At 37.8% G+C, this 144,179-nt stretch overlaps 1 protein-coding gene across 1 annotated transcript; it reads right to left on the minus strand.

Moving 5' to 3' along the window:
* Positions 1 to 14,883: 14,883 nt before the first annotated feature.
* On the minus strand, positions 14,884 to 105,708 carry LOC150080592 (acetylcholine receptor subunit alpha-like). The gene is made up of 6 exons (XM_090381524.1): positions 105,316 to 105,708; positions 59,802 to 59,846; positions 54,823 to 54,932; positions 46,704 to 46,884; positions 27,213 to 28,052; positions 14,884 to 15,740 (listed from the first exon to the last, which is right to left on the minus strand). The coding sequence occupies exons 1-6, from the start codon at positions 105,607 to 105,609 to the stop codon at positions 15,597 to 15,599; spliced, it is 1,614 nt and encodes a 537-aa protein (XP_090237650.1). The 5' UTR covers positions 105,610 to 105,708; the 3' UTR covers positions 14,884 to 15,596.
* Positions 105,709 to 144,179: the final 38,471 nt, after the last annotated feature.

The following is a 144,179-nucleotide window of genomic DNA, read 5'->3' on the forward strand; positions in this document are numbered from 1 at the left end:
ATATCAATCAAGTGATCTGCACTGCTTAGAGAACTTCGTGTCAGACTACAGTTACCCCAGGGTCACATTCATTCTCCAAATCCTTGAGTGTGGTACTACTCAAATGGAATGCTATTCTGGTACTACTACTGCCCATGATCTGTGCAGTCAGATATGATGCAGTACTCTCCATTTAACCATTTTAAACCTCGATTGCCAATACTCAGCTCATCTGCCTAATTTTTCTAGATCTTCTTGCAGTAGTATGCCTTGATTCCTACCATTAACTATTTTATCAACCTTCATGGCATCAACAATTAATTTATATAATAATCTTGATATGCCTTCATCAATATCATGAATAAATATTGGAAACAGTAAGTGCCCAGTACTGAACCCTGAGGAACTTCACTTCAGCACTGATTATTCATGCATTAAGAATCTGCAGATAAAGGAACCACTAGGTGACAGTGATCACAGTGTTCTGATGTGGTATTTACTTAAATATGTAACTACCATCAAGGGTAAAGGGAAGGGTTTTTGCTTTCATAAAGGTAGCTACAGTAGTCTCAGACAGTTTTTAAATTCTATACAGTGAGATCAGCTAATGATGTTACCAATGGTGAATTCTAAACGGGAAGCCTTTAGGGACTTAATCTTAGAGAGTACTAGGCTTTTCATATCAACTAAGAAATACTCTTCAAGGTTTAGGCCTAAATGGATATCAGATGAATTAATGAGGCTCGTGGAAGGGAAGAAAAATGCATGGGATGCATATAAATTATCAGACAACACAGAAGCCTATAGCAGATATAGGTTAATCTGTAATCAAATCACAAAGGAGGTTAGGCAACCAAAGACAGATTATGAGAAATCTTTGGCAAAGGATGCAAAGAAAAACAGCAAAAAAAAGGGTAAAGGGAAGGGTTTTTGCTTTCATAAAGGTGGCTACCGTAGTCTCAGACAGTTTTTAAATTCTATACAGTGAGATCAGCTAATGATGTTACCAATGGTGAATTCTAAACGGGAAGCCTTTAGGGACTTAATCTTAGAGAGTACTAGGCTTTTCATATCAACTGAGAAATACTCTTCAAGGTTTAGGCCTAAACGGATATCAGATGAATTAATGAGGCTCGTGGAAGGGAAGAAAAATGCATGGGATGCATATAAATTATCAGACAACACAGAAGCCTATGGCAGATATAGGTTAATCTGTAATCAAATCACAAAGGAGGTTAGGCAGCCGAAGACAGATTATGAGAAATCTTTGGCAAAGGATGCAAAGAAAAACAGCAAAGAGTTCTTTACTTATTTAAGCTCTAGAAGGAAAGGGATGAATCAGATTGGTCCACTTAACTATTGATGATCCTGCTTAGGTAGCTGATAAACTGAATGAGTAGTTTGCATCTATATTCACATATGAGGAGTTATTCAAGGAGGGGAATGCCAGAAGTGTATCAAACTCTAACAGGGAGATAAGTGATTTTGTAATAACTGAGAAAAAGTGGAGGAGAAATTGTTGAAGTTAAGCATAAAGAAGGCACCTGGAGTGAATGGGATCTATAAAGTTATATTAAAGGGGGCAGCAAAGGAAGTAAGCAAACCCTTAGCCATAAATATGAGATCTTTCTTGGACTCAGGGGAAGTCCCCATGGACTGGAGTGTGCAAATGTATCACCAATTCACAAAGGGAGGTTCAAAAGGTGACACAAGTTACTATAGACCTGTTAGTTTAACTTGTGTTCCTGGAAAAATAATGGAGTCACTGTTTAAAGAAGCATTGAAGGATTATTTAGACAATACTGCAGTAATAGACACAGCACGGGTTTGTTAAAGGAAGGCCTTGTCTGACCACTTTGATTGGATACTATGATATGGTTACAAAGGAACTGGATGCAAAAAATAATTTTGATATCCTATACTTGGATTTCAGGAAAGTTTTTGATACTGTTGCACATGGAAGACTGCTGTACAAATTGGAGCGGTATGGTGTTAAGGGCAAGTTGCTACAATGGATAAATGGATGGTTGAGTGGGAGACAACAGAGAATGGTAATCAATGGACACTGCTCTTTGTGGACTAATGTTATTAGTGGAGATCCCCAGGGTTCAGTGATAGGCCCATTGTTGTTTTGTGTATTCATCAATGATATAGATGAAGGTATATTAGGCTTAATGTCCTAGTTTTCAGATGATACAAAGGTTGGCAGGATTGTTAACGAGCGTAAAGACAGTATGCTACTGCAACAGGATCTCAATAAGTTGGGCAAATGGGCTGAGAAGTGGCAACAGAAGGTTAACATTGACAAATGCAAAGTACTGCATATGGGTAACAGTAACCCAAGAGATATGTACCAACTGTGTGGTACTACTCTCAAGGAGGTGGAGAATGAAAAAGACCTGGGGGTAATTGTGCAGTCAGATATGAAGTTCGCTGAGCAGTGCAGATGGGCTGCCAGAGCAGGTCATGGAGTCCTGTCAATGATATATAGGAATTTTGCTAGCAGGGACAAGGAGGTGATTATCCCATTGTACAAGGCAGTGGTCAGGCCACACCTTGAATACTGTATACAGGTCTGGAGGCTTCATTTTAGGAAAGATGTAGAGTTTCTAGAACGAGTACAAAGAAGGGCAACAAGATTGGTGAGGGGAACAAAGGGGTACTCTTACCAAGAAAGGCTTAAGTTCTGCAAATTGCAGTGCTTGGAGACTAGGCACCTGTGAGGTGATCTGATTGAGGTGTATAAGACCTTGAACGGGTTGAGCAAGCTCAGTGTTAATGGGATCCTTCACCTTGCTCAGATTACGAACCTGAGGGGCATAGATTCAAATTGAAGAAAGACAGTTGTAGAATAGATGTGTGGAAATTTGCCTTTTGCCAGCAGGTAGTTGATTGCTGGAACACACTTTGATCTCTTGCTGTTAAGGCTGAGGTATACAGGCATTTGGAGTGAATGGATGGGTGAAATGGGAGGTTTTTTTTTAGCTGATGCTGCATAAGCTTGCTTTCTGGCATCGTATTATGCCTCAACTAATGCTGATGCTAAGAACATTAATCTAAGAAGAGCAATCCCCATTTGTAACTGCCCTCTATCTTCTACCACTCACCCTTTATCCATAGAAATATATCACATCCCTTTATCCCTAGCAGTAACTTACCACTAATGCCACACTACTCCAATTTATACAGTAGTCTTTCATGTGGAACAGTGCCAAGATTATGTTTTTGCATGCAATTTGTTTGTGACTGTATGATATTAACTAATCAGGTTGGTTAGACTGGTTAATAGACAAGTTCACCCTTAACAAATTCATGCTGTAATTTCCATATAACTGTATCCTTGTCAGATGACCCAGCACTACTTTGTTAACCATTGCCTCTATTATTTTCCCTTAACCCGTCATCGGTCGGTATGTATCTTTCAGATATATACATCATATCTTTCTTTATTTCTGGGACCAAGATGTCACCGTGCACATCTGCTTCTCAGAATCCATTGGTATTGGTTTTATTTTCCCAACCCTTTTGGTTTCGATTCAGTCTGCTGTTTGTATCTGTGAGATACAGTGCATCTGTCTGCATAAGTGGCGCTGTGTTGCTTTTGATAGCCAGGATGGATCGCTTATACCCAAGTAATGCAAATGAGGCCGAAATTATTCGCGCCCTGCTGTTTTCTGAGAAAGTAAGTGACGAAAGCTTTGATGACGGGACAGAATCCGATGGGGATTACGTTGAAACAAGAGAAGACAACTCAGAGAGTGTACAAGATGCTACATCAGAGGAAGAAAGTTGCAATGAGGAGGACAACACTGACAGTTTTTTCATAGGAAAAGCTAAATCGACAAAGTGGAGGAAAGTCAACAGAACAACAAAAATTCTTCGCAGATCTCAAAATCTAACAAAATTGCCCTGAGTTACTGGTCAAGCAAGAAATGCCAGCATGCCCCATGACGCATGGAACCGCCTTATTACTGACAAAATTTTAGATAAAATTGTTGAATACACAAATCACTATATTCAAACTGTTCAATCAAACTACAGCTGGGAAAGAGACACCAAATTTACAGACAAAATTGAGATAAAAGTTTTCATTGGCCTTCTCTATTTAACTGGAGCACTTCAAAGTAACAAGCAGAGATTGGAAGAGTTATGGGGAACTGACAGAAATGGCATTGAAATTTTCACTTAGTAATGAACCAGAGACACTTCAAGTTCCTCATCAGGTGTATAAGATTCGATGATCAAACAACAAGGGATGAGAGAAGAAAATATGGTTGCCTTGCACCCATAAGAGAGATTTTTGCTGAATTTGTAAAATACTGCAAGACGTGTTACTTTACGGGTCAGAATCTAACTATTGATGAGAAATTAGAGGCCTTCAGAGGAAAATGCGGTTTCTTTCAAAGCCAACAAATATGAATTCAAAAATATATGCCTCAGTAGATGCTAGAGCGCTGTACTCTTATATAATCTTGAAATATATGTAGGGAAACAACCCAAAGGTCCTTACCAAATCAGTAATAGACCAGCCGATGTCAAAAGACTGGCAGAACCTATCCATGGGACTGGACGGAACATTACGGCGGATAATTGGTTTACAGATGTCAATTTACTTTTGGAACTCAGAAAAAGGAAACTCTCTTATGTTGGAATTATAAAAAAGAACAAACCGCAACTCCCAGTCAAATTTGTGTGAGCCAAGAGCCAACCTGAAAAATCAAGTTTGTTTGGCTTTACGGAAGAAGCAACAATTGTTTCCTACGTACCAAAGAAATCAAAGAGTGTCATCTTGATTTCCTCCTTGCATTATGATGATGATGCCATCCTTATTAAACAGGTGATCAGCTGAAACCAGAAATTGTAACGTTTTATAAGGCAACCAAGTCTAGAGTAGATACCATGGATGAGATGTGTGCGACTTACAGTGTGACACAAGCTTGTCGCTGATGGCGATATTCTACACCACGCTAAATGTTAGCAGAATCAATGCACAAGTGATCTGAACAGAAGTTAAAATAACAGGTCTGTAATTACTCATGTCACCCTTTGTGAATTGGGGATACATTTGCACATCTCTAGTCTGTGGAGACTTCCTCTTCTTCTCAACTTTGCTCTCAGTTATTACAAAATCATTTAACTCTCTGTTAGAGTTTAATAAGCTTCTATTCTCCACTTCCCTACAAAATTCCTCATGTGTGAATGTAGATGCAAAATACTCATTCCATTTGTCAGCTATCTGAGCAGGATCATCAACAGTCGAACCATCGATATCAAGTGGGCCAATCTGATTCATTCCCTTCTTTAAAGAAGTCTTTGCTGTTTTTCTTAGCATCCTTTACTAAAGATTTCTGGTAATCTGCTGCCTTCACTTGCCTAACCTCCTTTGTGACTTGATTACAGACTGGCTTACATCTACCATAGGCTTCTGTGTCGCCTGATAATTTATATGCATCCCATGTATTTTTCTTCTCTGACACGAGTCTCATTAGTTCATCTGAAAAAAAAACCTTGAACAGTATGAAGAATGGTAGAATAGACTGTCTGTGGTAAAGAATTGTCCCAGGTATTTTTGAAAGATTCATTACTATTCTTTTTTGTTAGTATGCAATACCAATGCAACTTGTTCAGGCAAATATTTTACTTCTGCGACTTAAAGAATAATAGAATAGACTATATATGGTAAATAATTGTCCCAGGTGTTCTTTAGATATCAGTAGTCTGACAAGAGGTGTTTTTGAAAGATTCATTAATATTATTTTTAATAGTCAAGAAAAAAACACTGAAGGCAATATTCAATCTGGATAGGAGTTAGGCAACATTCAAATTTTGTACAATTCACAGTGCAAAATTTGAACTAAATAAAAAAAAAAAAAAACCAATTGAATGAATTGGAAAATGGATGTAAATAATAGTTTATAAAATGTTATATATTTTAAATGTTTTTAAAACAAATTATACACAATTAATACATAATACTATATAATGAAATATAGCAAACTTTGTATTTTTTTAATTTTTAATTTTTTTTATTAAAAACGGAAAAAATATAAAAATAAGTATTGCAGTTCATTAAGAAAAGATGAAATATTGGTAATTACACAAACACCTTGAACCAAAAAAGATAAAAAAAAAATCATGCTTTATTTTGTGTATTTTAAAGGAATCACTTAACCGATTAAAGTATCATTACTTACAGGTGTATAGATTTGAAGCCGCTAAGTGGCTTCAAACATTAATGGACAGATTAATTCCCTCAAAAAGAAAAATTGTGAACAAATTACTAGGGTCTTACTTCGCAATAAAATGTTTTGGCGATTAAATTATTGAGTTCGTAAAGACTTTCTAAACCATTACCTAAATTACATCACGATATTCCTTGGAGGTTAGCCTGTACCGAAGACTGTGTGTGCATGTGCAATAGTCTTTTCTGAATAATTGCAATTTAGTTTCCGTCATACAAGAGTACTGAAATTACTAATATTCTGTTTACTTCCTAATCGCACTTTCTTCATCTGCTGCATTCACTATAGTTAAACTGTAATGCCCAATTTTAACAGATTTTAACTTTTTTTATGACATCAATTGTACAACCAAAAATTTTTACACAATACATATATTTTTAATTTTAGCAATATTTGAAATTAATGGCATAAAAATCAAATATTTTCATTTTTGTTAAAAGCAAACTACTTTGTCGTGTTTATGTTATACAGTTGCAACTTGTTTCATACTACCTTGTGTTATGCTGATTTATATAATGCTTAACAAAAATAGTCTGGAATATGAACAAAAGTAGGATATTGTGGCATTTATAGGACTGCAGCAGCACCAGATTTAGCAGATATTCTGGAATATTAGGCATTATCTAATAAAAAATATTTAATGTCTTAAAAATAATCCCAAATGTTTGATATAAAAACCTATCTTTGTGCTATTTATTTTTTATTCCACTAGCTGTTATTTTATCTAAAAAAGTAATAAAATATACAAAACAGTAAAGTACTCAGACAAAATTAACCATTAGCTATTATTACAGTTGTTCTTTTTGCTCTAATGTCATATGTAGTTAGGGTGATCATTTTAAATGAGAGTACAAAAAATTAAATAACTTTGAGTAAAAGAGTACTATAGAGAAATTTATAAATAATGTTCTGTGTTCTCCAATGTTTCCCAATTCATTACAAAAAATATTGAAAATGATCATCATAATGGTGACAGCATAACTGAACACAATGAATATTCAGAAACACTGCCTGCAACACATTAGGAATGACACTAGAAATTTTATTGGATGTTTTGCTTTTCAGTTGTTCCAGAGTGCATGGATTATTGTTGTACGCATGATCTTTGTAATTCATGCAAACCATTCTTCCTCATTTTGAATTTAGGCGCCTCCGTAGCCAGGTGGGAAGGAGCAGCAGTGCGTAGCACACGCTTCTTGATTAGACTGGGGTTCGAGCCCGTCACCACCAAATACGGAGGATGCGGAAAGGTCATTCAGGGAATGACCACCGCATATCCCGGAGCAATATGGCCTTAGTTGCTAATGCTCCTAAAAAAAACCAAATAACAACAACCCTCATTTTGAATTTATGTTCATTTTGGTGTATAGGTCTGAGCAAGAGGAAGAATCCCAGCATTGAGCTTGCCTAATCCATTCAAAGCCTTAAACACCTCAATCAGGTCCACTTCGTGGGTGGCTAATCTCCAAATGTTGCAATTTGCAGAACTGAAGCATTTCTGGGTAAGAGCAGCCCTTTGTTCCCTTCACCAATTTCACTGCCCTTCTCTGTAACTTTAGGAAGGATATAGGGCTACACCAGCAGCCTTATATCCTTCCTAAAATGAGGCCTACAGACCTGTATGCAGTATTCAAGATGTAGCCTGACCATTGCCTTGTACACTGGAATAATCATCTCCTTATCCCTGCTAGCAAAATTCCTGTATATCAGTGACAAAAACCCATGAGCTAGCCTGGCAGCTTGTCTGCATTGCTCAGAGAACTTCATATCTGACTGCACAATTATCCCCCAGGTCCTTTTCATTTTCCACTATCCTAAGTGTAATATCACACAGTTCGTACTTTAGTCTGGGATTACTGCTATCCATGTGCAGTAATTTGCATTTGTTAATGTTGAACCTCAATTGCTATTTCTCAGCCCACTTGCTTAATTTTTCTAGATCTTGTTGCAGTAGCATACAGTCATTACTGTCATTAACCACCCTGCCAGCCTTCGTATAATCTGCAAACTTAGACATTAAGCCTGATATACCTTCATTAATATCATTAATAAATATAGGAAAACAACAATTGGCCCAGCACCGAACCCTGTAGGACTTGACCGATAACATTTTTCTGTTATAGCAGTCTGTTATGTGGAACAGTATCAATAGCTTTCCTGAAATCCGAGTATGTGATATCAAAATTATTATTTTCAACCAGTTCTGTTACAATCAAATTGGTCACACAAGGTCACCCCTATGCTCAAACTGAAGTATAACTGCAGTGCTGTCTAGAGGTCCTGCATTACTTCTTTTAACCAGTGACTCCATTATTTTCCCTGGAACAGAAGATAAACTAACAGGTCTGTAATTACCCCTGCCACCCTCTAATCTCCCTTTCTGAATTGTGGATACATTCACACATATCCAGTCCTTGAAGACTTCCCCTGAATCCAAGAATGCTCTCATAATTAGGATTGAGTGTTTGTTTACCTCCTTTGTTGCCTCCCTTATTGCAATTGGATAGATCTCATCTATCCACCCCAGGTTTTCTTACATTTAACTTCAGCAATTTCTGTTCCACTTTCCTCTCAGTTATTTTTACAAAATAATTTAGCTCCGTAGTAGTGTTTGATAAACTTCTGATATGTACTCCTTTAAATAATTTGTCATGTGTGAATGTAGATGCAAAATACTTAATCAGCTTGTCAAAAACCTGAGCAGGATCGTCAACAGTTGAATCATCAATATCAAGTGGACCTATGATTCATTTCCCTTCTTTTAGTGTTTACAAAAGAAAATAATTCTTTACTATTTTTTGTCATTTGCTATTTTTCATCATCCTTGCCAAAGATTTCCCATAATCTGTCTTAGCTTGCTTAACATCATTAGTGACTTGGTTGCTGACTGATTTATATCTACCATATGCTTCTGTATCTTTCGATAATTTATATGCATCATATGCATTTTTCTTCTCTCTCAATGAGTCTCATTAGTTCATCTGACATCCATTTAGGTCTAAACCCTGAACAGTATTTCTTAGTTGGTATGAAAAACCTTGTAGCTGCTATGATTATTTCCATTTTGAATTGGCTGATGGTAACATCATCAGTCGGTGCCACTGCATAGAATTTAAAAATTGACTGAGACCACTGTAGTCACCATTAAAAAAAGCAAAAACCCTTCCCTTTGCCCTTGATGGTAGTTACATCTTTAAGCAAATCCCACATCAGCACACTGCAATCACTACTACCTACTGATTTTTTTATATGCAGATTCTTAATGCATGAATAATCACTGCTGATAATCAGATCAAGATTATTACTCTTTCTTTGCCTTTCTAACATGCTACTGTACAACACAGTCATCGAGTAAATCCACAAAAATCTTACTAGTGTATGAGTGACCAACCTACAAGTTCCAGTCAATATCTGGAAAGTTAAAATCCCCCATTATAAGATTCTGATTTGATTTACAAGCCAATTCTATTTCTCTGTACAGTTGGTCATGTAGTCATCAGGCCTATAACTCACTCCTACTCTCATTTCTGCTTTTCTAGTGCTTATTATTATTAACTGTGTAGTGCAAGGAAGCCCAAGGCTTACTGCACCAACCAAAAAAAATTTTTTTGAATTACCCTGGGTGAGTGAGAGAGAGAGAGTCAGAAGTAGAAGGGATTCACCAGAAAGAGAAGAATGATGATATCCAGCTCAGGACACTGGGTATGCCAAGCTCATACTCACCAGATGTCAGCCCCTGTCACACAGAGCCGGATTTAAACTTGTTGTGGCCCTTCTCTCTTACAGTTCACCTGTGACAGTATTAAAAAAAAAAGATATTTTAAGATGGAGTGTAGCCCCTTGTAATGTGAGGCCCTAAGCTGTAGCTTGTTTAGCTTATGTGTAAATCCAGCCTTGATGTCACACTAAACTGAGTCGACATTGTACTGGCCACCCATGTTAACTGGATGCATTGCCTTAGTTTTTATGAGCATAACTCCTTCTTAATTAAAGAGCATAACTCCTCCTATCCTGTCTGTCCTTTCTGTACACATGTATCCCCTATATTCAAGTTGTCATCCCTTCTTTTTGAGTGACAGCATGTCTCTGATATCGCCACAGTGTCTGCATTTGATGACTTGACCAGCTAACTATGCTCCTAGCATTGGTGTACATGGAAGTATACATGCACCTGTTCTTACTCTTAATTACCCCAGTGCAGCCCATATATTTACCTGTTCCCTGATGACAAACAGCAGGCTTGAAATCCCTAGCACTTTGCTTACCAGGCTGCTGCACGTTCCAGTAGAAATGGTGCAAGAATAATTTTTACCTCTGCCTGTGGCTATCGTTAATTTGTTAATCTGTGTGTATCCCTCCCAAGCTAGTTTTCTGACCCGCCTAATGCTGCCTTGATAGCCTCATCAAATATTCTTGCTCCCCTTCTGTTTAAGTCTATCCCATCCCTGTTGATGCAGTCTCTCCTGTCAACAAGCACAGACCATGCTGAGAAAACAATTTAAAATTTAACCTAACTCGTAACTTTATCTCAACATTGCCCTGTACTTCTAAAGTAAGACAGCTGATCTCTTACTCTTAATATCATAAGTGTCATCATATACAACAATATGACTTTTTATGTCTTTAAAAGATGATATCTGCTCCACAACATCTTCCAACTTTTGCTCTTGAAAGACATATTCTGGTCCTATTCCACCTATCCTTTTTTTCAGAATAGATTTCCTGTTTCCCTGACAGTAGAGTTACCAAAAATAGCTACCTCCTGTAGGACCAGTGCATTCTGCTCTGGGGATCGCCTCTGTATTGCATGATGCTCACGTGTGAGCTCTGGTCTTTTTTGTGATATCTTGATGAAACTGCATTTAACAATCTCCTCAGTGAAGCACTGAGAGGTTATGGTTTCCATGAAGAACATGGGCTCAGCAGTCCCACTTTGGGTCATTACACACTACACTTCAATCTTCACAGTTGGTATGGGAATTTTATGTGCTCAGTGGAGTTTTTCCCTGCACTAAATATGAGTATTTGGAGAGTTTAAATACCCATTCAGAAGAAACTATACCTCATCAGAGAAGAAAGTCCATTTTAACATCAGAGGATCTTTATCTGCTTTTTTCATTAACTGGCCACAGTATTGGATTCATTTTTCCCAGTCTGTTGTGCAGAAGTTGTTGCTGCATGACATGCACTCGGTATGGAAACAGTTTTAAGTTCTCTCCTATTCACAAAAGTGGCTCAAAGGGTGAACAAGCAACTGCAGACCTGTCAGTTTAATTTCTGTGCCAGGGAACATTATGGAGTTTAGTTAAGAATGCAATACAAGATCATCTAAACAGATATAAAATTATAAGGAAATCATAGCATGGCTTTGTTAAGAGCAGATGAAGTCTAACCCAATCTAATTAGCTACTATGAGGTTGCCAGTAAAGAACTGAATAAAAAGAATGACACTGACATCATTTACTTAGATTTCAGTTAGCTTTTGATATTCCACATAAACATCAAAGGCAAGTTACTACTATGGACAAAGGGATGGTTAAGTGATGGGAGATTAAGAGTAGTTATAAGTTATGGAGTTAGAGTGGGATCCCACATGGTTCAGTTTTTGACCCTTTACTCTTTCTAATATCCCTTTAAGATATTGATCTAGGGATTTCAAGTTTAATGTCTAAGTTGATAATACAGAGGTGGGCAGGGTAGTTAATAACAACAAGGGTATACTACTTCAACAAGATTTAAGATATATTATTTGGATGGGCTCAGAAATGCTGAAAGTTCAGTACTGGAAAATGCAATTTCTTGCATCCAGGTAGTGATAATCCTAGAGTAATCTTGAGTTTTGGGTGCCAGCAAACTTAAAATTCTATATAATGAAACCGATTTGGGAATAACTAAGTAATCTCATAAGTTTTCTAAACAATTTGGACAGGCTGCTAGGGCAGTTCATGGCATTCTGTCATTGATATTTAGGAACTTTGCCAGTATAGATGAAGTAATTATTTCATTATATAAAGCAATGGTTAGGTTGCATCTTGAATATTGCATAGAAGCTTGAAGATCCCATTTTAAATAAGATGTGAACATGTTGGAAGAGTGATGAGTTTGGTAAATGGTATTCTTTCAAGAAAGACTTCAGTTTTGTAAGTTACAGCATTTGGAAACCAGATTTTTTGGGAGATAACTTGATCAAGATAATTAAAACCTTGAAAGGTTTCAGTTTAATTTAATGCTGAGGAAATTTTTGCACTTTTTCACATGACATATACACGTGGACATAAATTTAGATTGAGAGGGAATAATTATTTCCAAAAATTTTCCTTTAGTCACAGAGCAATTTACTGTTGGAATAAATGCCCATCTATTCATGTGGAGGTTGGAGATTTATCTAAATTTAAATCGGCATTGGATAAATGCTTGAAAGAAATGGAAGAACAAAAACTGATATTGGGTACTATATTTTATTTTTTAAATTGAATTTAAGTTTGATTTATTTATTTTATTTATTTTTTGGCTGAGGTTACATAAACTTGCTTCTTTGAATCAAATTCATGTCTAGGAAATAAATAAACTCATACGCCGACCATTAAATAAAATTTTACTGTAACTAAAGTTTTTTACAAATAATATCAAAAATAAAATCAAAAACAAATTATTTACAATAAACTAATGGTTGTATATTACGGAATGCTAAAAACTGTAATAAAATCATTTACTATAAAATATGCTAAAATATAAAAATTAAAAGCGCTAAAAACCGTTAAAAACCTGAAGCTTTCGAGAGCATCAGCTCCCTTCTTCAACAGTAATAACACTTCCTGCAACATCTCTTTATATAGCAGACTCACGGTACCTCCACATGTGGTATTTCTCCATGTGGTTCTATCGGCACATGGGCAGAACATAAAGTGGAAATGGCTCGGGTACGAGGCAAACAAAATCGTTCATCCGAACTTAATACAATTGTTTCAAAAATAGGATGAATATGCACACCTCTTTCTCTATTCATAGTATTCTTACTGGATGAACCAATCCATAAACCCTCGAGCCATTTACGCTCCCAGTATCCATGTGCACGATCCAAAATAATAGCATCCTCCAAAATAATGGTGGTGAGGAAATATTAATTTCCTCACCACCATTATTTTGGAAGATGAGGAAATATTTTGCAGTGGTGAGGAAATATTAATTTCCTCACCACTGCACAATAAATGCCACATGACATTACCTTTTTTGTGCAGCCCTCATAGTGACTTACATGGACTTGCCAGGCTTTCCCTAACCTAGGCTAAATGTTACTCGGTCACAACAGTTGATGTACATGCGTTAACATTCCCAGTCTCTTAGAACAGTTTCACAAGCTTCAGTATCACAGATTTTGACGTGTGAGTTTTCTGATTTCATCACCCACTTGAAGAAGGTTGAGACACAACAAAGTGCAGGGCCACATAGTTTGGGAACCACTGTATATGCTCTAAGCCTTAAGATAGATGTACTGCTGTTTGATACCACTTACAGTATATTAGTAATGTTCACTGTACCATAATTTCATTTAGTTAATTTATATTATTATGCTTTGTTTGTTTAATTCATTTAGTATTATTATTCGTTTAGTTCATTTATATTATTATGCTTTGTCCACTGTACATTCATATGTTCAGTAAAACCACTAATTTGATCCCTCTATAACTTCGATTGACTTCCTTTTTTATGTGTGTATTTAAATGATGCAATCTTGAACTTTTTTCAGAATGATGTCGCAATCACTTTTTAAAAGAAGTAAAATCATTAACAGAAAAAATTAATGCAAATAAAAAACTGTACATTTTCTACTGGAATTTTATCAAGCAGTGGTGGCAATGTCAAGTGCACAGTAGAGCATACTCAGCTCTAAGCTGTTGTATTGAAGGAAACAGTTGGGAATCTGGTTTTCTTGATGATTCTGACAGTAAGCAGGAGAGAAGAAATGACAGCACCCAGTATTAAAAATTATAGCATAAAAAGTGCTTTTTATGACTGAGCTGCAAGTTGAAATGAAGTGAAGCAGAGTACAAGAGTAAGTGCATAGAAATAGCTATTAACTGATGGTGATTTGTTGATTTAGATGAATCGAAGAAGAAGAGTGTCAGAATACATTGTGCAATGGTGCCAAAAAGATATTAACTTGGGAACAGTAAGAATATGACTGAATTACCCTGTATTTCAAATTTATGGCGATGAAAGAAGAAAGAAGCATTTCAAAAAGAAAGGAGATGGGGTATCTATAGATGATGTGGGAAGTAAAGAAGAAAAAAGCTGCATTACGGCAAGGTGAAGCTGTCTTGATTTTCTTAATAAATTTGCTAATTCTAACAAGGAGTGTGAAAAATATTTTTATGCTTTAAGAGAAATGAAAAATGACATGATACAGAAATACAAGACCTTTACTCAACAGAAAATTTCCAATTTCTTCAAAAAAAAAAAAAAAAATAGAAAAGGCAATACAACTAAATAGAAAACATATCTGATTAAATTTATACTCATTAACATTTATCACAATTATTTCAGTTTATTATTTGAAAAAAGAGTTTGTTATATTTGATTTGAACTATTTGTATTCTATTTTTTATATATATATATATATATATATAAACCATAAAATTTTCTTTTTTCCATATTTGTGACTTAATTCAATCTCTAAATTAACATATGTTGCTGGATTGTGATCAATTTGCTTGTTTTTATTTCACTAATTTGGACTTCCCCTTTCCCCATAGTCCAAATTACTGAGGTTTTAATGCACTTTGACTTTGGCAATAATAAATTATTTTTTCTAATATAACAATAGCCAGTATATATTTTATTTGTACATACCTCCCTCCCCCATTTAGTTTTTGTCAATTTATGGCACCAAAATCTTACTTTTCACACAACCAATCAAGATTTCATTGTATATCATGTAATGTAAAATATATTTACAATCCTTTGAACTCCTAGCCTTGTATGGCCATCCCAGATTATAATTTTAATATTTATTTATTTAGTTCAATACTTAGTGGCAGCCAAGAGGTGTGATAATGATTTCTGGAAGTTGTCTGTATACGTATCATGTTATAGAAGTTAATGCAAATAGATAACTAAAAGTTATCTGTACATGTGTAATGCAGAATGATAAGGTATATTTTCCAGCTCTTGAAACTCAAGGTCCTATATGGCCACCCCAGTTATAAACTGCAAATTTATTTATTTAGTTGAATATTTAGTGACAACAAAGTGTTGTGATAATGAATACTAAAAGTTATCTACAAAATCTTGTCTAGCTATTCTTTTAGGGCTCTGGCTACAGATGTCAGCTGCCAAGTGAGGGCTTAAAGGATCCTAAAAGAAAAAATCTCCAAGCTACAGTACAATAGGTATCCTGTCATCATAGAGGGAGGGTGCTTGAAGTATTATACCACATGTTCCCACAACAGATGCAATTGTGAAAATCCACAGAAAGAGTCTATCAAGAACCATAGCTACATATTTCCAGTCTTCTATTACCTGCAAAGTAATAATTATTTTATTTTTTTTTATTATTATTATTAAAGTGGAAGTGATAAACTACACATACAAGGTGTCACAATAAAGTTCCCAGACTGGTGCTGTTATGGCCATGTTCAATGATGGAAAAGAAACAGAAGTGGTATGTTGTTCAGACTTCCTTTAACAGATGGTGGTACAGAGATTGTCCAGTAGGCTGACAGGTTGCAAGTAACAACCAGTTTCGTTAGTAACATTAACATTCTGCATCACAATTTTGCAATCTGCAACAGAAATGTATGAAATGTTAAAAACTGTTTATGGTGATGAACCGTTAAGTCACACCTGTGTTTGACTGTTATAAGCCGTTCAAAGATGGACATGAGGATGTCACGATGACCCAAGAGATTGGTACCGTCAACCTCTTGAAATGAGGACAGAGTTCAAAAGTTTGGGAAATTGTGGAAAGAGATCGTTTGATCCTCAGAATGAAGGCTGATAAGTTGGATATGAATAAGGAGATGATTCATCAAATTCTGCATGAACATTTAGACAAAAGGAAGGTCTCTGCAAAATTTGTGCTACACAGCTTTATGGATGAGCAGAAGCAATGAAGTTGAGATGAAGCATCAGCACATGCAGTAGACTTCAAAATCATCACCAAGGCTTAAAAGGTTTCATTCAAGATCAAGATTCAGAATCAAGACAATACTGATCATGTTTTTTTTACAAACAATATGATTCCCAAGGAATTTGTATGTAAAGGGGAGAGAGTCAATGCTGCAGTCTATATACAGGAATTTAAAAGGCTATTGAAGGGCATGTCTCATGTGAGGCTGCAATTTTGAGAGAAAGGCAGCTGGTTCTTGTTGGACAACAATGCCCCTGTACATTCTGCACTTGTGAAGATATTTATGATGAAACAGAGCATTGTACATATCAACCATCCATCCAGCAGACTTCTTCCTCTTTCCCAAGTTGTAAACTGCTTTCAAAAGAAAGAGATTTCAGGATGTTGAGGACATAAAGAAAAATGTAACTACCTAACTGAATGTCATCTCTTTGGACACCTTCATTGATTCTTTTCAGAAACTTTTAGAATGGTGTGATCAGTCGGGTGGTGATTGTTTTAAATAAAAATAAAACTATTTTTGAGCTCCTTCACTTCGTGTTCTGTTTTTTGTACCAGTCTGGGAACTTTATTGCCATACCTTGTATGTTTATTCTTATTTGATAATATGAAGGGAAAAAAAGTAATAACATTAATCGATAAGAATAACCAAATTAGAATAATTCAAGATTGCAAAATCTGTACAGTAACCTATGATGTAAAACCTATACCAACATATAGTAACCTATGATGTTGAATTTGATGTGAAAAAGTGTACATCAAATGCTACATTTTTTTGAGATTGAAAGAAATTATTTTAAGGTGTACTTATGAATGTACGTCAATGCTTGCTGAGATGATCTTGTCCTCTCTCCAGCTAGTGCTTTTGAAAATTGCTGGATTTTTTAAATAAAATGCATAAAGAATACATTTAAATTTCAACTATATACAGTTGAAAGCATTCAAACCATTCAGTAACATTGTAAAGAAGATTCCTACCAAAGAAGTAATTATAAGCGATATAATGATCTTGGAGAAGAACATTAAGAAAAGCTGCTGAGAGAAGTTAAGGATCTGGTGGTGGATACGGTATACATCTTTTTATACTAAAAAGACTCCATGTGTATGCACCAACATGGGAATGTTGAGATCACCTTTGGACTAGGATGATCCCTTGAACTATAAAAACATTATTTCCCCTATCCACAAAGGAGGTACGAAAGAGATGATTGGCAGCTATCATTTTATCACATCCTTGCCAAGATTCCTGCATGATATACAGGATCATCTTGATGAGAATGGTATCCTTAATAGATCATAGCTTGGGTTCAGGAAGGGGTGGTCTTGCCTGAAAAATCTGATAAATTAATATGATAATATCACAAAATAGTTGGATGCAAGGCTCCATTATTTATTCTGCATTAATAAAGCTTTTGATACAGTTTTTGGCAAAATGGCTATTATATAAACAAGAAAATGTAGGCTACTGATACGATCCTTCATTGGATCAGGGGATGGTTAAAAGATGGCAGACAGGGCAGTCATAAATGGTCATCTCTCAGGTTTGACCAGTGTAGGAAATGGAGTCCCCTCAGGGGTCAGTGCTGGTGGACGCATCACATTTCTGACTTTATATTCTGACATTGGTTGGTTAGTTGTAGGGTTTTAGGTGCATCAGCTGCTTAGAGCATATTGCACCATCTATTATGTCTGTAAATTGCATGTGTTCTGTGGTCGATTTGTTTGTTGGACGAAACACATTTATGGGAGAAAAACCATGCTACCCTTGCCAAACTTATCTGTTTTATAGGGCATTGGCAAGTAGGGAGAAGTAGTAGTAGTAGTGGTGGCATGTGAATGCAAGTGTATGAGCTTATGCAGCATTAGCAAAAAAAAAAAAAAAATCACACCATTCCCTCCAAATGCCTGTCCAGTTCCTCCTTAAATAAATTTATTCAACCTATCAACTTCCAGGCCGACCTGGCTAGCCGGGTGGGTAAAGTGCCCGCCTGGCAACCCAAAGGTCGCGGGTTCGAATCCCGCCTCGGGCTTGGATCAAAGTACTGCAAAAACCTTGGGAAGTGCAATTATGGCCACAGAAGCCGATGCGCCAACAACTACAAAAAATCGACTTCCACAACAACAGATGGAAATTTGTTCCAGCAATTAACCACCCGCTGGCTAAAGGCAAATTTCCGCACATCTATTCTACATCTGTCCTTAATTAATTTGAATTTATGCCCCCTTAGGTTCTTAATCTGAACAAGTGGAAGGATCCCATGAGAATTCAGCGTGCTCAACCTATTCAAGGCCTTATACACCTCAATCAGATCACCGCGCAGGTGCCTAGTCTCCAGCCACTACAATTTTCAGAACTTAAGCCTCTCTTGGTAAGAGGATCCCTTCATTCCCCCTCTTACCAAGAGAGGCTTAAGTTCTGAAATCAAAGTAAATCTACATCCTTCCTAAAATGAGGACTCCAGACCTGTACGCAATACTCAAGGCGTGGCCTGACCATTGCCTTATATAGAGGGATAATCACCTCCTTTTCCCTGCTAGCAAAATTCCTATATATCATTGACAAAACCCCATGACCTGTCCTGGCAGCCTGTCTGCATTGCTCAGAAAACTTCATAAATGCCATTGTCCATTGGATGCATTGTCCATCTGCATAAGATGATGGTGAGACTCTATTTGAAATATTGTATATAGGTAAGGTCTAGAGATTACACCTGAAAAAAGGCATGGAGCTTTTAGAGCTGTTTCAAAGAAGGGAGACCGGATTGATGAGAGGCACTAACAGACATCCACCTGAAAATCGGTTTGGAATCTGAAGGTGTAGCATTCAAAGATTAGCAAATAGATATATTAGAGGGAGAGAGACCATATATACAGACCTCAGTTAATAACAACATGTTGCCAGGCTTTGCATTATAATATTTAGATTGAAAGTTGTTGATTGAATGCATGAGTACTAATAATTTTGCATCACCAGTTTTATTAGAAATCGATCAGAAGTGGTACCATAAACTTCCATTCAAATTTCTGAAAAATTGAAATTAAAGTATATTAAAATATAATTTATTTTATTTGTTCGATATAATTTAACTTATAAAAAAGAGCTACACAGCTCAATAGATCCTATTTTCTATCAATATGTAAAAAATATAAAAGATTACCTTATTCAGCTTCGTAGGATACCTTCAATACGACATTCTCCAAGTATAACTGACTGAAAAATGACTTAAAATAATTTTAATGCATTCTTCCACTCATTGCTCATGAATGATTTGACACACCGGGAACACAGATGCAGGTCCCAACCCGACCTTCTTCCAAAGATATCCAACTCCCACGAAACTGAGTGATATCTGGTGAGTATGGGCTTGGCACACCCAGGGTCTTGAGCTGGATATCATCATTCTTCTCTTTCTTGGTGATTCCTTTGTACTTTTGACTCTTGCGCGCGCTCTCTCTCTCTCTCTCTCTCTTTCTCTCTGGGTAATGTGGGAATTTATTTTTGGCTGGTGAGCATAAGCCTTGGCCTTTCTTGCACCATATGCTTAATAATAATAAGACATTATGTCAAATTCATTAAAGTATAAAAATAGATCTTGACAATGGTATAACATAAAACCACGGAGAAATGAAACTACTATTATATGAACGATTTCCTACCCTTAAGCGGACTAAGCTTTTCAACTAACGTCTTGTTCACAGGTTGAAAAATGACGTGAGGTATGTGTATAAGATATTAATAGGAGATTATTTATCCTGGTGCATGTGTGTAAATGACCATGAATGGGAAGAGAGGAAGGGACATCAAACACATAGAATTACCATACAACTTCATTTCCAAGGTTGCAGCGATTCATAATTTAGTATAGTTGTGCTCAATGCTTGGAACTTTTGTTTGTTAAATAGGAATGTATGACTTTCATTTATTGCATGAAAAGCCAGTTCTGATGCTGTAGCACGTGAAGCACGAACCAACCCAGCATGTTGCTTCAATCTCTGGTCTAAAGTACATCGGGTCGACCCTTCTTAATCGCCACACGAAATGTTATATAGAAGGTCATTTGTACTGAGAAGGAAGAAAGGACAATATGATTTCTTAGTATGGAGTGTAATTTCTGCATAGGTTTTGCTACCATTTTAAATTCTGTGTCCGTAAAGAGTCTATTAAGTTGCTTATACCATTGTTCTACAATGGCAGACAAAAAACTGCATCACTTGTGAATTTTGCAAATAATGTTTTGCGCTGCATTGTGGGTTGCAGAAATGTTCGAAATGCATTTGTTAGATGGCATCACATCTGGTGAGTATGGTCTTGGCAAACCCAGGGTCCTGAGCTGGATATTATCATTCTTCTCTTTCTTGCTTTCTTGGGTGATTCCCTTCTACTTCTGACTCTCCCTCTCTCTCTCTCTCTCAAGGGTAACATGGGAATTTTTTTTGGCTGGTGCAGCATAAGCCTCAGGCTTGTTTGCACCTTAAGGCTAATAATAATAATAATAATATATATTTCCGTGAATGAAATCCAATAAAAAGACTCTACCTGATATACCTAATTGCCATAAATATCTTCCTAAAGGGTAAAATGTGTAATTAATTGAAATATGAAAAATCATGCTGCCAATCATGACAACCAAACATATTTTATTACATTTACGTGTGCAAACTGAAATGTTTGCACACATAAATGTAATAAAACCAGACCCTGCCAATAGAAGGCAAATACCGAATGACAATATAATATAATCCTTACGGATGTTAATATGATGATATTAATATAATGACAATGCTGTGTACACTGTGACTACTCTGTGACTGTGTATATCAGTGATATGATGAAATGTGACAAGTTAACATAATAGTATTATGTACTGTAAATCAGTAAAATAAGTCCTCAATATTTTGTTAATCCTCCTCGAGCTGAAATTACAGCTTTGCAATGATCTGGCATACGGTTAATCAACTTCTGGATGTATGGTTGCCCAATTTCGTGGTACTACACCTTTACAATGCTCTCCTGCAGCTGAATCGTACGTGATGGCTTCTGAGCAATTTTAGATGACATTATATACCAGCAATTTTCAATAGGGTTCATCTCTACACTGTTGCTGGCCCAGTCCAGCAACAGTGTAGAGATGAACATAGGCATGCAGACCACATTCCAAAAACTGTCTATGGATAGTTTGTGCACTTGTTTCAACACCAGGGACCATCTCAAAGTCCTGTTTTAGATCAGGATCACTAGCACGGCGATTACGAAGGTATAGCTGTTTCAAATATCAACCTTGGGAAGGCATAGTCACTCTCTTACGGCATGATTCATGTCTTCTCTTCACATCGCCGGGGTACTGTTGACTGGTGGTAGCCTATTTTATCAGCGATAGCACGTGTAGAAAGCCCTTCCCTGGACAGCAACAGCCTCATTTTTTTCTTGGTGTCAACTGAACACATGGAGCCATGCTTACACCTCCACAAAACAGGATACTAATGAGTGTGTATACCCTTTCAGTGCCGTATTTATAGAAACGGCTAATGCCGTTTCTATAAATACAGCGATTTTTTAAAATCACCGCATAAAAATTACTTCCCGTATTTTTTATAAATACGGCAAGCAATTACCTTGCAATTACTTTCTGATGCCATAGAAGCATTATCTCTGTCGCCTTTCATAAAATTCACCATCGAACTAGAATCAGACAATATCCTACCATACTTAGACACCCTTGTTCGACGCGAGGGCACGCACTTGAAGACAACTGTCTACTGTAAACCACTTGTGCTGGCCAATTTACCAACTTTCGGGCAGCACATGCGTGCAGCCATCTTTTTTGACACTGCACGGACCTTCTTAACCCGTGCCTAGACTCACTCTAGTTCTGTAGATGAAAGGAGCACCGAGAATGCTAAAGTCAAGATGGATCTTGTGAGGTGTGGCTATCCCACCAGTACCCTTGACAGGTGTGACCTACAGACACATGACCACGTAGCGACCAACAGGAACATCCAAGGTAATGATTCAACCACGAGTGCCTTTATCTCACACTACCCAAACCTATCGCAACAGGTTTCTAGGGTCCTAAAATCACATGGAATAAAGTGCATACAGCTCCCAGGCAGAAAGTTGCGATCTGTCATCTCGAATGAAAATACCCGTTCCTACCTTACTACAAAGTGTCTACTTTACCGCATCTCTTGCTGTGACTGCACTAACTGCAACAACTGGGAGATGGTGCGGCAAACGTCTTTTGGAACACGAAAGAGTCATCCACTTAGTGGACATAGAGCACTCGGACATTGCCGAACGCTTCTAGTCAACCCGCCACGACATTGACCTACACCGCGATGTCGTGATTGTAGATAGGTCCCGCCACTACCAGCGACGCGCCTGGTAGGAGTCATTGAACATCATATGCTCTAATACCTCAATCAACAGAAGCAGTGGATGTCGTGTCCACCCTATTATTGAAGCAACCATTTTGATGAATGATAAACGTTGGCAATGTTCACATACATCACAGCCACAGGCTTCAATATCAAACAATTAACTATTGCATCATGCAGTTTCATATACGTGACTGGCAATACATGCCCTCATGTCCCACACTCTTAACTGTCAGTTTGACTTATGAAGGTTACCATAATAACTGAAAGCTTTTATACTGTATGTATTTAATATATGTGTGTTTTACAATTAGTATTAAACCTGTAATTATTTATTCTGTCTTGTTTCACTCTGTTTCACACAATAATCCACAATAATAGTGAATCCAGAGTGCACAGGCCTCTTTAATCATAATCATATCTTATACGTTTCACTATAAATGTTACTTTTTTTTAAGATAATGCAGTTTTTTTGTCTGCCTTTGTATGTACGGAATGGAAATCAAGTATTTTTTATTAATTTTATTGCTTACTAAGTGTAGTATTTTCTGACCTGTCTTTTGCCTGCAATTTTATCAGCTTAATAGTAGTGAGAGGGTAACCTATGTTTAAAATACTGTTTGGCATAGTGACAGTGTTTTTTGACAAGCGGCACCGGTGCTTTCGCACAACCCCGCATTTGAATCTCTTGTGAGGTAAGACAGTACAGTACTGTCAAGGCCAGATAGCATATGTTAGTGTATGTTCATGTTTGCTTAGTGCGGGTTATGTTGTTCATCTGGCCGCTTAGCCTAGGGTCCGTGGAACACCACAGACCGCTAGTTACCGTCACTGGCACTGGGAGCCGGACCAGGTATGTGGGAAGAGAACTCTGGCTGGCCGACCCTGGGGTTCGCCTGAGCTTCCCAGGGAGAGCCAAAATAAAAAAAAAATAGAATAAAATAAAATAAATTTTAAAAAAATAATAAAAATAAATAAATAAATATAAAAAAATAAATTAAAATAATAAATAAATAATAATAAAAAAAAAATTAATTAATTAATTAAAAAAATAATAATAAATTAAAAATAAAATAAAATTTTTTTTTTTTTTTTGAAATAGGAGAAGGGGTGAGAGATTGAGGTGAAGAAAGAAGGTAAGCAGAAGAAAGAGGGCGAGGTAGGGTGGGCTCCCCCCCAAAGGGGGAGCCCACCCTACCTCAGGAAGAAGAGAAAAGATTGTGAGGTCAAGCGACCCACAAAGTCAGATTGCCTAATAGCATGATCCTGCATTTGATGTCAAATGCCAGTCCCACTCCCAGAGGAGTATTTATATGAGTTCCTACACAAGTAGGAAAATCAGATATTGTCCTACAACTTGAAGAGAAGAGGTGCCAGCAAGTGAGTGGGTCCCACATTGGGCAAGGGGCCCAGTGTCAGCAATTTAATCTTCTTCATCCAAGGGTGACTTGTAGGCAATGAGCAGTGTCCCACACTAGGTAGAGGACTTGGATAATCTTCTCTTAGGGGATGAGAGGAGGCACATGGATTCATGAAGCTTGAGGATTGCTTGGAGTTCTTGTGTCTATTGTAGAAAAGTCCTTTTTGGGTTCGTGGGTTTGTCAGATAGCTTCCTTTGTGAACGTCGAGAGATTCCTGGTTAGGTCAGGATAAAGATCAATATTCTGTTTGTGTTTTCTTTGATTCCATTCAGGATATGTTCTGTGAATTGAGTTTTGGGTTCATTATAAGATGGGGGTGCGTTGAACAGTTTGCTGTAAGTGAATTTGGCGCATTTCAAATACAGTCTGGGCAAAAGTAGTGAAGGCTTTGTAGTTGGTTTCGTCAATTATGTAGAGATGTTCCTGCCCACTTGGTATATTTCCAGTTCTGGTAATTAGGAGACTTCTGGGTAAATTATAAAGAGGGCAATTATACATGAGGTGAATCCAGTCTTCATTGTCACCGCATGTGCAGAGAGGAGAATCGGTGAGAACCAGGGCATGCAGCTTGGCCCGAAACGATCCATGACCAGTGAGGAAGAACGAGACGTGAAGGCCTGGTGGGTACCACTGAGGAGGTTTTGGTGCAGTTATCATAACTTGTGGAAGAAATCTTTTAGTTGTTTCACCTTTGGTTGTTTGCTCCCAAGATCTTTGCCAATGCTGGAAGAGCTTAGAGTAAATCTGTTTCATTTCGTTTTTTGGATCATTAGCTAGATCGAGTGTTATATCCAGAATGGTGGTGGGAATTCCTCTCTTTATGCGGTATGCAAGGCCGCGACGAATAACCTCCAGGTCCAGAGGAAGAGTACCTGCTAAGACCTGCAGGGCAGGATTACTGACTGTGCGGCAAGCTCTAGTCACAGTGAGTAGGATATTGCGTTGAATTGCATGTAGCTTTGCTTTATTACGGGCAATGATGGCACGAGGGAACCATATGGCTGCACCATAGCACACAGCTGGTAAGAAGATGGTTTGGGCAATTCTTCTATCTCTAAGCGTAAAGCAGGCTGTGTAGTGGAATATTTATAGTCGTTGAGGAATTGGTTAAATATGATCTCTTATACGCTAGTGGATGGTAACTGTTATAGTGGAGAAACATACTGGTATTAGCATTAGTAACTGCATACGATGCAAGACAGCATCAGCCATAAAAAAATAAAAAAAACCTTCCCATTTCACCCATCATTCCAAATGTTCTGCAATTTGCAGGACTTAAAAGACTTTGTTGTAAAAGCACCCCTTTGTTCCCCTCACCAGTCTTGTTGCCCTTCTCTGTACTCGTTCTAGCAACTCTACATCTTTCCTAAAATGAGGTTTCCAGACCTGTACGCAGTACTCAAGGTGTCTCCTGACCATTTCCTTATACCAGGGGATAATCACCTCCTTATCCTTGCTCGCAAAATTCCTCTATATCATTGACACGACCCCATGACCTATTCTGGCCACCTGTCTGCACTGCTCAGAAAACTTCATATCTGACTGCACAATTAGCCCCAGGTCTCATTTTCCACTACCCTGAGTGTAACACCACCCAGTTGGTACATTTCTTTGGGGTTACTGCTACCCATCTGCAGTACTTTGGATTTGTCAATGTTAAATTTTAGTTGACACTTCTCAGCTCATCTGCCCAACTTTTCCAGCTCCTGTTGCAGCAGCATCCCATCATAACTCTTATTAACAACCCTCCAAACCTTTGTATCATAACCCCAGGGGTTCACATCTGGTGAGTATGGGTTTGGCACACCCAGGGTCCTGAGCTGGATATCATAATTCTTCTCTTGGTGATTCCCTTCTATTTCTCTCTCTCTCCCTCAGGGTAAGTCAGAATTTTTTTTTTTTTTTTTTTTTTGGCTAGTGCAGCAAAAGCCTCAGGCTTCCTTGCACCATATTACTGCTACTACTACTAATAATAATAAAATAATAATAATAATAAACCAACAGTAACACCAGACATTAAAACCACCCTGTGTACTTGGTAGCAGTACCCGTCACGGAGTGGAATCATCCAATCAGGGAGAAATAATATAAGAGCAACAACACAACAACAATAATAATAAAAGGCAACAATAATAATATCTGATTGACATAGCAGTACCCAACTCTAGCAACTTGCAAAAAATTCATGGGGAAAAAATCAGAAAGTACACGAACCTAAGACAGGAGATCAAAGATATGTGGCATATGCAACAAGTAACGACCATCCCGGCCACCGTGCCAAAGACCTTACATAACAGCCTAGCAGCAATAGATCTTCCAGCAAAAACCTACAAGGAACTCCAGAAAGTCACAATCCTGAACACCTATAGGATAGGCAGACAGTTCCTCGACCAACTAACACCAGACATAACAAAAACTACCCTGTGTAATTGGTAGCAATACCCATCATGAGGTGGAACCCTCAATCAGGGAGAAATAATATAATAATGATGATGATGATTTTGCATGGTAATTCTATCAACATTCAATGTCCCTTCCTCATTTCCGATTCATGGTCATTTACATGCATGCGCCAGGATAAATAATCTCCTATTAATATCTTAACACACCCCGCCTCGCGTCATTTTCCAACCTCTGAACAAGACGTTAGTCGAAAAGCTTAGTCCGCTTAACGGAAGGAAATCATTCGTATAATAACAGTTTCATTTCACCATCATGGTTTTAAGTTATATCATTGTCGAGATTTATTCTTATACTTTAATGAATTCGACATAATACCTTCTATCGCTCAGAGTTCGTGTTGGTTTGATATGTTTGGGGTAGGGCTGGGTCCTTCATCTGCAATCCCGTTGTGTCGAATCGTTCATGAGCAATGAGTGGAAGAATGCATGAAAATCATTTTAAGTCTTTTTTTAGTCAGTTATACTTGGAGAGTGTCATATTCAAGATATCCTACAAAGCTGAATGGGGTAATCTCATATTTTTTAAATACAGTATAATTTAACTCAAAACAAAAATTCAACATAATATTGTGATATATTAAATTTTTTGAAATAAGTAACTTACGCTTTCTTCTTCGTCTTCTTTCCGTATGTGTTCAGCGATAAATAATATACTTTCGATTGCTTTCTGTATCTCAAGAGTATACTGCTTATATCTTCCATTAAAACCTCCTTCTGGATCGAGAACTATGTCATCTGGACTGGCATGTGTTCGACACCCAATGTGTAGAGTGTCAAGTGGAATATCTCTGCTTTGTCTTGTCATAGGTGGATATGGTTCTCTCAAAATCTCGACTCCATTACAACCTCTCACTGAAAATTTTGCTGGGTCCACTGTATCATCATCAGATGCATACATTGGCCTTCTCATAAGTAATAGTCTGGGCATGATATGAATAAAAACCCTTCTTACCCAGGGTGACATCTGGTGAGTAGAAGGAGATCTAAAATGCACATTTAGCACTCCTACTGTTACAGATATAGATAAGGTAACCAGAATCATAGTAAACAAAAGGTATTTACCAAGAAGAGGAACGGCTAAAGAAGTAGGAGGGATAATTTCGGCTAGAAGAAGGAAAAACACAGTCAGTGATACCAAGATTGATATGCAGAGTGTTACTTTTTCTCCACTGTCTGAAGGTAAATAGAAAACAAGAACTGTCAAGAAGGAAATACCAACACAAGGTATAATTAAGTTCACTGTATAAAACAAAGTTTTCCTTCTCATGGTAATATTAAAAGTTATGTCAGGGTATGGTTCCTTGCAGCAATCATAATATTCTTCGTTGTATTTTGCAGGAACCAAGAGAATGTCCCACTCCACACTTTTGTAGAATTCACTCATGTCAATGCCATTGGAAACTAAGTTAGATCCATCCTCTTGTTTCACGTGACGAAGAGCAACCTGAAACAACAGTAATTGATATTAGCTGAAAAAATAATTCAAATTTGAAAGCATAATGGAAAGATCAATTGAGAAAAGCAGTGTTGGACGAAATATTTAGAGACAGACTGTGACATAAGAAAACAAGGACTGATGAATTATTTCTGCAATGTGGATTAAATTTTCCACTTAAACTGCAACAAATTGTATTTTGCATACCAATAATAGCAAGTGATACAAATTATTATGTTTGTGTCTAAACTACAGACCTATATAGCAACGTCATCAAAATGATCACTTATCCTGATACAATTATGAATATACTGTACTTGTATATAAATTATTATTTATTTGCATTAGGTTGATTAATTTTATTAAGGACCTTAGACGCAATATTTATTTAAAAATCCATTCAGCCCGTATGAGCTAGGCTTGAAAGGCAGCTGTTGGTTGGTTGTTGTAGAGTTTTAGGTACATCAATAACTTAGGACACTGTATATGAGCATCAGCAACATGTATAGTATGTAAATTGCATGTGCACTGTGGTCGAGTTGCCGGACGAAAAATCCGAGTTTCCGGGAGGAAGAAATTATGTTACCCTCGCCTGAAACTAACAAACTCAGCCAGGTTGTGAAAAAGACCCATAAAAATTCTTCACGTCATTGATGGGATTCGAACCCGGGTTTTCTCCACCCAGTGTGGTTAGGACCGTGATCATATCAACTATGCTACCCAGCAGGGTCCAGCATTAGTAATCTGCACCACAAAAAGTGGATTTCATATGGATTTTACTGAAATCAATAGTCTTTTGTTTATATTTAAATGTACTACTCTTAAAAAATTGTGTGGTCTTGTTTTCCATTGTACCCTCCAATTTTACAATCTCAGTTTCATTGGAAAGCGGTGGCCCATAAGCCAAACAATACCAAATGTAGTCAGCGGTCTCTCTTTGCATTGTACAAGAAATACCATCATTTGTCCATAAAGCACTGAAAATCAATTCGGTAGAGTTATGAATATTGCTACTTCCTACTCCGATCAGATGAGCGAGTGGAGGATGCCTGAAGATCATCTGTTGACAAAGTGCTCTGTGCCAATAATGAAATTTAAAAAAAAGTGTTATGGTTTGGAGCTGTCTCTCATGATATAGCCTACAACAGGGGTGGACAACCTTTATAAATGGCGGGCCAAATAAAATGTCTATGAGGTACACACGATCCAGTTTTTTTTAGCTTTCCACGATTTTTAGGATTAAAATGATGTATAATGAAAAAAATTGTCATAAACAGTTCTATGTTATTTATTTTATTAATAAGAAAAACAAAATACAAATTCAAGATTAGGGCTTGGCACACCCAGGGTCCTGAGCTAGATATCATCATTCTTCTCTTTCTTGGTGATTCTCTTCTACTTTTCACTCTCACTCTCTCTCTCTCTCTTAGGGTAATTCAGGATTTTTTTTTTTTTTTTTTTTTTTTTTTTTGGCTGGTGTAGCATAAGCCTCAGGTTTCCTTGCATCATATAGCTAATAATAATAAAAATAATAAAATTACAAAAATACAATTATACTAACAAAATACAAATACCATTCTGGTAACAAAAATTGCAATATTTTATATTTATAAAATTTAATGACAGGTTTGATACTGTTTATTTTTATCAGTGAATCGATATCTAGATCGGTATTTGTCGTGGCAATGCGCAGAGTATTTTCTAAATTTACGCCACAAATGCCATTAATTCAAAAATATATATAATGAATGGTAGGCCGTTTATTATACACTGATGACCCAAAACATGACCAGCGAGTCGTTATGCAAATCGAAGCAACTGCAGGTGAACTACAGTGCGTGCGCAGGTCGGGACAGGGTGTAAAAAACACCTGATACTGAACTCCGTTAATCAGTGTTACTTTTGTTTTTCAGATGGGAAAGGCAGCGGACTTAAGTGAGTTTGACAAAGGCCAAATTATAATGGCCAGACGACTGGGTCAGAGCATATCTGAAACAGCACATCTGGTGGGATGCTCATGGTCAGCCATGGTTAGTACCTACCGAAAGTGGTACAAGGAGGGGAAATCCATAAACCGCCGGGGAGATGTTGAACAAGCACGGGTCGAGGTGAGCGAAGGCTCTCCCGGATGGTACATGGCAACAGAAGGGTGACTGTGACGCAACTTGCTGGTAATTGGAATGCTGGTGACAGGAGTAATGTGTCACAACACACAGTACATCGAACCCTGCTTAAAATAGGGCTGCATAGCCGCAGGCCACTCCAAGTGCCCATGCTAACCACGGTTCACCGGTGACATCACCTACAATGGGCATGCAAGCATCGAAACTGGACCTTGAGTGATTGAAAGAAGGTTGTCTGCTCTGACGAATCACGTTTCCTGTTGCATCATGTGGACGGCCGATTATGTTTGCGTTGTTTACCTGGGGAAATGATGGCTGCTGGATGCACTGTGGGACAAAAACAAGCCAGTGGTGGCAGTTTCATGTTTTGTGAAATTGTTCTGCTGGGATACCTTGGGTCCAGTCATCCATGTGCCGGGCACTCTGGACGGCTACCACCTACCTAAACATCACATCCAGTAGTCAATAATTTTGACAATCACATGAGCTGTCTCCACAGTACGCACGCACTCCAGGTTCTGTGGAGTCCTCCCGCTGGACTTGGAAATCATCAGATCAATCAGACCAATAGATTGACAGTAGCCACTGGCAGAGGTGAAAGAGATTCTTGCACTGCTTCTATTAGAATGAGCAGAAGCCTGAAAAACAAGATGCATGATATTTCAGAGACTGCTGGGAGCCATTGCGGTACAAGTAAACACATGGGTTGTGTTAGGGTAGCTAAGAATAGAAACAGGTGCAGGTATACTTGCGTGTACACCAATGCTAGGAGTTTAGTAAATACATTTGATGAATTTGAGGTATTGCTCAAAACATCAAAGGCAGATATTGTTGGGATATCAGAGACGTGGTGTCACACAGATATAAGGGATGCAGAACTGGAATTTGGGGAGTACAACGTCTACAGAGAGGATAGACAGGATAGGAAGGGGGGGAGGGGTTATGCTATTAGTTAAGAAACACATAAAAACCAAGGAAGTGAAGCCAGTCGAAATCGCTGGACAGTGCAGTGTTGAGTCAGTTTGGTGTGACATAAGCATTGGGAGATCAAAACTGAGAGTAGGAGTGTGCTATAGGCCTAATGACTCTGATGAGTATAATAAGAAACTGTACAGGGAAATAGAGTGGGCCAGTAAATCAGAGAGTCTTATAATGGGAAATTTTAATTTCCCAGATATTGACTGGAATTTGGGGGCTGGTTACTCACAACTAGCAGGGCTTTTGTGGATTTATTGGATGATTGTTTTCTACATCAGCATGTTCGGGAGGCAACTAGAGGGAGTAATACTCTTGATTTGATTATTAGCAGTGATTCTTCATGCATTAAGAATATGCAGATAAATGAACCACTAGGTGGCAGTGATCACAGTGTGCTGAAGTGGGATTTACTCAAAGAGGTAACTACCATTAGGGGTAAAGGGAAGGGTTATTGCTTCCGTAAAGGCGACTACGATGGACTGAGACAGTATTTAAATTCTATACAGTGGGACCAACTGATGATGTTACCAACAGCAAATTCAAAATGGGAAGCATTCAAAGAACTTATCTTGGAAGCTACTAGGCTTTACATACCAACTAAGAAATATTGTTCAAGGTTTAGGCCAAAATGGATGTCAGATGAATTAATGAGTCATATGGCAGAGAAGAAAAATGCATGGGATACTTACAAATTAACACATGACACAGAAGCCTATGATAGATACAAGTTGATATGCAACCAAGTTACAAAGGAGGTTAGGCAGGCGAAGACAGATTACGAGAAATCCTTGCAAAGGGATGCAAAGAAAAACAGCAAAGAGTTCTTTACTTATGTAAACTCTAGAAGGAAGGGGATGAATCAGATTGGTCCACTTGATATTGATGGGTCAACTGTTGATGATCCTGCTCAGGTAGCTAACAAACTAAATGAATATTTTGCATCAACATTCACACATGAGGAGTTATTCAGCGAGGGGAATGCCAGAGGTGTATTCAACTCTAGCAGTAAGCTAAAGAATCTTGAAATAACTGGGAGTAAAGTGGAGGAGAAATTGTTGAAGATAAACACAAGAAAGGCACCTGGGGTGGATGGGATCTATACAGTTATATTAAAGGAGGCAGCAAAGGAAGTAAGCAAACCCTTAGCCATAATTATGAGAGCTTCCTTGGACTCAGGGGAGGTACCCATAGACTGGAAATGTGCAAATGTGACCCCAATTCACAAATGAGGATCAAAGGCTGACACAAGTAATTATAGACCTGTGAGCTTAACTTCTGTTCCAGGAAAATTAATGGAGGCACTGGTTAAAGAAGCACTGCAGGATCATTTAGACAAGACTTCAGTTATAGCTCGGACACAGCATGGTTTTGTTAAGGGGAAGTCTTGCCTGACCAATTTGATTGGATACTATGATGCAGTCACAAAAGAACTGGATGCAGGGAATAGCTTTGATATTATATACTTGGATCTTAGAAAGGGTTTTGATACTGTTGTACATGGAAGACTGCTACACAAATTGGAGCAGTGTGACATTGGAGGCAAATTGCTGCTATGGATAAAGGGATGGTTCAGGGGGACAAGACAGAGAGTGGTAATCAATAGACACTGCTCATCGTGGACTAATGTTATTGGTGAAGTCCCTCAGGGTTCAGTGTTGAGTCCGTTATTGTTTTCTGTATTTATAAATGATATTGATGATGGTATCTCAAGCTTAATGTCCAAGTTTGCAGACGATACAAAGGTTGGCAGGGTTGTTAAGGACACTACTGACGCTATGCTGCTTCAACAGGATCTGGAAAGGTTGCGCAGATGGGCTGAGAGGTGGCAACTGAAGTTTAACATTGACAAATGTTAAGTACTGCACATGGGAAACAGCAACCGCAGAGCAACGTATCAATTCTGTGGTACTACACTGACAGTGGTAGAGAATGAAAGGGACTTGGGGGTGGTTGTGCAGGCAGATATGAAGTTCTCTGAGCAGTGCAGACGGGCTGCAAGAGTAGCTCATGGAGTATTGTCAATGATATACAGGAATTTTTCCAGCAGGGATAAGGAGGTGATTATTCCCTTGTATAAGGCAATGGTCAGGCCACACCTAGAGTACTGTATACAGGTCTGGAGGCCTCATTTCAAGAAGGATGTAGAGCTGCTGGAACGAGTACAGAGAAGGGCAACAAGATTTGTGAATGGAACAAAGGGGTGCTCTTACGAAGAAAGGCTTAAGTTTTGCAAATTACAGTGTCTGGAGACTAGGCACCAGCCAGGTGATCTGCTAGAGGTGTATAAAGCCTTGAATGGTTTGAGCATGCTCAATGCTGATGGGATTCTTCCTCTAGCTCAGAATAATCACCTGAGAGGGCATAAATTCAAATTGAGGAAAGACAGATGTAGGATAGACGTGCGGAAATTTGCCTTTAGCCAGCGGGTGATTGGTTGGTGGAACAGACTTCCATCCCTTGTCGTGGAGGTTGATAGCCTAAATAAGTTTAAGGCTCTGCTGGACAGGTATTTTGAACGAACAGAGGGGTGAAGTGGAAGTGGTTTTTTTTTTTTTTTTTGGCTGATGCTGCATAAGCTTGCTTTCTTGCATCAAATACCTCTACTAATGCTAGATGCATCCTGACATAATATAGCAAAAGAAATACCGTGTACTATCCTGAACTTCACGTTGGATCTCGCTAACAACAGGAAGCTTGAAAAAAACCAGACTGCCTGACCACCTCCGACAGGAGTGGCAGGATCGGTGGACAGAATCCACTAAAGGGGAAATCACCAAGAAGTTCCTCCCTAGCATAAACAGTCTTTCTAAAACTCCAGAGTTGGTTCCAACCGAGGCTCCACATCACCTTTCTGCTCACAGGGCACGGGCTATTTAATGCAAAACTATCTAGCTTCCGAATCACTGAGGATCCCCGTTGCCTCTGTGGCCACGAGGAGATATGGCAACATCTCATGTATGACTGCGACCAGTATGAGGACCTGCGATGCAGGCTCACCACTGCTATCACCTACTTCCCGCAGAACATGGAACAGCATCTTCTCCCCTCAGAACAAGAATACAAAGCCCTTTGCACTCCTGGGGTGTGGTATACAGAGTAACCACAAACAAACTCCCCAGGGGTGAGACCATACCAGCAACGAAGACATGGCAGGGTACTTATACCCGGACCTGGCATTAAACAATTATTAACATCATGGATTCCATGTTTCAAGACCATCTTGCCCCCTCTACCCCAGAGCAGATAACCCTCTGTGCGGACAATGAAACCTACTGCACGGCTGCAACAGAAGACCCTTTCACCAAACGTGAACTGGAAACAGCTGCCATGAGCATTAGAAACAAGAAGTCTCGTGGTTCTGATCTTTTGGAGCCAGAGATTGTCAAGAAAGCCGTCGAAACCATTCCAGAGGTGCTTCTTAACCTATACAACCACTGCCTCAAAGAAGGCCTGTTCCCCTAGGCCTGGAAAACTGCAAACTTGTGCCTCATTCCCAAAAGTCCCAACAAACAACTGGACCTTCCGGGGTCATACAGACCCATAGCACTGTTATCAGTCCTGAGCAAGCTCTTTGAGCACTTATTAAGAAACAGAATAGGGATTCACTACACTGCAGCTAGCCTGCAGTCACCCCGACAATATGGATTTAGGAAGGGATGCTCAACCTTGGATGTCCTGGAAAATATTACTAATGCTGCAACTACCTCAGATCAGAAATACTTTCTGGTCATAGCAATAGACTTTTCCGGGGCTTTTGACACTTTATGGTGGCCAAGCGTCCTGGCCCGACTCCGGAAGGCCAACTTACCATCAAATCTGTATCAAGTCATCAAATCCTACCTGTCGAATAGGTTCGTGACAGTCAGAGCACCATATTGTTCAGTAACAAGAGAAGTATTCAGAGGATGTCCACAGGACTCAATCCTGGGTCCACTCCTATGGAACTTGGTTCTAGACGTCTTTTTGAACCCCGAACTCGGCGACGTCGTTCCCCTAGCCTATGCGGATGATGTGGTTCTGATGCTGCCTGGGGGATCTAGGACGCAACTGGAGAACACCACCAACAGAGCAATAGAAACTCTAGAGGACTGGTAACAACAATAACTTGAAGATCTCATCCTCGAAGACAAGATCTATATTATTAAAAGGAGCCCTAGACACCAGACGACCCCCCTCAAATCAAGATACAAGGTAACACAATTTTCGTCCAGCAAAACAGGCAAATCGACCAGAGAACACACGCAATTTACAGACACGAATACGGGTTAATGTAATTTCATTTACGGGTAACCCTAATACAGTAATTTTTTTTTTTAATGCCTGATGGCGATCTATACCGGGCTCCCTTGCCTGGTACCTTTACTCCCCTTCCCCTGGTGGGGAGGAGGAGACAGTCTTGTCTCCTCTCCATCCCTGCCAACCCTGATTCTTCTCCTGGTGGGGCTTGGGCCTACCTCACTGAAAATCCTGGGGTCGCCTTCTCTATCATCCCCATACTTCTGTCTTTTCCCCCAGCCTTCTGTCTCCCCCCCTACTCTGCCTAATACACCAGCGTATAACCCCACACAAACTGCAAAAACTTAATTTCGTCCAAATTAAACCGCATGCACCTCAATTGGCTTTTCCAATTCCAGCGCTCACCCCTACCGAGTTTTTTTTTATATATTTTTATTTATTTTTATTTTTATTTTTATTTATTTTTTTTTTTTTAGGCCCTAGTCACTGAAATCTCCGGAAACTAGGTGGCAGGGCCTGCCAGAGTAAAATTTCATTCTGTGTACCTGGTTTTCCTCCACGAGCCCAAGTGTGGGCAATGTTGGGCCTCAGTAGGGGTCCAGCGGCTAAACGGCCAGATGAACAACGATACACAACACTACACATATACAAAATCCACACACTTTTAAAACTCTGGCCTTCCCAGTGAACTGGTACACCTACAATGAAAGCAACGCGGAGATGGAAGAAACCCCCGGTGCCGTTAGACATCAATACACTACTTTACACACTTTACCTAAACATCAAATGGTCAAACTCCTGCAAAGGAGAAATCACAAGAAAATTCATACCTCAAGTCAGCAGAGTGTACCCCAGAACCCCACATTGGTTCTTCCCAGGATTATACACTACATACCAACTGACAGGTCATGGTGCCATAAATGCCAAGCTAAATAATATGGGAATTGTAGACGACCCAAATTGTGGATGCGGAGAGTTAGAGACTTGGCAACACATAATGTATGAATGTGAATATTATGAGGATCTCCGTATCATTTCCTCGTAATCGGGAACACCTTTTTCTGGACACAGAAGAAGAATACAAAGAGTTCAGTAAGTTTGCGCAGGATCTTTTCGCAAGGAGGAGGACATTGATTGCGCTGCACAACAACACAGGAGATTAACAAAGTAGATCATAGACCGCACCAAATGAGTAAGAAAAGAGCAGCAGGGAACCTAAGTAAGGGAATGGTGCCCCTATCAACAAATCCTTACTAACTGAACACCCAGAAATGACACCTAAACTTGACACTATTAAATAGAAAAGGCAATGAACAAAGGAGGATGCCTATGGCAACACAACACTGGTGATGGATAAGTCCCAAATCAGCCTCATGTCTGATGGAACAGAACTGACTACCTACAATGCGCCAAGTAGGAGTACAAGATTCCCTACCAAAACGGGAACTAGCAAATGGAAGAACTGGAAATACAACTGAAGTATAACAAATACCAACTAATGGAACGACCTAGTCCCCCAGTCAGGGTGTTAGGAAGAGCTACATCCTAAATCTGACCTGCCACTCTGTGATCTAAACCGGGTGCCCTAACCTGGTTTCTTTAAATCCTAACTCATGGCAGGGGGAAGTGGACGGTTCTTGTCTCCTCTCTTCTCTAAGGCGATATGGTCGATTGGCAACCCAAAACTGCACTCCCTTGTGTGGATCTGTTTTTTCCTATTTCCTACAGAGGGGAAGGGTTTCCTCGCCTCCCCATATTTTCACTCTGGTGGGGCATAGGCATGCCCCACTGAAAATGGGGGTCACCTTACTATCCGACCTCTCTTCTTCCTATTTCACCCTCCCCTCCCAACACTTTCTCTTGTACAGCGACTGCCCCACATGTCCAAATTTAAATCATATCAAATTTTGCCCGACCTTCTGGCTCTGTAGAAATAGTTCTTTTAGCGTAAAACCCCACGCAGCGCTTTCTAAATGCAGTTTTACCGAAATCAATCGCGATCGTTCTAACCTTTATTCTAGGTCCTAGACATCGAAATCCCAGGAGTGTAAGTGGCAGGACCTGCCAGAGTATAATTAGTCTCTTGATACACCCGGCTGGCGTCCCTGTCGCTAGATATGGAAATGCTGGGTCCCACTAAGGGGCCCAGCATTTCCATATCTAGGCTTATCATAGAGTAGGCGACCCCATTAGATCAGTGAGGCATGCACGTGCCTCACCAGAAGGAAAGGAGGGGGTGCGGCCCTCACACCCCAGGATTTAAAGAGAATCGGGCTAGATTGCCCTGCTCAGAACACCATGTGGCATCGACAGCTGGGCTGCGTGTCACACGCGACAACTCCGTTCGAGTTGTCGGTCCGGTATTTGTCCTAGAAAAAGAGCAAGGAGCAAGGATCCTTTTGTTCCAGCTATGTGGATGACCTCAGGTTCTACTTTGGTTGTAAGCAACTAGTCGTGTACTTCCTGAGTGTTCATTATTAAGTTCACTTCTTGTTCCTCTATCGTTGTCACTGTCGATGTACCTATGGTTCAATCCGGTTTGTTTTTAGTCGGGGTCTCATCCTTGCGGGCAATCCCCTAGTGTTTATCTGTTCTTTTGTTGTGTTTATAGTAGTAGGCTGTTCGCCTGCTTCGTGAATTGACATTTGTCCTCAGTCGGGGTCTCCTTTTCATTTCAGTCCTTGTTAACAGGAGAGACTGCTTCTACAGGGATGGGATACACTTAAATAGAAAGGGTGTAAGAATATTTGCTGATGCTATCGAGGCAGTGTTAGGTGGGTCGGAAAACTGCTAGCTTGGGGAGATACAAAGATTAATAGATTAACAGTAGCCACTGGCAGAGGTGAAAGTGATTCTTGCACTGTTCTATTGGAATGAGCAGCAGCCTGGAAAACAAGATGCAGGGTATTTCAGAGCCTGCTGGGAGTCATTGCGGTACAATCAAGTAAACACATGACTTGCGTTAGGGTAGCTAAAAATAGGAACAGGTGCATGTATACTTGCATGTACACCAATGCAAGGAGTATAGTTAATAAATTCGATGAGCTTGAAGTGCTAGAAAAGACTTCAAAGGCAGCTGTTGTTGGGATATCAGAGACATGGTGTCACCCAGATATAAGCAGTGCAGAACTGGAATTTGGGGAGTACAATGTGTACAGAAAGGAGAGACAGGACAGGAAGGGAGGACGGGGTTATGCTGTTAGTTAAGAAACACATAAAATCTAAGGAAGTGTATCCAATTGATATTGGTGGACAATGCAAAGTTGAGTCTGTTTGGTGTGACATAAGCAGTGGGAAAGGGAAAATAAGAGTAGGTGTGTGTTATAGGCCTAATGAATCTAATAAGTATAATGAGCAATTGCGCAGAAAAATAGAGTGGGCCAGTAAATTAGAGAGTCTTATAATGGGGAATTTTAATTTCCCGGATATTGACTGGAATTTGTGGGTTGGTCACCCACACATTAGCAAGCCTTTTGTGGATTTATTGGATGATTGTTTTCGACAGCATCATGTTCGGGGGGCAACTAGAGGGAGTAATACTCTTGATCTGATTATCAGTAATGATTCTTCATGCATCAAGAATCTGCAGATAAAGGAACCACTAGGTGGCAGTGATCAAAGTGTGCTGAAGTGGAATTTACTCAAAGGAGTAACTACCATCAAGAGAAAAGGGAAGGGTTTGTGCCTTCGTATAGGTGACTATGGTGGTCTGAGACAGTATTTAAATTCTATACAGTGGGACCAACTGACGATGTTACAAACAGCAAATTCAAAATGGAAAGCATTCAAAGAATTAATCTTGGAAGTTACTAGGCTTTTCATACCAACAAAGAAATATTGTTCAAGATTTAGGCCTAAATGGATGTCAGATGAACTAATTAGACATGTGACAGAAAAGAAAAATGCATAGGATACATATAAATTAAAATGTGACACAGAAGCCTATGAAATATATATATACTAGTCTGTAACCAAGTTACAAAGGATGTTAGGCAGGCGAAGGCAGATTACGAGAAATCTTTGGCAAAGGATGCAAAGAATTCTTTACTTATGTAAACTCTAGAAGGAAAGGGATGAATCAAATTGGTCCACTTGATATCGATGGTTCAACTGTTGATGATCCTGCTCAGGGAGCTAACAAACTAAATGAATATTTTGCATCGACATTCACACATGAGGAGTTATTCAGGGAGGGGAATGCCAGAGGTGTATTCATCTCTGGCAGTAAGCTAGATAATCTTGTAATAACTGAGTGTAAGGTGGAGGAGAAATTGTTGAATATAAACACAAGAAAGGCACCTAGGGTGGATGGAATCTATCCAATTATATTAAAGGAGGCGGCAAAGGAAGTAAGCAAACCGTTAGCCATAATTATGAGAGCTTCACTAGATGCAGGGGAGGTACCATGGGATGGAGATGTGCAAAGGAGATCCCAATCCACAAAGGAGGTCAAAAGGAGACACAGGTAATTACAGACCTGTTAGTTTAACTTCTGTTCCAGGAAAATTAATGAAGGCACTGGTTAAAGAAGCATTGCAGGATCATGTAGACAAGACTTCAGTTATAGCTCGGACACAGAATGGGTTTGTTAAGGGGAAGTCTTGTCTGACTAATTTGATTGGATACTATGATGTAGTCACAAAGGAACTGGATGTAAAGAATAACTTTGATATCATATATTTCGATCTTAGAAAAGCCTTTGATACTGTTTCATATGGAAGACTGCTGCACAAATTGGAGCAGTGTGGCATTGGAGGCAAATTGCTGCTATGGATAAAGGGATGGTTGAGTAGGAGAAAACAGAGAGTCGTAATCAATAGACACTGCTCTTCGTGGACTAATGTTATTAGTGGAGTCCCTCAGGGTTCAGTGTTGGGTCCATCGTTGTTTTCTGTACTTCTAAATGATATTGATGATGGTACATCAGGCTTAATGTTCAAGTTTGCGGACGATACGAAGGTTGGCAGGGTTGATAATGACACCAATGATAGTACACTGCTGCAACAGGATCTATAAAAGTTTATCAGATGGGTTGAGAGGTGGCAAATGAAGTTTAACATTGACAAATGTAAAGTACTACATATGGGAAGCTGTAATCCCAGAGTAACGTATCAACTCTGTGGTACCACACTGACAGTTGTAGAGAATGAAAAGGACCTGGAGGTAATTGTGCAGGCAGATATGAAGTTTTCTGAACAGTTCAGATGGTCTGCAAGAATAGCTCATGGTGTCTTGTCAATGATATACAAGAATTTTTCCAGCAGGGATAAGGAGGTGATTATCCCCTTGTATAAGGCAATGGTCAGGCCTCACCTTGAGTACTATATACAGATCTGCAGGCCTCATTTTAAGAAGGATGTAGAGCTGTAGAGATGTACAGAGAAGGGCAAGAAGATTAGTGAATGGAACAAAGGGTTGCTCTTACGAAGAAAGGGTTACGTTTTGCAAATTACAGTGTCTGGAGACTAGGCACCTGCCAGGTGATCTGATTGAGGTGTATAAAGCCTTGAATGGTTTGAGCATGCTCAATGCTGATGGGATTCTTCCTCTTGCTCAGAATAATCGTCTGAGAGGGCATAAATTCAAATTGAGGAAGACGGTTGTAGGATAGATGTGCGGAAGTTTGCCTTTAGTCAGTGGGTGGTTGATTGCTGGAACAAACTGCGATCTGTCGTTGTAGAAGTTGATAGCTCATATATATATTCAAGGCAGAAGTTGAAAATTATTTGGAGCGAGTGGATGTGTGAAATAAGGTTTTTTTTTGTTGTTTTTTTATGGCTGATGCTATATAAGCTTGCTTTCTTGCATCATGTTCCTTTGCTAAGGCTAATTTCACGTGATTAGTTCCAAGGTTTTCTCGTTGGTTACTGTCTATATTTTTAAACAGTGCCTTGGGGCTTAGATTTATCCTGATCCAGTTGCTTTAATCAGGATTAGATTTATCATGTGAGCGTTGTCAGTTGTGAGTGATGGCGTAGTTGGCTATCCATCTTGCAAACACTTTCTGGGTAAAATCAGTGAATTCTAGGTACTCATCTTTGGTGTCCATGAGGTGTTGTTCAAGTCCTCTTGGTAGGTATCTGATCTTTGTGATTAGGGTGTTGCGTAAGTCGTCTTAGAGCTGGCAGTCATACATGAGGTGCTACCAGCTCTCTAATCCTCCATAAACACAGGCGGGGTCGTCTTGGCTCCCAAGGAGTGATAACTTTGCATTAATGGCCCCATGGCCTGTGAATAGATTGGTTGATTGTAAGCGAGGGGAAAACCAATTGGGTGACGTGGGGTATACCCGAGTCACATTAGGTATGAATTTTCTCGTGATGTTCCCAGTACTGGGGACATCACGAGAAAATTTGCCATCTCTCCTGCCAAACCTGTATTAGGTGTGCGTTCAGTCTCTTCTTGGTCCTGGTCTGTTGTAAAGTCCAGGCAGGTTTTTGAGATGCCTTTGGTATGGTGGTATAGAAGTCCTCTTCTGACTATTTCCAGGTCCAGTGGGATTACTCCTGCAATGACTTGGAGAGCATGGGTACTGACAGTACTGCACGCACTGTACGTTCTTTGTGTGGAGTCTATTAGTCACTTGTTGGAAGTGAGTGTGGCCTTTTGGAACCACACTCCTGCAGCATACGTTATGATGGAGATGTACACAGCCTTGAAGAAAAGATGGAGCGTGCGCTGGGTGAGGCCCCAATCCTTTCGGGAGACTCTCGCGATCATGGCGGAGTAGGATCTGATTTTTTTGTGGATGTATTTTATATGATCCGTGAAGGTTAGTTTGGTGTCTAGGATCACACCCAAATATTTGAAGTATTAGGTAGGTGGTCATAATTCGGTGATCACTTGGTGTATATTCAAACTGAGGAAAGACAGTTGTAGAATAGATGTGCGGAAGTTTGCCTTTAGCCAGCGGGTAGTTGATTGCTGGAACAGACTTCCATCTGTTGTTGTGGAAGTTGATAGCTTAAATAAATTTAAGTTTGAACTAGACAAACACTTGAAGTGACCGGATGGGTGAAATGGGAAGTTTTTTTTTTTTTTTTTTTTTGGCTGATGCTGTATAAGTTTGCTTTCTTGCATCATATACCTCAACTAATGCAAATGCTAATGAACTGAAAGACGACGACTTCTCCCATTGGGCTTCGTTTGGAAGCGTTTACTTTCATTAATCTGCTCGATAATAATACTTATTAAGAGTATTTACGAAATCAAATGCTTTAAATAAAATTAAAGGTTAATTTTCTCTTTAAAAGGCATGTTCCCTTATTCGTTATGGAGACCAATGAATTTCGATCCAGTTTTGATTTAATCATTATGTGTGAACCTGAACTTACTAATGACCTCTTCCAATAAGTAAGGTATAATAATCAGCCTATAATTCGATATTCTTTAATTGTTTTCAACAATTTTAGCCGAGTGATAAAATGCGAGAGGTATAATAGTACATGTACTCAAGCTAGAGTGACGCTAAATAAGGTGATGTTCTTGTACTCCTTCTACTTTGTGAATTCCGATGACCCGACGTGATTGTCCCGGAGTATAAACAGATGTTTTTTTTAAATAATTAGAATGACTAACTTTTTATCTAACAGCAAATCAATTTAATTTCATTCATTGGTTATTAAAGTTGTCTTTAAGAATCTTAGCATATCATATCATTACTTATATTTTATTTTCAGAATAGCGTTAAACTAAATCAGTTCCTCTGCTGCAACTTCAGAATTGGCTGAATATTAAAATCAAACATATTGACAGGAAATGAAAAACACATACGAAGTTACGTTCCAAAAATCTTTTAGTACACTAATTTTACTCGCCAAATGCATTTAAATGTAAAGTTTTGCACCTGCTGGGAAGGGGAAAGACGAGTTAAAAGTGATTCAGGGCGAAAAAGACTTGGCGGATAACGATTCAATCGGACATGAAATTTTGCATTCTATGTAAACCAGCGGCGAAGATGGAACATGATGTACCTTCGGTGGTATTAGGCCCTTCTCAAGTAGGGAAAAAAATGTCACTGTCCCTTTATATAAGACAATGATGAGGCAGCATTTAGAATATTGTAATCGGATCCGAAGCTCACACTTGAAGAAAGATTTAGAGTTTCTAGAAGGGATTCAAAGAAGGGCAAACAGATTAGTGTAGGGAGCTATTCGATGTCCATATAAAGAAAGGCTTACAATGTGCAGACTGCAAAGATTGGCAACTAGACATCTCAGCAGGGAGGGGCTAACTCGGGTATATAAGGACCTGAAGGGAATCAGTAAAATGAACGAGAAAAGTATATTTTCACTGGTATGAGAAACAAGAACTAGTCACGAAGATAAAATTTTAGGGAATAATATAAGACTAGATTTCATGGAGTTTACTTCAGGGCAGTGTATTGTGAATTAGAAAAAACTGCCTGTAACCGAGGTCGAGGCAAAGAATTTGGTAAAGTTCGAAGCTGAAATTGGACAGTCACTTTTTCGGGACTGGGAAGGTATGAGTGATTAAATTTTTTCCCTTTGTTTCTTTGTTTTTAAGACTGATATAAAGAAAAAAGTTTGCTTCGTTGTGTCATTTAGCCTTTAAAACTAATAATCTATGAAACATTTGATAACTAATAAAAATAACATAAATATAATAATATAATAATTAGATTAATACATTATCAAACCTGTTTAGAGTTTTATCTGTTACCACAATAAATTTTTCCTGTCAATTCATAACTGAAAATGGTTCTGTGGCGAACTTTTTACGAATTGCAATAATCAATTTATCAATGCACATTCCCAATTTACTTATAAATTAATCCATTATAACTGTACCTTGTGAAATTTTATTATTTTTTTTTAACTGGAATTTTGCAGCTTTCTTTATTTCTTATTACACTTTCCTTGAGTTCATTATGAATAGCGATTGACAAAGATGAATCTTTAGGACCAGGTTACGTCTATTCTCTAGTCTAAAGATGATGGACTTGATAGACACTTTCAATTGCACAATTACTGTTATCTTAGCATCGGTGGATAGCAGAGCCATTTTATCACACTACGTGGAATGATTAAAGTTAACTGGAATTTAAGTCACTGACGGAAGTCACGGGTTATTTGTTGTACAGGAGACGAACTTTTTGCATTTTTCATACTGGTGGAATTGGTCATTGGTCATTTGTATACTTGTTGGAAGCATCCGTGTTTTTTTTATCTCACAAACAGGAAAATTGACAGTACAGTATTATGATTGTTACATTCATTATCCAATGTATCTTAAACTGCTGTGAGTATCCAATTACGAAATGGCCAACCATAGATCAACGGACAGAATAAGCCAGTAAAATGTTTCCTAGTTGCAGAGTCTCTCTCTCTCTCTCTTCTTAATTCCAACAATTCCAAATACCTTTCTTAAAATAGGTACTTTGTTTTCACTTCCAAAGAGAACGATGTACGAGATATGATCAAAAAGTTCTGGGACTGAAGTAATATTTGGAAAATGACAATGCTTACCGGATATTCGGATGGATCTCTCTAGAAGTAGTCTCCTTGACACTCTATAAGCTGATTCCAGCGCTTCTGCAATTTTTGGAAGCATTTATGATGGTCTTCTTTTGGAATTGCTAATACTATACTTATGTTCTGGTCATGAAGGTAGATGAAAAGAAATTCTCATGAGGAAGCCTTATTCATAGGCTTAGGGATGTACGTATGTATTTTAATATGTATATTAATCCTCTCAATTAGAGAATGGGAAGTTTAGATGCATCTTTGAAATTACCAAGGTTTTTCTTCCATTAAGTTTCTTCGTCTATATTTAGTATTTCTCCGTAAATACTGTATCCTTGTGAAATGTCTTCTTACGAAAGTAAAATGGATCAAATTACATTAGAGATTAGAATTCAGAATTTAGAATTCTGATTGGGATTTCATGAACGAGCATTAAGAGACAATAAATTAAGTCTAAGCGTTTGCATATGAAAACTTAACGGCTAAATGCGAGAGACAAAAAAAAATGACGTTTATGATTATATATACACTACCCTAGCAAAGGCATGTGAACACCCGTCCCAATGTTGTGAAGTGCGACTGAGATGTATACGAAGTATAAACAAATTTAATAGTGTGGAAGAAATAGCAAAGATATCAGAATGGGTCGTTGCTGCAAGGACTACGATATTTCAAGCAGGCCATATCAGCAATTTGTCACTGCGCGCGACAGTCCACCTTTGACCCTCGCAAAGTCAACCGTAGCCGATGTAGTGAAAGGATGGAAGAACGAGGGCGATATTGCTGTGCACAAACGGTCAAGCAGGCCAAAAAAAAAAAAAAAATGACGTCGAGGAATCACCGATCTCTGAAAAAAGTGGTGAAAGAGAACAGGGTGATATCCTTGAAATGGAACTCTACATAGCCACAGCAGTGACTGTAAGTGCTTCCACGGGCCGTAGTGAGCATCGCAGCAAGGGTTTTCATGGTAGAACTACTGCTTACAAACCCCACATCTCATCAACAAAGGCCAGATTTCGTTTCCATGGGTGCCTAGTCCATCGTTCATAGACCACCGAACAGTGGAAGCAGGTCCTTCGGAACGACGAGTCGCATTACACAGTCTTTGTTTCAGACGGTTGAATGCAGGGGGTGGAGAATTCCTGGGAAATATCATCTGCTGTAGTATATTTAGTATATTGTGCCCACAATGAAGTTCGGAAGAGGTGGGAGGCTATTTCTCGTGGTTTGGAATCGACAGTTGTTTATAGTAACAAAACCGCCAATGCCGACTCATAGACTGGCATTTTCGACAATTCCATAAAATAGGTTTTCCATGTTCCAGCAGGATAATGCTCTATGGCATACAGTGAACAGTTCAAAAATCTGGTTTGACGAAAACGAAATCCAATAACTAGCAAGGCTGGTCCAAAGTCAAACTTCAATTCGATTGAATACCTTTGCGATAAACTGGAACGCTGTATAAGGACATGGGCGAAAAGGCCCTTTTCTACAGCTGAAATAGCGACTGCATCGGAGGAGGAATAGACACAAATTCCTGCTTCGCTACGACGAAATAGCAAATATAATCTACTTCGAAAGTGTTCCACTACTGATCGATTTTTATTGGGGCCAAATGTGGGTCTACGCCTTGTTAATTTGTTCATTTAAACTCGCGTTTTTCCAAAAGTGATTGTGTCCAAATACTTTTGGTAGGATAGTGTATATATAAATTCCTTTATTGTCAAAAAAGGAATAAATTCCCTTTTTGGAATTTATAAATATTGTCTTTGGAGAAAATAACAGAAGGCGTACCATGCAACTCGAATGACTGGACTGAAATAGCTCCTCCTCCTTACCTCATGACCATCGTACGTCCAGGAAGCAAACTTCATAAGGCAAGATTGCTCGTCAAATGGAAAATATTCCACATCGATTTCACATGTGCTTTTATAAAGAGCGGGTGGCTTCCATACGATCTCTCCGGAGAAGTACACAGTCGCTTTGGTCATAAGCGTTACCTCGTAGTTGCCATCCGCGCTGAAAGTAGAAGTGAATACCAACCATGACATACACACATAATGGGATATTAGGGTTGAAAAATATTAAACAATTATCCATTTATTTACTTTGTTGATGATATTTATGGAATTTTACGATTATCACCCACACCCACAACTGCGAAGGTATTTTTCAAATTGCACTTTTATAGTTCGTCTTTAAACATGTTACTGGTAAAAAAGATCTGTTTTGAACAGAAACGATGCCAATGATGAAAAATAAAAATAAATACGTGCTGCCCCAGATTAGAAGGTGTAATAGGCAACTCTTTTATATCTTTTTTTTTCAGATTTTCATTGTTTTCTGCTAATAGTATAAAACATATCTGTGGACATGTATTGTGTCTTATGTACCGCGACACCTAAACGTTAGTTCAACCCGCCATGGTACTCTGCGATTAATACAGAACTCTGTAAAATGGCCAGATATGAGGATGGTGTGAAGTGTGTGTGTGTGTGTCTTGTTCTTTTGTTTTGTTGTTTCTGGCCCTTTAGCTACTAGGGAGCAGCAATCACCAGGATGTTTGTTCCATAGTACCTGTCCACGCCAGAGGAGGCGGGCCACAACAATACGCATACTGTCAAAAGACATGGTAAGAATACACTGGAGGTAAAAACAATTCCAGCGGTTGGCAGCAGTTTGGGCTTCCATACCACTGGAAGCCCAAACTGGTAGTACCAGCAAAACATAAACAATTTATATATATATAAATTTTTAAAAAATAATAATAAATAAAAATAAAATATAAGTAATAAATAAAATTAAATTAAACTGACAAAAAAGTAAAGTAAAATAAATGTTGAAAATACCTAAAAAAAAAAGGACATCAGGAATACTGAATAGAGAAGTGAGATACGGAACAAAACAATTACATTTTAGGGTCACCTAGAATTTCTCCCATATATGTACTGTGTCTGTAAATTGCGTGTGTTCTCTAGTCGATTTGCCTTTTGATGCACGAAAAAATCCAGTTTCTTGGGAAAAAACCTTGCGATCTACACCTGAGCCGACTAACCCAGCCACAGAGGGAAAAAAGCCCATTAAAGTTTCTCATACTCGCATCATCGACGAGATTCGAACCCGGGCCTTTTCCACCCAGTGTGAGGAGGACGGTGACGATATTACTGTGCTACCGCACAGATTGAGATACGGAACAGGTAGATTTGTTCAGCAATCGTCATGTAACCTAGTCAGGGGGTCGCTATCAGAGGTCTCGTTGGAGTTAATCAGGAAACAAAGCCTAGTCACCGTTCTTGTGAATAAAATTTCAGGTAGATTTGGCCAGGACGAAATTGGGAGACACATGACAAAACAGAAAACTCGGGATGATGCCAAAATAAATCACGCCCTCGTGGGTAGCACAGTTGGTAGAATCGCCGTCCTCCCCACACCGGGTGGAAAAGACCTGAGTTCGAATCCCGTTGATGGGATTTTTATGGGCCTTTTTCACAACTTGGCTAAGTTAGTTTGTGTCAGGCGAGGGGGGAGTATGGTTTTTTTCTCCCGGAGACTCGGGTTTATCATCCAGCAAACAGAAAAATCTACCACAAAACACGCGCAATTTACAGATAGTGTATAGGGAGCAATATAATCTTAGTTGCTGATGCTCCTAAAACCCTACTACAACAACAACTTAGCCAAAATCACATGAAGAAGGAAAATATATATGGTGAACGATGATAGGTTCTGTACTAAGTAAGGTAGAAACATCAACGTTAACCAATAATAAGTTATGTTCGAGGCAGGTTAAGTTAAAAAACAGATATCCTGATAGTGGGAAAGCCAGTTATCCTGATAGTGGGAAAGCCAGTTAGCTGGCGCCGTCTGTTAAAGATTTCTTTTTCAAATTCTGATTTCAAAAGTTTCGTGAATTGCAATCAATTCATGTTCATTTCCAGGAGCAAAATTTTGAGATGTAGTTGAGATTTATTGCCGAAGGTCTTTATAGATTGGGCAAGAATAAATCACGTGTTGCTAGTCCTCGATGCTACCACATAAGCAAGAATCTGTAGTGGTGCGATTAAACTGTCGGAGCTTCGCATTCAGTAATCCGTGTCCTGTTATTAAGTATGATGTGGAGACACCGGAGAAGAACAATTCCTGTACAAAGTTGGAAATGGTAAATGAAATATCAGGTATAAACGACTTAGTAACGATGCTTTGGTAGACAAGGACCACCTGGATTGGCAACAGTTGGTGAGAAGATTCCAGTATTTCTTTATTCTTTGGATCAGCAGTTGGATCGACAGTAAAATTTAGGAAGGTAATAGGTATCCCTTTCCTAATATAATAGTAGAGACCTTTATAAATAAGATGAAGATCAGCGGGTACAATGCCTCGATAGCGCGGCCACACCGGCGCTAGTAGCCCCGCTGTGGAGACTGTATGACATATACATAGCAGGACCAAGACAAAAGATCTTTGTATAGTTTGTTTGTGTAAAGATCAACACAAACGCAACTAAATGTCGAATACAAATAAGAAAGGAATTTAGATTAGTCAGAAAATTGTTTTTGCATATACTGTACTAAAATAAAATTTCAGTTAAATTGAGAATTTTACAAGTGCTAAAAAGTGCAGAAATATTCGAAAAATCTGCGAAGTTTTGAAACCGCTAACCTTAGGCGATAACACTTGTTTCTCGTCATTCCAATTTTATGCTTGGTTGTTTGTCTGTTTTAGTGTTTTCGCCAAGCCAAATAATGCGAAGAGGCGATATTATATTAATAAATTGCGTGTATTCTATGGTCGGTTTTACTATTTTGCGGGATAAAAAGTTTAAATATTCGGGAAGGGAAAACCATGAAACATTCTCTCCTGAGACCAACTAACTGGCCCCTTATGAAAACGCCTGTAAAATTTAACCCCATCTCGATGCCTTTATCGGATGGCGTCTAGGAACAGGGATTGTAAGACTGCGCTAGCCATGAGCGCTCAGCTTACGCCTCAGAAGTGTGAAACCATGTAAACATATAATCCCAGGGCCTCACATCCGGTGAGTATGGGCTTGGCACACCCAGGGTCCTGAGCTGGATATCATAATTCTTCTCTTTCTTGGTGATTCCCTTCCTCTTCTGACTCTCTCTCTCTCTCTTAGGGTAATTCAGAATTTTTTTTTCAGCTGGTGCAGCGTAAGCCTTAGGCTTCCTTGCACCACATGGCTAATAATAATAACGTATTGTCCGAAATGTCTGCAATGTCCCAATAATCATGAAAAGAGGCTTTGTGTTTGAATTTTCGAGTAAATTCGGACGAAACTATGCAAAGAGTCGTTAACTTTCTAGTTTACAGCAAATCATAAATGAATCAAAAATACAGTCTTAAAAGCGAACTAATTTTATTTTGTAGGAAATACTTCATTTTGAGGTAAAATTAAACACCCACATTTCTACTGATAGCAAGAATGCTGATGGGACCTTCGTGCGATCACCATCCGAACACTTGCAACGGTGGAGTGAATTCTTCAAAGCTTTGTATAATCACGACCCACCTCAGGGACTGCCAGCAACAACACTCTCGATCGACCCCCCTGAGGTCTCCATGGTCGATGTTGAGCCTACAGTAGAAGAAGTGAAAGCAGCCATATAATCCCTGAAGAATGGCAGGGCACCAGGAGTGGACCAAGTCACCACAGAAGCGATCAAAGCCGGGGGAGATGTACTGCTTCGCCGACTACACTCGCTCCTCAAAACCATCTGGTGCACTCAACAAATTCCGCTAACATGGAGGAAAGCCATTATCGTACCGATCCACAAGAAAGGTGATAACCGGGACTGCAAGAACTACCGTGGCATTAGCCTCCTTTCCATCATCGGAAAGGTCTTTATGAAGATCATCCAGTCAAGACTGCAAAAACATCGCGAGCAAACCAGTCGAGAAGAACAGGCAGGATTTAGACCCGGGCGAGGATGCTGTGATCAAATCTTTGCCCTTCGTCAGCTGATGGAGGAGAGGATCCGGTGTGGACAGCGAACCGTCATTGTTTTCATTGACTTTAAGTCTGCTTTCGACTGTGTCCACCGGCCTGCCTTATGGAAACTACTAGAGGTTGAACATGTACCTCGAAAAGTCATCACACTCCTCCAAACTGTATACAACGGTTTAACCAGCCAGGTGCGCATCCAGAACGATTTATCTGAGGAATTTACCATCCAAACTGGAGTCCGCCAAGGGGATGTAGCCTCTCCGTTGCTTTTCAACATCGTGGTCGACGCCATTATGAGGCAAGCGTTCAGAAACAGACAGGGCATACAATATGACAAGGATCACTATGTGACTGACCTGATGTTTGCTGATGATAGTGCTATCCTTGCCGGTAACGACGCTGAAGCCACGGACATCCTCTACGACATTGCCCGCATTGCCCGGCCATACGGTTTGAAGATCAATGCTGGTAAGACAAAGGCCCTGACAACAGATGGGTCGCAAGCCACCATCTATCTCGAAGGCGTCCAGATCGAGCAAGTGCAGGACTTTAAATACCTTGGGTCGCTGGTCCAGGAGAAGAAAGTTGCATCCACCATGGAAATCCACAGCAGAATTGGACAGGCGGCCACTGCGTTCGCCTCGCTCAAATGGTGTCTGTGGAAGAGGACCATCATTTCCACAAAGACTAAAATCCGACTCTTCCGGACTTTGATCCTGCCCATTCTTCTTTACGGATCGGAAACATGGATTTGTCTCAAGTTAGATTTGAACAAACTTGAGGTGTTCCAAATGCGATGCCTGCGGTAGATCTTGGGCATCTCTCTTCGCGACCGCATCACTAATGATACCATCCGCGCCAGATGCCAACAGCAACCAACCATTGCCGACCAAATCCAGAAGCGAAGGCTTAGATGGTTTGGCCACGTATGTAGAATGGGCACGAACAGAATACCATCCACACTCCTTTGGAGACAACGACCCACCCAATGGAGCATCCAACGGACCGCGCCTAGGAAAACGTGGGCCAAGCAAGTGGAAAATGACTTGAAGAGCCGACGTCTCGACCTTAACCAGGCCAGGACTGACGCCATGGATCGTAAGGTATGGAAGAACATCACAGAGCAAGTCCGAAACCCTGCGGCACCTACAGCAGCATACTGGTTGCGTGGCCAACCGCCTCCCCCAGCTGCCAGCTAAGGACCAAAGAAGAAGAAGAAGACTGATAGCAAAATGGTCGTTGTGTTTAGAGAGACCGGTAAAAAAAAAAAATAAGCATTCTCTTTTTTGTCTAAATGTCAATGGAAAGAAACACTTCGCCCTACTGAATCATTAACAAATAACAGCTGAAACGTCTTCATATTTATTGAAATATAAACGTAGTATTTGCAATCGAGTGCAGGATCATTAGTACAAGGCCTCACAAGAGCTGACTTCGCGAGAGAGAGATCCTTCAAAAAGTTCTTATTTTGATCAGGAAAGATCACATGGTCAAATTTCACTCAGATATTCAGGTATGAACAGAGCGTGAGTGTATAGGTGCACGGTATTTTGATCAATATTCAACACAGTTCTCTTTTTTCATCACACAAAGTGAGATGGAAGCACCCTTACACTGGGCTCAAAGAATGCTGCAAGCCGAGTTTGCAGGCATTTGTGTACCTTGCCCTTGATCCCATTAAATGGAGAAAAACTGTCGCCCTCCGAGATACCGCTTCAGAGACCTAAAAAGTTGGTAGTCAGATAATGGACAAATGCGAACTATAGGTATAGTATGGTAACACTTCATAGTCGGTCTCTTGTAAATTTGTAGCGGTTACGCTTCTGTGTGAAAACGTTCAGTCCTAACAAAAAATGCATTTGTCCCACTAGTTTAGGCAGTTCGGAGAATTGAACTGAATGCATTACTTTTAGGAATGAAGCACTTCTTAGAAATATTTATAAGAAAACTTTATACACACAATTTCTTAGTAGGACACCATCTGCGTTCAGTACAACAGGTTTTCTCTAACAGAACTCCCATTTCATTCAGTTTCTTTCAGTCAGTTGACAAAGGTCGCCGTAGCTGAGTAATCAAAGCGGTGGTGCAGAACTATCTGTTGTTTGAGTGAGTGACCCTGTGACTGCTAAATACGGTGGTGTTCTTGTATGCTTTCTATCTTGCAAACTCCTCTTCCCTTGTGTGGTCTTCCAGGAGTATAAACAGAAAATTTATATGCTTTTTAAATTTAAAAGATATTTGAAATTATATCATTCAGCACTTCTGGTAAATTTTTTTAATGTTCCATTTGTTTTAACATCCTTAGCAATTTAGTGGCCAGGACAAATGTTGGACAGGATGCGAAAGACATTATTTAAACCAATTTTGCATTATTTCATATTTGAGCAGAGTATCCAATTAATGTAAGTTCATTTCGATAAAATATTCTGCACTGTGTAATGCAATTTAAAAATCGTGCGAGTTCCCCTTATCATTGAAAATAGCACTCTGGATGTTATATTTAAGTTATACTACTAAATTATTGGCAAAATTTGCTGTTACGTAACAGTGTAATAAAAATACAGTTCATCTTGAAAATACTATTGCTGTAAAAATATTTTGAAGATATTGCCACTTCTCGTAATGTTAAGGCAAAAAGATATCGATACTCCGGTGGACGTTCAAGCATATTAACTTGTTAGTTCATATCGAACAACTCTATAAATGCAACTAATTTGTTCTTACTGAACACTGCAATCCATACTCAGTTATTTGCTTCAGAGACCACGATCGAAAAATCTGATTTAGCTCTCTCCTCTGAGAAGCGCGAATCACACAACCAACTTGTCCGGTCGTTGGCTGGTGGGTATTTCATGCTTGACAGCTTCGAGTTTTCCTTCCAGGGTGTTTTCTGACAAGAGACAATCTCCGTAGTCAGAATCAATAAATGCCTTTCTTTCTTTCTTCCATTTCCCTTCCTTTCCACGTTATCCAATTCCTGCCTTCTTTCTTCGACCGCTGCCTGTTTAACATTTAATATTCCTCAGTCTAATTGCTTTTATTTGATGCTGAGGTAAATAAAGAACTTTACATCTAACGTTTGAAATTTCGGTTCTTTTTTTGGAAGAGGCCATTAACTTTTGTTAAAATTGCCGCAAGTTTCTCTCCTCTACCCCTTACAAGGTGTTTTGGAAAACTTTTAGACGTCGTTTGCATATTAGAAGCTATAAAATTGCAGTTCTTAATGGCGTTGATTTTATCCATTCACTGCACTTTTCTTGTTCTGGGAGAGAAATGATGTGTAGCTTGGAAATTACGAGATTCTTTTCAAAATGTTACAGTTGCTGTTTTGAATGTAGTTTTATTTATTTGGGATTTTTAATTTAATTCTAACTTTGATTTTCAAGAAAGCTACGTTGAAATGTTTTTCCTCAAACTTAGTGAAAAGAATGCGTGGTAACTTCAAACGCAGGTTAATGGAGCTGCACTGATGCTCAAAGAAATCAAAAACTTTTATTATATTAAGACAAAATTTTAGCGAGACATTCATTTTAAATGTTTCATAATAATGGCCAAAGGTTGGACAATTTGTGATGTGTCATTACAGAGTTATACAGTATAAATGCATGAGGGAACATAAAATGGCGCTTAGATGATCCTTAGAAATAAATCCTGGTAATGCGGGTGGGTGACGCGAAGGATTTTTTTGCCCCCATCCCCCCGGACACGCAGCCTCTCCTGAGACCGACTAATTCAGTCGCTTTATGAAAACCTTTTTCGTCCAGCAAAATAGGCAAACCGATAAGAGAGCACATGCAGTTTACCCACATAATATACGTAGGTGGATAAGGTTCTTTTCGGGTAACTTTAATATGACAATCCTTTGATAGTCATTAAATATTAAATATTCAGTCATTAACTGAATGAAAGTTCAGAATTTTACAAAGTAGCACTTAGTTCTTTAGTTCTTATGAACGTATGAAGAGATTCAAAGAGGAAGATTGGTGACTTACTTATTAAACAAGACGATATCTGGAAGCCAGATATGTTCAGCCGGCACGTGAATCATTTCTACTCCACCGTATTCGTCTGGATTCCATTTCAATTTGTAGTCGTGCCAAGTCTGAAAAGAAATTCTTTATTAAAAGATAGTACAGTTACCAAGACTCAAAATAAGAGCTTTGAGTGGTGCAGTAAATAGAGGATATATTCAAAGTCATGCATGTTTTTCCGTTCCAAGAAATGCAATTTTTATTATGTTCGGAAACAAGGGAAATAAGCCCTATGTGTGCCAAGTGATATGAATGACTTTGAGTGAATGGTAAGTTTGTAGAACAAATGTCGAAAACTTTCCAAGGTTGGTTGGTATACGGGGATCGCTTTGATGAGAATATTCGCTGTAAACGGAGAGTTTTTAAAATCAGAGGGGCTATATGTAATGAAACTGCCCGTGTCATGGAGATATTGGAAATGAATTGGAACATTGACACACCGAAATTGGAACAAACAAAATTGCCTTGTGTAGTCCCCGTGCCACCTTTGGCACAAATTTTGTAGATTGCCTTCCCCTGCGGTAGAAGCTCAACCCTCAAGTTGAAAGGAAGATAACGTTCTCATAAGACAAACGTGTTTCTTTCTGAACATTATTTTATGAATAGGTCTTATTAACAGCAGTAATTCGTTCAGTTGAGTGATAGACAATACAATTTCTATTGTTGACAAACAGAGCCATATTAAGATGGAAACCTGGAAGGGACGGCATCTAGGGGCAGCTCTCAGGAGGCAGTAAACCGAATAATATCAATGGATCTTTACTTATAGCACGGAAACAGGAAAATTAATACGGTATTACAGTGATACTTTCCATGTAGTAAGGAGGGACATCGTTCTCGTGCTTGTTTCTAGGACTCATACATCTTGACAGATCCTTATTCGGAACTAATACGTAACATTATCCGGAATGGATAAGGTTACGTACTAGTAATTTCAATTTGGTTCTCAACATAATTTCAATATATGCAGTTTTCTTGGGCGATTGATTTATCGCACATACAAGTACTGTATTATTGTTTTTCATTATTAATGGATTTTAAGTGATACAATCAATCAGGTTTTGCATAAAGCTACACTGCTCGACAAAATTAACAGAACAAAATATTTTTCATGAATACTTTATTGTGAACAGTGTCGCCGAAGCCGAATATTTGATATAATAGGCATCCTCGTATGCAAATTTCCAGTATTTATAGAAATCGATCTACCACCTTACAGAGCCACACACTATGCAAATTATTCATGCCTATAAAAACACGGGTTGCGACCACATCACTTCATTCCCGGTTTGTGACTTGCTCAGTGGGATAGCCACATCTCCAAGTACTCAGGACGGCAAGTCATCGTCGTTTAGATGATTTTTTTGATGGTAGGCTGTTTGACGACTTGAAGCTGGGCAGTCGCAGGCGGAGGTGGCATTGGCGTAATACATCACGCAGTATCGTCTCAGCACTATGGAAGCAGTTCAGGAGGGAACCATTAGAAGAAGAGCTGTCCAAGGTCACCCAAGGGCTATGTCAACCAGAACTGACCACTATCTGGCTCTAACAACAAGACGGAACCCTATCCTGTCATCAACTGTCTCTTGAGGTTGCTAAAAAAGCTCAAACCACCGCACTGGTCGTCGAAACTGGTGCAATTAACATGTGACTTGGAGTCCTGACAAGTAAGGTTCTGTTCTTTGTTGAGTTCCGTTTTAGCCAACAAACGGATTCTAGGACGTCATTTCATCTGGAGACAACGAGAAATGCGGCACCATCCCTCCAACATTAGAGAAAGGGACACTTATGGTGGAGGTGGTGTTCTTGTGGAGCGGAATAATGATCAACGGCAGCACCCCTTTTCATGTTTTTGATAGGCTTCCTATAACTGCGTAGAGGTACCGAGAACGGAAGAGGCATTTTACATTACAACTTTTAAGATTTTAGTTTTTTCGTTTGCATAGTGATTTTCTAAATAACAATGTTTCTATATTTTTAATTAACTCTATTTCATATTTCTATTTTAATTAATTGTATTTTAATGTCTTTACCTTTCCTATAACTTCAATATGATATACACGAATAATTGAGGTGAATACTGATAAATTAAGCCATTGCTTTTTTACTGATTTGATTTATTATTATTATTTTTAATAATATTTAATTTTGGGGAAATTATGAAGTCTCATAGTGCAAAAAGCTTCTTTTTTTTTTGTAAACCGTAAGGGTTCACAATAGCTTAAAATGTCTCTCATATGTGCTCTCCTGAGCACCCGAGTGTAATATACTAGTCTGAAAATAACTGTTCGGCGTCCAGAGCAACAGCAATACCAAGCCACTCGGTTATCAAACCTGCATGAATTCTTAACCGAATTTATGAATAATAAGAGTCACTCCGCAAATAGAGCAAAACAGAGAAACTTTAGCCATTCCGAAGCTAGACTAGCTGCAGTCCAAAAAATCATAAATTCATTTAAAAATTCCCTCTGGGGAGATATAACACCAGTTATCAAGGTTATAAAAGGATTGAAATATTTCCAAGTTGAACCAATTTAGAGAGTGCCACCGTATATTTATTAATTTTGAATAAATTCACCCTTTTTGGTTAAATCTCTCTTTAAAATACAGAGGACTTTATATTTTCAATGCCTTTAAACATGCTTCAGTGTCATAAACCAATCTAAAGTAATTCACATTCACAGGTTTAAAGTGAGCAGCTCTTCAATATCTCAAATATATAACAAATATTCATGCAGCTCTATTATCCACCATAAAATACATTTATGTATTCCTGAGGTAGGTTATGCATGAGATTTATATTTCATATATGCCATTTTCGTATGGTGGTGGCTGTATTCTCAGCTTGGCTCGCTGTAAAATACATTGGCTTTCTTATCTGCAGATATAAGTTAAACACAAAAGAAAATGAAACTATCTTACAAACTCGAGAAAATGGCGTTAGTTTCAAAAGTAAGATATCCTAAGCCTGCCAGAACGAATGCATACCGCTGTATAATATAAATAATACAACGATTACTAACAGTGAAAACCGCGTTTTACGCTGTTGGTGTTCAAAACTATCCCAAATAGCTTTGAACAAGGGCTTTACGTTGTTAACCATCTTAAAGATTAATAATAATATAATAACCTCTATTATGTATTAAGATGCTTTCCACATTTGTAAGGCTTGATGAAGAGACGTATTATTGTCTTGAAGTGTAGTCTTTTAGTTATTAATTGGATGCATTGAGGTGGTCTCAACAAAATCATTAATTTATGGTATAAGAGTATTTTATTATTATTAATCTTTAAGGAGTAACTTTTCTCAGCCTTGATGATAGTGCAGGACATTATCCATTAGTGATCTCTGCTCTCTCACGGTGTATGGTAACAGGTTCCATTTCAGCTTCAGACCGAAGTTGAGAACTACTTTCTCTAGTTTAAGTTAGTCGGTCTCTGTTGACGCTTTTATCTCCTGCGGGAATCACAATGTGGAGGATTAATCATTATCCTGCACACACCGGGTGGAAAATTCCCAGGTTCGAATCCTGTATACGACGCGAGGAATTTTTATGGGTTTTTTTCACAATCGAGCTGAGTTAGACGGACTTCAGAAAGTAAGCAGTTCACAAACAAAATATCATGAAACCTCGATGCCTTAGGTGCTGCTATGCAAAATTTAACCTCTACCCCATCTCTCTCTTACCCTGTTTGTCGGCCTTAGCAGTGAGTTGATTCCTAATCAGCTAGCCATGGACCACCCTTTTTCAGCCGTTATCAGCCAAATTTTTACTCCCTTTCCGCGGAGCCCAATAGTGAACAACCACAAAGACCTCGGGGTTATTTTCGATCCATAGCTCAGATTTCATCGAAATATTGAAACCCTAGTAACAAATGTGTAGCTTCGATGGTGCGCTCAACAAAACCTTCTATACATAACTGATGCATGAATAATGAAAACATACACCCAGACTGTAATTTACTCTGCTGTGCTTTATGCAGCATAAATTTGAGCGTCGCTAGCTCTGACAGTAAAGGAAAAAATTGTCCGAAGAGTGAAGGTTAACTCAAGTGGACTCTTCATGAACGTCACGTTCCTCCACAGTATGGATGACCCAGATGGTGGGACAGTTAGAGCTAACTGGATTGCCAACCACAACAAGCAGCAGAAGGCTTACAAATTCACCAAACTTCTAACTTGTCCAACCCCTAGTCTTGTAGGCTGTGATGGGTATTTATTGCCTACTAAATCAGCTTGTATACAATAAAAACTTATTTTTAAAAAAGTAATTGAAGGTGACCTATTTTTCAGTTACCTTTTCTTTGGACTACCATGTACGTTCTTCCTTCTCCATTAGCCTGTACCGTAAATATGTTATTCAATGATATTTCTGCTCATATCACTACACACGTATTGCGATTGCTGTCTAAGATCTAAATTATTTGTTAAACATGTTGTCCTATACCGATCGAGCTACCCGGTGACATGTGTTCGGCATTTAAATGCTCTCCTTTTATGAGTAGCCAAGCAATAAGGGAACCATTAAATTTCGGTAGCGAGCATCTTCTCCCGGCTTTCTTCTTATCAGCGAGTTGGTTCCCAATCAACTAGCCACGGGCCACACATTATCGCGATTAACTTTACACTTTATATTCAAACTGTTGTATGAATGCTCTGAGAGCTTTATCGTAAAGCTCCAATTTACAATTATTACAGTACTTTAAAACTGCGATAATTGGAAATTTAATACAAAAAAGAGGAGTAAAAAATCAGGAAAGAAAAAAAAAAAAAAGAATGCATATTGGAAGGAGCTGAAACTAAGTAAGCCGCTAATTTATTGTAATTTTTTCTCTGAAACACTAATTGATATATATTTTTTTACGATATATCGAAGTAAACTGAAACAAATAATCTCATAGATTGTTTATACATAAAGATAGAAAATGCTTTAGCTTACTTGTTCTACCCAGACATTCGTGGTCATCACTTGATGCTTCAGATTCTGTAAGAGAAAACAATGCATAGATTACGACAGATATCAAACCACTTTACACACATTATCATTAAATTGTTCGTTATGATTTTCCTTTATTATTTATTTACAAATACACCGTGTTGCCGAAAGTATTGGGACACTAAGAGAAAATGGCAATGGTTTCCATAAAGGAATTTAATACGATATTCTTATACCACATTAGATCCCGTTATTCTGTTCTAGAATTTTAAGCGCATCACTGACGTAGACTGTATCGAGCCGTTATATATTGTCTGTAAAAAGTGCGTGTTCAGAATTGATTCATTTATCTTATTACTTCTAAAGAAAAGTTGCAGAGAGCGAGAGAGATTATAATGTTAAGATTTTATGTATTAACTGAATTGAACCGTTTTAGTTTATTGTGTGGAAATTGTAGTTTAAAAAGCAATAATAATAATAATAAATCCATGTTTGCTTTAGTACGAAGTCACTACGTTTTACATTTTGACAAGGACTATACATGAAAAATGAAAGCATTTAAACTCGCAAGAAATACAAAAAAATTCTTGCTTCAATTAAGGGTGAACCTGGCAGATGCGATTCTGCTCCTCTTTATTATAAAATGACACTCATTCTTCGGTGGGTGTAGGCTGTGTCTCTTTGTGCAGTGGTGAAGGTGAGCGTTTTCTTTTATAAGAATAGGAAAAGAAAGAAGAATAAGAAGATAAAATGAAACACTCGTCTATACTGCTGAAGGTGAGTCATAAGAAAAGAAATTTCTTATTTTATTTTATTAGATGGGCTGCGTACGTTGGAGCAGAACTGTATCCTTAATTGCAGCAGGAATTTGCTGTGTTTCTTACATCGTTTAGTGTTTTCATTTTTATACTTGAAGGTCGCTGCAGTCCTTTTTAAAATGTTCCTGGCTTCACACACAAATCCTTCAGTGTCATCAAAAAATGCAATGTATATCGATATTCTTCGCTTTAGCACCTTCTTCCACTCCTCCTCCAGAGGTCAGTTCTTTTCAACTGTTCTAAGTGCTCTTTTATGTTTCATTATCTCCTCAGTGATTCTGGCAACTTCGGATATTTTTCTGGACAACACTATAGACTGTTTGGAGAACTCTTATTATCTAAATACAAGGTCTTCTTAGTCGAGTTTTACTTGGTCAATTCCCACCCTCACGGATAGGAATTGACGATAATGAGTTATTCGATTTCAGACAATAGCAAGTTCTTTTTTTTTATTTTTTTATTCCAGAAACTCGGGTTTTTCGTAGGCATATAGCGACCACAGAATGCACGCAACTTAAACTGCCTTCCATTCGAGTACAATTCTAGACAGACGTTTTCATAACGTTGATAAGTTTCTAAATTAAAGATTAAATCCTCTTCTATGGCATTGCACAACCTGTCCATCTTCAAAACTGCTAAATATCCACTTTATTTTCGCGTGGAATGCCGTTTGTACATCGACACGTTCTGCAACCTCATCTGTACCTATGTCTGTGTTACGGCACTGCTCTCTACAGTATTTGCATAACCAAAAATTTGCGCAAAATCTGTTATTCGTTGGTGTGTCAGTACCTTTGGTGGCACAGTGTACAATAATAATAATCGCCATGTTTCAGGAAATTCAACTCTCCCTTTATCAAGTATTTGGCACTTCATAAAGGGTAGGGACAATTCCGTTCGCCGAGTTTAGATATTCACCTTGTAAAAAAATCGATAAAGAGTTTGATTTTTATTGAAATGGCAACTAAACACAGGCGCCGATCATTTAATTCGCGAATGGCAGCGCCACTACACAACCGTTCAAGTTTCTCTGGTAGATGGAAGGTGAAAGTACAGTATGTCCAAGGATACGCTGACATAGCTGCAAGTTCTAACATGTTGTCTTGTAGTTGAAAAGTGGCCTTACGTGCTGTAAGTGTGAATCGCTTTGTGGCTGCATGATGGAAGATTTGAAGACTAAACAAGCGTTTTGTTATTCGCTATTGTATTCGATATGGTGCGAGTGCTGCAGAGACTACGATAGAAATGTCAGAGGTTTATGCAGACAAGTGTTTCGAGAAAATTACAATTTCAAGTGGCACACGTGCATTATGAATGTTGTGAATCTGTGACCACAACGATCACTCACAAAGATATACCCAGAAATAGCTTCTGGGAGCACTTCTCAGAGTGGATTCGTAGATGGCGCAATTGTATGCACTTCGAAGATTATTTCGAAAAGGAGAGAGACTAATCAGACCCTAGCGACGAAAATTAAAATTAAGTTAGGTCCATTCCGCATTAGTATGGTGTTTCAGTATTTCGTGAAAGTGCAGAACCTGTAATTTAAATGATAAACTTCTGAGACAATTTGATAGTGGTGAGCAATCAGTTCCAACAAGGACTGAAATATGCTCTTAAATCTGACAATACGCCTACAGCTAATGGTTACACCGCATTTCTTGTTGCATATCAAGCAGTACAAATTGTTTAAACATTTTATTCATGTAATTTATTAAATTTCATTTAATTAAATTTCATTAAATTTCATTTTATTTAATTTATTAAATTTCATTTAATAAATTAAATAAAACATTTGTGGTTCCAAGAATTTTCAGGGGAGAAGATACGTATGGAGAAAATCCAAAATAATAAGCTTTTCCATTCGAGTCGTGTGTGACAAAATAGTGCAATTAAAGAGGATATTTTAGATAAGGGTAACTCTACCCTTTCTTCTGGTGGTGATATGAGCCCTCATCGTGCTCCAGTAGCTCCAAGAGCGGACTTTCCCACTTTCTGAACTTCACACTTGTTTTACCTCAACCCATTAAGAACATTTATGTGAGTGAGGCCGAAAAAGCTTCCTCTTCCATCCACTTCCAAGGATTGAATCGCTATTCTATTATCATGGTGAGGCGAATAATCGTCTTTATGGGAGCAAAGGGAAAGAAGCAGTTGTTTAGGTCAATTGAGGTCCTATCTACATAACACAGGTGGTGGTTCCTAATAAATTGTACACCTTATTTTAGAGAAGAATTAGATGATTTACACAACGATGAATAGTGCAAATGATAATGGAAATGGTTGTTATTCTTTTAAATGAGATTATGTCTAATGCATTGTGGAGTACCATAATTTGTCAACGTTTTGGAAATGCTATTAATCTGTAAACACGTGGACATCTTATGTGTCACATAGGGAAGATAAAAACAAACAATGACATTAACACGAACGACAACTGAATATTTTATTACCTCATCATATTTGTAGGTTGTACTATAGAGAGATGCTACATTCCCTTCATTATACTTGCCGACAATAGTAACTGATTCTCATGTATCAAGAGAATCCTGTTTATGATTCGTCGTGACATTTAAATTTCATGATCTGAATGCATTATCTCAGTTAATGACAGTTTCTACTAAGATTCCCACTGTCACTTATCTTAAGTGAATAGTTGATCTCCACTGAGATTCTGTTGTGTACTCACAGAGAGCAATCAATATCTCTTAGGGAAGTTTCTGTCTTCTCATAAAAGGAATTCAAAACCGAAAGCGAAAGACTACGATTCCCACAGGCTCCGTCCTCACGATTATACGATGTCGTGAATATATATTATCGTCAGACTGATTGGTAATAAGACACGAAAATTTCTCAGATTTACAGCTTACCTAGGAATTCATTGCTATGCTTCGGAGAGCGATTTAAACTGTGACATCTGTAACATATTCTTTCGACAGTCACCGGATATAAGTGATGAATCATGCAAATTCAGAAGTTAATATGAAGCCAACTTTTATGCATTTCTTATTTCTTGAAGCCTAACTAATCAGATAAGATTAAATGCATCCTCTTCAGAAGCGACAGAGCTATTTGTAGAATCGCGAACAAAACTTAAGGGTACAGAGGATGAACGAGAATTTCATCCTATCGTTCATTACATTTTAATGCTGAAATATTTTCATCTATGAAAGCATAGCGTTCTCACTGACATCAATAATTTGTGCAATTAGTGATGGCACTGAGAAAGGAGAACATATTACAAACGTGCTGGAAATTGAAATGGAGGAATAGTCCAACGCATAATATTGTTTAAACTATTTCCCAATGGGTGGTGATTTTACTAAAACCTGCGGAATGAAAATAGGTCTTGTTCGAAATACATGCACTAGGATCACGTCAATTCATTGCAAGACAATTCGTTGTAAGACAGCTCGGTGCATGGAAATTTGGTGCATGACAATTTTGTGAAAGACAGTTGGTGGCTACAATTCGGTGAGTATGACGATTCACTGAATACGATGATTCATTGAATTCTTTGGGAGAATTCAGTTCATGGCAAAGCAAGACAGAAAATACAAACTTTTAACATTCCGTGCTGTGGATGGTAAATTTAGTGATCACGAAACCGTTCTAATTATTTTACATTTTTAATGGCGCTTACTACCAACCTTCGTTTTTTAGTGCACATTCCTTTTTTAAAAGATCCTATTTAAAAAAAATTCCACGGACAGTTTAAAGATGGGGATACAAGAGACTCTTGTTTGCACTTTACTTCCACTCCTGTAAGTTGCATTTTTTAGGAAATACACATGAGGGGAGTTGGTCCAGAGACCAAAAGTACAGATCATTAATGGATGTCTGCTGGGTAATGCGCATCTTCTGACGTTCGGTTTGCAACCCGCGCTATAGTTTTCACTGAATGAAGTTAGTAGAAGGCTAGTACCGTGGTTGGGTTAAGCGTAGGCAGGTAAGCTTCCCTGGAAATTGTGTAGGAGTCGGAATTGGAGTCCGTGTTCCCTACATGGAAAAGCGCTAAAAGTGATAATCTCCATTTCTGTTCCTTTCACCAGATTTCTGCACCTGTAATTTTCTTCTAGCTTTCCAACCCTCAAGCAATTTATGCTCCTGGAAAAGTATAGGATTCAACTGGGTAGGTATATTAAAAAAGAAGTTTATTTGGATTAAAGGTGTTGCAATAAGGATGGAGTCATGCTGAAATCGCCACGTACTCACTTTCAAACCTGTCTATGAGAAGGATCGGTGTGAATCCATTTATACAGAATAAATGGATAAAAATATATTATTTTCTTTTTTCTAAATTTCTGCTATATTCCTTTCTGGGTAGCCAAAATTTATTTTGTTTCTTAAACCTTTTATTTCATTAATTTTGTTAATTTCTGATCATTGTGTGACACACCAAATTGTCGTAGGCTCCAATTATTTTTCACCAAATCGTCACATAGCGAAATGTCCCTCAACAAATTGGAGTGATACCAGGCGACTGCTGGTTGTAAGCCGTGTCTGATTAGCGATTAATTTGTAACCGCCATCGTTTATATTGATTAATTAACCCTTTTCAGTTTCTTAATAACATTTATCCGATTTAACGGTGTTGTGATTTTGTTATACTAACTTCCTAGTGTTTTAACAGTTTTACTTACAGTGTTAAGCAACTGTGGGCAGCCATATTGCCAACTACTGTGTTTCAGTGCTGCGTAATTTCCAACATAAACTTTGTTCAGTGCATTAAGAAATTGCAAGTTAAATTCAAGAAATTCGCATTATTGAAATTATCTGGATTATTGAGGTAGGAGTTTGCTGATAGTGGCAGAATTAAAGCAGTAAATGATATTGAATACTTGTGTCCTTACACACCTTGAATATGGATAGTAAGTTACAGTGTAGGAAGTCACTGAGATGGGGGGGAAGAAGAAGAATTTAGTTCTTTCCCACCATTGCCATCAAGAGTTCCACGATTGCATTCGGATCCAGCTAAAAAGGTAGTTGAAACTAAATATTTATAAAGGGAAAGGTAGTAAAAAGTAATAATACTCTAGGAACTAGTGTTGAAATCAATGAACATTGATTTCAACACTAGTTCATTGATAAAGTTAAACATAAAGTTATAGGGAGTAATGTGACAGATGTGCGTTATAAAAGGAAGGACTTTAAAGATAGATATAATACTACCCTTATATTACGAGCAGACAAAGAAACTAATTACTATTCTAGCCATGAAGTTAAAGATACTGTTGTAAATTATTTGAAACAGGACGACTTTAGTGATGTTAGAATTAGGAATTTTGGAGACAGAAAATCAGACTGATATGCATAAATTATTTGAATCAAATATACCTGACTAACAAAGGGATTAATCCTGGTAGGATTAAGTTATCTAACCTTACAATACTTGTGTATGATGTGTCTAAAGAAATCACAAAGGATGAGATCTTAAATGACTTATATCATAAAAATTTTAAGGAGTATGGATTCACTGAGAGTGAGGTTCAGGAAGGAACATGCTTAGGTTTAATACAGGGACTAAGACAAATATGACAAATTTGATTATTGGTTTGACACCAATAATCAAATGGATTTTTGAAAAAGATAGAATCTTCATAGGATTTACATTACATAAGTTCTGTAGATTTACAGTAGTTAGTAAGTGCTTTAAGTGTTTAAGTTTTGGTCACACAGCTAATTGTACAATAAAGTGATACCGTGTGGGCATTGTACACAGGGAGGGCATATCTTTGTCGAATGCCCAAATAAAGAGTTATCCCCTAAGTGTATAAATTGCAAGAGAGGGTAAAGATTGTGAACATTCGGTAAGAGACAGCAAATGCCCTGAATATATCAGGGCTCTAGAATTAGCCAGTTCTTCTAGGATTTATAATGAATAGTATTGATAATGGTAATGTTTCAGGCTTTAATAATATCATTTATACTGTTAATACTGGGGATACAAAAACATCTGATTGGTTATCTACAGTTCAAACAATTACTGATGAATTATTTAAAGTTGATTGTTATGAGGATGATAATACGGTCCAGAGAAGAATTAGAATAGAAAATAACCAATATTGTGGGCCGAATAATACTCAGTTATTTAACATTTAATGAATTAATATCAATTTCCTCTAAACTTAATGGTAATAAGACTCCCGGGCTGGACATGGTTGAAAATAACAGTATAGTGAAAACTATTGATTATTTCCCTGAGATTGTTTTGAATATGTTCAATAAGTGTTTTGTGACAGGGATATTTCCTAATTTTTCGGAATATTGCTCTTTTAAAATTGATTTTGAAGCCAGGTAAGGATAGGTTAAATCCAAGAGCTTATAGACCTATTTCTCTTTTAGCAAATCTCGGTAAAGTTTTTGAAAGGCTATTACTATTGAGATTGGAAGAATTATTTAACATAGCTAATTTAATTTTTCCGTACAATTATGGCTTCAAAAGAAAATGCTCTGCAGAGGATGCTATAATTGATCCCATGGATTATCATAGGTTAACTAATAGTAAATATGTGTTAGCCTTGTTTTTGGACTTTGAGGGCGCTTTTGATACTGTTTGGTACGAAAGCGTCCTCAGGTAATTACGTATCATTGATTGCCCAGATTTCTTATATAATTCAATTAAAAATTGTTTAAGTGGTAGACAGTTTGTTTTAAGATCTCAACATTTAGAATTTAAAAGGTTCATTAATAGAGGGTGTCCCCAAGGGTCAGTTTTAGATCCAGTGATTTGGAATTTAGTCATAAACCAGTGGTTGGAAGATAAATCTTTGGATTGCTGCATAGTGGCATTTTCAAATGATTTGGTTATATGTGTACAAGGAAACTCCAGGTCGGCAATAGAAAACCGAATGAATATTGTAGTTGATAGTTTGATTGACTGGACAAATAATAATACACTTACTGTGTCATCAACTAAGACTGTTATGATGTTGTTGAGGGGTAAATTGGATTATGGTAGACCTCCGAAATTAATCATCAGTGATAGGCAAATACCATTAGTACCTCAGGTTAAATACCTAGGTATTATCATAGATTATAAGATGTTGTTTACCTCTCATCTAGATAATGTGAGAAATAAAATAAAAATAAAAATTATGGCATCCATTATACGTTTCACAAAGACTGAATGGGGACTCGGAAAAAGAGTTTTAAGTTTATACTATAAAGCAATATTTGTACCTATTGTGACATACGCAGCCCCAGTATGGTACCACAGAATTATAAATGTAAAATTTAAGCAAAAATTATTATCAATTCAACGAGTCATGCTCTTGACAATGGTCGGATTTTTTTTTTTTTTTTTTTTTTTTTTGATTTGGTAGTTGTTGGCGCATCGGCTTCTATGGCCATATTGCACCTCCCAAGGTTTTTGCAGTACTTTGATCCAAGCCCGAGGCGAGAATCGAACCCGCGACCTTTGGGTTGCCGGGTAGGTACTTTACCCACTCGGCTAGCCCGGTCGGCCACACAATCGTCGGAGCATGCAGAACGGTATCCACAAATGCACCGAAAGTTCTTGCAGGGACCTTTACCCCTAGGCTTAGCAGTTTTGAATAGAGCTTTCGGTACTTTATAAGGAAGAGGAAACAAATCTCGTGTATAGGTATAACTAATGATTTGTCGACTGATATTAAACAAGAAAGAAGGAATATACTTAAGAGGATGTTGGAAATATGGCAACAAAGATGGGACAATAGTGACACTGGGGCTGTCACTAAGTTATTTATTCACAGATTAGTTTTAATGATGATATGTTTTAATAGATGGTGTTATGCAAAAATGGAGTCCTCATTTATAATTACTGGACATTGTCTTTAAGATATAAGCTATACAATTTAGGAATATAATCTCACCCTTTTTGGGATTGTAAAAGGCTCGAGAGTTGGGACCACATTCTCTATGATTGTCCCATCTATGAAGAATATAAACATACATTGAGAGAAAAATACGATATCTTTGATAGAGGCATGAAAGATTATTTATTGGAAGTAAGGAAATTTTTTTAGTTTTCCAAGAATTCTGTGGGTTGGTTTCCAAAAGTGGAAACGTTTAGCAACTTTAATTGGCACGATATAGATAATTACTATATATTTATTTATTATTATTATTTATTTCTTTTTTTAAATATTTTATTTTATTATTATTTGTTTCGTTTTGTTGAGTTTAGTTATATTTCATATTATTTATTTTATATTATGCTGATTAACTTGTTTTTGTTCTCCCTCGCTGTCTGTTGTGTCGGACATGGGGCGAATAATTTTTTTTTAAGCCCTCAGGTGTGGACAGCCTGAGATCATGATTGTTGGCTCCCACTAGTATTACACTACCTCTGGTGTGAGCGCGATTCAAGTGCATGTTGCACAAAAGGAGTGATGGACCTGGGCTCGGTTCCGCATGCAGGGGTGGAGCACGAATGCCCTAGTGAAATCGGCTCCCTGGTGGCAAGGTAGCTTGATTATAGAAGTTCTACCAAAATTGAATTCAGATTATATTTGTGGAGATAGGCAATAGCCGGAGTGCCACCTAAGCTAAGTATATATACAATACAAAACATACATTCACCAAATTGTCTCGTACACAGAACTGTCATACATCGAATTGTCGCATACAGTGAACTGTCATGCGTCGAACTCGTACAACGAATTGACTTGCACCGAATTGACATCAACTCCTTATGTTCATCTACCCCCACCTACATATATTGCCGTCCAGGGGTGAAGTCGTATACTTCAAATAGGGTACATCAATAAATAAATATCGGATCGATGTACGTGGCTAACAAATTGGTTATTAAGATCACTGGCGTCCTTTGCAGTGTACAGAGAGCCCATGTTCGAATCCCATCTGGACTGGAGTGATTTAATGGGTCTTTTTTCTTTATGCAAATCCTGGATTTTTCAACAAGAAAATCGAACAAATCGAACATAGAATGCAAGAAATATACATATACGCCTCACGGCCTTAGCTGGCTCAATTCTAAAGAAAACTGCCGTTTATCAGGTACAGTGCAAATTACCATTTCTTAACAGGTTTCGAGTCATGTTAGAAACACAAGCGTGTTTTCCATGATAAACAGCAAAAACAAACAACGTACGCATTTTATACCTTTATACAAATACTCAATAAATGACTAGATTGTTCAGAAGAAACGCGAAGATAGATAACGCCATGAGGTGTTAGGATATCGGAAACTATATTTGCGAAAAGTGAGCACATTCTCTGGAAGGAGCTTGGTTGTATTTTTAGGATGAAAAGCTTCTCAATTTAGGGTAGAGATATAATCATGCAATCCCTGTCCACTTGGAAAAAACAGATGATTTTATCTGTGTTCTTGCTCTTTTGTTTTAACCTGTTCTCTTATTAGTATGAATTCTTCTTACTGGATTCATTTAAATCCTTACTATTACATATCGACCTCGTTCAATTCGATACAAGTCACTCAATGGGGGGGGCGGTACTAAGGCCCTATCAAGAGGAACCAACAAGAGCGTAAGCCAGAACTGGTGGAATCCCGGAATTTTCTCTGGATTTCGTCCTTCAGGAAAAAAAAAGAAGCCTTTAAACACGTGCCGTTTACGAGATGCACTAAACGCGTTATGGTCTGACTAAATTGTGGAGGCAACCTAACTTTTATGTATGATATTAAAAAGGTAAATTTTAGAAACTAGTATATTTGACAGGCAATATTTATTTGGCCTGGTAATTGTTCCCTATGAGAAATTTTGTGGATATAAAATGAAAACGTAGAGGGAACTATTCCTCCACTTGTAAAGACGTTTACTTTTTGGAGACTTCCAACGTTCGGTCAATTATGCTTTTCGCTACTTCGAACACCTCTTTTAGCAACAGACATATTTTTCAGATTTAATAATCAATCGATAAATAAAAACTCTGATCGTCAAATAAACCGGTATTGTATACCGATTTTGTCTTTACTGAGTGTCAAGGTTTCATGGCTCAAATTTTCATAATACTGAAAACTGACAATTTTTTTTAGAGAATGTATATTTTCCAGAGAGACATCATTTATTTGAGTTCACAGACGAGGGAATGTATTATGTTTTAAATGCCTATATATGATTTGGAACTAGAAGTCAGAGTAAAACTAGAGCAATCACATCGCTACTACGGTTCGTTAAATGCTAGACAAACTAACCTAATAAGAGCCAGAATGGTCATCGAAGAGTAAGAAAGTTAGCGTGGGCATCAATACCACTACCTCATAAACAAAAATTGCGAGTGGAAAATGGTATTGAAAGCGCACGGTTTGGAATTAACCTCTTTAATCACTGAGCGGTCTATGTTCCTATTGGGAAACCAACGAATTACCTTTTTGATTTATATCGTTATCTTACGGATGCTTAGAGAGAGCGTAAAACCATTTACCTAATACTAACTCAACGTACTTGTAGTCTAAACCGATTCTCAAAGGTTTAATTAAGGCGTAGTAGAACCATTAGGCAGCTTTTTGTTTTAAATCTTTCCAGATGGGATCGTTAATTTTAACTTGCAGTCAGACATTTACAGCCGTAATGTAAAATGCAGAAAGAGATAAAATATCACCTCTATATTACAGAAATCGCCGTTATTCTCATGACTACATAGATGCTGTATTGAATTCCTCTTTCCCCATAATTTGAATTTATTACGAAGTCGTCAACAAAATTGAGAACTTTGGTTGGATTAGTTTATATTAAAGATTAAAAGTAAAATTAAGATAATTGAAAACTAGAAATTAATTGGTAACAGATGAGTTGGGTCTTATTTGTGCTAAAATCAAATTATAGAATGCAATTAGTGTCGCGAAATCTAAGACAACAAACGTATTAAAACAAAAAACAGATGACCAGAAAGAATTATTTCACTGAACTCGCTTTGTGTGTTATATAAAATATTCTTCTCAACCATTTTCTTCTCGAGTTTATGCATGTGACCCAAAGAATGCAGTTAAAAATATTAAAAATATATTGAATTCGCCATTAAGGTTACTGTAAGAAGAAAGAAAGGGTGGTCAGATCCGTCTGTTGTGATCTGCACAGAAACTTGGGTAGTGAATTGGCTGCCATTGGTGCAATCAACTAACTGCAAGAATACGTCGACTTCCCTCTTATCTGAAGAGGATATCAAGAGCAACGTTTTCTGATCAGCTGGTGAAACTGAACTCGTCCCTCGTCCGATTACAGCGAATGCCCCCAAGGAGATATCCTACTCAGTGGCATAACTCAAATCACAGCATTATTTCAGAACTGGTCAATTACATGCCTAACTGAATTCGATCCCTGAATATGATATTAAGTGGAAGCGCTATCAAACATTGAATTATCGCTTTTCCGGTACATTTATTTTCGTTTATCAAGCCAGCCATGGTAGATTAACTGTAGTTGTTCAGGAATGGGAATACTGGCCAACATATATGAAAGAAACCCTCACACTGCACACTCAACTAAAAGCTTTAAATATAATTCGAATAGCAAGGAAACAATCAGGCTGAATTTATCCAACGCGCTATCCGAGGTGCGATCAAAGAGTAATGAGACTGAATTTATCGTCCAGCTTTCACAGGATAACTTGGCGTCTCTTGTGGAGACACTTGCCCGCATGGTTAATTTCAGCTCTTAAATCAAGTTTGTTGGAGCAAGGTTTTGTCTAGACAAGAGTTTATTTATGACTGACTTAATGGATTTTAAGAAGGTACGAAAGGTGTAAGAAACGAGCGGTAACAGCTCATATTACTAATTGTTTAAATTAAAACATTTCCTTGAAGAGGTTTATATTTAGTTAAAAAAATTGAAACCTCTTTGATGAAGCAGATGAACATGGGAAAAGTTGCTGCTGAGAGAATACCAGGAATTTTGTGACCCGAACAAAAATAACGAAAAAAACAAACAAACTGAAATTCGTGCTGATCTTTCGAGCAATAGGGTGACAATGTTTTATGGAATTTTATAAAGGAAATATTTTGATCAAATGAACCGGTTCTTCACCTTGAAAATGTGTCAACTCACAGTGGGCATTCTGAGAGAGAAATGGCTTCCAAAAAGATCAGCTTAATCATCCACTTTATTAACCAGATCTTGCTGCTATGATTTCATTTGCTTCCCCAAGTTGAAAAACTCATTGAAGTAAAAGTTTTTCCACCATTGGTGACATTAGAAATGGAAGAATCGTCTGTAAAAAAAATTATTTAGAAAGGAAATTGTTTTATAGGAAATGGGGTTCCCAGTTTATTCTAAAATTAGTCTAATTACTCCATAGTTGCACTATATAAGCTTTTATACTATTTCGGCTATACTCACGTCAGTTGCAGTCTGTTCAGAGTTTCTGCCTTTGTCTTAATGGAAGTTTCTTTTATCACTTTCCAGGAACAATTACAAATGCGATAGCAAACTGAGCACCTTCTGTTTCTGTTGCTATTACACATTTAAATCCCAGCGCGATGCTTCTGTGCTTAGTGGTATCTCCTCGGTTAATGCTTCCCCCCATTTCCCACCCAGTCTGCTACACGCGTCTAATACAAAGGATACCTTTTATCCTCGGGAATGGATAAGCAGAGAAGAGCTCAAACGCATCAACAAGCAGTATTCAGTATGGCCGACATATTAGATTACGCTGCGCCCTACTCCTCTCCAGCCGGTATTAAAGAGGAGCTTCGCATTCTGGTGGGTGAGTAAATATCACGTAAGTCACAAACCTGAACTGAATCGTGCTTAACTTTGTTTTCCCTCGAAAGACAGAAACTCTGTAACATTTACTGACACCAAATTGCACTCTCTTATGCGATGCCCTTTGATTTATTCTTTAGCGAGGGGACCACCCATGCAGCCAGCCATTTCAAATCGGAGAACACTGTACTGATTTTAATCCCGCAGCAAAATAAAGCAGATAAATCGCGTTTTATTACTTTTTCAGAAAACTTTGCGCGCTGATGTAAAGACAGTTTTGTAAATTATCTGAAAATATTTCAGAAAGAAGATGGACGAAACGTGTACAGTTATTAAACAAAAGTCAGGAGAACTTTAAAAGGGCAATAAAACAGTTTATTTATGAGTTTTTCTGTATAAACAAACAAAAAATAGTTGCTGTGATCCTATATGCACTATTAACGAAATATGAAGTTGTTAAAGAAACTCTTCAACATGACCATGACTAACATTGACTTCCTGACTACCACAGTTCATATGAGTATGGATTTGGAAGCATAAGATGGGGTTTTTCTTCAACTAAAGAATAAAAAAAGCCACAAATAGAATCGTTCATATTAGTATTACTCTAGGAATGCGAAGTGTGAGTTGTGAACATAGCTGAAGAGCTTCTAATTGGTCTACAGAATCTTTTTTCCCACTTCAAAGAGATTTATATGAAATCAGAAGAAGAGAACCCAAAGGAAAGAAAAATTAACGTAAATCTCTTAAAAGTTCATTTAGATGAATGGGTTCATAGAATATCCTCGCGGATATTCTCTTACACCGTCTGGTGAGGGATTCAGTTTGATTCCAGTCTCCAGCCGAAAAGGTGAAGTAGGCTTTTTCTGTTGGCACGGAAGGAACTTTAATGAGCTTTATTTTTTTTTAGGCGAGTTAGTCATTCTCGATTGAAAGTTGCGAAATTTTACCTCCCTTAAAGTAAAGTTTTTCACACGAAATAGCCATTACCATAGAATATCTACAATTTATGGACAATACAGATTTGTATCTTTAGCTGCCTAGGTGCAATTCAAAACGACCCAAAACTATGCATATTCCGAAGATTCTGACTGGATATGAAGGAAAAAAAGACCTATTTCACCTACTAGAAAGTTATTTAAGGATCATGGATTCGAGATTCTTCGCGCTGGGAAGAAGGACATAACACTCTAAGGAAACGTTGTCCTATACCCAGAAAACCGATCTAAAATAATTGGGATCAAAAGTTAAAAAAGGAGAAAATCTTTAGGAATGGTAACTTTAAAATAGATGTAAATATATGTACGTATTGTACATATCGTTCTGTGTTTATGGAAATACAAACTTTCTTTTTAACTACAAAATCTGATATCGGAATAGCGTTGTCTGACGTTTTATCAATACTTTTAGCAATTACTGATTGTAGTTTATTTGCAATTTTTGTGTTTAAAATTTTGCCTGTTTCCCACTTCTTGTATTATTGCATTCATTCTCGCTCTTGCAAGTAGCACTATGGTTATAATCACTGTCCTCTCACATCGCGTGCAAAAAAGCAAGAGTTTGAATCCCGTCAGTGACGTGAGGAATTTTTATGAGCCTTTTTCATAACGTGGCTAAGTTATTCGGTCTCAGGCGAGAGTTGCTGGGTTTTTTCTCCTGGAAACTTTGTTTTAAGTCCAGCAAACCGACAGACCACACGAAAAGTACACGTAATTACAGACACATTATACGGATACTTCATAGACCCTAGTTGCTTTGAAGCTTAACATGTACCTAACATTTATTCGAAACTTAACAGCAATGTAAATCTTTTGTTTCATTTTGAAAATTATATTGTTCATATTTATCTTGGCTGAAATCTAGAATGCAACACACCTACTACCACAGCCAATCGAGTTTCATATGAAGCTACGCACAGATGCTATTTGATAAGGAAATCTCATGGGCAACTTTCGACTACTTTGCAGGTGTTTCTAACAGTTGTGTGCTTCGTATGGTTGCAAGCTTGGCGACTCCCAGACAAATCATTAATTTTCCTCCATCTTCGCCAACCAAGAAACAGATGCTGAACCGTAGAACAATGGAAACTACTGTCACGAGAAACGAATATACGTACTAGAACGGACGTTTCATTTCGGGGACTGAGAATGTGGTTTGTACGAAAGGAGTCAAGAAGCGCGCACATATCGATCCGTAATTGGACATACGGAATTATGTTATAGTGAAAGATGAGTAACACCCACTGAACACGTGGTGGCAATAACGATACAAATAAAGGCAGTGGGGTGTTCATCTCAAGAAAGAAATCAGATATCTCAATGCGCAATATCTTGTGGGACAAGAGAGAGAGAGAGAGAGAGAGAGAGAGAGAGAGAGAGAGAGAGAGAGAGAGAGAGATTAGTGGACTTCGCCCGTCTTCTTTCTAAATTATCTTCCCAACTACTCTCAGCTACTTAATTAATATATAAGGGCTGTTAAAAACAAACCGGGAATGAGTAATGGAAATATCGTTATTTTTTTTTCTGTCTTACCATCCTCTCACATTTTTAGTCATCACTCATTGCTTTTTCCTTCCGAATATCGGTCGAGAATTTAATTTGTTTTCAAGGTCTCTCAAATTCGATATAGACATAAGCACTGAACAGCATGTAACTCTTGAAGTTTCACGTGAATTTAATAAAACTGTGACCGAAGCTTAAAAGATGCTCAAATTAGCTTGATGTGGTATTATCACAGCATTTTTGCTGGGTTCAGAGGGTTTAATAAACACAGTCATTTGACAAAAGTGGAGTGCCTGGATTGTAAAAATGCATTATCAATTAATGTTCTTGTTTATACTCCGGCACAACCACCAGGTCAGTGGAGTTTAAAATAAATCAATCAGTACAAATGTTAATCGCATTTAGCAGTCACGGGCTTGAACCCCGGTCCACTCAAAGATCATGTGCTACTGCACTCGCCCTCTTGACCACTCGGCTACGTCAGGCCTATATTATAACGGAGGAAATGATAAACGCGGTGGCCAGTCAGTACTCTGCGTGATGACCGTGGTTGACTCTTAGATAACTAGCTGATATGTTTAATTATTGATTCATCATTAAAAAAAGGGCTCGAACTTTAAGGCGCATGGATGTTTCACCAAAATAATAGCAGGACCTTATGTTGCAAAACGTTTCGCTAGTTCCTTGATTCTTGGGTTGTTTTCAATTTTGTGCTGAAATAACTAAAGTCTTAAGGTATCAGCGTATTGGAACTTTAAACTGTGTGTGTTCGGTGGTCGGGTTGCCTAATTTTTTTTTTTTTTTTTTGGATGAAAAATGAGAGTTACCGGGAGAAAAAACAATCATGCAGTCCTCACTGAAGATCGACCATTAACTCAGTCACGGTGTGAAGAAGCACATAAAAGTTCTTCTTGTCGGAGATGGGACTCAAACCCAGGCCTTTTCGCATGTGGAAGGGCAATGATTAGAACCACTGTGCTCTCGACAAGGGCATTCCGGTTTCCAATAGCATCATGCGGGTGCTACATCAATTGAACGACTCCACTCATACTCAATGGAATTGTTTCATTTTTCTAAGAATGAATAAGAAGTTCCGGATATCGCTTCAAGACCACTGAGGTGACTTTGAAGATATTCAGAAATGGTTTCCATCACATCACAGAATAATGGAAGGCATTTTGGGATAAGGGCATTGAGTTTAAAGGAAAGTATTACGTTGTAAAGGATCACAAGAACTAACTTCAAATAAGTATAAAATATTTTATAAAAGTCAGTATTTCTTGAATAGTGCTCAAAGTTTCTCTCATTTCTTTGAGAAACAAAGTTTTATTTTATACGATGCCTAAGTCGCTTACTGAATTTAGGAAAAAGGAAACAGTCTTCCAGAACGCGATTGTGAAAGTCAATATGCAGCCGGCCATTATGATTCCTGACAATGTTTTGGGATGATAAGCTGCACCTTTCTTATCTACAATCATTGCTTTAGGATTTATCTGGGGGATCTTAAGCAATTTTCGGATATTCAGTGGAAATAAGGGCGTTTAGAAAGTAGCGACAAAAGGCCGAGTTCATATGTTCCTTCACTCGAAGTGGTACTCTAGAGTTTCTCACAAGCCTAAAGATAACATTGCACACAGTTCCAGCTATCTTCAGGTATCTCAACACTCACTGGAGAATAAAGACTTATTCTTTGTCGTCAACTGGCATTGATTCGTTTGCCACTCTGCCGATATTTATTTTTGATTCACACAGCGCGATTCTCACATGCTTACTCTATCCGACCACCCTAATCACCTCGGTACCCGAAACCAATTTTCCGATATCTTCTTTACTTTCTGATTGGGCAGTTATGTCTTTATATCGTTCTGTTCGCACACATAACACTGCCGGTGTTTCCTTTAGAGTGTATCTAAGTCAGACGGCTTTATTGATTTACGATTTATTGATCTACTCGCAAGGGACACATCAGTTTAAACTTTGTGACGTTAACACAGGTTGCTCATTACAACTCCCATTACTCAAACACAGAAAATCTGACTGCTCGTTATGTTAACCATCTTGTCAAGATTCCAGTTTGGTATTGTTCGGAGGGATTTTGACTACTTTGCAGACTGATCATTTCTTTCAAACGGCTAGAATGTCATTGTAAAGTATTATTTCATTATATAAGTATGTTATAAAATATATTATTAAATGCATTGTATAAGTGTATTGTTATTGTAATATATAACGATAGAAACTTGAAGGGTAAAACAAGTGTCCTATTACTTTTCATGTTAACACCAAACTTTATTTCAAGCATCAAATTAAGGGCTAAAATCTCTCCTATCCAAGTATCACGAACTGCATGATGAAAAATAGCCATTGTTTTTCTGGCACACCACAGAGTATTGCTGTTTTCTATCATGCCTTGAACAATAAACAAACAACCTACTTCAAAAATGTAATAGCATTGAAATGACTAGATGTCAGCTTGCTCTTGTTGCAATAATGACGAGTAATTCTCAAAATTTATTTCCAATCTAGAAATGTCTAGACAGGTGTCCTTTTTCATTTGCAGAGTGGCAAATATTTGAACTCTTGTAAGGAGTTATAATGCCTTTATGGGATTGTTGCTTCTTCCTTGAAAGAGGCTCACTTGACCTTATTCATTTGTCATCAAACGGCGGGCGATTATACCATCAATGAGGCTAAGCCTGCCTTCTTGGAAGATGATCCTCAACTACATTTATTTCAATTACAGCTGAGCATCTCAATGGTACCAATTATTCTTGCCAACTGTTCTCTAAGGTTTTGTCCTTACGTGGTGTTATCTTCACCCATTTCAAAAATACCGAAGGCCCCATAGTATCGTTTACAGCTATCAGGCTGTCACAAACGGACTAGATTTATATTTTGGATACAGAAATAAACGGAATGCTATTATGATGAATATTACTTAAATTGTAGAACCACATACCGCTGCTACATGTCTTGGAAAGAGAGAAAAAGTGTGCTAAGCGTCAAAGAAGCTAAGGCTATGGGATGATAGTATATTGCGTCTGTAAATTGCGTGTATTCTGTGGTCGATTTGTCTGTTTGCAGAACGAAGAACCCCTAGTTTATGGGAACATAAACCATGCAACCCTCGCCCTTAAATAACTCAGTTACGTTGTGAAAAAAACTCCATAAAAATTCTTCGGGTCATTTTTAATAAATAAATAAAATAAAATAACAACAAAAGTAAAAAAGGGATATAATCGTACGTTACGAGCACTGCAGGTTGATTTTAAACAATTCCCTTCACATCCATGAACATAATGGTTCTCATAACTTCCGATTAAAAAAAAAGGGATTCGTTGAAATTGTTGTTAATATGGAGGGAACATAGAATAGAGAAATCTTTGATCTATTCTAATATTACTCTTTGATCCAGAAAAACTTACAAGCTGATCCAATAAGCAGTTTCCATGCTGTTAATTTTAGTTTACATTAATTTTAATCTTTGGTTTAACCTTATTTTAGTTTTGTGTTAATTTTTAAAATATTTATTTCAAAATTGAAAATTAGTAATTAATAAATTAATGATTAATACTTACTAATTGTATTAATTAATAATATAAAATCAATAATTCTATTACTATTAGTTAATAAAATTACAAAACCAGAACACATTATAGTTATATTGTAGTTATAACTGGAAATCTGAAATTTTAAGCAATTCTAAGAAAACAATTAAAATAAAAACTCGAATTACTAGATAACAAAAACTCATAGTAGATTTATTTTCTATTTTGCTAGCTGTGTGAGTGTCCGTATCATTGAACGTTATAAAAAGAAATTGAACGTTATAAAAAGTACGTTTTACAACGTTCATTTTTAATTATTCTTTCTTTTGACCAATGATCTTCATCTCCTGTTGAATTCTTCAAGAAAACTATGCTTCTGAAGAATGTTCAAAAACTAAAGTAATGTTCCTGAAGAATTCAACAGAAATTGAAGATATTGGAGAGTAGAAGCTGATCCTGTGGCTGCACCAGTTGAAAGGAGATTAGGAAGAATCTCGGACTGCCTCTGTATGCTGGATGCTACTGTTACTATAACCACTGTATCGTGCAATAACTTTGATTGAGAAATATTGGTCACGAAATTGGAACTCAAAATGAATACGTGGGTGGAGGCAACTTCAGCTAATTATTAGAAGAGAGTAATAATTAATAGAAACAAAAGAGTCTGGCGAAAGCACAGTCTTAAGAGATTAATGCTGATGTAATCGCCGTTACCACAGCATTGCTAATTAAGGAGTTAATACCGCTAATTATCGGAGGATTACAAGCGGTGTTGCAGATGCTGTACCCAGAACTAAAGATAGGGTAATTGAACTGCGACTAGAAAAGCAGGACACCAGAACTTGCTTATCCTACAATAATCAGTCTAAATATTCACTTCTGACATAGAAGTCGGCTTTTACAAAATTACCTACAGTTAAGTGTGTGTGTGTGTGTGTGTGTGTGTGTGTGTGTGTGTGTGTGTGTGTGTGTGTGTGTGTGTGTGTGTTAAGCGCGGAAGCAACTAAGACTGTGATGCGTCAGAATACTGTCTCTCTTGTTGAGTGCATTCTCCGGTCACTTTGCTGTTTGACAGACGGAAAACAGAAGTTTTCGGGAGAAAGAATTATGCAACCCTCGCCTGAGAACGACTAATTCAGCCTTCAGTATACTATTACAAAATACAAGAACACAGCATGAACACAAAATAGAAGATAAACACAGTATTTTGCAGACAAGTAAAATTAAGATTAAAAAAAAAAAGCATATAATCCTTAGGAGAAAAAATGCATTTGTTATCAAATAAGAAAAAAAATTTAATAACCCTGTAGAGTAATAAAAGATATGTGCTTTATATCACCCAAGTTAGAACCTTAAAAACCCTGCTTGCTTTCACGTATCATCTCGTATTCTTATAGCTGCCCTTATTTTGAGACAACGCTACAGACAGCTGAAGAAGTTCCAAAAAAGGCACATGGCCTGGCGACCACCAGGGCATATGGTCCACATCATATTATAATCTTTAAAGGATGGAATGATTCTTCAATGTGCACATGAGTGTTTTTCCTAACCCAATTCATAATTTAACCTATCACAGATCCATCAAGGTGAAAGTGTACTTAATCCGTCCACAGGATGTTAAATAAACGTTCTGGATCCTGCAAAACCTTGTCAATAATCCACTGAGCATATAGAACAAGTGGAACCGTAAGTGGTTCCACTGTTCCCTTCGCTGACCAGGCTGTTTTGAGGGCTAAAGGGTCACTTAGTCGCTTTTAGGTAGGTGTACCTAGTAAAGTAAGCACTCAGTTAGTTTTCGAGTTATTAATCTTCAAACGTTGGAAAGGAATTTATAACTGCCCTGAGTACATGAGTTAAATAGCAGACTAGATTTTCCTTTTAAATTTAGTGGTTCCATTTCGGAAGGAATTCGTTATTAGCTGAAGCGATATTTCATTATTTAAAATTGGGCTATATTAATTCTGCAGTCGTAGCGCCTCTAACTGTTACAAACATGGTGGCATTACTATTTATTTTTTTAATTAAATAACTCTTTGGTTAAAACTCATAAGAAAGATTTATTCAGCTATATTTCAAGAAAAAAGTTCAGGTTAATATAAAAATTCCTGAAATTTGAAAATGCTAAATATACGCAACGGTATCAACCATTTTCGAAGCAAATTTTGCAAACTTTCTTTGTACACTCTAAACCTTTCCCCCTTATTACTAGATAATTAAGATTATATAATTTCTACCCATAAAGTAGCACCGACTTGAGAACAACACGGATTATGCAAAAGTTTATGATTATGCAACACGGATTAAGATAATACAACACGGATTATGCAATTTGAAGGGTACATAAACGCTTAGGGGCCACTGTAAAAAAGTGACAGTTTATTCCCACGTATATATTAGCCTACGTCCTCCTCGCAGATGGCACGTTAATGGTTAAGAGTTAAAACAAATAAATAAAAAAAAGTTTCTTACGAAATGGCATCACCATTTATCACCATCACCACGAATGTTTTGTGATGGAGTTTTTGCATGTTTACTTGTCCAAGCATAGTATTGCATAGCAAAACAAACGCGCGTTATATTGCAACTGTGCACGAGGAAACTCCCGGGTGCTCCTGAAATATCGCTGCCACTTTCATACGGCGTTATTGGATATGTCAAGAAGGAAACCCGAAGAAACTTTTCACTCTCTGACAATCGATAAACAGCGTGCACAACTGCGATTTTTGACCCTTTGCATCAGAAAACTGTTTTCTTTTCGCTTGGCGAAAACATTCTTTCGACAGGATTTATTTATTTATTTGCTTTTGTTTATTTGTTTTATTTTAGCCTTTTGCATCACTAGCCGGCGTTCGACTTAAAGATTACAGACCCAATCTCGTGTTTAAAAGGATCTTACCTCTGCTTCTATCAATTGTAATACTCTACTCAATCTGTTCTAGTAATAATCTTATCCAAAAGGAACAAAGAAATGGTCATATAACTTTCTTTTGAGCAAGTTTATTAATCTTTTGTTGCGTAAATGAAAATAAATTATGATTTTTTAAAAAAATGTATAAATATAATGCAGAACACTCCACACATCTAACGCGTTAGTTGCGCAATCTAAAATACGACGATCAATAAGCAAGGGAACATACATACACGTTTGTTCCACTGCTATTCAATTTGTATTTGCATTGACTAACATAAGGTAATTAAGATCTCCCATAACAAGTCATTTAAGCGCCAGTTGTGAATGTAGCTGATCATTGCACTCAATGTATTTATTACAGGGTCCTAGAACTCATACTTTTGTTCCACTCCTCGTATCACCAAATGACTCGACTCAATATACTAACGTTCTTTCTGTCGAATAGTCCTCGAATCCGAGGGAGTTTTCGCCATCGCTTGTGTTAAGCGCCCAAATTAGCTAAAGCTATGAGGCGTCCCTCGTTCGATTTAATTTCTTTTTTTTTTTTTTTTTTCTGGACAAATCCTGAGTTTCCTGCAAATAAAACCATACAATCCTCGCCTGAGACGGACTAATTTGGCGACTATATGAAAAAGTACCCATAATTCCGTTCCTTCTTGAAGGATTCGAACCCAGGCTTTTTTCGCACGTTGAAAGAGTGACCACAATCACTGTGCTAAAGCAGATTTTATGGACTTTCCCAATAGACTAATATTTTAGTTCCATTGTGTATAAAATATAGTTTTAAAAATTACAAGCCTAACATAGCTACAGCTGTTATGGGATACACCTGTTTAAGGCTATTTCACTGTAATCCTTATAACCTTTCATAACTTATCCTCTCATGACCTTTGAGCCAACACAGACGGAGAGGCAACATACCCTCTTCGGCTACAAAGGCAACTTGATGATGTAGATTAACCTGACTTGCCTCTCACCGAATATGACTTCAACTGGACTTGACGCAATTACAGAACGACACAGATCCAACTGGACTCAACTAGCATCGCCCTGATTGCCCGTTGAACGAAAATACTCACATGGCGATCTATCCATGCGCCCCTGCATGGACCCTTTCTTCCCCATCCGTTTCCTTCCTTTCACCTGATGGAGCCCTGTCTCCATTGCTTCTTGGGGATACGTTCCCTTTCATCCCCATACTTCTACTTTTCCCTCCCACTCTTCAATCTTGAACTTCTCACTCTACCTTCACGTTTTTTTAAGGTCTTAGCTGCTGAAAGCTCAAGCAATTAAGCGGCAGGACCTGTCAGAGATTTGAGATTGCCTGGCTATCCCTCATAGGTTAGTGACGGGCAATTTAGCAACCCACCAGGGACCCCGCAGCGAAAAGTCAGATGTACAACATACCCCAACACTACACTTCACAAACAACACACAACTCATACCTCTGACTTTTACTGAGTACTGTATCACCACATAGAGTAAACGACGCAGATGTGGGAAACCACGGGAGGCGCCCCCCCACCCAAACATTATGCCATTATGCCACTATAATCACTGTGGTAGCCCCTCGGGTGCTACCACAGTGATTATAGTGGCAATTCCCTGCACGTAGTGATTATACCACTATGTGCAGGGAATTTTAATGTTAGACTATAGACTATCTATAGGTGTGATTGAATTAATTTTAGCTTATTAGGATTTTGGAATTATCAGCACTTCTATCTCTCCTCTGCAACTAGCAATTTATGTGAATGCACAGTTCTGCTTTAGGAGCATCAGCAAGTTTTTGGGAATTAAGTTCTACTGTAATTAGTTCCCTCACCTCCTATGCTGCTGGTGAATAATTCCTTCCGGCAACTATTTCTGACAGAAATTTAAAGCCACTTTCTATTATGCAATCCTTTCTTTGTTATGAAAGTAATTTTTGAGCGAGTCATTTTCAGGCAGGTGAGGGAAAAAATTCGATCTCTGACATAGACCGCGAAAAAGAAAAGGAGGAAACAAAAAACAAAACAAAGAACACACTGGTACAAGGAAGACCAAGGGATCTCGAGGGGAATGAGTTGGGACCTTCGCCAGTCTACCTTCAGCTAGCCTTTCATTCAAGAACTCATTACGTATTGTGGTAGCGCCATGGGGCTCCGTCTTGCCGGAAAAAGACATTCTTGGGAACAAACGCTTGTTTCATGCTTCGCGATTATTGACGAAACACGGGCTTTACAGGAACGCCGTATCGCTTAGTTGCTGCTAGGGTGGGGGGCACTTGATTTCAGCCACTTCCTTGACTAACATTAATTATGCCACACAAAAAAAGCCATTTAGAAAAGAGATTATGTAGGGAGAGCAACGAAGCCAGGCCATAACTTCCTAACAGCAAAGCAAATATTATTTTCTTCTTCTTTCACAGATGGGGCATCCTGACCTAGTAGCAAGTATTGGCATCTTGAAAATAACGGTATGTTTTCTCAAATAGCCTTACAATTTTTATTTCGCTGGTCTCATTGCATAACATTTCTTGATGTTAGTTTAGGTAAATTTATAGGACGATTTTCTCGGCATAATCAATGTTGTATTGATCTTAGTGCGTTTCACAGCCCAGCCAAGGTTGGTCCCAAAAACAACAGCTGGCTCTAAAACGAGGTTCCAATTATTATCGACCAGACCAGATTCTGGGTAATTCTGACAAAGAACTATCAGAAATAAAAGAAACAAACAAACAAAGAAGGAAGGATTATCAGTTCGGTTTTTCTGCCATGAGGTCTCTTTGGATTCACTGTGAAACGATTTTTAATTTAAGCCGTCAGCTGCCGAAATTCTAGTCCAGCTTGAGTTTCATTTGTTGAACCGTCAGCTGCCGAAATTCTAGTCCAGCTTGAGTTTCATTTGTTGACAAAAGTGGCCGCAGTGATTATAATCATCGTCCTGCCACACGGTGGAAAAGGCCTAAGAATGAATCCCGTCAATGACACGATTCATTTTTGGGTGTTTTTCACAATGTAGTTGAGTTAGTCGGTCTCGGGTTAAAAACCCAGCCACATATATGCACTAGTGGTCCAAAATGTACAACGATATCTTACCGCAGTTGTTTTGTATGCATTTATCATGTGGCCCATCCACTGCTCAGTCGTACATTAGAAAATTCCTTGCCATGGAGTACTAGTTCCATAGATTAAAATAGCTACTAAGAGAGTCTTCCTACCACCTCGAAGTCAGTCCCCTTTGCAACTGTCAACATCATCCCATGAAGACAGATACTAACAGAAACATTGTCACCCTTGGTCAAATCCTTTCCTATCGAATGGATGTATCAGATGAATACCAGTTTGTAGTTCAAGCTCAACCCAGGGGATCTGCCCAAGATGGACAACATTTGCTTCTCCAGCCTGAACAAATACATCTAGTTTCCTACAAAGTGGAATAAACTTAACGTCGACTGTAAAAAACTGCGTAGTAACAATAAATATAATTTAGACCTCCATAAGTAATTATCTCAGAAGTTCTACAAGTAAGAAACTCTCTATAGCTATGCAGCAGCCTTCCCTAAAGACATCTGTTCAGAACTAAATAAAACTTATCTAGAAGTTAAACTATTAAAATAACAATATTATAAAAATTAATCTATTCGTGTTCTTCAGTATAAGAGGTCCATTAGCTGCCATGTGATGTATCTCTGGTAACATTTAATGTAATTGGTACCTATTTGAAATATAGCATTCTGCTATAACGATACGTCACAAGATAACATTCAATCTTCACTTTTATAGACATTATGGGCATACAAGGCTGATTTATCTAACTAAACTGAATTTAATAAACAAACGTTTCGTTTGGGTAATCAACATCTGTCTGAATATTTTTTTAAATAATACTTCTATAATAATAAATTAACGTTTCTCTATTATTTGAATAAAACCGTAAATGTAAAAAATAAAATTTGTTGAGTTGAAAGGCCATTTGTCATGATTTGTGGTTTCGGAAAGGTTAAGAACCACGGCGGTAGGGGACAGCACAGTCCTATTCTTCTAGAAGAACTTAAAACATAAAAAAGAGCGCAAGGATTTTTTTTTTTTTTATTAAAAAGAATCGCTGAGATGGGTGTGCGACAAGCGAGCAGAATAATTTATAAGGTATAACTTGAAATTAAGTCCAATTAACAATCGTTGGGGAGGTAATTGTAATGCGTACACAAAATGCATGCAAATTAATGAAAGTCGCAGTTAATTTTTTTAGCTCAGTAAATATGGTTGCGTGATCAGTGCTTATTATTTCCGTAAGCGCAGCTGTCTGCTCCCTTCTTTATCTTAACTCTCTCTCTCTCTCTTTTCCTGAATTTGTATGTGCGCTCTGTTCGTTAGTACGTTTATTTCCAATAATAAAACAACGAAATAAAACGCTTTTAACATAAATGATGATGATGCAAAGGCCTGGTGTACAACGAAACATAGAGGTCCAGGGTGTCGATGGGACGCAGGCTTTGATATCAAGGCAGAACTCAAGACGACGCAGCCGAGTGGTCAATGCAAATTTAACGCAGTAACACGAGCATTTGAGTTTACTGTGGTTCTAGCCAACGTGAACTGCCAAATTACGGTGATTGATTATATTTCCTGTCAAAATGATTGGTTATGAACTCCTTCGACTTAGAGCATGTTAGGGGACCTTGATAAATTTTAATTTCTTTAAGCCAAAACGTACCGTGCCAGCAAATCGAAAAAACTAAGGGTAAGAGGTGTTCACTGGATAATCAATCGATTTTCTGAATCCATATTCATAATTGTTTGTGTGATTATTAAGCGGCCTGGGCACTCTTTGTAAGTAACCATCAATGGCGAAATGGTAGTGACTGGCAGTGGCAATTCAAAAAAAAGAAAATTCTAAAGTTCCAGATTTAAGATGCCGGACGTTGATTAAAAATGCATTCAGGATCTCTTATGAGACGTCATAAGTCTGTTACTTAACGGAGAACGCAAAATTTATATAAAACTTAAAATTAGCGAAGCACAAAATGCAAGCAGTAAAATTGCCGTTAATATTTGTATTACTCTTGTAACATAAATCTTCATTTCATTACTATAGTTTATCCTTCTGGTTCATTTATTGTGATTAAGCCAGATGTTTTACATCAATAAAAATGTCTTCCCCATTTCCCTACTTAGTACAACCCGCGTGTATTTTTAGCAGGTGGTGGAAGTTATTAAGCGTGGAATTGACAATGTTCAAAGTTATCATACACTGCCTCGAATTTTAAAAGAAGCCAATGAGTGCTAATTCAGTAAATTAGTGCAGGTGCACACATAGAATCAGCTGATATTTTTCATTACCGTACAGTGACTGTAATGAAAAATGTCATTACCCTTTGAAGAATTGCTTCCACTCATGAGAAACGATTTGCGATATTTCAGAACAAACGTCAGCTGCAGAGCTGAAGTTTTCCCTATGATGAAATAACGAATTAAGGTTTTCATCGGTGAGCTGTTTCTAAAAGTTTTTCTTTTTTGTGGTGGCAAAATTCATAGACTTAGGCTTTGTCAAAGCGCAGAAAAGCGCTTTAATCATATATATTTATTTAAAGTTTTTGGTCTGTAGACTATTATTATGTTATATATAGCGATATAGATATAAAAAATATAGTACTACAGTAATGATTTTAAGGAACTTTCGAGCATTTAAATTAGTTCCAGGGTCGGAGGCGTTCGGTGTGCTGTGTTTGTAAATTGGTTTGGTGCTTTGTCTGTTTAAGGGATGAAAAATCAGTGGTTTTGTCCACAGTTTTCTTTGACAGCCAAGGACTGTTTTTCATACAGTTTGCACCACTAGCAAACCACTCTCTCCACAGTTATTCCAAAAATAGGACCCTGAATACCATTGATATGGTTCTAAGTCCAGGACCTTTCGTCTCACAGCAATTTAGAGCTTCGAAATGTAGCCAATCTGCATTAAGTTATGAACTGAAGTGGTAACATTCAATATAAATAAATAGACTATCCCATATTTATGGTTTTGTTTTGTTTTTTTTAGAATTTGTATCTGTTCTAATTCGACAAAGTTACTCTCAACATGGTGAGAGAGAGAGATATTATGAACTAACAGAAAAGCGGCAGCTCAACCCATTCACAAGCAACTTCTTAGATCTCTCTTCTAGTTGCACCTCATGAGCATTTCGCCCAAGGATATTTTTCTTGTACCCGTCATTAAAAGACACGAAAGCAGTGGCGATAAAAAACCTTTGGCTGCAAATGTTATCACATCTTCATCGTGATAGCCAATTTTATAAAAACTTTCCTCTTCTTTGTCCAAGAAAAATTGATAATGCTTCAACGTAAGAGAGCGAAAGGTCGTAATCGAAAACTTAGATTAGATTTAATGATTCTTCTCTAGTGACGAGAAAAAGTCACAAGAAAGCAGAATGATTACAATACAGGTGTCTTCTTTATTTTATTTTTTCGTAAAGTAATATTTCCTGACAGCAGATGTTGAAAAACAATGAAGGAATCCATAGAGTGACTCTGTACTAATAGTGTTAAATGGTTTCTGCCAAAAGTAATCGTCGTACACTGCTATCCCATATTTGTAAGTATTTAAGAAAATATGGGATTTTTATGCTCCTTTAAACCATGCATTTTTTGCTAAACGTTTATGAATATTTTAAAGAATCTTTAAGTAAAATTCTTTCTTATATAGCTTGACTGTGCTTTCTGTGGTGTTGGCAATTTAGTATATTTAAAATTGTAACGTTGTTTAGTGCAATTGCATCGTTACTGCATAGTTTAATTTTAAGGCAAACCGAAGTTAATGTGGTAGTCATCATTATATTTGAGCACTTTCCTCTACTTTGGCTTTTTTGTGTATTGATTAATGCAGCCCGACTTTTCTGGTTTTCTCCTGTATACAGTCCGAAGGAATAATTATTAATAATTATTATACTTTAACGGCATTGGAACTTGTGGCTCGTATCCGTATATTGTACAGTTGTTGTCATAAGTGTGTGTGTTCACAGGCCGGTCTTGCATGTTGTGCTGGCAAAACGCCTGGATTCACTCACGGGGTATCCAATTCCTTCTGCCTGAGAGTGGCTAATTATGGCCTCGACTGAAATTCCTCCGGCTATCAACGGAAGTCGAACCCAGAACTCTCCAAAATAATAGCAGTGCATGCGGAATGAATTGGCTCATAGGAGAACCCAAAGGATTGTATAAAAAGTTTTTGATAAAAAGTTTATTATCTAGGGCAGATATCGATCAATTGGAAATACCCTAGAGCTTAAATAAAGATCATATACGGAGGGAGGATCAAAGTTTGGTTCTAAAAATACCCTTTATCTTTTCTCGGGATGAAAAGTTTTGTTTCACCGATTCTTGTGGAATGTGAATATATAAAAATCGGACCTTTCTTCTTTATAATCTGGTACAATATTTTAAGGTTTTTTTAAATTTATTTTTTGTTGTTATGTTATGTCAGTCAAGCAATTAATTTTAAGAGGATTTTGCCATGTGGAATTGAATAAATGTTGAATGCTCCCGTGATACAATATTTGTGGAAGGCTGTGTTTTGAGTTTTTCAAAAACAATTAGAACATTTAAGAGACGTTCTCAAAATAAGTGTGTAGTCTGTCCGTGATTGGTCCGTTTTTTTTATTTTATTTGTAAAGCAATTCACTCTGAAGCACGCTAGAAATTTAAAAGCGAACTCCACTATTCAAAAAAAGAGGCCGATGTTAGCATACAGTTTACTCCTTCTTCTTGTCCACCGTCAGGGATGGGAGATCCGACATCATGGTCTCCTCCCATTCTCTTAGATTACCTTCTAATTTGTTAGTTTTCAAAAGATCAGTCTTACACAGCCAATGAGAACACTTTGGATGAACTTAAAATGCGATTAATATAAGTGGTGGTTACTGCTATTCAAGGTATGTTTGGAGGAATCGGGTTCAGGCAGGTTGTGTGTAGAACTAGAAGATTCTCCGGAAGGTGAAGGATTTTTAAGGCCTCATCAATCGGGCTGTGTTTAGCAGATTTGAGACGGAGAAGGAATTTACCATCCATTAGCTATTTCGGATATTTCAGTGAGCGAGTTATTCGGTCTCGACGTAGGGTTAACAGTATCGACTCCCTCTTCCCAATCGAGTTTTCATCCAGGAAATTAGCACACTGACTACAAAATATTCGCTATTTACAGATACAATCAATTGATGCTTCCTAGCATAGCCGTTGTTGCTTTGATGCAAAAGCGAACAACATGCTGATCGGCCAGTGAACGCACAACAACGCTAAATAATTTAGAATATCATAGGAAATAGCGCACATGAATATTTGCCAAAAATTTTGAAGTAAGAAAATGTAGTGCTCTTAACAATTTGAATTATTGTCTGGAAATATGTGCAAGAGTATCGATTGCATTACTAAAACCTTAAACCTTTTTGATTTTCAAAAAGGTTCTAAAAATCACGAAAAATCAAAAAGGTATTATGCCATAGAATTACAGCTCCAGCAACGCGCAGTAAAATATGCACATTTTCCCTGTTTCATGTGGAACTACTCGGGTACATTAGTCCTAATTAACTAGCTGGAAGGATGTGTTTTCTTTGAGGCAGTTCTTCAATAATATTGATTTTACGAAACTGAGTTCAAACGAAATTTGCTTGCTACGCCGTTGGCTTTTTATTGGTGGCAATTAATTTTTGCACATTTTCTCACACTCTTCTCTGCTCCATTCCCCATTAAAGCGGGTATACTCATCTTAGTCCATCCCATCTATCTCTGATTTTCTTCTGTCTGCAAACAGAAATTTATATATTTTGGTTTTATTGTCTCCCATAATAATAATTCCTACATGGTATAATTCTGTACACTACCACTTCACGTACTTTTCTTCAATCTGTCTCTGGCTATCCTATAAACGTCCAAAATAACATCCGTAGTGTTATTGTTATAATGAACACTATCCTTAGCTAAATTACATCTACATCAATAAATACGTTGTGAAATTGGCTTTAGAAATCATTCAAGCAGATTTAATTTTTTTTAATTGAAGGATTCAATGTGTGGACTTTTGCGTCAATCATTTTTTTAAAGACAGAATCACATTACTTATGACGAGATTTTATTTTCTTTGATTATTTTAGTACTCTTTCGGATAGCAAAGTAGTCAGTATCGCTACTCTCCAACACCGTTTGGAAAAGGTATGACATGGATTCCCGTTTCTTTTTTTTTTGAAATTTAAATGTACATAGATATAACGTTATAGTCTTTGTTACCATGCTTTCATATTCTGAACTCTTTTCTTTCTTTCGTTTTTAAAAATCCAGTTAATTCAAGAAACTGAGAGTCTATCACATGCTAACACTTGCCAATCTAAGTCGATATAATATTTGAAGTCGTTCAATGGCATCACTAGGGTGGAGCAACCGGGCTGTAACTCAAGGTCCGTACTTCACAGGGGGCCGTGAATTAGGCGAAATGTGTGATATTAAAGAATCGAAAGAACCATTGTGATTAATTATTTTTATTACGTTACCACAGGGAGGTTAACAGTCCGAGAGGTTTGTGCTTATAATAATGTCAAAAACATATTTGTTTATATTTCGAACTTTTAAAGTACCCTTTTTCAATCTATGTCCCCTCATGTGCATCAACTGAGAAAGAGTGAGAATGCCATCGGCATATAGATTACTCAATTCAGTCAGGTCTCCTCGCAAGCGCCTAGTTCCATGCTCTGCAATTTGTAGAACCGAAATCTTTTGTGGTAGGAATATTCCTTTGTGTTATTGACTAATTTGGTTTCTCGTCTCTGGACTCGTTCCAAGCGATTCACATCTTTCTTAAAATGAGGCTTCCAGCCCTATATACTTGTACCCAAGTTGCAAATTAATCATTGATTTGACCTTGCTGACATAACTTCTGTGCATCATTAACAGAACCCCATGAGTTTTTCTTGCAGCCTGTACAATTACCCCTTAGGTCTTTTTCGTTCTTCATTACTGCGAGTGTGGTACGTTACACTCTAACTGGTATGCTAATCTGGGATTACTGTTGCCGAAATGCAGTACACCTTGTACTTATCAAGGTCAAACCTCAATTTCTACTTCTCAATCCATCTCTGCAATTTTTCCCATGTCTTATTGTGGTAGTATACTTTGAGCCCTGCCTTTAACACCCTGTTAACCTTTGTATCATCTGCAAACTTAAACAATACGTTTAATGTACCCTAATCGTTTTCTTTATTATCCACATTTCTTTAAAGTATTTAAAAACATATGTATTATAAAGCACTGTTCGTTTAGGAATATTATAAAATGGCTCTCTTTATGGAATTCTAATTAATAAATGAGAATTAAAGAAATACACTCCAGTTTATTTCTTTATTCGTCAAAGCGATTTTAGCAATTTTGCCTGTACGAGCAGGCTCCATAAAGCGCCATTCATTTTCTAAAGGTCTGCGTGAAACCAGAGTAGCAGCATAAAATGCATTTGCTTTACCAGCAATAGGCTGCATCAAACGTGAGGCAAAGTGCCAAATTGCCATTTACGCGTACTGGAACTGGGCGTGTTCTGATTTTTCGATAAGCAGGGTCTCCAATGGTTGTTGGAACTTTGTTGTTTGACCACGATTGGTAACTTGGAATTATTGATCCAGTCAAGCAGTTTCTCCGCAAAAAAAAAAAAAAAATAAATAAAATAAAAATAAAAATAACAAACACAATCATAAATACAGTAGTTTATTATAAATGATATTCAAAAGCATTCAAAGAAATTCGCAAGTTACAGTGCCATCTATTGGAAACTGTGGAACGCATTATTTTAAAAACTTTCTTTTATGGATACCATTTAAAGAATCTCGCAGGTTTTTTTTTTTTAATTTTCATTGTTGACATTTCTTTCACAGCACATTATGCCTGCCATTTTATAATTTTTTTATTGTACCTTATGAATATTATTCTTCTTATTATTTTTTTTAATTATGCATGTCTGGACTGGAAATTTTATTTTTCTCAGCTTTTCTCTCTTTCTATTTACATACCAAATGCAGTTCGTTAGATGACTGCAATTTGAATTCCTTTATACAACTCCATATTCGCTCTTTTATTTGACATTTTTGTCCTTTTGCAATCTTTAGCAGTCATTTGTGAAACGCACTGGAGTCAAATCGTAATTTAAATAAAAAAGATAATATTATCATAACGGTCTTCGAAATATAGGACATTCAGTGAGAAACTGGAATAATGCGAGATGATGTTGTTCCACTTTGTCTGATCATTTCTTACTTGTTCTAACATTGCTTCACTGTTTTGTATATTTTGTGTGCTATTATTGTTCTGCCTTCTAGAAGTAAATCGATTTAGCAGAGTGACTTTTTTTTTTGTACTTCGGATAAACTTTCGAAATCATGTTTATTTTAGGAATCTTTTAAATCGAGGATATAACGAAGAAGATTTACTGCTTCTTCGAAAATCTTCCACTCCGATTAATTCACGTGATATTCAAAATATTGGGTAGAACTTTTTTCTTGGAGTATAACTATCTGATGGAGTGGTGGAAAATTCTGGAAACTTATACTCGCTCTTTAAAATGATAATGATGTTCTTTTATCTAAGGCTAAGTTTAAAATACACTGATAATCAACTACATTACAAAGACGAATGCCTACTCAGTGCTCAAATGATGTCTGAAACTGTACTGTCTAGCTACGATGTGTATTTGAAAATGTAGTAATAAGTCGTCAATATTAGATGGAACAAAAGTTGAATTTTTGCCTTTCTATTTTCGATTAGTTCATTTAGAAAATTTCCCTTGAGATTACCATAATGCAAATATTAGCTGACACAAGTACAGTAACGGTCACTGATTTACGTTATATTCTTCAATAGTTCTCTGAATACGTTTTGCTAATTTGCAGTAATGCTAGAAGAATACAAATTACTTCATTTGCATTAAGAAAGTGAGCGAAGTGCTTAGTCCTAAAAATAATCTTTTTCTCAAACAAAATTTGAATAGATAATAATTCGGATGGTGAACTACTTCGAAATGGGCATTCAGTTTCTCGCTTTGAATAAATACTATTGTTAATTCACTTTTATTTCAAGGGATCAAAAGGAATTATTCAAAATACTAATCCCTTCATTATAAGATTTGTCAATACTAAATACCGTACGCTGTTACCTATTAAGTATAGGTATAAGTTTTACCCTTAAGGGTAAAAAAAAAGATGAAAATTCAGGCGTATTTCATTACTAGATTTTTTAGTTATGTACTATATTATTATTCGTTAGAAGATTTGTTCATAAGTATTAACAGAGAATATATGTTCAAATTGAAATAAAACGAACTTAGTTTTATGGCTGAAATATGGATGCATTACATTTAAATTCTATTTTGCTGATTCTATTTTGAGGGAGCTGTCCCTCAAAATAGAATCAGCCGCCCCAACCACTTTTCGCTGTTCCACACAACCAGTATCCAAAGCAGCCCTGAGAAGGAAGCTGGTACAATCGAAACCATGATGCATTTGGATAAAGCTAACGGATCTTCAATGTGGAACAGTTATTGGCTATTCAGTATGGTTAGTGTAAGTTTTCGGCAATTTCTTTCACACTGGAAGTTCTTAATTGAACTGTAGCTCTTATGATATTAGAAGAATATATTTGTGTTAATGTAGAAAATACTTAGACAAGCCAAAGTTGACAGATACAGTAGAGTCAACATGAGTAAAACTGCAGTTCTCGTTGGTTTGTGGATACGTATGAGTCTCTTGCTGGCTCTGTTCAAATTGGTGTTGTTCTAACCGCGATATAAACAGGGTTATTTTGTTAATTTGATTTTGGTAAATGTGATAAACCATGTGGTGTGGTGTGTTGCTCTCAAACAGCACAAATTTTAGCTGTGGTAAATGGATTTATTACTTCTACAGTGATAGTTATATGTTTTTCTTTTACTGTTATAATATTCTAGCATACAGATCCATATATCGTGTGCAGTGGACCACATTCCTCTAAATATCACCACTTTATTCTGCATTAATGATTAATTCCTCTTTTCTACAAAGGAAAGAAAGGGTGGATATAAATTACTTGCCATTAACATTCCACAGAATCGGTACACTGCAAAGTTTGAAGAAAGCTATTGCTATCTTTATATGAAACAAAAATTCGAAAAACACACAGAGAGAAAATATGTATGTTGTAAAATAATTTTTAGATTAAAAAAAAGGTTATTGAATTCAAACTTGAATGCACCACATACTGGTTACATATTTTTTGTTGCTACAAACACTGAAACCAAATTGAAAATGAGTATGAAAAGGAAGATGAGCGTCATCAACTCCGTCTGTTTTCAAATACAGCGTGTCTAAAGAATTAACCAGTTCAGTTTCTGGTACTCAAGAAAAGAAATACAAAGGGAATTTTTATGGGTGTCTTAATGGCTGTAAGCACACATAAACGAGGAAATGCTTGTTCTCTCCAGGGAGTGTAGAAGAAGAAATGGGTCAGAATGATGTGCCAGCTGTGAGATGCTCCTATGTTACTCTACTTCTACGCAGTTATATGACAGTGGAATAGTATGCAGTGAAACAGCACGTGAAGGTCTGGAGAGGTATATCTGCAACGAATGAAAATGACACTGCACTGTGTCGGGTAAGGTGGATTAGAGATTTTATGACCTGGACGAAGAAACGAGCAGATTCTTGTTTGGATTCTATACAGAATAAAAGGAATCAAGCGAAGTACCAAATATCTCCTTCTGCTGCTTGAAGTCCAGCTAATTATAAAATTATTTCAACAATCTTAAATCCAAACAGTTATTTTAAGTACACTTATCTGATTAAAAAAAAATCATCTATAAGGGAATAGAATAACTAGTGAAGAATAACTAGTGAGCAAAAATTAAGCTGGATCTCGGATTGTTAGATTGAAAAATATAAAACCAGATAGATTTATATTTATTTACGTATTATTTACATTGAAGGATTCTTTCTCTATCCAATTAACGAAGTAACTTTTGCCTCTGCCATTATGTAGAGTCGATCAGAAAGGGGTCATGTGGTTGAAAATTGAAATACTCTTAACTTTTATATTAGGAAAAAAAAATCTTATTAAGGAGGATAAAGCATGCTGGTAACATTGATAAACATATATAATATTATACCTAATTTGGCTACAAGTGTTGCGGTTAAATCTATTTATTATATTGGCCAACTTTGGAAGAATTTTGGTCAGTGTTTTTGTTTTCCTTGACCGAACACAAAGCAATCCACAGAATTTAATTCAACGATGTTTGAAGAGTTTTAGAGTACGATCACCTTTACTTCTTCAAGATTCTTTTAATAAGAGTTTTTCACTGGTTAATGGGCAGCTTCAAGAGGATTTTTCCATGGCTAGTCATATGACAGTGACGGATTATGCCAAAGGAGACTGTGATTTTTTTTTTAGTTTTTTTTTTATCTTGATTTAGATTGATTTACCTAGATCGATTTCATCATTTTAAAAAACAAATTCTGTGAATTTATTATTATTAATTTTTTTATTTTCGCTTCAGAAGAAGAAGCAGTAAAATTAGCGGTGCCTAGGAAAGGAGAAATAATAATAAAAAAAAGAGACTCTACCTTAAGAATACAGAAAGAAGACGTGAGTTTCAGGATTATGGAGCAAGAGGCAATGAATCGTATTGTTGAAGATTATCAATGCATCAACATTGACAAAAAAGTGATTTATTCGTGGTCTTTTACAGGATCCTAAATCGCATTAAAACCTTTTATAGTAGCGGTTCCCTCTAGAGCCTTATACATGAAAAAATCCTTGGAGATAGGGAAGAAACTTTCCAATTCTCTTGCTCCATAATCCTGCGTGTTCGAGAGCTTCATCTCGAACACGCAGGTGATGTGGATCTTTCCAGAAAATTGAGCAGTAGTAGCAGCAACAGAGGTTTCCTCTACATCTCACTTTACAGCAGCTAGCAATGCGCAGCTTTTTGTCTCTTGTATTTGGGTATGCGTTCTCTAAAATTTGTTGCAGGTCGGATCCTGAGAATTATTCGGTATTGTCGAGTGATCTGGGCAACTGAAAAGAAAAAGATTGTGATATGTGTCTTCCATTATTTGATATTTCATTAAAATAGTCTCAGCAGCTTTTACAGCTGCCTCTTTGATCTCGAAACAATGTCCATGAAGCTTTCCCCTTCATTACTGGAATTTGAAAAATGTCACTTGGGACAAATGAGAATGTGTTAGAAGCTAAGAATTAGGCTTTTAACGCCGTAAATATATGCAGTTCACTCGTTTTCTTTAATGCGTGTTATTTCACACAGATCAGAGACATAAATGGTCTTTAAGTATGACATGTGAGCTATATCAGTATGCAAGTTGTCTGACAGTCATCTTCAGTCTTTGCACCCAGTAACGGCTGTTGTATTACCTCATTATAATATATTTTTACATTCCAAACCTTCTACTTTTCTGAAAAGTATCGTGGGAAATCTGCAAGAATCTATTGACTGGCGCTGTCTATCCGATCCCCATAATCCCCTTTCAACTCCTTGTAAGCTTTCATCTTGGGTTTCTTCAATCGTATGCAAAACTCAGGGCCACGAGTAGTTCTACGTTTACGTTCATGACGAACTTGAAAACTAGATTTATTCACTTTTCTGTTTGCACAAGGGTGCGGCCTGAGAGAGGATGCGCTTGGCGTAGTCATTCATATTTAACAATATCAGCAAATGACAAGACAAGGGTGCGAATCGTTTAATAATAATCGTTTAATATTCATGTTTCAAAATTAAAATAATTCTTTAAACTAATCTAATAATTTTTTTTCCAGAATAACGTTTTAAAATCCAGAATCAGAAAATATGATAATAAATATTTGAATTTTTAAATTCAAATACTTATTCTTTTGATTGTGATATCGATGTAAATCCACGAAATTGGTGGACTATCAAGACTTTTCTGAATTACTTTTGCTCTTCAAAAATGGTACTTACATCTTATAAAGCTGCATATATGACAATTAAGTGAAAAAAGCGTCATCGGAAGATTTGACACTTCCTACTGCAATAAATTGCAATAAATTACGTAGTTACAATATGTTCTACGTGGCAACTTAGTCGGCACGATACATTGCCACCTGCTATTCGTTTGGAGAGGTCTGAGTTCGATTCTCATCGACGATTGGTGGAATTTCTAAAGTCCTCCAGGTCTTCGAAATTCCTCCAGGCTGGAGTCAGCTAAACTCATTCAGAGGGAGTAGGAGTCTTTCACCATTAGTTAATCTGGGTTTTTCAGCCAACACGACATGCAAATCGGCCAGTGATCATACACTTATTTGGATATAATGCACGTGGCTTGCGGCAACGCTAATTAAGGGACTGAATATAAGATACAGTATCCCAGCCAATTATTCCACTAGCAATATTATTATTACTAGTAACAGATTTTGGGAAAGATTTCAGTTACCTTTGTTGAACCACCTTCAGATATATGTAGAGAAGTAATGCCTTCAAAGGAGTAAATCCAGAACTATGCCTACTGTCATCAACTGTAATATCTTTTGTAAAATAAGCAAATAACGTTAAAAACAAACTTATTCTCTACATTTCTATTGGAATGGGTGCAGTTAATTTTAAATTACTGTCCAGTTGTGCTAGTGAAGTAAGATATAGATTTTCAAGTGAAAAGTTTCTTCTGGTGGTGTTCGAATGCTGGGAAGAAGTTTGCATCCCTTTAGAACGAGAAAAATCATAAATTCGTAGAAAAAGTTCCGAGTGGAATCTTTAATGAATTTGACTTGATTTAGAGATTAGCGATATATTTGAGGAACTAAATACTTATTCAATTGCAAAAGCACACATTTTTGAATTTCGAGACAAATTAAATGCATTTTCTTGGAAACTAAACCTATGGAATAACAGAGTAAAAATTTGATCTGTTGAGAATAATGTATCCTCATTATCAAAACTGCTTGATAATGACGATGAACAGTTTTAATAAAGGGAATAAATTTGATTATGAGGACAAGCAGTTTCGATAATGATGAAAACCTGTACGCAATAAAATTTAGTGACACGCTGATGATTTCATAAGTTCGTTTCCAACTTTTAAAAACAGGAGTAATAGGCAAAAAAGCAAAATACGTATTTCATTTCTTACTTTTGATTTGTTCCTTACGAACACCCAGGAACGAAGCTGTTGCAACATAATTAACTCACAATTTCATAATTAAACTCAGCGAAATATTCGTACGATAATTAGCATCCTGAGATTTAAATCTTCTTTTGAAAAGTGCGATTAGCCATTCTTTCGAGTTCTAAATTATACCAATGCGGAATGTTTTAGAAGCATAAAGAAAGGATATTAATCGATCACAGCAAACGTAATGGGATTAGATTGTGCCAAGGCAACTGAGGTCATAAAGGGTAATGTATCCGGCCTCTAAATTATGTGTGTACGCGTGCCTGTGCTCGTGCATACACACTTTACTTTTCCCTAAAATTGGTTAACCCAGAACCTGGAAGAAACTTCATGTAACCTCACTTTCCCTTATCAGCTGAATTCAGGCGGTATTAGGTAACAAACTCAATTGGAACAGTGGTTCACGATACACATGGCAGATATTTACATCTGTAATTATGCGTAATGAACGTTGGTAAAAGTGTGATAACAATGTACTTGTTGTGGTGGTTTCAGTAGCATCAGCTACTAAGACCACATTGCTCAGTGTATACTGACTGTAAATTGCGTAAGTTCTATGGTCGATTTTCTGTTTTCTGGGCGAAAAACACGAGTTTCTGTGAGAAAAAAACCACGATACCCTCACTTGAGACCGACTAACTCAGCCACGTTGTGAAAAAGGCCCATAAAAATTTCTCGCGTCATTGACGGGATTCGAACTCAGGTCTTTTCCACCTGGTGTGGGGAGGACGGCGTTTCTACAAACTGTGGTACCCACGAGGGCACATGTGCTTGTATTGAGAGAAGAGCACTATGTGGTAGTTAATAATGAATTAATGAGACATACGAATAACACTTACTGAATCACGAGAATTGTTATCAAGGGCACAAAATTTTATTGTGCACAAAGTATCAGAATGGGTAAGTTAAATTGTCGCGCAACAGAAGAGCCTTCCACCATGTATGGGTAGCCTAATCGTTCATACACCGGTGCACAAAACTTAAGGACCAACACTATTTCTAAAGATTACAACCACAAAATCAAACGAAACAGCCTGTGGCCGTTCAATAGAAAGCTGGTGCACACGCAAAAATATGAATCATGATGAGAGAGCTCACATAAACAGATAAAACCAGCAGTTATGGCCAAATTACCGAATGGTGAGCACGATTGTTACAGACGCTCGATTGGTTTCATACATCTGGATGACTTTACCCGGAGTCGAATAACTGGGAAGTTCGAAGTGCGAGGAGTGTGGCTGCAGAGTTCGGTATCGCCCAAAGCATCGTCTCACGTGCGTGGTCAGCCTTCAGAACGACAGGTACAGCTGTTCGATGGACCAGTGGTGGTCGTCCACGAAAAACAACGCCCAATGATAACCGCTATATACTCCTACAGGCAACTCCACAGAGGCGACTGTTTGCCCGACGGCCAGTACGCTGTGTCCCTTTAACACCTGTCCATTGGAGACACCGTCTACAGTGGTGCATCGAACACAAGGACTGGACAGCACCGCAATGGGGTAAGGTACTCTTTACTGATGAGAGTAGATTCAGTCTCAGCACCGATTCTGTACGTCAGCTAATTGCGAGAGGTTGGCACACTGTATCACCCCGCAAACATCACTGAAAGGGATCGATATGGCGGTCGAGGTGTTCTCGTCTGGAAAGGCGTTACTTTGGATGGACGTACACAACTCCAGATACTGGAAGGCGGTACTGTAACCGGTGCACGCTACTGTACTGAAGTAATTCTTCCCCATGCGCGTCTGTTCCGAGGTGCCATTGGCCCCGAGTTCGTGTTTATGGATGATAACGCCACACCCCATCGCACTGCAGCTATTGATATGCTTTTGGAAAGTGAGGACATTGTTCTTATGAATTGGCCTGCCCGTTCCACCGATCTAAATCCGATCGAACATATATGGGACGCTCTGGGAAGACGCCTATTGGCACGTCCACACCCACTAGAAAATGTTCACCAACTGAAGATGGCGCTGACAGAGGAATGGACGATGTTACCTCAAGAACTTATCAACAACATTGTTCTAAATATGGACAGGCGGTGCAAAGCCTGCATCGACATTAGGGGTGGTCATAGCTCCTACTGAGGACCATCTCTTCCATTTTTTCCATCTTTGGCAGTGATGCATCTGTATCATGGCAGCCAGTGCTATGTTGCCATTTTTGAATCAAGTCCCTCTGTACCGTTTTGTTTCCGTTGTTGTGTCGGTGTTGTTTCCTTCATCATTTCTGTACCTCACGAGGTTCCTTTGGTATGCTTTTACCATATCCAGGCCACTCCTATGAGAAGCTAGAAGTGAAAACCTGACTGGTCCTTAAGTTTTGCACACCAGTGTATTAGGCCCGATGAAAGGATTCTGCACTCCAACATGGGATCTAGAGTCCCTGAACGTTTCTGGATTAACCATGTAATCCAGAAACGTTGCCAATTATTAAATAGTTCTGCTGTGTGGAAGAACTTACTTATTTTGATACTTTTTACACAATAATATTCACTTGATTTAATGAGCCCTCGGCAGAATCGCCGTCCTCCCCGCACCGGGTGTAAAAGTCCCGAGTTCGAGACCTGTCGATGAAGGGAGGAATTTTTATGGGTCTTTTTCACAACGTGGTTGAGTTAGTCGGTCTTAGGCGGGGATTGCATGGCTTTTTCTCCTCGAAACTCAGGGTTTTCGTCAAGTAAACAGAAAATCTACCACAGAACACACGCAATTAACAGACAATATACACTGAGCAATATGGCCTTAGTCGCTGATGCTCCTAAAACCCTACTACAACAACCTGATTTAATGACATGTACTGTTGCTAACAGAGTTTGTATCTATACTACCCTGTAATACTTTCTTTCGCTATTAATCACCGATTTAATAAATAAATCATCTGAATTTTCATCATTTAATAAACCATTTCAAATTTATGCCTGGTTTCTGTCATTGAACATTAAATGAGGATATATTTGACTAACCTAACCACACTAGGGATCTTCACTTGCTTGAAAACTGGCGATTTCCTGAGGGGTTCATGAGTTAAACTCACTACTGCACTCCTTTTTTTGTTGTTGTAGTAGTTTTAATATTTAGTTATTATGGCTTGTGTTAGTAAGTCTGGAGTACACACAGATATTATATAAATGATAATAGTGAAATGAACTGAAAAATAAATAAACATTAAATGAAGAATAAAAGAAAGGATAGAAGGAAAATGGGTTAAAATACATTAATTTTTTAATTATTAATAAATGACTTAAATGATATAAATAATTAACAAAATACTTAATGGAAAATTAATAATAATTTTCCATTAAGTCTCTAAAATTCTACTTATAGAGACGTAAGCTTGACTTTTCGGTTAATTTGGTTTTTAGCTAAAATTATTTGTTTATTATAAGTAAATTTATAATAAATTTATTTCATTGAAACATTGACATCGCAAAAAAAAATTCTTATATTATAATGTTAGATAATTAAGATGTTCAAAAATAACTGTCATATTTGGGCAACCAGAGAATTACATTATTTATTTATTATAAATTAATTTAAATCTCATAAATATCAATGTTCCAAAAAAGTTTCCTTATGTTATAATGTTAAATAATTAAAATGAACAAGAAAAAAAAAATGATATTAGGATTACCCGAGAATTTCCTCATCTACCCGTGTGTGTTGTCTGTAAAGTGGGTGTATTCATTGGTCGGTTTGCCTGTTGTGCTGTAAAAACCCGAATTTCTCGAGCTTCTGAGGGACAAACTTTGCTTTCATCGCCTGAGACCGACTAACTCAGCTACGGAGTGAAAAAAAGCCTATAAAAGTTCCTCGCGTCATTGACGGGATTCAAATCTGGGCCTTTTCCACCAGGTGTAGGTGGGGGGGAAGACGGTGATTATAACCACAGCGCTAGCCGGAGAAATATTAACTTCTATAATAAAAATACGAAACCCTGCTATTATACGTACAATATAACTACAAATAAAATAATTATACTTGCATCTAGTATTCAATACAGAGAAAGATAATTAGCCTTAGAATTATATTTAGTAAACTGACAACAAGATAGTCCTAAATTTACTAAACTTGTTTTTAAGGCTTTATAGTTTTTGATATATTAAATACTCGAAGTTTTAACATCTATCCACAATAAAAAACTTACATAGAACTGTTTGAAGTGTTCACAAGTCGTCAGAGACGTACTAATTCAGTTCACCAACTATCTGATGAGACAACAATAAGTTTAGAAACAGTTTATCGTAACCGTGTCTCATATTTTAAACAAATAACAGTATTTTATTACTCTTATTTGTCTAAAAGTAATGAACTGCATGAAGACTTTATAAAAGGAACCATACCGAAAGTTCTTCTCTCGTTCCATAATACCACAGTGTCTTCTGATGACAATCAAAATCTGCTGACCGTGGAATATAAAGAAAAACATGACAGATCCACAATTTACTAAATCTCTATCCAGATTTTACACGCTTTATTTAAGAAAATGTTTTCATCCACCCGAACCAGGTAATATTATTATGCAGAGCAGAGCAGTGCAAAGACTTTTAAGTACCTGGATGCAAACAAGAAAGTGGCGCTGTCACTTCAACGTGAAGAGATCCCAGTATACAGAAAAACAAAGGTCGTGGCCATGGGTTGGAGATCCCAATATAATCGAACCATACATTAGTCGAAAATAAATTATAAATTTTTTCTCGATAAAACTGAATGTTAAAGAAATGGCACAAATACAGAATCCTTTGGTGGTTCAGATTATTTTACTAGTATTACCACACTGTATTATCGCAGGACGACTAATGTACATAGAATGAGCGAAATTTCCATAAAACCATCGATTTAATTCTCATTCACTATACTTAAATAGAAGTAAAAATAATTTATGAGATGAAGTTAAATTTTCCGCACATCCTTAAATGGTTATCAGATACTCTCTCTCTCTCTCACTCTCTCTATTTGACCACATACGTACGAGATTGAGGACTCTTAAGTCCATAAATAACATTTATTAAAGTAGGCGCAGATTTTTCCAAGTTACGCCATTTAAGTGTATTATCATAAAAATGTTATCAACTCGCAGACACCTCCTCCTGATTGTATCAATTCTCCAACTTTCAGTTTGCATTTTAAGCCATAAAACTGGTCCGCTATTTTGCAGTCTTTAGACAAATAAATACAAAAACACAGCATTTGGTTCTTTTAAACACACGAGTCCGATAGATAGACTTGGTTGATTGCCAAAAATTTGGCCTTCGTATAATAAAGAGCACTATTAAATTTTTACGAGGTATGCGACACGCTGTCTTATTACTTCTACTCCTTATATCGTAATGAACCGATATTATTTTTCTGCGGCGAGTTTTGCAAAACACTGATAAATGAATTGGGTCACAAGACGTATTTTTGTAGACTCTGTATTTCGAGTGTTCAGTGTCCAAAGCGCTCTTGAGATTCAACGCCTGGTGGCTGATGACGAGTTTAGCTCTGATGGACAATTTCGACTAAATCTATGGGATGCCAGGTGAACGATCTTACCAGACACGCTCTGAATGCGCTACAGATACATACAAACATACAGAGTTTTATAATACTAATAATTATTCCATCACTAGGAAAAATATTTTACAATCATCTGGATTTACCAAACTGACATTTAAACGAGTCTATAAAATATATTTTATGCGTAAAAATAATAAAATTGAAGTTGAGGGTGTCCAGAAAGCCACCGCACGTGTTATACAAGTGCTTGTTGACCAAAGTGTCGCCACTAACACGGGACTGTGCCATGAGTGTAGCAAAAGCAGTGCGCCTATTAAGAATTGCAGTTCACCAACCCAGAAAGATGCGTGAAATGAGCGGACGGTCGCAAGGAATAAATGAAAGTATTACTCACGATATCGATGAGCTGGGACAGTTTAAGGCCTAATCGTACTGTTACTTTGTTCGAATGGTTCCCGACAGGTCGTATAAGGCGGTTGTACTCGCTGAGAAGATCTTCGTGCAGCCTCTTAGCATCCGGATGTGCATAACAACTCGCGATGAGGAGGAGCTGGAGGAAAGATACAACCAACAGACACAGTCTAGAAGTCCGCTGTTGTCGGCTTCTTGAGAACGCCAGAGACGCTGCTTCTGTCTGATGTATTATCACCCGGTATCCTAAGTCATACGTCGAGGTAATCCGCCTCATCTGGATCAGTTTGAGTTCTCTAAATATTGATTATAACTTGCAAAACACCCCCGACGGAAACGGCCGTGAACAGAAGCTGCGCACACTGCCTGCCGAATGAGAGAGGCACAGTTTGTAGGGAAGATCGATAGGGGCGCCCTCGCTGCAAGCAGTGAGAGACAGCAGCATCCTATATACCATTCAGCACTCGTGTATACTGACAGAGCAAGCGCAAGATCAAGAGAGAGAGAGAGAGAGAGAGAGAGAGAGAGAGAGTAATAGAATGCAATTGTTTTGTTCAGATTCATAAGGCTTTTTGGTGCCAACGTAGTAGGCTATTTATTCGAGGTTTAATAAATACTGCATCCTCTCCTGTTACTGTAGCAGAGAGATCATTTCTGCCTTAATCAGCATCTTCAAGTTTCACTCATCCAACTTTCTTTGCGGTAGAATGTTATATGACGTTTCAAGTTTCTGCTTGGCAGCGGATGATGATGAGAGTTCTGCAACTATCTCAAGGAACTTGGCATATCGATGAGATGGAGGACTTCAAAGTTAATGGAAATTTCTTTCTTTTTTTTAAATATTTTCCTTCTATTAATGGGAATTTAGATTTCGGATAGTTGAAGTTTCAGTAATTATTTATATTTAGTTAATAAAAACTACTGGTAATATGAGGTTATTCAGCACTGTTTTAAAATATTGTTCACGTGATAAAACATATTATCTGCAAAGAGGATTGTAATACTCAGGTGGGCATTTAAAAGAATGATACATCCTTCACTACACACTGGTAATATATTTAATGGCGTCCTGCCTTCCAGTAAATGTATTAAACAGTAAAATGCAATTGTAAAAATACTTTTAATTTTCACTACATATCAGTAGTGAAAATTAAATTCCGATATCAAGAAGGAACAACGAATTTGAAGGCATAACAATGAGGAGACCTTCTTTACAGTTGTTCCTTTATCTTTCTATACATTAAAATAATTGTCCTCCTAGTGATATTTATTCAGCCAATGGGAGAAGAGGGATGCGTGACTACGTAACAAATACTAAACTACGTAACAGAAGCTTGTTTTATTGTGGTAAAATAAGCTTCTGTTTTAGCGTGATCATGCTAGATAAACCTCGTGCTCGCGCTTTGTTTATCTAGCATGACCACGCGGTACCATTCTGGATTTCCATATGTAGCGTATTTATGTATTCATAGCTGAGGAAGAGACACACACAGTGCCGAAAGCTTCTGTAAATATTTTATTTTCTTTTATCAAACGAAGCGAGCATGGGACGAAGCCACCTAGTTATTAATTATACAAACCCCTTAATTATACAATCCGACGATAGAATATATGCAATTTATAACGCAATACAATAACGCCTCATAATAAAAAATAATCTTCACTATTTTAATAAATACAATCATTGAGTCTATTTTCACGGCTTTCAAAAAGCTGTTCAGATCATCCACAAAGGTCACTTGCCTTAGTCAGGATTTAATGGAGGATTTCCTATGATGGACTTGTTTAGCTGCATTTCAGTAAAACTGTACAAGGGGGAGTGCAGAATCCTTAGAAGAATACATTCTGGAGATGGTAATGAGGTCATCTAATGAAACTGTTTGATGGAGGGTGATGCAAAATTCCATTTGGATTTATTCATGCTCGTAAGACAAAACATTCGGCAAAGGTTCGGAAATAACGCTGAGTTCATTAACCCCTTGGCTTGTTCTTCTTGAAAGTTCTGATTTCAACTCATTAGATTACAAACTGTAGGTAGGATTAGAATATATGATTCGTCGCACACGACAACCAAACATCTAGAGTCTCAAGCGGTCTCTGAGGGAAACTGTGCCTAATTTCTTTACTAATGTGTTAGTACTATCACTGATGACTAGTCTTTTCGTTTGGATGATGTGCAAGAGTAAGGACACTTTGAGTGATCTCTGGACATTGCGTTGGTTACTATCTAAGTAACAGGAGAGTGTCTTAATAAACTTCCTCATTTATCATTCCCATATATACTAGCCTACCAAAAGATTTGAGATCCTCCTCCTCTCATTGTAGCAAATTGCGCGTGACTAAGAAATATTCAAATTTATTAGTCTTTAAAGGAGGTCAGCGATTAGTCCGAATTTAATTTCAAACGTGTATAGCAACCGATGAGCACAGGAAGAGATCTAATCGAGTTTCGGAGAGAATGACAATTGGATGTCATGTGGGTAAACATGTCTGTTCGTTCAATTGGACAAGAATTAAGCATTCTCAAGCAGACAATTCGTCAAGTGCTGAAGAAATACAAGTCCGCGGTGACACCGAGCACCAGAAATAACTAGGTAGCAAATTAATATTGACTGACAGGAGCCTGCGCGACGTGAGACTGCTGTTTATGGAAACAACCCTTACATCGTCCAACATGACAACATTTCCACATCAGTTCTTGTGTGTATTACAGTAATTATAATCGCCGTTCTCCTCTCGGAATGCATGAAAAAGGTGTGGGTTCGAATCTCGCCAATGACACGACGAACTTTTATAGGCATTTTTCACACTGTGACTGAGTTGGTCGTTCTCAGGTGAGCACAGCAAAGTTTTTTTGTCTAGCAAAACAGGAAAACTGACCAAACAACACACGTAATTTATGGATATAAAACACCTGTGGGTGAATTTGTTCTTTCGTGTAACCTTAATATGAAATATTTATTATTATTTTTGTATTTTAACGTTTTGCATATTACAAAGCAAGACGTATGAACGCGTGGTTTGAAGAGAATAAGTACTGCAATGTTAATAATCATTATATTCAGGTGAAAGTTCCTTGGACCGGTGAAGTGCCAATAGCTCCCCAGTCCACAAGGAAGGAGCTAAAGAAGTGATGGTCAGTTATAGACTAATAAGTTATGTGATTTGTAAGATCATGGAATTGAAGACGCAATACAGAACGATTTCGATAAGACTGCCATCTTACAGGAGTCTCAATTTGGTTTGGGGAAGAGATCGTGTTTAACTAATCTGGAAAATTACTATGATGAGATGCACAGAAGTACATCTGACATTTATTTTTGATACGGTTCCTCATGAGAGACTTGTATAAATAGAGCAGACCAGGATAACAGGATAGATCGATTAGTGAATTAGGGATTGGTTGAAGGACAAGAGACGGGATTGTCATAACTGGGTATTCTTCAAAGTGGATTGAAGTTTCATGCGGTGTCTCTTAAAAATCAATGCTCGGACCTCCCTTATTTTTCATCTGCCTAAATGATATTGCCGAGGGAATAGAGGGAATCTGCCAAACCTAAAGGTTGGAAGAGTGATTAAAGATCAGAACCAAGCTATGATGCTTCAGAAGGATTTGGATACTCAAGTATGGTCCGAAAGGTGGCAGCCTTTAAACTGCAGCTGTGCAGTTTAAATTCTTCCAATGAAATTATTATATTTGGGAAAAAGAAACCAAGGAGTGGTTTATAGATTAGGGGCGAGGAATTAAAAGATATGTACTGGAAGGAGAATACAATACAGAAGATAGAAAATTCAACATTCTCTGTGTTGAGGCGGCAAGAAGGCCCTTTGTGTTCTCTTCATGAGTTCTCTTTCCAGGCCTGACGTAGCCGAGTGGTCATGAGCTCGAGTGCAGCAGCACACGCTCTTTGAGTGGACCGGTGTTCAAGCGCGTGACTACTAAATACGATTAAAATTTGTATTGATTGATTTATTGTAAATTCCACTGACCTGGTGGTCGTGCTGGAGTATAAACAAGAACATTTATCAGAATTTCGCAAGTAGAGAGAGAGACAGAAGGAAATCATTGTGTCCCTCTATATAAGACGATGATACGACCATACTTGGAATATTGTATCCAGGTCTGAGAGCCGCATTTAAAGCAAGATATAGAACTTTTGGAGAAGGTGCAATGGAGGGTGACCAGATCAGTGAACAGCGCTAAACCCCCTGTGAAGAGCAGTTTAGAAGTGTGGTCTGCAAAACTTAGAATATAGACACCTTATGGGATGATGGTCATGGACTGAAACGTACAAGGCCCTGAGGGAGATTAGTAAATGAATGAGGGAAGAATGTTCTCACTGGTAAGTGAGACTAACCGGAAGAGGAATAATATTAGACCTTATGAAGTTCACCTTTTGTCGATTGTGGAACGTTGGAACAAGTTGTCTGAAAGTGCGACCGAGGCGGAGAATTTGGTAAAGTTCAAGGGAGAAATGTACAGGCACTTTTTGAATACGGAATGACATGACAGATTTTTTTTTGACAGATGTAGAATAAGTTCAGTTTGATTCCTTGCTTCATTATGAAAGTTTAATGCTAATACTAATAACATCGGAACTTTACAGTGGCCAGCACAGAGTGCCGATGTCAACGCAATTTAACATCTTTGGGATGAAGTGGGACGCAGAATGAAGGTAAGGCCAACAACTTCTTCGTTAGTCAAGCAGACAAATGCTTTAAAGGAGTAGAGAACAATATCACCTGCTTTCTTCCCAGAAATTCAGAAATTCTTACGCAAATTGACATTGTCATTAGGAGCAAGGATGGGACGACATTGATTTATTTAAATAAGAGTCAGTGAGGTGAGGAATTTTTATGGGCTTTTTCAAACGTCGCTGAATTAGTCAGTCTCAGGCGAGGGCAGCATGGTTTTTTCCTTCTGGAAACTATTTTTGAGTCTAGTAAGTAGGCAAATAGACTACAGAACACACGCAATTTGCAGACATAATGCTGACGCCTCATAGCCATAGTTGCTTCGCCGCTTAACACACACACACACACACACACACACACACACACACACACACACACACACACACACACACACACACACACACACACACACACACACACACACACACACACAGATACATATTTTGAATAAATACATGTTTGTTCCTTACTTCAAGAATACCATTGATTTTAGTAATCAGTGTAATTACTCAGCAATTCTCAGAGTTTTTCTGCATGACTGGATATACGATGGAGAAATTTTCAAGAAATTATTTAGAATTTACAAAAGATTTACAGAATTTATAAATTAAATAAAAATTGCCTAGGTGTGTCCCGTCAAGACGAATAGGATTTCCATGGAAACTCGAGTTTTTTCATCCAGCAAAAAAAAAAAAAAAAAAAAAAGCAAATCGACCGCAGAATACACGAAATTTACAGACATGTCAGAGTGACGCCTCATAGCCTAACGTTCTTTGGCAAAAAAACAAAAAAAAAACAAACAAAAAAAAAAAAAAAACCCAGCAAATAACTGTTCTGCTACAAGTTAATATTTTGCAGTGCATGCGCAAGAAAGTAGAACAGGGAACACTCCCACGTATATTGCTGCAGTTTTTGAATGTAAGGAAGAATAAATGAACATTCTTCGCTGAATAAAGGCCCCTGTTCTGACGTGCTTTCCGAAGACTATACTTTTAAGCTAGTATAAGGTTTAAAGATGTTCTACAGATTTTAAATTATGCTTCTTGGTCAGGTCAAGCATATTGTGTTCCCCCCTGAATATACCCCATAATCGGAAAGCATAATTCGAGGAAATTGGCGTATATCTTAGGTGGGATGACCCTCGCAGGTATCACAGTGCATGTAATCACGGTCCTCCTACACTCCGTGTAAAAGGTCTCAGTTAGAATCGTGTCGGTGACGCGTGAAATTTTCAGTTTTTTTTTTTTTTTGTCACAACATGACTGAGTTGGTCGTGGGGAATTGGTCTCAAGCGAGAGTTTTTCTCCCGGAAATTCAGGTGTTTAGTCCAGCAAACCCACCGAAGAGCACACGCAATTATATACTGACACAATATCATGGCTTTGGTTGTTTTGGCGCTTAACACACACACGTGATAGATGAAATGAAAAAAAAAAAAGGGGCATATCAAGGTATGCAGTCTTACTCGCCTGCACGAAGCATGCCGAAACAGCATTATTGTGGACATTGTAACACGCAAAGCGACAGTGCATCACTTCCAACCAAACGAATCAGCAAGGAGTGGCACCATCCTTCATTATCCAAGTCCATGAAGTTTTGGGTGAAAAAAACAGAACAAAACAAAAAAAAACTGTCGTATTAGATCCACCTGAGAATAACTTCATCTACCCATACGCTTTGCCCTCGTGGGTTTTTATGGGTCTTTTTCACAACGTAGTTGAATTAGTCTAGCTCAGGCGAGGATAGCATGTTTTTTTTCCTCTCATAAATCAAGGTTTTTCGTCCAGCAAACAGATAATCGGCCTCAGAACACACGCAATTTACAGACAGCATACACGGAGCAACATGGCCTTAGTCGCTGATGCTCTTATAACCCGATAATAACAATAACCGTACTCATTATATCCATAAATGTCATGTGTTCTCTCGCCGGTTTGCTAGAAGAAAAACCAGAGTTTCCGGGGAAAAAATACCTTTCTATCCTCGCCTGAGGCCAATAACTCATCCTCGGAGTGAAAAATGTCCATAAAATGAAGGTTTTTGGTAAGTGTAAGTGTGTTTAGGGTCAAGCGGCACCAGGAGTTTCCCCCATCTCCGCGTAGTTTACATTGTGGTGTGTTACAGTACGCTGTAAATGCCAGAGATTTAAAAGTGTGTGGGTCTTGGATCGTTTAGTGTCGTGTACCGTTGTTCTTCTGGTCGTTTAGCCGCTAAACCCCAATCGGGGCCCAACGTTGCCCCACTTACGTCCCGTGGAGGCAGACCAGGAACCCAGTGGCTTATATGCACTCTGGCAGGTCCTGCCACCTAATTTCCTGAGATTTCGGTGGCTAGGACCTAAAAAAAAAAACAAAACAAAAAAAAAAAAAAAAAACGGGGGCACTTAAGTTTAGTAAAGCCAAAAGGGGTTAATGTGGTTCAGTTTTCAGTTTAGAAATCGTTAATTTTGATTAGTTATGTGGGGTTTACGCTGCCGTATTAGTCAGAGTAGGGGGAAGAGACTGAAGACTGGGGGGAAAGACAGAAGTATGGGGTCGATAGGGAAGGCAACCCCAGATGGTCAGTAAGGCATGCCCATGCGTCACCTGGCGAAAGGTTTTTGGTAGCACCATCGGCTGAAAAAGATATACTGATTATTTGTTGAGACGTGAATGGAGATGCAGTGAGAGATATACGGCTGAAGAAAATGCGCAATGAACAGTGAGCAGTGCTGCAGGTTTCTGAAAAACAATTTGAAACCGCTCATCAGAAGCAGTAAGAAGAGTGGCTGTTGTAGTCAAAACCAATTGTCGCTATACAGCAGTGCAACACTTTAGCTCTGCGATAACCTCCCCCATCCCCGCCTCTATGTTTTTTACGATTACACTTGTAAAGCAGAAACTGTACAGCATCATGTGAAAGTTGTACAACACAAGCTGGGATTGCTGGTCGATTAAATCCCTGCTTCCTCCATATAGATTTGCCATCTCTATCTCTTCCCCTAATATATTCTTTCCTCTGTACTGTATCCCCTCTAACATTTTTAAGCGTTTGCCTCTCCAAAACGTTGAGCTGAAGAGGAAAACTCTGTACTCCCCTGTACAGAGTTTCAGGAACAGAGTAGATGGCCTGCCTTCTGGTGGCAAGGGGGACATCCAGCTAGCGAATTTCCAGTGAATTTTACCGACTGATTGCTAAGAGGCCAATTCTCTTTCTCTCTCTAGGCGTTGTTCTGTAACCTCCTAGAGAGTCGAGAGAGAGAGAGCGAGAGCGAGAGAGAGAGTTCCTCTAAAATTCGATTTGCATCTGAGAGAGACTACATGCACACGCAAAATGTGCGTGTTGGAATCAAAGGTGAAGGAACGGTCCATGATAGTTATCCCACGTACCTGATGCTCACAAGATCGTGGTTCAAGCGATCGTCTCCTGATTATACCCTTGAAAGTCCGAAGAAATGATTGCTACTGAGATGCAACCATGCAACGTGCTGTACAAGAGTGTTTCAGCAAGAAACAAAAAAGAGTTTTTTACAAAATGTCATGGTGGCACTGAATCGTTGGGAGGAGTGCATTCAGAAAAGAGGGAAGTTGAAAAATATTTTAAGGGTTATTTTTTTTATAACAAAACAATTGTTTTCATTCGATTAATTCTTGTATATTGCAAATTATCAAAAAATCATACCCTGATAATGGAACATCTTCGTAAGGCTTTGGATTAACTTTTCTTTGTTCATTATATTTTATCTATTATTTATTCGCTGTTTATTTTGTTATTATACTGACATCTTCATTCTTATACATAACCTAAGGAATTTAAAGCTGGGGCGCAAATTTTTATTTAATAATAAAATTAATTACTTGTCACTTTATTCCTTTGAGAATAAATCTACTAACATCAAATATACTGTTGCTATAAATTTAAAGTGAAATACTTCTACAGTTCAGTTATTTTTTATTTTAAATAGTTTCGCGTGATTAATTATATTTTTCATTCAAATTGCCCAATTGTAAAAATGTCTATTAACGAGCTAATTTTCTTTAGTTTTTCAAGTTTATGGGCTAGTTTTTGGCTTTGTGCGTTGACGTTTTTACTATTAGTTCGGTGCCATCGAGGCTACAGATTTCTAGTGAGTGTGGTCACGCACGCTTTGGATTTATGTACGAGTAACGCCCATTTTAAAAAAAACGGTGCAATTTTTTGTGGTGATGTTGAACTCTTTTGTGTTCTTTATGTGCCAACTTGAGGACCAGGTAAGCTTGTTTAGAAGTATGTGTATATAAATTAAGGCTTCCTTCAAATAATTATTGGGTAATGTTTAACTTAGAAGTGGTTATTGAAATGTTGCAGAATTTGTGTGTCACAAGAGCCAAGAAGGTTAAAATACCAAAGAGTAGAAGGGACATACGAAGAGTTGATAGAAATTACGCAGTAACACTGAGTAAATGGAAGAGAATAGTGTGGTATAAGAGGGTTAGTGAAGAGAATGATCTTAAGTACCAAAAAAAAAAAGAAAAAGAAAATCTGTTGTGTGAATTAAAGTATTTGGCGAGGGAATAGGTGGGGTTCCAGTCTCTCAAGTTAATATTTTGGCCTCTGCAGAATTAAGCGTATATCAAACTATGAATATTAAAATTTAAAAAAAATAAAATAAACTTCTTTTTCCTGGATGGTTTTAATTTGCCTTTCGCGGGGATTTTTTTTATGAAAATAATTCTTTACAATTTTCAATAATAATACGAAATTATCAGAAATGTTCAGAAGTGATGAAACGACTTTTTAAAGCCTTCGAAAGCATAACTTTGATTTCCAATACTTCAGTTTAGTCATAGGTAAAGAAAAAAACATGAAGAGAAGATCGAATATACTTCAAAGCTAATGAACACCTCTTTAAATGGGTGGACAGGCAGTAGAGAAGGCAAAAATATTCTGGATGGGAGTACACTGGAGGCATAAATAATTTGTATTTTAAATGCATTAAATTTTATACGACTGTATTCATTTACATACTATAAATATTAGAACTTCGCGTGCAGTAATATAATAATGAAATCACTGCGAATTTCTCATCTGAAAGCCTTTAGATCAATGGTTCTTAACCTTTATTGCGTCAGGGCACCTTTGAGGGGAGTTCATAGCTTTCGTTAGAAAGCTATGGACTCTCCTCCAGAAAATTTCACATGCGCACAAAATTTTGCGTACAATTTTCTTCGATACATTGGAAATTAATTTCCTTCACACACACAATGTAAAATTGTCTTACTCGCCCTCTAATTCATCTCAAAAATTAATCGCCATTTCTTGAAAATTCAAATAAATCCAAATTGTGCAAGTCAAACGAAAAAAAATTCTACTCAAACTTAGCTCTCTGTGAATTCTGCTGTTATTTGGTGTTATTTGGTTTGAATACCGAGTTAATTGTGGGGTAGTCTTTCACATGGCAACGTCAGACTTCCATGTGTCATCTTTAATGTCCAATGAGTGGGCAGACTAGCGCAGGCTGCTGGTGCTAATATCGCCTCAGAGGTCAGCAGCAAATGTGAGTCGTCTATACTATCCATGACATAAGTGATTAAAATGGAGCCAAAATTATTGGGAGCTGCGGTAATAACCTGCCATTCTAACCTTGAATCCAGCGATTTCAACTTTTCATCGTACTTTTTCTTTGACATTTTCCAATTTCAGTTAGGCCTACAAAAAGAAAAAGTAAGCAAAGTGAGGTAATTTTTATGAAAAGCAGTAACTGATGCACAAAATTGAAATTAATAAGCTTAGGAAAGCTGTGTGTAAAAACATTAAGGCATGGTTTTCTTTAAATATATGAATCAGCTACTCGTCACACACCAACTTTTATTTCTTTATAATACTCGCTATATCCTTGCCTATCTAACATCAAGTATTAAACAGTATTATAATAATTATCTGGAACTAAAAAATTACAATGAACACTTAAAGACCATATTTTAAGCTTAAAATGCACCGTGACCAGATGCAGACAGATGACTATAATCATAATGGCAAGATAATTTTTCTTAAGCCCTTGTCAACGGGAAATTATTCTTTTTCTGTGACAATTATAGGTTATCTGACCGTGTACAGTAATGTCCCGTGCTATCCTACAATTGTTTACAGTGAAATAATACCTTAATTACATAATTTGACATAAATAATTGTTTTGACAAGGACAGTTTTCAAAGTAACGGAAAGCGAAATAGAATAAAAAAAATTAGTCTAGATTACGGCCCCGTCAAGCCTATCCAGGGCCCTCAAGGGTTAAGAATTCCTAATTTAGTTAACTGCGGGATTTGATTTAAGCTTTCGTAAGCAAGACGCTCTGTAGAAAAAGATGTTTCAGATCCTAAGGGTAAGTACTGAGAATATATCAAATAGCACTTCATATTTCTGCAAAAAAAATGTTACAGTAACCGTTTTCTTCGTCTACCGTGGTCTTCTGCCACTCCTGTTTAAAGAATCTCTTGCTAACATTAACTCGGAATGGTGCGCTGAAACTTTGAATCCTCTGCGCCTCAATATCAAACGCAAGTGACCGCGGCGAACCACAGAAGGAATACCTGGCTTCATGATAACCCAGGCCCGCACGTTGCTAACCCACATACTTGAAACGAAGTGTCAAGTATGCGGGTTGACAACATTTCAAGTATCCAAACGCCCTGCGTACAGTTTGGTCACCATTCGACTTAGCTGTCTTTGAATTTTTTCAAGTTAAATTTCTTTAGGCACGTTCCAGGTTAAATTTATTTTAGGCATTTAATGAAGTTAAATTTCTGTAGGAACGCAACGAAAATGCGACCGTTGCATATAAGTAAACGTATTAGAAGCATTTTAAACAGCTCACTATCGTGCTAGGCTAAATGCCGCGATTCTCATACGATCACCGAAGTTAAACAACATTAGGCATGTTAGTAATTAGTGAGAGACCACCTCGGAATACCCGGTGTAGTTGACTTTTTGCCTTCCTTTCGTTTGTTAACCTGTGGAAAATATTCTTCCGATCTTCGCGTATCATTTAATGTTAATTGGTAAGGTAATAAAATGTAAATCTCTGCTTCTTTATATCTTTACTGTTATAGCCAGTGCATAATATTCCTCCTATTTTCGCTTACTAGAATCGAATCGCCGTTAATAGAATTAAAATTCAATTCGTAAACGCGATCAAAATGACCGGCGTTTACATATTCCGGCACATTGCCGTCCCGGGGCGGCCCACACTTCCCTGGGGTAATAAATTGATAATAATATCGTATAGTGAATGGTATTTTGTTGTGGGGTGTCCAGCGTAAAGTGATCCAGTCGTAAAGCGGGTGGGTCCACCGCAGTATAACGCACGTGCAATGCGTCTGTGGATTGATTGGCCAAGAAAATTCGACACGAAATGATTCATCCCCCCCTCTTGCACCATTGTACCACTCGGTACCAGGCACGAGTGACGCATGACCCAATCAGTATCCCTACTGATTACGTCATGCCATTTCTTTCGTCATTCTCCACCGTATTTAATAAAAACATTTCAACGAAAAAAATTTATAATTCAACATGTCGAAGACTAATAGTCAGGGCTGTAAGGTGTATAGAGTACTGTACGTGCATGCGACCACAGAAACCATCTCCATTGAGTACAAAGGAGAGATCTAAGCTATTTCGACAGCGGAAGAAATTACAGCGTGCAGGGGCGCGCCGTCCATGTGTGCGACGCACACAGGCGGAGCAGGAGCAGCAACAGAATTTTAAGAAACACCGACGCATCCAGGCACAGTTTAAACGTACATTCCTGGATAATGATTTCGGTTCAGTCTATTCCGTGTTTTGATCGGCTTTGGTTCAAGAACGATGCGAAGATTCTAGCAACTCTAGATCTTCTTCAAACAGCATCGTCAAATGGCAGCATGTAATAGCTGTCGTCTCTCTCTCAAGAACAAAGTGATTCCGGCTCTAATAAAGTCAAATGGTTTTAAATACCATCCGATGCCACAGCACTTTCCGAAACTAGATTTGGTAACGGAACGTGTCATATCTCCGAGGCTCTCGTTTATGCAGATTCATCGCCCGCGGCATTCCTATGGTCAATATGGGATCCTTGGTCAAGTGATAATGTTTGCCTAAAGAAGTTTCGTTTAACTTCTGCTATGTGTGCTCGGCACACATTTTTTTTCTTTTAATTTTCAAAAATATATTTTATAAAGCATTAAAAGTGTTTTAATTGAACGACGACTCGGTGCTGTTGAATTCAATCCTCCTCTGGTTATCTACTCCAAGTGAAACTTGAGCAACACGAATTTAATGGAGAGTTTATTGCAAAAAAAATGGTGAGTAAGTGCGAGTACAAACCAACTCGCTCAGAATTTATAATCTTGATTAAAGAAGAGTTAAAAGTGGAAAGATTACGTTTAAATATATGTGAGTATAATAATGATCTATAATCAGGAGAAAAATAAGTTGCAGTCACTTACTAGGCCTACCCATCCCATGAGGTGGGTAGGCCTAGTAAGAGACCTTGAGCCGCATATTGTTTTTTTTTTGCTCTATTACAGAACACTGCTAGGACGAACGTGTACTTTATACGAAAGCCACTCAAGAAGCTCTTCCCGCAAATTTTACTCAGCAAAAGAAATTAAACACTAATCAAACAAATTTTCACCAGCTTTAGACTGGTGAAAACTGTTTTTGCATTTTTATATAAACCATTTTTTCTGTGCAATCTCAAATTTTCTGCACAAACAGTTGCTCGGTAAACTGCTATAAGAGTCACAGTTCCGAATTCGATTTTGAGCTCCCATAGCTCGATATAAGGGAGTTTTGGGAAACTTTTTGGTTGAGGTGGCCCCCGGTGCATTGCACTAGTTCGCTACATGTACGCTAAGCCTCTCAACTTTATACCACCTGGACACAATGGCTGGTAGCGCTGTCGATAGAAATTTTCTTCAGTCTTTTCGGTGCCAACATTTGCACGCTTGATCCAACATCTTATTGCGTTTCTGTCGACAGTGTGATCCCAGTAGGCGTTTTCAGAACTTGTTTGTGAATATTCCCATTGTTTTTTCCTCTACTGTTAAGAACTAACACAGCTATATTTACCATGAACTAACCTTACTGCATTTTTAAAACTACTCTAGCGCTTGTTGTTGGAATACTTTGAGATTCTGTAGTTCAAAAAGTGGAAAGGTTGAGAACTGTTTATAAACGACTAGTATTTTAAGTTTTTGTTGAGGAAAAAGAGCTGTAGGAGCATTGGGAATACATTTTTACTTTAAGTTATAAAATTGCTATTTCTAAATAGTTTTTTAAATTTGTTATTTTCTAACTCAGGTTATATATATATATAAATTAAAAGGTAATTTTACGTACTGTATATCTTTTTGGATTGTTTGGAAATTAAACTTCGAGTAAAAAAAAGCTTAAGACTTATTTTACTTATTGTTATCACATCTATTACTATGTTAACTCATGGAGAGTAAAGATTACCAGCAGTTTTTCAGTTTTTAATATTTACGGCATTAAATTAAACTGCACTAACTTATTTATTTAAAGTGTATGCTACTACCAAGATTCTGATTTCGACCATTTTGAAGTTAATGAAGCTCATAACCTCAGTTTAGCTTCGGATTGACAAGTCTACCCAGAAAAGGGTTTCGACTTTTATTGTGGTCTCATTGGTGGGCAGGTGAGCATTGTGAAGACCTGAGCAATCCAGTGACTAGATATTTCCATATTATGCGAGATGGTGCAGCAAGTTAAGAAGACAAAGTTCAGGGCAAAAGCCTCAAGCTTACGAAAGCTGTAAAAAGTCATTTTACATGTCGAGAATATTCTTTCTTTACATGGCTATGAACAAACTGGGTTTGCTACTTCGTGCATACTGTAGAGACACTTCGTCAAAAGTAAAGTAGGCTTATGTCTACCTTACTTGCTACATTATCTCGCATATTGTGGATATATCTGGTCACTAGGTTGCTCACCGATGAGACCTAAATCAGAGTCGAAATCCGAGTCTATTTAAGCATGTCAACCCGAAGCTAAATTGAGGCAGAGTCCGACCATATTTAACTTCAAACGAGTCTATACTTGGGTCTGGGTAGTGGCATACACTTTAAATAATAAAAAGGCAATATATTTCTCCATTGGAGCAGTGCAATACCAAGCTACTCGTGGTGATGTGCCTTCTTAATACGTGCACTAAGTAGTAAACCCACTTTGCTTACAATTATGTACAGAAACGGGTTATGATATATAAATAGTTTTTTACAGCTTTCAGAGCTTGAGGTTTTTGCCTTGAACTTAATTGTGACATTACTGTAACTCAAAACATTTCATTCTAACTAAAGGTACAAAAATACCAAATTTTCAAATCCGATTCATACTTAGTGGAAATGGACAAAAACACTTTCGTGAAATTCATTTAACTGAAAGATTTTTCATCTACTTGGTTAGTCTATTTGATTGGGGCTTCAACTGGCAGTTGAGCTGCATATAATATAATTGGCTGCTCATAATGTTGACTGATAGGTACAATCAATCAAAGACTTAAGTAATTTATAATACCGAGTCCGGTGTTAGACAGTGTACATAAATTGGATCCAAGATTTTGTCGATTAATATGATAATTTTTATTGATAGGATTCGGTTTCGATATGAACTTTTAATGAGTTATGAAAAATTGGCGAGTCTGAAACACTTATTAGAAATTTCTATTGCACAACACAGACGGATTTCATGATTATGTGCACAAAATTAAAACTAACTTTACGTATGTAGATGGTTCAGGTTGCCTCCATAATTTAACTGCATTTAAGAGGGCTGCTTGAAAAGTAAGGTATCAGTTGTTTTTGTAAAAAGACATTTAATCACAGAACATCGAAACGACACGTAGCACTTTCATTAACTGAAATGAAGGTATATCAGCGCTTTCATTTATATGTTGAATACTGTACTGCGTTTGAGAAATACTGTACTTAGTTGGTCAGTCTCCTCAGGCTGGAATCCAGTTATGGAGAACCAGAGATCTCTAGTGATGATTCCCATGCTGCAGTATTTAAACTGTTTAAATGATCATGCCTTAATATAGACACTGTGGCAAAATATTATCGTGGAAAGCACTGTGAACTACACCATATTGCAGTTCAATTCAGCGTCTGTGGGATGAAGTGGAGCGAATTCTTCTGAGCAGAGATCCGCAACCTTTCAATTTTCAACAATAGTAGGAGGATTTGGTCAACATGAACCAGTACCCCTGTTCCACGCTTCAGACAATTCATTTAGTTTTTATCACGATGTACCAGGCTGTTCTGGGGTTAAAAGGGAATTTGTATAGCATTGTATGCAAAGGAGTGACCTTTGTGTGACCACGAACACGCCACGTTTCTATACTTGTACACTTGCATACTGATGAAAGTATGCGTGCAACCAAACTCCTTTAACCGTGTTAGCGGGTTAGGTCACCCCGTGTATAAGTTTCTTGCATAAAACTGTTTTTCGTTCAGAAAAAGGGGGAGGGGTAAAGCGATCCATTTGCAGGATATCGTTATGATGAATTTAGCTCGTCACCTCAGCCAACAAGCTGTGAGGCAAATTGGCTAAGAAGGCTCTATGCGCAGGTCAAATAACTGCCATTAAGCGTAGGTGATATGAAGAGGGCTAAGGTACCTGGTCACTTCGTGCTTCACTTTATCTGCCTTCATTATCTGTATTACTCTTCATTTCAAAGAATTGTCCAAAGGTGTTTTTGTGACATTTTCATATCAATAGTAGTGCGAGCGATGAAGGCGAAATACAGAGGTTGCTAAAAGAGTTTGTCTAGTTTTGTTTGTACGTTATTATTTATTCATTTTAGGTGAAGTTACATTAGCTCCAGGACAGCATGGTTGCCTAGCAGGGCATTTATAAATAAACTTGATTGAAAACAGTGAAGTATATTATTCTACGTAAAAGCGTATTGCATGGATACTTCAAACATGTTAACTCTTAGAATACGTTGCTGCATTTTAATATGCATGAATTCGCGAAACAGATCGTGCGAGACTTTATTGAGCCAGACGGGTTGCTTTGTTTCCTAAATGATGAAATTTGTTATTTTTATTTGTATTAAAACTTATTCCTATTTGAATTTTTGTGTTTATTCTTTGGGCACAAGGGTATATACAAGGTTTGATCGGAAAGTAAGGTTACGACTATTTTGGAAAAGAGCCAAAATAAAATCGATTTGTTATGGTGATATTTATGTTCTTCATTCTGCCATAACTTTGAAGTTTATTACTCAGAGAGCGTATGTCGTCCACAGTGACAGTTCAAAGGACGATTGGAATGGAAACTGGGTCATAAGAATATTTAAAAAAAGAGGTTTGAAAAGTTGAGCAGTGTTGAAAAGGCGATCCATTTAAAAGCAGAAATTACTATCTGAAAGAAATGACTCGCAAGAGCAGCTCTAATGGACGGATCTCTCGTTCGCTTAACTGGCGTGTTATGTCAATAGGACAGTAAATTGGTTGCTTCTCATAATTGGGTTTTGATTTTGACATGGAAGAGAGAGAACTGAATTACGTAACTTGGTCAGAGTGAATGCTTATACAATGCTCTTCGATAAAGATTAACGCATCATCTTGTTGGCTATGAAATGACTTGATTTAACACATCGCTGAGATCAATTATGAACATAAGTGACATTAAGTTACCAAATCCAACTAGGCATGTAGATTAAGTTAAAAGACCTTACACTAGTTTACGTTAGATTAACTTGGGACGGTACATTAAGTTACTCATATTAAACGAATTTAAGTCAATTATAAGATATCAATTTGGAATTTTAAGAGAAATAAACACGTATGCATAGTGTCTTGTTCTGTCACTCTTATTTGTTTATATTTCGAATCAGTCAACGAGATGCATGCTGATTGATTTGGCTGAAACTCAGCCGAATGAAGGGGCATTCCTTTTTTTTTTTTTCTGAAAAATTCTTCAAATAAATGTTGGGGGGAATGAAATTATTTCATATTATATATTTAAAATGAAATTCACTTACAATTCGCTTAAAATCTCTGACGCTTAACAGCCCTACATACGCAAATCCATACTTGTCTTGGGTTTGTTGAGTTTATTTTGGTTTGACTTCCACCCTACTGAAATCACAATCCCACCTCACAAACGCAAATCTGACTGCAATTTGCAGAAAATTCTGGATTCTAGGGTGTGTAAAGCGGTGTGTCAGCAGAACATTAAAGCCACACATTTACAAACCTTTACTGAGCATAAAACAACATTTACATAAAAGAAACAAATAATTGCATACAAGCATACCAATTTCCAATACACTACACTGTCTCTTTCTCTCAACTATTCTCAATATACGAATTATTAACATCAGTTTGTATCAGTTGTATTTTACTTAATTTGACTCCATGATTACTCAATCATTCTCTTACATTACCAATTTTCTTTCTTTCTCTTACATCAATATTTACTTCAGCTCTTATTACTCCTTTAGAATATTTGTTCTCTCTTAGTTTTTTTTCTGACGTAGCTGAATTCTGCTAGAAGAGCTTCATCCTGACAAACGTTCAAAGGTGGGACATCCCAATTTTTTTTTTTTTTCCCCACACGAGTGACTTAAAGGATCCAAGAATCCAGTGTCGGCTTTCTTCCTATGTGTATGGACCTTTCACATTCTGATTAGTATGTTTGCGGATGTATTACCAGGAAGATGGTTTGAACTTTTTCAAATTGACTTCATAAATTTAAGAAAATTCATTGAATTCCTCTCGATTCATATAATGATATTTGTAGATTTCAGGGCCGGAAACAGTTTAATTAAATAAAACATCAAGAGGATAAAGTATCAGTATTAATCCGGATCTTTCATTGTATATAGAGTGTAGTCCTGTAATGAGAGTCATAAATTGTAGGGTGTGTTTTATGGACCAAAAGTGAAAAATATATAAACAAGACCGGAAATTCTTCGTTAATAAACCAGCGATATTCGAAAATTTTATCCGTAATAGGAGGATAATCGAACTTTGTTTCAAAAGTACCTAGCATACGGTACGTTAGGAATTGAGTCTTTACAGACGCGAATGACTAATTGTCTGTTACCACTACCAACCTCCCTATTCAAGAACAAACATACACGCCGTGATGGCAGTTACAGCGAGCTAACCACGTGCATCAGCATGGGAAATTTGCTGACACTCACTAGCATGTGGCATCACCAGTAATTGCAAGCAGGCATTCATTTGAAGCGTACTGCTCATACATTCAAGTATCGTATTCAATGTAACAGTCGATTTGTAAGTCGGCGCTTCTACTACAACGATACTAACAACTGTCGTTCTGCCATTGGAATATCATAGGGGTCTTGTAGAACTACATTTTTTTGTGTAAATAAAATTTCTTGAACAAGGACTATTTTGTTATTAAACCGTGATCCAAGGTCTGTCCAATTGAAACTAAGTTCTCTCTTTCTGTTGGGGAGAAAATTTGATTGGCTCTACTTTGTTATCAAACAAATTGCGGACCGTGTTTATATAATATTTTCTTTCATTGTTTTGGCCTATAGAACACGCCCTGCAATTTATTGCAGTTATTTCAGGGACGCCTCGTATATTTTGTTGCAGATTACACGTACTTTCGTCCTCTGTGTCCGCATAGTGGTTTCTCCACTTGTCACTCGTTTGTAGAGGTCTGGGTTCTAGTCCCGTCGATGACTGGAGGAATTTTTAATAGTCCACTCCAGTCGAGGCTGTAGTATCTGCACATTGTGTCATAATACACGATGACACAATGTGATCTAAGTCGCTGATGCACCTAAAGCCCAACAACCACACGTACTTATGCAATGTAATGGCTAATAACCAGTGTATATACGATCAGCCAAAAGAGATATTGATTATTAACAAACATGCTATCGCTTTAACAGCAACAAACACTTCTCTTTTGTGAATCGAGAAACAAAAAAAATCCTGAAATAGTTTAGAGGAGGAGGTGTCATCAGAGTTAGCTATCCTTTCAATGGATTTTTCTCGAATTCCACTGCATAATCTTTCTAGTAGCTAAAATATGTATTATTAAAGGCAACAGCTTCTTAGCAATATACTCTAAAGCAAGACGAAAGTGGTCATCAATATAAAGCACTTTTCTCTTTACCTTTTCAAACACTGTGATTTTGTTTCAATGATAAATGGGTTTAGGATTTCTGAAGCCCTGGCCAACTGCCTAAAGGACCCATTAGATAACGCAGCCTTTGGTTTCACTCTTCCTTCTGCATTATACATTCTTATTTCTTACTAGTTTATGCTCAACGTATGCCATTCCACGATATTTTTTATCACTAGAACTCCATTTTCATCAATGGTCTCCCTGTAATGGGCGAAACTGGAAGAGCATTGCAGAGACTACACTTTTTTTTCTCATATTATGCTATATTTTTATAGACTTTATAACAGAGGTACTACATCCGTTCGTATACTGTCAATTCAGCATTAATTCATCCGCATAGGATGCAAGAAATGACTCTTTCGTTTTTATTTCTAAATTTATTCTAGCTCAGTCCTGAATTTTTCGTGTAAATCGTAGTATAGTACTTAATTTACCACTGCTGTGATGTCAAATGGGTATCACGGGTTTAATATTTTCTTTTTTCGTGATTTAGTACAAAAATAAAGTAGATGCGTCGGGTTAGAGGTAAAGATAACTTTTAATAAACAAAGAAATTTTGCGAAACTTTTTTATTTTTCTTAGAAAGATGATTCGTGTGTTTCGGGCTGTTTGCCGTCGATGTAGTCTTGTGGGATCCATTTACTATGAACGTGAAGTTTTTTTTTGTTTGTTTGTTGTTTTTTTTAGGTAATATATCTTGAGAAGTAGCAAGGGCGTCTTTCGATGAACTGTCACGTAAAAGAAGATGCGGCAATCGAGGGTCGAGTCGACACACTTGATGCTGGTTGCAAGAAGAAGAAGAACGTCCTACATTACCAAATATATTGAACCATCGGCTCATATATTGCCCAAAATAGTCGTTTCGTGCTGTCTTTTCTGTCGTTGTAAACTAGGGCGGGGAAACGATGTATTTGGAGAAACCACAGATGAAGGATAATCCACCCTTCTTACTGTTCTTGTTCGATTCCCACGTTGTAGTAGATATAAAATGAAAACAGAAGCATATTGCTGGTTTTGTTACCACAATGATGTCAAAGGATGCATAAAATATACATATGTAGGATTTTATGTTTGCTAAGGAATAATATGTTAAAGATAGGTTAACCTGATTGAATATTCGTCTGAAATTCTGTCTTCAAAGTTTAATGAGTCGCTTTCACGAATTGATTCACTGGGAGTATTAATGGCGAGTTTTAAAATCAAGGAAGGGATCAGAAGTCAATACCACTTGATCCCATTATGCATCGCTTTAAACCGAGATTCCAAATTATTCTAAGATTCCTGCTGGTGTAATTCGATATTTCATTGTGTGTATTAATGAAATTAGTTTCGAAATTGATTTTATCTTATGTTTGTCTTCGTGAAATTTAAGAATTTACTTCAAAAACTTCCGCCTGGATTATCTTTGTATGTTACAATTCAGCGAAATCAAAGGACATCTTTTCATTGAAGTTTATTCAAGTTGAAAAATCCTACAGTTAATATTAGCCGGAAAACTGATGCTCTTTATTAATAGTATTAGTTTTCCAAGTGCGATAATCAACAGGATTATCATAATTTTAATTTGATGAAGGGACAACTTTTCATATGTCATACAGATATCCAAATTTGCAATAAACAAATCTGGTCGATTATCATAATTTTAATTTGATGAAGGGACAACTTTTCATATGTCATACAGATATCCAAATTTGCAATAAACAAATCTGGTCGAAACTTATATATCGCACACACGTACAGTTTCAAGTACGTAATACATAATCTCGCTAATTGTAAATAAGCATTAACATGCTGTATTACACTTATCAAAAATTCATCAGAATGCTTCTTGAACAGCGTCTCAAACTGGTTTCGGATTAATAGAGAATACTCATTTTTATAGTCATATTTTTAAGAACTTGAAAGGGTACATGAATTGTTATAGCCTGCGATGAAAAGAAGTATTTACAAAGGTCATAAGAGTTGGAATAATAACCACATGTACGCTGGTAGAAAGGGATATGAGACAGTATTTGGATTCATCGTCATAAGTGAAATGTCTAATGATAGGGTTGTCAAAAGAAAACCTTCAGAACGAGTGGGTACAGTACGACCTAAGATTTTTAAGAGTAGGACACTATTAAAATAGTCACCTGAGAATTGGCATTAAGATCTAGGAAGGTAAAGGATTAACCGAAACACGAGAAATGGGAAGCATGGTTTCAAACTCAAGTCTCATCAAACTCAAGTTCGTTTACTTGAGTTTGAGTATGTACACAGTGATATAAGATTTTCACTACCAGTATCAAAATAGCTTCCTGTCTACGATAATGCTTCAGCGAGAATCCTGGTAAGTCTATTCGAGAACGCAGTTTCGAGGAATTGAATCATCCATTTAAGTGCTGTGGTTCTCGGTGATCTCCGTTTATTTCGGTATTTGATAAAACTCCTGTGTGGTCATTGTTTCTCTAGTGGATGTGCCTTGACGAAATCGTTTGAAGCTCATCTCTGATCCCATTTCAAATCGAAGCGAATACACGCGCTGAGTTAAGGGAGGGGAGTGTTATTAAACTGAAATATGATAAAAGAATTTGTGCAGTTACGTCTCATTCATGTTCAGAGAGAAATTTTCCAGTATTCTGTTACTTGCATATTAATTCACAATATCAGGATTTATATTCGTTTATTGGCCTAAACAAATCGGACTTGAAAAAGTAAAGCATTGACCTTTCTGATGATGAACAGTCCCAACGACTTAACCTGACGCAATATGAACAGAAGTTTTTTTTTTCTTAAGTACTGGGATGGTTTAGACCAGTGGTGTCCAACCTACGGCCCGAATAATTTTTATACAGCCCACACAAAGTGAACTAAAACAGCATTTTTAAAATTTCTTAATTATTTCAAGAACCATGTACATTTTTTTTTTCTTTCTTTCTCATGGATCGGAAACTGTGGAGGTACAATACACCTAGCGGAAACTACGGTGGACTAGGGCCTTTCTTCGGCTTTATTAACTGAACTTATTACTATACGTTATTTGATTTATGTATTATTATTTTAGAGTTTGATTTCTCTTGGAGATCGCAAATATAGTCGTTGCAGTTGAAGTACCTTGCCTTCATGAACGCATCCTGTATCCATTAAGAATACTATTCCTATCGAAATGCACCTGTATCGTATTCTCAACCTTCCTCACCTTCGGGAGATGTGATAGACATGATAATTATTTAGAAGTAAATCAATTCCAATTATTTAGAAGTAAATCACTCGCCGGTCTGTAGTTGTTCATTACGTCATTCATATCTCTTTGAATTGGAAAGTTTGCACTTCTCCAGTACAGGGGAATCGTTCCGGCGGCTGATAATGACACCATTTTATTAATATTCCCATTGGGCTGTTACACTTCCATGCAGCCTTTTTCAGCATAACAGTATGTACTTTTTTTTTTAATACAGCAGGATGATATTATCAATCTCTGGAGCCTTATCTTCCCTTTGTATTTGTAGGATTTCTGACAGGTAAGGCTCGAAAGATTGATAATATCATCCTGCTATACTAAAAAAAAGACATACTGTTATAATGAAAAAGGTTGCACTTCCTTCCTGAAGTACCTTTTTCGCTAACAGCATTCCCTTATTTTAAAGCAATCGGACTTCTTATTCTTTCCCTTTGTAGTTCTGGCTTTCAGTTGCACAAAATATCTATTCAACTCGCATACCACTTATGATAAGCTTTCTGTGGTTCTACTTCGATAAAATAAGGAAGCCTATATGATTCCCATTCGTCTTGAGAATCCAACGTAGTCTGTTATTATTTCTGTTATACTGACATATAAGTTAGTGTTTTTGCATCATCTTAATGGTTTTCAGTTTGATATTGTTATATTATTTCTCCCTGATGGGGGTTTCACCGATTTTGACGGGTACTGATTCCAAGTGCACAAGGTAGTTATATCTGGTGTTACTGATGGTCGAGGAACTCTTTGACTGTCCTACAGTCGTTCAGGATTGCGACTTTCTGGAGTTTTTTGTAGGTGTTCGATGGGAGACCGATTTCTGCTAGGCTGTTATGTAGGGTCTTTGGCACCATACTGCTGGTTGACACAATGATCGGAATGGTTGTTATTTGTTGCATATGCCACATCTATTTGATCTCCAGTCTAGTCTTAAGTTTTTTGCCTTTAGCCAGCGGGTGGTTGATAGTTGGAACAAACTTCCATCTGTTGTAGTGGAGGTCAGCAACTTAAATAAGTTCAAGGCAGAACTGGACAAACATTTGGAGTGAATGGATGGGTGAAATGGGAAGGGTGTCTCTCTTTTTTGCTGATGCTATATAAGCTTAAGTTTGCTTTCTTGCAGGCGCCTCCGTAGCCAGGTGGGAAGTAGCAGCAGTGAGTACCACACGCTTCTTGATTAGACCTGGGTTCGCGCCCATCACCACCAAATACGGAGGATGCGGAAAGGTCAGGGAATGACCACCGCATATTCCGGAGCAATATGGCCTTAGTTGCTAATGCTCCTAAAAACCAAACAACAACAACAGCTTTCTTGCATCATATGCCCCTACTGATGCTAATGTTAAGTTTCGTGTACTTCCTGATTTTCTCCTCATGGGTTTTCTGGAGGTTGCCAGTGTTCGGTACCGCTATGTCAATCAGATAGGATTGCCTTTTCCTTTTTGTCCACAAGGGTTATGTCCAATCTGTGTGCGGGATTGTCTTGTCCGTTCTTATGGCGTGTTACCAATACAGCTTGTCGGTTGCAGGTTCTAGTATGGCCTGGTGTTCGTACTTGTAATACGGTACATTGTGTGTGACGTAGGTTTGTGTGTATTATGTGTGTTCTGTTGTTTTGTCTGGCCACTTGGCTACCCAGAAGCATCAATCACCTGGACAGATGATTCTGGGTACTCGTCCACACCACGGGAAGGTAGGCCAGTCCCAGTAATGCACGTACTGTCTCAAAAGAGACTCTGATCCACATGATGTTGCCAGTAGGTAGGTCAGGTTCCTCTGGGGGCCCATTCCAGAGGAGTAGACAAAAAAAAAGGAAAAAAAAAAAACCACCCGTGGTGTTGGTAATGGGGGAAAAAAAAAAAAAAATATATATATATATATATATATATATATAAAATAATAATAAAAAAATAAATAAAAAATATATATATATAATAAAAGTAAATGTGGAGTGGCTGACTCCAAACAGAATGCAAGGAGGAGCAGGAGAAAAAAAAAAAAACACCATTGTCTAATCCACTTCAGGCCCAATGCCAGGGGTGTTGACCACTCTATATGATCTCCTCCTTCGAGCAAAGACTTCCATAGCAAAGTTGTGAATAGCAAATAAACGTTCAGGGGTTTCGAGTAACTGGTCTAATTGGTTTTCCGATATTGGGATGGTGGTCACTAAACCTTGTCTCAAGTCTTCGTACAGAATCTGGCCCAATTGTAGTGATACTGTTTTCACAGAGATACGAGGCGGAGTTGAACAGATGTTCTAGGTACCGCCCTTTACAAAAACACATGTCCACAATACGGTACATTTTCTTCTATTAACTGGTATTTTCTCTCTAGCTTCTGATGTATTATCCTGGCTACCTGGTCGTATCTACGAGTGTACTCAGTTTGGATGATTACCTTGAATCCTGCAGTGGTGTGTTGGATCGTTTTAGGCCAGGTACCATTGTCGACATGTGTCATCTGACGCTCCGTGCTCCTTAGCGATGCATTTTCTATAGTTCCTGGTGTTGATTGCCTCGTCTTGGATGGCGAGCATGAATCCTTCAGTCTTGGGGAAGAGCGATGCGCTTGTGAACCATACATTGGAAGCCATTTTATTTATGTGGTGGCGCCTCCATATCCAGGTGGGCAGGAGCAGCAGTGCGTAGCACACGCTTCTTGATTAGACCGGTGTTCGAGCCGGTGACCATCAATTACGGAGGATGCAGAAAGGTCATGGAATGACCACCGCATATTCCCGGAGCAATATGGCCTTAGTTGCTAATGCTCCTAAAAACCAAAATAATTTGTGGTCGTGATGGAGGTCATTGTAGTGTCTACTATGGAGTCTTCTTTGCCCATCTTTCTAGCTTTGTTTATTCCATCTGGGCGGGATGGACTCCTGGTTAAGGTTGAGTTGGGGTATGCCGCTTGTCTATCTTCCTTATGGTCTGGTAGAGTGCTGCTGTGTTTTCTGGAAGTACTCCTTCAGCTGTCACTGTCTTCTGTCGCTCGATAAAGTCTATCAGGCCCCCTTCCTTGTTTCTGAGCTTTTGTCAGTCTTTTCACGGCTTACTTAGGTTGGAGTTGGTTGCTCTTGGTCATCATTGTCCTTGTCTTTCTCATGATATCATCCAGCTCGGTGTTAGTGCAATCTCTGATTCCGAAGAAATATGTTGGCACTGGGACTGCATAGGTGTTTATGGCTTTGTGGTGGCGCCATAAACTGTTCCCTCTGTCCAGCTTTGCTTTGAGTAGGCTTCTGAGTTTCTGATGGTATTTTTCGGTCAGGCAGACAGGCCTTGATCTCATTGTGCTCTAACTGCTGAGCCTGCACCATCCTCAGGTATATGTAGGTCTCTCTCCTTGTCATGGCTTCGATTTCTTTACCAGTCTGCAGCTGGCAGTTTTCGTGGACTAATTTCCCCTGATGCAATCTGTAGGTTTTGCATTTGTGTAGACATTTCTGAATTTGAAGAATTCATTGCTGAATTCTTCGGTGATCTGAAGCAGTTGCCTCTCGGTTGCCACGTACAGCTTGATGTCATCCGTGCACAAGCATATCCATACTTGCTGTTTTTGAGCATGGTTTATAGCGGGTTGAGTACTAGACTGAATCACAGTGTGGGCTCAGAGAATCTCCCTGAAAGATTCCTCTCCTGATGAGGATCGGTCTGGTTGTGATGTTCTCGACCCTGATGATGGTACACCATTTTGCCATGGTTGCTTCTAGGAAGTTTGTCATTGACGGATTGACTTTTTAGATCTTCAGCGTCTATTAGCCAGCTATGAGGCACGCACAGAGTCGAAGGCATTAAGGTAATCGATGTAGGCCGTGTATAGGTTGTGGCGCTTTTTGTAAGCATGCTCTGTAGGTGTGGCATCAATGGTTAATTGCTCCTTGCATCTTTGGTTCATCGTTTTGCATTCTTTCTCTTGTTCAGCCATGCTGTTCTGGCTCTCCAAGCAGTCTGACCTAATCTTGGTTATGCAGCTGGTCAGGATCTTGTACATCGTTGGAGACAGGTTGGGAGATCGGCCTGTATTTCGCCAGGTTTCTTGTATCTTGGTTTTTAGCCTTTATTATTATAAAACTTTCTCCTTTATGCAGGATTTTTTCTGCCCCGTGACAGGTACTGGTACCAAGTGCATGGGGTAGTTCTGTCCTATAATTATTGTTACTGTTGGTCGAGGAATTCTGTTACTATTTTAGATATTCAGGATCGTGGCTTTTTGGGGTTCCATGTTGTAAATGTTCTCTAGGTGGCCTATTGTTGTTAGGTTTTTATCGAGGCTCTGTGGCACGATACCAGTGGCTAGCGGATGGATCGGGATGGTCATTATTTGTTCTATATTCCACATCTTTACTCCTTGTCTTAAGTCTGAGTATTTTCTGATCTTTTCCTCATTTTCTGGAGGTTGCTGGTGTTGAGCACTGCTTGCCGATCAGGTACACTGTGCTGCCACTTTATTAGGTTCACTCCTGCTGTGCACACAAATGGTCTGTCCCACAACATTGCAAGTCACATGACCACAGTGTGGATATAAATGCAACAGAATAACTTTTCTAGTATCACTTAAGCGTAAAAACCATAGCAAGAATGGAGAAAAGGAGTGATCTAACGGACTTCGAACGTGGTGTGGTAGTAAGTGCAAGACGTTCTGGACAAAGCATCTCTGAAACGGCAGTTCTCCTGAACTTTTCACGCACCACAGTTTCAAGGGTGTATCAAGAATGGTGCAATGAACAGAAAACATCTTCTCGACGGCACTCCTGTGGAAGAAAATCTCTTGTTGATGAGAGAGGTCGGAGGAGGATGGCTAGAAGGTGTACCTAATATAGTGGCAGCACAGTGTAGGTAGCCATTTGTTTCAGTGAAGGTCTGGTCTGTTTATTATTATTTCTGTTTTTACCTGGTGTTGCCGCCTGTCTACAAGGGTGACATAAAAGTGTAACAGAATACACAGGTATTACAAGGAAATAGTTTAACATAATAAAAAAATATTAACATAGTTTTTGACAATATATTCATTGTTGGAAAGTTCAAAAGTAGATTAATTGTTAAAAATATTTCTAGTCTCTTTTAAACGGTTATATCTACTTTAAAAGTCTACGTACCTAATAGCGCACTAATTATTTCCATAGCGTCCTGCAAAGTTCATGATCTTTTTCGTCTTTGGAACGGCATCGAACTTGTAGATGATTTGGCATTGTGGGATTAGCCAAGACTCACTGCAGGTCGATGCCCGATGAAAGTCTTCCAGGTAAGGTTAATAAGTGCAACCTATCGCTCTCTGTCATTGGTTAATAGTTTGGAAAGAGTGATAAACGATTATTTTTCAAAATCGATTTTTCATGGAGTCATTTTCATTCATATTTGCGTGCCGTATTCATCTAGAGATGAAGAATGTGTTTCAAAAGTTTCCTTCAATTCTGCTCAGCCATCTTAGGATCTGAGATGCCCATCATGGGCATTACTCAATGCCCAGGAACTTCTTTTGAATACTTGAAAGGGCCGAGGATCATAACTCAGAGGCATATAAAGGAATGTTCCTGAAACACCTTCAATATACTGTACTTGCAAATCAGTGGTGATGCATTTTGTAAACCAAAAAGCCCCAGGTGGATTGATCAGAAGGCTGTATAAGTTTTGTTTTTAGTATGGTAAATGCTCCGAAATATAGGTTTTTGTCCCGACTAAGACCCTGATCGTATGGAATGGCAATGTGGGGAAGATTTTGCCCGAATTAGTTGTGGCCCTGTTTGCCCGAATTAGTTGTAGTCCAAAATAATCGACAAGTAGATCGATCTGTGCTTTGGTATTTTTATTTATTTCTTCATTGTTTTTCGTATCATCTGAGGTGACAAATAACTTCAAGTCATCGTAAGAGATGAAATTTGCAAACATTGCCAGGAATGGTTCTAGTTTGAGTGCAAAGGATGAGTTTGAATTGGCAAGTTTGCCCATTTTGATCCTGCAAAATGGGCAAACCGATAAACGAGTGTCTGTAAAACGATTCCCTCGTTTTACAGACACTGCCTATTGACACCTCGTAACTTTGGTCCTCTATTAACCTTAAACAATCAGCACTTAATATTGTAGTTTAAATTTCCATCCTTGTTACCGGTTCTTCTAAAATAAATATTTAATATGTTGACTGTTGCTTCGGAGAGTTTAATCTTTCTAAATACCAGTCTGCTGTTAATTTCGTTTTCAATTTTCTTTTTTTTAAATTTAGAGACTTTATGAGTTTATGGTTATTAATTGCTTTCTTTTCAAAGCAACATTAGCATCATCTGCATAAGCGACTCATTTACATTCCTAGTACTGGAATTCTTTGGATTTATATACACCACTTAATTTTTAAATATTGCGGTTTTAATGAATTTGCGAAGTGGTTGGACTATGGGGAATAACCCGGCTTTAAATATTCCCTCATTTCAATGGGCGACAGTTTTTCGTTTATTGACATTCTGCTTTCTCCTGATCCATAAATATCCTGAATGACTTCTTTAAATAATATACCCAATTTTATGTGTAGATAATATGTTAAAAAGGATAATGTTTTAATCTTGAAAAAAAGCTTTCTCAATTCAGTATTAACTAGTGACAAAAGTTTTTTTTTTTTTTCCCAATTTACATATTCTAGTAAATCCGGAATTAAATGCAGATTTAGGTTTAATTTAAATCGAATCTGCTGCTGCTAGGAATGGTAGGTAAATTTTAAATCCCTGGTCGGCATCTGTTATCAAGTTTGAATTTAATAAACACGTATATAGTCCGTCTTTGTTAAAACTATTGTGTTGTATCCACTTCATTTAGAATAATTCAACAATTATTCTTTGCTTTGAAATAAAAATAGTGAGAGCTTCCATGGACATCCTTCTCCAGTCGCATCTCATTTAAATACTGATAATATAAAAAGTGAGATAAGATAACATTTTTCTTTTATAAAATGTTTTTCAATACAGCTCTTATAATACGTTTGTTATTCGATATTTCGTGCATCTGAAAATGGAGAGATTCCATCGTTCTGTCTTTGTTCTTATGATTATTGACAAATTTATGAACTAGTTTCTAGGTCTACATAATCTCTTCCCTTTAACTATTTTTGTCCCGCCCCCACCTCCAAAAGATACTAGGAAGATAAATCACATTTCTTCTCGTTACTTTTAAAAGAACTTTATACAGATTTATCACCGAGATATCTATATAAAATTATACATTCTTTTCATCACTTGTCTGCATACCCAAAGAGACTTTCAAAGCATGAGCTTGTTAACGTTAGATAATGCTTAACTAGGTAGCTGTACCAAATATGGCTCACCCAGAGTTCAACAGTTCGTGAAGTTTCCTAAATATAATTTGGAAAGTAATAATAACATTTGGTTGTCATTCGATACGTTACCTTTTAGGTTTGTCTAGTGAAAATTCACGCAGTTACGCTGTGGAGAGCATTGTGTGTGTTGATTCCTTATTTAGCATAGTTATTAATATTAACTGGGCAGTACTTATGCGTTAATTTAATACCCTTTGATTTAAAATGAATACTACGAAAAAGAGTGAAACGTATCATTTTCATCAAGAGTGGGAAACAGAATACTTTTTTGTAACGATGAAAGAAAAATGTTGTTCGATTTGCAATGCTTCCGTGGCTATATCCAAAAGAGGAAATTTAGAACGGCAGTTCAACGCAACTCCATGGTAAATACCAATCGGATTTTCCGCCTAATAAGTGATCTTAGAAAAAAATTTAATTAAAAGAACTTAAATCTAGATTATTCGCGCAACAAAATTTCTTCATCACACCTAATTTACAATGTAAAGCAATAACTGTAGCATCATTTAAAGTGAGTCATCTTGCAAAAAAATGCAAACCATTTTCTGATGGTCAATTCATCAAAGACGCATTTTATGTAAATAACAGGTTCTCTTTTTGAAAATTTTAAGAAAAAAATGGAATTAAAAGGGCTCTTCATGATCTGCAATTATCTCTAAATACTCTGATGCGACGCTTCCAAAAAATAAGTAAAAATGTGAGCGAACAATTGCGTGCTCATATTGCTAATTGGGTGTCCTTTTCTTGACAACTGGATGAATCTACGGACGTCAGTGATACAGCTCAATTGCTCGTTTTTATTCTTATGGTTTTCGATAATTCTGCCACTAGAGAAGAACTGTGGGTATGGTTTCGTTAAAAGAAAGAACTAGAGATCTTGATATATTTAACGCATTCAAAAGTTTTAATGAAAAAATCAAATTACCACTATTTAAGCTCGTATCAATAATAATAGATGGAGCTAAAGCAATGACAGGGCGTCTTAACGGATTCATCGCATTGTGCCAAAAGGATGATGAATTCCCAGATTTTTTTTTGAGTTACCACTGTATCATCCACCAACAAGTGTTAGCCAGCAAAAGATTAACTACTAAAATTATTATGAACATAGCTTTCAAAATCGTGAATTCCGTCAATCTCTTCAAAGGAGATTTTTCAAAATGCAACTTGATGAAAATGAACCAGATCTGATATTACACACAGATGTGAGGTGTCGGAGTCAGTTTCTACAGAGATTTCAAAATTTGCTGAATGAAATTATAAAAATTTGTTGATCCATGGAGACATGATTATCAGCAGTTACAAGATACGGAGTGGTTGTGCAATCTGGCTTTTTTGGCAGATTTTACCAGTAAATTAAGTGATCTGAATTTGGAATTACAAGGAAAAAATAAAAATGTGGGTGACATGATTCGTAGTATTTCTGCATATAAATATCAATTTTTGGCAATGGCTAAGTATCTCAAAGTAAAAAATTCGATCATTTTGCAAATATGCAAGATCATTTGCAAAAATATCCTGTTTTTGGATTGAGAAAGTTGTGGATGATTTTGAAACCAGATTCAATGATTTTAAGACAATTGATTAATATATTTCTTATCCATTTAATGTCGGGTTAATGTCCATTTAATGTAAATTGCAGAAAAAATCGCTGCAATTTTTCACGTGGAGAAAATATTAATTGAAAATGAAATTATGACATTTCGAAATGATATCTTTCTAAAAACCAGATCATCAGAAAAAGACTTTTAGAAATGTTTGCCGAGAAAAGTACCCAAACATAAAAAAATAAATTGAACTTTTAAATTCCTGTTTTGGTTCCACATTTATGTGAATCAGCCTTTTCGTATTTGAAAAAAACAAAGACGAAGAATCGCTCTACTCTTACGGACTTGCATACAGATGATTCTTGACGGTTGGCCGTATCACGGAATATCCCCGAAGTTGAAAGCTTGGCAGATGACATGAAAACACAAACTTAACATAAATTTAAATACGTGAGAATTTAAAATAAGAATTCTGAATTGTATTTAATTTAAAAACTTATAAACAACATTTTTCAGTATGTATTAATTAACTTTTTTAACCTTTTGCAATGAAATTCTTAAGATGTTAGATCGCGGCACATTTTGAAGAAAAAAAGTAATCACATCACCAATTAAATTGGCCACTCCTGATGTGGATAATTTACCTTTTTTTTTTTTCACCACCCACGAATTTGAACAGATGTAAAGAACAATGTAAAAACTACGCGGTGATGGGGAAGCCCCTGGTGCCGTCTGACCCTAAATACACTTTATTTTACTCTGGGGCATGCCCCACTGAAACGTGGGGCTGCCTTCCCTATTGGCCTCATACTTTTTTGTTATCTGGATAGTACTTTCGGGTAAGGGAAGCGCATAGGATGATAGGTTTAATTTCCATTTTATTTTTTTATTTATTAATTATTATTATTTAGTTATTTATTTTATTTATTTTTTGTTTTTATCATTGTTTTGTTCGGATTTTTTTTTTTTTTTTTTTTTTTTTTTGGCTGGTGCAGCATAAGCCATAGGCTTTCTTGCACCATGCGGCCGTTACTAATACTAACCAACCTTCAGGAATCAATAAGCTCGTAGAGATGGAGAAACCCCATTGCATTTGCTTATGCTGTTCTAGCTTGTGGCGGCAGATCAGATTTCCCATTCAGAGGCAATGAGAGGCTTTTTAATCGTTTGGGTGGCTGAGGCCCAGACTTCCGACGCGTACAGTAAAGGTGGGTAGATAATTGTTCTGATGTATTTCTTGATTATTTTGGGATCTTTAATGTGTTCTGTTGTCCAACGAAGACTCGAAACCAGTGAGGCAAGTTTATCCAGCTGCGTATTAAAACGGAGTTTAGGGTCAAACATTACACCTAAGTCAGAATGTGAAGTAACTACAGGGATTTGGGTGTTACCAAAAGTGGGAGCAATCGCAGAAGGATTGGTCTTCAGTAAGAAAATCTTCGTCTACCCTGAATTGATCATCAGGCCAAAGTGCTGTAGAAAGGATGCTATTTTCAAAAGAATATTATTAATGTGGGTTAGTGGTCGTGATGAGGTTGGGACTAGGCCCGTTTGGGGTAAGAATCTTAAGGTCATCTGCGTAGATGATTTTTTGGTTATTCCGCACCAGTGGGGCAACTTAACGACAATTAGGAACCTCATTGCTTGTATTACCGAATATAAAATATGTACTCTAAATATTTTCTTAAAAAGGGCAAATCCTATTTGACACCAAGTCCTGGTGAAGTGTTTCTGTCTATTGAAACACTTCATTAGCGTTTCCTGGCAGTGAATAACTAATCCAACACTTATTTCAAGTTCTGTCCTTATATCTGTGTAATGTGGCAGTCTTTCAGAACGTGGCTACAGCTCTTAGCTTCCTCACAAAAGCAGAACGTTGTATTACTTATTCCAAGTTTAAGTAGTTTCTCGTTTAGCGAGCCGTGTCCCATAATAATGAAAGAAATCTGCATACTCATAGAAAACCACTTATTTCTTCTTTTATCCATTAAGTAAGAACCCTCTGGAATAAATTTCTTTGTTTCTAATCCAATTTCAGATAAGTCCCATCTATTCTGCCACATGTTCACCAGTTCGTTCCAACATCTGCGCTTTTCTTAATGTCCTAACGTATATCAATCACAGCTACATGCAATCAGTAGGAATTTGCTTACAGAGACAATAATTTAACCCTCGGAATACTAGAAAAAGGTCAAATGGTAACGTTTCTGCTGAAGTATCTGAAGAGCAGCTGTCGATACACATAAGATTGCGAACAACGTTGTTCTTTGTAAAGACACTAGTTTTGACAGGAATCTAATATTAACCACCCTATGAAACCATGCCTCAGCAGCATATGTAACCATAGGAAGGAAAACTGCATAATAGTATACCCCCTGCAGGAATTTTCTAGATAATCCTCACTCGGTTCTTGAGACCCTAAAGTTCGTTGCAGTAAGCTTCTTAACTTTGCCAGATAAATAGGATAGATGTGAAGAAAATTCACTTTGTGTTCAATTGTCACACCTAGCTATTTCATTTCTGTTACTAGAGGAAGTTGTCCGTTTATTTTTATTTGAGGTGGTCTATTTAAATAAAGTTTAGTTTTAAAAAATAATCATCTTGGTTTTAGGAGGACTGATGGTTAGCTTTAAGTTTATTCTGAATAGTCCAAGTATGCAAATCATTTAAATCAATATTTGCAACAGACTCTAGAGCACTTTTCGGAGCTACCTCCAATTGATATTGTGAGATTGTCTGCATAAGTAATAACTTTGGTCCTTATAAAAGAAGTGCTAAACACAATCCAATGTCGCACATTAACGGTCCCAGGATAGAACCCTGGGGGCACCCCGGTGTGACTTGAAATTTGGATTTAAAAATTATTTTGCGATGAGAGAAGTAGTTTTGTACTAAATTGTATAACTACTTAGGACAGTTAGCAGGACAATCTTTGAGGGATCTTTCCCACAAAAGGGTATCGAAAGCTCCCCCGAAGTCCACAAAGATGGCCAGTACGTATATCAGAAGAATTTTTGATATGATACCCAAAGTCCACCATGCGTCTTTACAAGATCTTCATGCGTAAAAACAGTATTGCAGAGGCGAAATTAAATTAGCATCCTGTAGAAGAGAGGTAGTTCTGGAAGCAATAAGGCGTTCCAGAAGTTCCTCTATATTATCCAGTAAAGCAAAACAGCCTGTATGATCTAGCATCATAAGTTGTTTTTTTCTTTTGGCTTAGCAATTAACTATAATAGTGCTGTCTTCCAACTAGAAGGGAATTAGCCATCACTCAAACACTTATTATATGTGAGCTGGATCTCGGGTCACATCCTGAAGAACCTAATATGGATTTTCAAGAAAGTCCATACTAGGATACATAATAGTATTTAATATCTGAATGACTGAAACAAGCTATCCATAATGAAAGAATCGGATTTCTCATCGATTTAGTAATTACTATTGGTCGTACGAATAGATAAATGAATAATCTGCATACAAATTTGCATCATCGGAAGGAAAACGTTTGTCTAATATTGAGTTTACTGTTCTAATACAATCTGTAGTTCCATTCAAACCTGATATAACAGTACCAAATATTTCAGGTGAATATATCAGATCTCTTGACAATTTGTACAAATTACCATATGGATTTTGTTCAATCCCATGAATGCTAAGTGCATTTTCTGTTTATTATAGCTTCAGTTGTTGTAATAGAGTTTTAGGAGCAATAGCGACTAAGGCCATATTGATCCGCGTATACTGTCTGTAAATTGCTTATGTTCTGTGGGCAATTTTAGGTATATATAATCTCTTTATTGCAGGCAGTTGAATAGTTATATGAATGTCTGATGCAATAATACCCACAACAGCGAAAATGCTAGGGATTTAGAATAAAATTAATCAATACAGGAAAAATTACATAAAACATAAAACGTATAATTACATATAAAATTCATATATTAACATGGGACATGAAAGAATATTTTCTTTTTTATTCTCATGATACACACTGTGCGATGAAATGATGGCAGTCACTCTGCTGAAGACGAAAGCTGTTCCCTCATGAGGCGTCTTCTGTACGATTTGTCCTCTATGAAATTTTTGTAGTCCACATCCATCTCCTGTACGTTGTGGAGCATCTCCATGGGCAGAAATCTGTCGCCTATCCTCAGCCTCCACGCCAGACTGCAGAGATGGAGGGCTCTTAAGGGTTTCTGGGGGATCCTCCAATGGCACATCTGCCAAAAACTTGGCGTATTGATTTCACTCGCTATCATTTTAATTGACACGAGCAAGCGGAGGGTGACTATCCGTTCTGAGACTTTTCTGTATTTTAGAAGTTGGGTAATATCTGAAGTATGTGTGAGGGGTGGCAGTTTATGCTTGAAGAGGAGATACCGAAGAAGCCAATACTCATCAGATGCAATGGTTTTTAGCGTAGTTTTCGTTGCCGACGCCCAGATTTCCGAACCGTAGGTGATGAGTGGCTGCAGAAACCGGTATATGTATTGGACCGTGTACTCGGGCTCTGTGACATGGAGGTGTCGTTTGGCATGCCACTGGATCTGCAGACCTTGTTGTGAATGTCTGTAACATGGTGTTTGAAACTGAGTTTAGGGTCGAAGATAACGCCGAGATCTGTGTGCTTGGTTACTGGGGTGATGGGGATTCCATGAATTTCCAGGTTTAGTTGCGTTCAGTTTGGTTTAAGTGAAAACACCATTTGTGCTGATTTATTAAGAGTTATCTGAAGAGAAAACTGAGCTAGGTATGTAATAAGATTAAGGCTGTTAATGATGGTTTAGGAAGCAGACTCAAGTTGGGCGGTCCCGTGGATCCGATAGAGGAGCTTCAAGTCGTCTGCATAACTGATAAATTCTGTTTGCTGGCACGGTAATTGGTGAATGGCAGCCGTAAAGAGGAACCCTGGGTAACACCTACACAAACTTTCCTTGTGAAAGATTTTTATTCGCAGTCACCTGAAGAATTCCTGGTCGTGAGTAGCGACTTAAAAGAATTCCAGTATATTGCCTTTGATTTGGTATCCCTCCTCACAAAATTGCAGGAGTATCTATGCTGTCGAATGCAGACTGGATATTCAGACAAACAATTTCCATCTCAGCCCTATCTTGTAAAGCACCCTGAATGGTGTTGGTAGTTTCCAGCAGGTTGATAATGGTAGACTTGCGTTTCAAGGCATAGTGAATGTGGTGATTCACGTGGCAGAACCTGGTTGGTTAGGATGGGAAGAAGGCACTTCTCCATGACTTTGAGGAGACACGAGGCGTTCATTATTGGCCTGAATAGTGAAACTGAGGTCGCTCCTTGTGTTTTTGGGATTGGTCGGAGGATATATTGGTTCCAGGCTGTTGGGAAACTTTGTGCGTTTTGAGGATTCCATTAAAGGTTCCTCGGAGTGCATCAATGATGTAAACACTAACGCTGTTAAAGATGAATTGTGGGACCCATCATTTCCGGTGAAAGACGTTGGTGGGATATCATTGATGGCCTGGATAAGCTCTTTTAATGGTGAAGCTAGGATATCTCGCTGACAACTGTTGTGAATGGTCTGATGATGACTTTGCTTGAATCTTCTGATGTAGTTTAGCCATTCGATTGGATTAAGTTGTTCAGGGAATTCATCATGCCTTGCCTTAAACAGTGCCTTCCCGATCTTGATTGTTTTGTCTATGTAGGCTTTCATGGCTTTAGATTTGCTTCTATTGAACTGGGCACGAGCTCTTGAGTACGCAATCCTGTCTAGTGGGTCTGATGTTGCTTTCCATTTTGCACGTAGCCTTTGTTTATTCTGAAATTTAAGGTTGAGCTGTTGGGTCCACCATGCTTTGCTCCGACAAGAGATTGAAACTGTTTTTGAAGCTGCAGTTCGAGCAATAGACTGCAGTCAGCAGGCAAGAAAGTGCAGCCTGAGCTGTGGGTGACATTTGTTTAGGGCTTCCCAAGGAAAAATGGATGCTGCGAAGCAGCAATTCCGTGGATTGAGGAGTGAAGGGCTAATCACTGTCTTCTTAACTGGCGCATATCTTTGCCAGGATGTCCTGGAAGTGATTGGAAAATTGAGGGCTACTGGTAGATGGTCTGATATTACTGTTTCAAGCTGGTTTTCGACGGTAAGGGTGTCTGTTGCATAGATTAGATCTAACAGATTAGTGCCTCTGGTAGGGGAAATATTCTGGAGGGTCAGACTTCCTGCAGCCAGATTAGAAGATAACAATCTGCGAAGACTGTGTTGGCCTGAGCTAATATTAAAGTCTCCACACACAACGTTGCTTTGGGGTGACATTGATTAATGATCCAGTTGGAAACCTCTTGTATAGTTTAACAAATAGATATTTATTTACAGTATACCCAGTATAAAATAAAATAAAATAAAATATTTCAGTAGCTTTCGGAACTCGTGTCCCTTTATCAACTGACAAATTTGAATACATTACAAGCAAAGTGTGGCACGTTACTCATTCGTCATTGTTGTAGTACGGACGTGTGCTGCCTTGCGCCAGTGATCATCCATCAATAAAACGGTTGTCTCCAGGATTGGATGTATACGCATGCCTTTCTGGCGATTTAATGCCTTAGGGTTGTTCATTATGTTTAGTGACTCTAGCCATAGGCGGTGGCGAAAGTGTCGCGCTTGGTCCACTATCTCAAAGTCGCGCTTGGGGTCAAGATCGTGGTTGGTAGCCCAAAAATGTTCTGCAAGCGCGGACTGGTCAGTTTCGGCAAGCCGGATTGCTCTGTCGTGTTCCGTGAGGCGATCCTGGAGACGTCTCGATGTCTCACCTACGTAGCAACTGTTACAGGCCCTACAGGTGATACGGTACACTACATTGATGCGTAAGACAGGTGTGACAGGGGTCTTCACACTGGAGACAAGTGAACGTAGGTTCCTACCTGGTAATTGTACACATTTGATGTTGTAACTTC

Source organism: Mastigoproctus giganteus, chromosome 9 (genome assembly GCF_048544385.1).
Source record: "Mastigoproctus giganteus isolate SK-2022 chromosome 9, ASM4854438v1, whole genome shotgun sequence".
Lineage (NCBI taxonomy): Eukaryota > Metazoa > Arthropoda > Arachnida > Uropygi > Thelyphonidae > Mastigoproctus > Mastigoproctus giganteus.

Excerpts from the sequence above, each read along its gene's own strand:
- LOC150080592 (XM_090381524.1), bottom strand. The coding sequence starts at position 105,609 with ATGAGGCGGATTACCTCGACGTATGACTTAGGATACCGGGTGATAATA. Across the intron at positions 54,933-59,801 it reads CGAATGTCTGGGTAGAACAA|ACTTGGCACGACTACAAATT; the intron begins GTAAGCTAAAGC and ends ATTTCTTTTCAG. Across the intron at positions 28,053-46,703 it reads GGACGTACGATGGTCATGAG|GTTGCTCTTCGTCACGTGAA; the intron begins GTAAGGAGGAGG and ends CTGTTGTTTCAG.